Source organism: Xenopus laevis, chromosome 2L (genome assembly GCF_017654675.1).
Source record: "Xenopus laevis strain J_2021 chromosome 2L, Xenopus_laevis_v10.1, whole genome shotgun sequence".
Taxonomy (NCBI): domain Eukaryota; kingdom Metazoa; phylum Chordata; class Amphibia; order Anura; family Pipidae; genus Xenopus; species Xenopus laevis.
In genome coordinates, this window is record NC_054373.1 from 27740874 (window position 1) to 27885052 (window position 144179).

At 40.2% G+C, this 144179-nt stretch overlaps 4 protein-coding genes across 5 annotated transcripts; all 4 read left to right on the top strand.

Annotated features, from left to right (window-relative positions):
* Positions 1-1316: 1316 nt before the first annotated feature.
* Positions 1317-20092, top strand: MGC82469 (omega-amidase NIT2-B). 2 transcript variants are annotated; one of them, NM_001091940.1, is given in 10 exon segments: positions 1317-1328; positions 5086-5204; positions 6649-6769; positions 8717-8805; positions 10168-10261; positions 12370-12444; positions 13870-13948; positions 15003-15101; positions 16796-16851; positions 18436-20092. In NM_001091940.1, coding segments are annotated over 10 exon segments (831 nt in total). In that variant the 5' UTR covers positions 1317-1321; the 3' UTR covers positions 18528-20092.
* A 2012-nt stretch (positions 20093-22104) lies between these two features.
* Positions 22105-24717, top strand: h2ac17.L (H2A clustered histone 17 L homeolog). Its single transcript, NM_001086437.1, has 2 exons — positions 22105-22139; positions 24131-24717. Exon 2 carries the CDS (start codon positions 24144-24146, stop codon positions 24561-24563), a length of 420 nt encoding a protein of 139 aa, NP_001079906.1. The 5' UTR covers positions 22105-22139; positions 24131-24143; the 3' UTR covers positions 24564-24717.
* Positions 24718-50693: 25976 nt separating this feature from the next.
* Positions 50694-93802, top strand: LOC108707916 (leukemia NUP98 fusion partner 1). The gene is made up of 5 exons (XM_018246016.2): positions 50694-51052; positions 69689-69949; positions 76853-76897; positions 91955-92047; positions 93445-93802. Exons 1-5 carry the CDS (start codon positions 50894-50896, stop codon positions 93550-93552), a joined length of 666 nt encoding a protein of 221 aa, XP_018101505.1. The 5' UTR covers positions 50694-50893; the 3' UTR covers positions 93553-93802.
* A 4781-nt stretch (positions 93803-98583) lies between these two features.
* Positions 98584-117051, top strand: tmem45a.L (transmembrane protein 45A L homeolog). The gene is made up of 6 exons (XM_018246017.2): positions 98584-98787; positions 107431-107642; positions 109555-109767; positions 111096-111280; positions 112653-112798; positions 115238-117051. Exons 2-6 carry the CDS (start codon positions 107453-107455, stop codon positions 115323-115325), a joined length of 822 nt encoding a protein of 273 aa, XP_018101506.1. The 5' UTR covers positions 98584-98787; positions 107431-107452; the 3' UTR covers positions 115326-117051.
* The last annotated feature ends 27128 nt before the right edge of the window (positions 117052-144179 follow it).

Sequence of the window (144179 nt, forward strand, 5' to 3'; positions counted from 1 at the left end):
AGACAAAGCAATTCAAAGTGATACAGACAGATCCCTGTACATTTCTTATGCTGTGTTATAATATCTCTATATCCATTAAGCTGCTGCCCAACTGCCATCAACTGCCAGCCTGACTTTTCTTTTCTTTATACAAACAGTGTCAGTGGCACAGAGAATATGTGTTGCTAGTGCTAAATAAATGATGCCCTAAAATGTGCCATTCCTCCCCCATTTATTTATTAGATATAAAAATAGGTAATATTTACATTAAAAAAGTACTTACAGAGAGAGCAGGTAAAAGGCTGTAATCTCTAGCTATGCAGTTAAGCATGTGACAGCAGGTGACCAATCATCTGGAGCAGAGGACAGCAAGCACCTGATTGGCTGAAGATACTGATTACATCAGCATTACCCCAATAGCAGCAGTCAGGCATGGGTTTGGTTATAAATAGGTGGGTTTGTGACGAAAAAGCATGCGATTTCCCTACCCGCCCCTAATTTACATATGCAAATTAGGATCTGGTTCGGCCAGGCACAAGAATTTGGCCGAATCCGAATCCTGCTGACAAAAGGCCGAATCCTGAACCGAATCCTGGATTCAGTGCATCCCTATTATTTAGCTTTTAATTCAGCTGCTCTCCAGTTTGCAATCTGGTTGCTAGGGTCCAAGTTCCCCTAGCAACCATGCACTGATTTGAATAATTGCCTGGAATATGAATACCAGAGACCCGAATAGAAAGATGAGAAATAAAATGTAGCAATAACAATAGATTTGTAGCCTTACAGAGCATTTGTTTTTAGATGGGGTCAGTGACCCCCATTTGAAAGCTGCAAAGAGTCGAAAGAAGGCAAATAATTCAAAAACTATAAAAAATATGAAGACCAACTGAAAAGTTGCTTAGAATTGCCCAATTTAGGGGTCAGAAAGGAAATGTTGATATTAGGGAAGTGCAAGTTTGCCCATTCAAGGGTTCCATGAAACTGCCCTACAATTTCCTTTTCTTTACATTTTATTGTATTTCCGATGTGTACATTTGCCCTTTGATTCCATGGAAAATGTCCACTAATTTGTCACTCATTTTATTTGAGACTTGAGTGTTGGATGTGGTGGATCACAGGGCAGTGGGGATCAGAACACCAAGCGGTGACATCGTGTCTTGTAATACCAGGAGCAAACTCTCAAACACAACTACCGTACTCAATGCTGAGTACGTGTGTAAAATAAAACTACACTCCCCAGAATCCTTTGCTGGGGGCGGGGCGACGGGCCGATTTCCTGTGTGCCTCGGGTATGACAGGGCTAGGCAGCACAGTAGGTGACAGTATGCAAGCAGTCAGGAGTATGGCAAGTAAGTGGGGTCACATGGGCGCGGTTTTACTGTAATCAGGGGCAAGAGCAGAATCGTTTGTATTGTATAAGGTATTCATGGGCAGTGACATGAAATAGAGAGAGAATGGGCAGGGAATTGGCTGCTTAGATCTTTGCGACTCATTTGCTGAAGTTTCCACAGGAGCAAAAGTGCGTGTGTAACCATAGCAACGACTTTAATCAACTCAGACTTGCTTAGTGACTAGTGCTGCAAATGTGTAATTGGGTTATTCCTGTGGAACAGTCACGTTTGCCCTTGTGCTAGTCTGTACTATACACATGTAACAAGGCTGGATGAGTTCAGGCTGGGGCTGTATTTGTTCTGCAGCTAAAATCATCTGATGAGCCCTGTATGGGCCTAGGGTTGCCACCTTTTCTGGAAAAAAATACAGGCCTTCCTATATATTTTTTTTTATTTCCCTATTAATAACATTGGGATCAGCCATCATTTTTACCGGCCAGGTCGGTAAAATACGGGCCAGGTGGCAACCCTACATTGCTCTCACTCATCACTAACTTTCCAGTGACCTTATCGCTTGTGACTAGAAAACAAAGTGGCCCTGAGGGGCTCTAAATGAAATAACTACAATACCAAGGCTCTATGGCCGTCTTGTTGTTGAACTATAAAAATGAACGGCATGCTGGGAGTCCTAGTGAGATGTGTGAGTGGTTGGACAACCCTGTACAACAGCGTCAGCTTATCATTTCTGTATCCTTATTTTTTCCTTTGTCCCTGTATCCGCTGGTGGTTTTGTTTGCCCTGCGCGTTTATTTGCCTGCGGAAATCTGATGTGTACTAAATATACGGCCTTTTTAAATCAGAGGTCCCCAATTTATTTTTTTTTACCTGTGAGCCACATCTAAATGTAAACAGATTTATAGAACAACACAAGCATGAAAACTGTTCCTGCAGGGTACAACATAAGGGCTGTGATTGGCTATTTGGTAGCCCCTATGTGGACTGACAGACTACAGGAGGCTTTTTTTGGCAGTACATCTGCATCTTTTATACAACCAAAACTTGCCTTCAAGGCAGACATTCAAAAATAAGCACCTGCTTTGAGGCCACTTGGAGCAAAATCCAAGGGATTGGTGAGCAATATTAGAGATTGGCTAACATAGACTCCATTTTATCCAAATAATCCAGATTTTTAGAGACACACTTGGAGAATTGGGGAGATTTGTCGCCCGGCATCAAATCGCCGCTTCTTCGGGCGACTAATCTCCCCGAATTGCCGGCTAGAATCTAAATCACTGACGGGATGGCACTCGGAGCGCTTCATTTTCCAAAGTTACCTCACGAGGAAACCTCGGAAAATGAAGCGATCCGATTGCCATCCCTCCGGTGATTTAGAGTCATGATTTAGCCGGCAGAAAGGCAGTTCAGGGAGAATAGTCGCCCGAAGAAGAGGCGACTAAATCTCCCGAAACCTCTATAAGTGCCCTAAAAAACGATTACCTTTTTCTCTGTGATGATAAAACAGTAGCTTGTACTTGATCCCAACTAATATATAATTAATCCTTATCAGAAGCAAAAGCTGCCTATTGAATTTATTTAATGTTTACATGATTTTCTAGTAGACTTAAGGTATGAAGATCCAAATTATGTAAAGATCCTTTATCCGTAGAACCCCATGTCTATAGAATTCTGGATAACAGGTCCCTTACCTGTAATAGAAATAAATAATAGATGCAGCACACACACTAAACCCCCAATTTATAGTGCAATTGAGTCTGCTTTCATTATTCAGCAGATGCTCAAGGTTTTCACATGCGCTTTAATTTAGTTCATTTAATACAGGGCAAATGCACAAAAATTGAATTTTAAATTGCACCTTTGTTATTACGGCCTTAGTTTTCCACTGCTAAATCCAATGCAGCAAGTGGAGGTTCATGCAAATGAATGGATTTTCATAGACCTCTGTTCTAATCTCAACATGGGGCAAGAGCATGCAAATAGAGTGTGTTGTGTTTGATCACACAACCTGCAGTGAAATTTGGTATTTGAGTTTGATCTGAAGGTTTCAACGAGACAGAAGAAAATGGGATCCGTTAGGTGATGATCTCAGACGAACCCAAAGTTGCACTTTCCATATATACTAATACTTATTCTTAATGTTGCTTTGAGTAAGACAGGTAGCTTAATTCTGCTATAATAAACCTTTCCTCTGGTTGAGCGCAGCACTGTCCTACCACAGTCAATTAAATATTTGCCTTGGGTACTGGACAAGAATTCAGAAGTTTAGGCATGGTAAGAAGAAGCCTGCTAAAGATTAACCTTCAGCCGTACTTTGCTTTGTGTCTTGCACTATGACCAGAGGATTATACAGAAAGCTGTTTTGGATATTGATGAGAGGAATTGGATAAAGCTCTAAAATAGGACCTGTTAGCCAGAATGCTCAGGACCTAGGATTTATATAGATCAGGTCCGTAATTTGGATCTTCATACCTTAAGGGGCCGATTCATCAATAGTCGAATATCGAGGGTTAATTAACCCTCGATATTCGACTGGGAACTAAAATCGTTCGACTTCGAATATCGAAGTCGAACGATTTTGCGCAAATCCTGCGATCGATCGATCGAAGGATTTTTCGTTCGATCGAACGATTAAATCCTTCGAATCGAACGATTCGAAGGATTTGAATCCAACGATCGAAGGAAAATCCTTCGATCAAAAAATCACAGGCAAGCTTATGGGGAAGGTCCCCATAGGCTAACATTGACTTCGGTAGGTTTTATCTACCGAAGTAGGTGGTCGAAGTATTTTTTAAAGAGACAGTACTTCGATTATCAAATTGGATTTGTCTGAAAAATGATAGCACTTCATGGGTGTATTGCTGGTGGCTAAATACTTCCATTTTTTAAGCCTTCTTTGACTTAATAAAAAATATAATTACATAGACATTTGGCACATGAAATTGCAATTGCTGTTTTTTTTTTTTTTTTAAATAAACTGACTTATATTGGCATCAAGCAATCAGCAGTTAGGTCTGAGCTCTGCAGTTTGTTGCTTTACTGCATTGGTGATAATTTGCCAGGGCCTTAAGTAGGGTTGCTACCTGGCCGGTATTTTTTACAACACCTGCCAAGTTCGGGGCCGGTATTACAAATTTACCGGCAATGTAGCTGCCGGTAAATTTGTAATACCCTTAACAAGACCCCTTGACCTGCCCCCAAACCCCTGGAAACTTAACTTTTGTCCTCCTTCTGGCGATCTCTGCAATACGGCACCACCCCCTTTTACGTCAAGGCCCGCCTCCTTTTGTTCCCGTCCTCACCAGCCTGTAAAGATTTTCGGAAAAGGTCGCTACCCTAGTTGTGAGTGAGCTAAAGTACGTAAGAATTAGGGATGCACCAAATCCACTTTTTTGGATTCGGCCGAACCCCTGAATCCTTCACGAAAGATTCGGCCGAATACAGAACCGAATCTGAACCCTAACTTGCCTATGCAAATTAAGGGTGGGAAGGGGAAAACATTTTTTACTTCCTTGTTTTCTGACAAAAAGTCACGCAATTTCCCTCCCCGCCCCTAATTTGCATATGCAGATTAGGATTTGGTTTGGCCGGGCAGAAGGATTCGGCTAAATCCTGCTGAAAAAGGCCAAATCTCGAACCAAATCCTGGATTCGGTGCATCTCTAGTAAGAATAATAATAATTTCAGTGTTATATCTTCTAGTGTGCTTCAGCCTTGAGTGATTCCATTTCTCCTCGTTGACCCGTGTTGCGTCTTTACAGAATTCCGACTCTCCTTGGTCCAGTTCCTTGTGTCTCCTGTGAAATCGGACAACCTCAACAAGGCCTGCAAGCTTATTAAAGAGGCTGCACAAAAAGGGGCTCAGATTGTTGCGCTGCCGGTCTGTATCGAACTCAAGGGTCTGGCACAGAGCTCCATTTTCAGTGCCTTGGAGACAGTGTTTAACTGAAATCACATAAAGCTCTAGCTGTTCCTGAAAGCCTGACGGACGCCCACAGCTCCTTTCCCTGGGAAATATTTGCTGTGACACATTCACTATATGGGCAAAGGAGCAGCAAGAACCTGCACTTGGACTTCTGCTACTGTCGTTGCTTCACATGTAAATGGATCTGGATCCATATAAAGCAAGCCAGTATAAATATGTCATCAAGTGAATGCCCGCCAAGTGCATTCTGAATTCTATTTATATTTATGCTCATTATGTGATCTGCTGGATGCATATCACTAACAAATTCCAATGTGTTGCCTGAGTGAGAACTATTAATGCACATGCTTATGTCCAGGGGCAACTTATGCTTATTAGTAGTACCCGGGGAAGTGCTACACATCATTTTGTTGACTGAGTATTTCTCTGGTAAGAGTTCATAATACAGGTATGGGTCCTGTTATCCAGAATGCTCGGGGCCTGGGGTGTTCCGGATAACTAATCTTTCCGTAATTTGGATCTTCATACCTTAAAGGGGACCTGTCACCCTAAGAAATAATTCCAAATTCTTGTCTTATGTTAGTTGACCAAAATAAACTATTCTTACACTATATTTATTATTTACATTTTGTTTCCTTCAGTCTTGGAATTATCAAGCAGGCAGCTGCCATTTTATGGACACTGTTATTAAGACAAATTGTGTATCACCCCCAAAATCTAGTGTATGCACCAGAATGGGGGACCTAATATCCACAGTGTCCTGCACAATTGAAGAGCGTGAGGAGGGAACGGGGAATGTGGGGAGGGCAGTGACATGTTGGAATTGCTTAATGGAAATTGAAAGTAAGTAATGCCCCACCTCTATGCCTTAGGCAAAGAGGCGTGGAAAATAATATTTGATTGACAGCTCAGATATTTAAACACCGTTATAACAGGTATATATATTTTAACAAAAAAAATTATTTGTGTTCCATGTTTCATTTGCAAAGGACTTTCATTATGGAGCTTTTTATGTGTAGGTGACAGGTCTGCTTTAAGTCTACTAGACAATCATGTAAACATTAAATAAACCCAATAGGCTGGTTTTGCTTCCAATAAGGATTAATTATATCTAAGTTGGGGTAAAATACAAGCTACTGTTTTATTATTACAAAGAAAAGGGAAATCATTCTTAAAAATTTGGATTATTTGGATAAAATGGAGTCTATGGGAGACCGCGTCTCTGTAATGTGGAGCTTTCTGGATCACGTGTTTCCGGATAACAGATCCCATACCTGTATCAGTATTGAGGGTATTTCATACAATGGCAAAAAATCACTTCTTCACTGCTAAACAGAATACATGTTATGTTATGACTGTACATAGTGAATTTTACATTGTATGTATTTATCTATTGCAGGAGTGTTTTAATTCACCTTATGGCACAAAGTATTTCCCTGAATATGCTGAGAAGATCCCTGGGGAATCCACGGAGCTTCTGTCACAAGTAGCCAAGGAATGTGGAATTTATCTCATTGGAGGTTAGAGAGGGTTTTTTTTTTGTTGCTGCTGCTGAAACTTAGTGTTTTGGGTGGGACAGAGACAAAGGGGCAAATTTACTAAAGGGCGAAGTGAATGAAGTAATTTTAAACATGAAACCCAAATTATTTTGTTTTTATTTAAGCATTCATAGCTGTTGTAAACTCGTTTAAAAATCTCAGCTGTCAGTCAAATATTGCCTGCCCCTCCTGAGGATAAGACGTAATTTTGGAACTTCGCCGATTTACTAACGGTCGCTGGCATAATTTAGGCTCTGGCGAATGGACGTAACTACACAAATTCACTAAGATACAGATTTTACAGAACGTTAACACTTGCGCCAGACTTGCCTTCACCAGCTCAGACCAGGCGAAGTGCAATAGAGTAGATAGGAGTTCCTCAAAAAATAGTTTTTCTGTAGAACATTTTTCTAAGTTCCAAAAAACACTGGCGACTTTTCCTTTTTTCAGGGTGATAGGCTGAAACAATGTTTACTTTTTTTTGGGGTACCCGGCTTCCCCCCTACATTTCCTTACATATGGCACATAAACTATACACTGGGCTCATGTGTAGGGCAATATAACAACTTTATTTTATTTTATTAAGGTTTCCCAGGCTTGTGTAGTGTAATGTATTTGCTGCAACATGTACGTCCATTCAACTTTTAACTTCCCACCAGATGCAAATTAGGCAACACTAGCGAAACTTCGCTTTGCTTGGCGCAGTAACACTAGCGCAACTTCACCAGCGTTCAGCGCCCTGGACGCAACTTCAATTTTTAGTCAATTAGCGTTGTCCTGGCGAAGTGTTGCGATGTGTCTGAAGCTCTCGCTGGCGAATTTTCGGAGGTTAGTAAATTTGCCCCATAGGGTGAACTGCTGGCACCCCAGGCTTGTTAACTAATAGGGTTGCACTGAATCCACTATTTTGGAATCGGCTGAAGCCCCAAATCCTTTGCGAAAGATTCGGCTGAAAACCAAATCCGAATCCTAATTTGAATATTCAAATTATGGGTGGGAAGGGGAAAACATTTTTTACTTCCTTGTTTTGTGACAAAAAGTCACGTGATTTCCCTCCCCGCCCCATCATATACAAATTAGGATTCGGTTTGGCCGGGCAGAAGGATTTGGCTGAATCCGAATCCTGCTGAAAAAGTCAGAATACCAAACCGAATCCTGGATTCGGTGCATCCCTATTAGCTAATGATGCAGTGTGAATGTCTCCCCTAGTTGACATTTTTATTGTAGTTTCCCATGAATGTCTCAGGTGCCGCAATGTACAGTATATGGAAATTCCACTGGTTTGGATAACGGCTCTGGATAAAAGCAGGAAAAAACATGTTTTGGACATGCGATAAATTTGACTTCGACATTTTTACTTTAAAGTGGTGATTGGTGCCCTGGATATAAATGGGACTTAAATCCTATTTATAAAGTACTGCACTGGTAGCTGTGTAGCTTCCCTAAACTGAACAATTGCTCATTTGCTGTTCTAGTACTTATTCTCAGCAGGGTTAATAAAAATCACAAGAGCTCACAATCTAAAGATAAACTGCATCATCCAAATTAGCCTACCTTTAATTTGACACCAGTCTGCATTAAATCATTTATATGATATATAACAATGGATATGATTTTTGGTGGCAAAACTGTTGTGTAAAAATGCTTGATTTTAATGGATTGCCCCCCCCCCATCACCAATTTACAGTTGTATATTTTTCAGGGAACCAAAAAAATCTGGGAAAATGAAAAAAATAAAACAAACAAAAAAACTGTCGTGGGCACAGACAGACAGTGTCGGACTGGGGGATCTGAGTTCCACTTTGCCTGTTGCCTTTGGGGCCCGCACAACCCCCCGGGATCCCAGCTGCAACCCTAAGATTGCTGTCTGTTTCTCATTCTTTGTCTGTCCTTTCTGCAGCCTTATTATTCTGTTTATTCTTGTCCTAGGTTCAATCCCTGAAGAAGATTCTGGGAAGTTTTATAACACATGCGCTGTATTTGGACCTGATGGAACCTTATTAGTTAAGCACAGGAAGGTAATGACAGTTCAGTTTCACATATTCAGTTTTTAACCTCAGCATCATTACAGTCCCCCCCCTACACAAAAGGGCCCCAATCCCGGACAGATTTCTTTTGGGTTGAATTTGATGAATGAAACTAGCAAACTCCAGACTTCAGCTATGGCTCGCAATTTCAGTCTCCCAACTTCAGTCTCTCCAGTTTAACTGAATGTATACTTTAGCACAAGTATTTCTTATGCCCAATGCTTTAAAGAGGTGGTTCCCCTTTTAAGTATACTTTTAGTATGTTATAGAATGGCCAGTTGTAAGCAACTTTTCAATTGGTCTTCATGATTTCTTTTTTTATAGTTTTTGAATTATTTGCCTTCTTCTGACTCTTTCCAGTTTTCAAATGGGGGTCACTGACCCCGTCTAAAATCCAAATACTCTGTAAGGCTACACATTTATTGTTATTGCTACTTTGTATTACTCATCTTTCCCTTCCCTTTTAATTGTCCTGTATTAAAAGTGTGTAAAAGAGGGTAGCACTGGTAAGGCTCCTGTTGATTAAACACTGCAGTTTCTAGGCAGACCAAGTTGGGATTGTTTTAGAAAAATGATGCTTCAGGTTGGATATGATCTCTGTATAACTTAAAGGACACCCAAGAAAATAATTCCAAATCCTATTTTATCATGTTAGTAGTCAAGCAAAATGAACTTTAATTACACTGTAAAAATTATTTGAATCTTGTTTCCTTCCATCTGGGAATCAATAATTATAACAAGCAGGCAGTAGCCATTTTGTGGACACTGTTCTAAAGACAAGCCTTGCACCATCTTAGAATCTTGTTTGTGCACCAGAACTGGGGGACCTGATGTCCATCCCCATGCCCTGGCTACACAATTAAACTGTGAAGAGAATGAGAATTTGGGGAGTGCAGTGACATCTAGTAAGTGCTGAATGGAAAGTGAAAGTAATTGTCTGCCCCGCCTCTATGCCTAAGGCATATAGGAGGGGCAGGCAATATCTGATTCACAGCTGAGATTTTTAAACGAGTTTACAACAGCTATGAATGCTTAAATAAAAAAAAATAATTTAGGTTTAATCTGAAAAGGACATATATTATACAGCTTTTTTTAATGTCTGGGTGACAGGTCCACTTTAAAGTTAATGTAAATATGAACAAACCCTTTTAGATATTTGGTCCTGAGGATAGTTTAATTGGGGAGCCTAGCATTTTCCATCATGGCCTGTCATTATAATCCAGTAATTGTATTCATCCATAAAGGATATTTTCAAAGCCTTAAGAGCCACTAGTGATAATGAATGTATATTGCTTGACAAATCACATGCCTGATGATACGTTTGCCTTCTTTTCTGAATTTTTTCCCTCACAGATCCATTTATTTGACATTGATGTTCCTGGGAAAATACGGTTCCAGGAATCTGAAACACTAAGCCCTGGAGACAGCTTCTCTGTCTTTGATACCCGTAGGTACACATCAAAATGCATCCAAATTACTGTGGGTGTGTAAAAGAATATATTAACTTGCAAAGTACTTTATAAAACTAAATGTGGAAAAAAAAGAACAGTATGGATCTGTATATTCCATAACTTATAGCAGGGGTCACAAACTTTTCTACCCATGAGCCACATGCAAATGTAAACAGAGTTCCTGGGGGTACCAAATAAGGGCTGTGATTGGCTATTTGTTAGCCCCTATTTGGACAGTCAGTCTACAGGAGGCTCTGTTTGGCAGTACACTTGTTTTTTTATGCAACAAATAATTACCTTCAAGTCAAGAATTAAAAAAGAAGCACCTGTGGCCACTGGGAGCCGCAGGGAGCAACATCCAATTGGTTGGTGAGAAACATGTTGCAATGGAGTGACTGGTTGGGGATCAAGAGTATGAGAAAATTGGGGTAGGCCCCAAGAGTTTACAAACCAGATGGCAATGATTACAGGTATGGGACCTTTTATCCAGAATGCTTGGGACCTGGGTCTTCCGGATAAGGGATCTTTCCGTAGACTTCATACCTCTAAATCTACTAGAAAACACTATAAACATTAAATAAGCCCAATAGGCTGGTTTTGCTTCCAATAAGGATTAATTATATCTTAGTGTGAATCAAGTACAAGATACTGTTTTATTATTACAGAAAAAAAAAAAATTTGAATTATTTGGGGCAGATTCCCTAAAGGGCGAAGTGACTAACGCTAGCGAAAATTCGGCAGCGTGACGTAATTTTGGAACTTCGCAGGTGCAGGCGTCACTTCGCTAGTGAAGGAGATAGACGCTAGCGTTGCTTCGCACTCTAACGCCAGGCGAATTTTCGCTCTAGCAAATGGACGTAACACCACAAATTCACTAAGATGTGTATTTTACTGAACGTTACCTCATTCGCCAGACTTGCCTTCACCAGCTCAGACCAGGCAAAGTGCAATGGAGTGTATAGGACTTCCTTAATTTTTAGTGCAAAAGTCCCAAAAAACGCTGGCTTCTTTTCCTTTTTCAGAGTGATAGCCTGCAAAGGTCCGTAAAATGTATTTTCTAACATAAGGAACACGAACTATACACTGGGCTCATGTGTAGGGCAATATAAAAGCTTTTATTAAGGTTCCCTGGAATTATGTAATGTAATTTAATGTATTTGCTGCAACATAAACGTTCATGTAACTTTATCATTTCCCGCCGTATGCAAATTAGGCAACGATAGTGCATCTTTGCTTTGATTGCCGAAGTAACGCTAGCGAATATTCGCCAGCGTTCTCTGCCCTGGACACAACTTCGCACTTTAGGGAATTGCCATTGTCCTAGTGAATTTACGCCTGGCGAAGTGTTGCGCTGGCGAATTTTCCCGGTTAGGGAATTTGCCCCTATGGGAGATGGCCATTCCGTAAATCGTAGCTTTCTGGATAATGGGTTTTCGGATAAAGGATCCAATACCTGTACTTACATCAAATCACTCCTCTGTTTTTTTTGAGCTTTTAAGGAACCATGAGGCTACATTACTTGATCACTATTAACCAAATTTATTTATTAAGTTAAAAAACAAATATTTTGCATCATATTCAGGGCTATAATTAAAAACCTCCTCAAGTGAATTGAAATTTGTGTCTCTGAGGACAGGTACGGCCCCAAAGCAAGCGTTCTTCATGAATGAAAAGAGGCAAATAATCTCATATCAAAAAGGGGGTTACAACTTAACTTACTGATGTGGAAAGAAGAAAATGTACATGGGGAAATATATAGTGAATAAAGTACCCCCTCTTGTAAAATATAAGGATATTATAAGTTACCGAGGAGTTTCATGACCATATAAAAACACGAGGCCGAAGGCCGAGTGTTTTTATACAGGTCATGGAACTCCGAGGTAACTTCTAATATCCTTATATTTTACAACTGGGGGTACTTTATTTATTATAATACACAAATTTAAGTGAGTCATGTGACAGAAATGACATCAGTACTCACCGTTTATAACTGATGACATCAGTACTCACCGTTTATAAGGACATAATTTACAGGATATTCATGGCTTTTGTGTATTATATATATTTATTCTCATGCATTCTTTTATGTGTTTGATTGAAACAGCTTACTGCAAAGTTGGAGTTGGAATCTGTTATGACATGCGATTTGCTGAGCTTGCCCAAATATACGCCAACAAAGGTGAGACCCGATAATGTTTCTGTGATACTTTTGTGTGCTTGTCCTCTACACACACATCTACACACTCATTGCATTGTGCTGATTGTGAGTAATATATGTGCATAGAAAGTGACCTTCTGAGCCACAGATAAGGTTTGGAATGAAAGGAAAACCACAAAGCAAGTAACTGTACCGACAGTGCACTGCTAGTTCAGTTTCTACAGGTATGGGACCTGTTATCCAGAATGCTCAGGACCTGGGCTTTTCCAGATAATGGATACTTTAGATCTTCATACCTTAAGTACTAGAAAATCATGTAAACATTAAGGGGCAGATTTATCACATTTTCAAGTTTTTTTTATGGCCAATACTTTCAAATTCGACTAGAGAATTGTTAAAATTCAATTTGTTTTTAAAAAAAATTAGATTTTTGAAATGTATCATGTATTGGCCCTTTAATATTTCAAAGTCAACTATTAACCACCTTAAACCTGCCGAATTGCTGTTTTAGCCTATGGGGGACGCCCTGGGATCAATTTGGAGTTGTTTGCTGCCTTCCTAAAAATAAAATTTTTTCGGAGAAAAAACTAATTCGATTTGAATTCTATTAGAGTTTGAGGGTCAATCCCATTCACCCGAGTTTGAAAAATGTGATTTTGTTAAAAAATTGCAGTAGGTCGAATTTTGAGTTTATGGGAGTTTTAAAAACTCCCATGAGCTATTAATCCGACCCTTGATACATCTGCCCCTAAACAAACCCAATAGGCTGGTTTTGCTTCCAATAAGGATTAATTATATCTTAGTTGGGATCAAGTACAAGACACTGTTTTATAATTACAAAGAAAAAGGAAATCATTTTTAAAAACTTGGATTATTTGGATAAAATACTCTAATGGGAAACGGCTTTTCCATAATTTGGAGCTTTCTGGATAGCGGACTTCCGGATAACAAATACCATACCTGTACCGGTTTCTGGGCTGTTCCTTTCTCTGTATATAGTATGATGTGTCCATGATGCTTGTACACAGTACAGGTATAGGACCTGTTATCCAGAATGCTTGGCACCTGAGGGCTTCCGGATGAGGGATCTTTCTGTAATTTGGATCTCCATACTTTGTCTATTAAAAAAATTATTTGAACATTCATTAAACCCATTAGAATGGTTTTGCCTTCCGTAATGATTAATTATATCTCCGTTGGGATCAAGAACCAGGTACTGTTTTATTATTAAAGAGAATTCTAAATTAAAAAATCAAATTATTTAATTAAAATGGGGTCTATGGGAGATGGCCTTCCTGTAATTCAGAGGTCTCTGGAGAATGGATCCCCTACCTGTACTTCAAACTATACAACTTAACCGTTTTCATCATTTTTTTATGTTCTTCCACTGCAAGTTTACTTATGCTGATTGTTGTTTAAAGCCAGGCTCTGGTTTGTTTAATACAGGCTGCCAGCTGCTGGTTTACCCTGGTGCCTTCAACATGACAACTGGGCCGGCTCATTGGGAACTTCTACAGAGGGCACGGTTAGTAGGAATGAACCATTTTTCCTGTTGGGCCAATCCGCTGCTGTGTGTGTGTTTTGTAAAGGAAACTGTAGGGTAGTGATGCATTGGTCAGCCTGCACCCAACTCTAACACTGTCCTTGCCAAACTAAGTTCTGGAATCCATCTCTATTATTAAAGGGAACTATCATGACAATAAAAAATATAAGCTTCACCATAATAAAATAAAAAAAACGTTGTAAATACAATCAGTCAAATATTCTGCATCGTTTCTGAAATACTCACGTTTATGTTCACTCTTCTCTCAACATCTGTTTCTCTTCATTCTGTCTTCTTGCAGCAGTTCATTGACAGTTTGGGGCAGATTCCCTAAAGGGCGAAGTTACTAACGCTAGGGAAAATTCGCCACCGTGACGTCATTTCGGAAACTTCGCCGATTCCCTAACTGGCGCAGGCATCACTTTGCTAGTGAACGCTAGCGTTGTTTCGCACTCTAGCACCAGGCGAATTTTTGCTCTGGTGAACGGACGTAACACTGCAAAGATTTTTAGTCCCAAAAAACGCTGGCGTCTTTTACTTTTTTCTGAGGTCCGTAAAATCTTATTTGGGTAACCGGGTTCCCCCCCAAAAACTAACACAGACACAATGTCTGGTGATTTTAATAGAGTGAGCTCTGATACATCTTATAGGAGCCCCCCTATAAGATATATTGGATCTAACTGTCAATGAATATCTGACACCTAACTCCTGCATGAAGACAGAATGAGGAGAAACAGATGCTGAGAGAGGAATTGTGAATAGAAACTTGATTATTTCAGAAACAATGCAGAACATTTAATTGATTGTATTTAGAAAGTTAATTATTTTAGTATGATGAAGTTCATATTCAATTTTCATTTTCGATGCAAAATATTTAATTGATGGTATTTAGAAAGTTTCTCATTTCAGTATAATGAAGCTTGTATAAATTTTTCATTTTTGAGATAGTTCCCCTGTTTCAGCCTGACCTTTAACTACTATACTACTCACTACTGTAATATGTCAAAAGATTTTTTTGTTTTTCTTTCCTTTTCAGAGCTCTGGACAACCAGGTGTATGTGGCAACTGCTTCTCCTGCCAGGGATGAGAAGGCATCCTATGTGGCTTGGGGCCACAGCACTGTAGTCAGCCCATGGTGAGCCTGTTTCATATGTGTAAAATCATTCATAATTTGCCTTGTGTATGTGTGTGTATTTCCACTTGTATCTGTTATTAGTCGCTTTGAATGTATATCTGTATGTACACACCCATTTCTTGTACAGCGCTGCAGAATGTGTTGGCGCTTTACAAATACATATTGATTATCATAAAATTTAGTGGTTAATATATCAAAGGTCGAATTTTAGAACTTTGTAAGCTTTTTTAGACCTTAAAGTGGACCTGTCACCTACACATAAAAAGCTGCATTATGAAAGTCCTTTGCAAATTAAATATGAAACCCCAAAAAAAATGTTCATTAAAACATCCATACCTGTTATAAAGGTGTTTAAATATCTAAACTGTCAATCAAATATTACCAGCCCCGCCTCTATGCCCGAGGCATAGAGGCGGGGCAGTCAATTACTTTCACTTTCCATTCAGCACTTCCTACATGTCACTGCTCTCCTCGCATTCCCCCTTCCCTCCTCAGGCTCTATAATTGTGTAGGGCACTGCACATGGACATTAGGTCCCCCATTCTGGTGCATACACAAGATTTTGGGGTGATACACAATTTCCCTTAATAACCGTGTCCACAAAATGGCTGCTGCCTGCTTGCTGTGATTGTATAATTCCAAGACAGAAGGAAAAAAAATTTAAATAATAAATACAGTGTAAGTAAAGTTTATTTTGCTCAACTAACATGATAGAAAAGAATTTGAAATTATTTTAGGGTGACAGATCCCCTTTAAATGATTTCTAATTTTAAGAAAAAACTTGAATCAGTGTAGTCGGGGGGGGGGGGGGAACTTGAACGCTCGAATTGCTCGAGTTTTGGGGCAAAATGCTCTGAAAAAAACTCGAACATCATGAAGGCTGTTAAAATCTTCAAATGATTTAAGGGACCTCTGCCACTGACTCCTACATGGCCTCGACAGGTTTTAGATGGTTAATTTTTGGATTCAAACTATTTCCAGCGTCAGGTATAATAAATCTCAAAAAGTTTGTTTTTGTTTTTTGGAAAAAAAAAGAAAATAATTTTTTTTAATTGAAAATTCGAGTTTTTTTTTAAACTTGTATGTTTATTATGTAATAAACTAGTTCAAAATATACATTTGACTTAAGTGTACATAATTAAAGCACATATACACATAAACAGTATTCAGTCTGTTTGGTACAAAATAGAAGAAAGGAAAGTGAAAAGAAAGGAAGATAAAATAAAACAATATAAAGGTATGATTGAATAATAAAAAAAATCATAAGTAGTACATGGCATATACGGCATAATAGGTAAGGTTTCAGGGTAGGCAACCCATTACTCATATCTCCAATAACCACTAGTAGTAATAATGGCAGAGGACATAACATCACAAGAGTTATAGAGGGTGCCAAGGGTCCCAAATTCGGCTACATTTGAGTTTGGACTCTAGTGTTCCTGCAGTCATTCTCTCCATATGTTCCCTGAATTCCAGTTGTTGGAGTAAGTGCTGTATTGAAAATTCGAGTATTGACCGAAAAATACCCTCTAAAACAACTCAACCTTTGATAAATAACCCTCCCCCACATCTACACATGTAGGCACGCTTGGAGTTATTGAGCCAGCAACTTTCACTCTAGTTCCATGAGAATAATCAATTTTTGTGCAAAAGGAAAAAATGTTTATTTATCAGATGTATATCCTTGTTTGCAGGGGCGAAGTCATTGCTAAAGCTGGTTTCGAAGAAACCGTTATTTCTGCTGACATTGGTACGGAGTCCTTTCATATCCTACTTTATCTCGATATCTTACCTTAAATGTGTGATGTTTTCTTTTTATCTTAGAGGTTGTGACAGCTTGTTACTTGCATTTGAATGTAACCGCAATGCACATGCTTCCATGCGGGAATTTAGTGATAGGATTACTGGACTTTTGAATATACATGAATTGTGTCCTTGTGCTTATGTTTAAGCTCCATTTGGAGGCCCAACCTTTGTTCAAGGCCCTCTTAGCTCATAACATGGTTACTAGGGATCACCGAATCTTCTATTTGGGATTCGGCCGAATCCTTTATGAAAGATTCGGCCGAATACCGAACCAGATCCTAATGTGCATAAGCAAATTATGAGCTGCATATGCAAATTAGGGGATTGAAAGGAAAAAAGTGGGGAAAATTATTTTACTTCCTTGTTTTGTGACAAAAAGTCACATGATTTTCCTTCCCACCCCTAATTTACATATGCAAATTTGGATTCGCATTGCTTCAGCCAGGTGCAAGGATTCGGCCAAATCCTGCTGAAAAAGGCCGACTCCAAACCCTAACGGTTATAGATGTAGGAAAGCATCAGCGCATCAGTCACATTTGTACATTAGTTCCAAAATTATCTTGAGTAGATGTAAGTGTATTCCCCAAATACAGCTGTCATTTTCATCAAGAATCCGGTAACCCAACAAGATGTTCTTCCTCTTATTGGCAAATAAAAGGCATCCTACAGTGAGACAATCAAGCTGAGATTAACGTGCTCTTGCTAACTCAATTTAATTACAGATTTCACAGCAATATACGAAACCCGTTATCCAAAAAACTCAGAATTATGAAAAGGCCGTCTCTCATAGACTCCATTTTATCCAGATAATAATTTTTTTTAAATAATATCCTTATTCTCTTTAACATTAAAACAATACCTGGCACTTGAGATCCCAACTTAGATTTAATTAATCCTTACTGGAGCTAAAACATTTCTATTGGGTTTATTTATGAGTTATTTATCCAAATCCGAATTTATCTCATTATTTTCTGAAATATACTACAATGTGTTATTTCCCCTTATTTATCAATTCATTTTCCCCAAAATTTCCAGTTCGGGAAAAAACTCAAAAAAAAAAAATCGGGAAATTTTGAAGCGTACCAATGTTTCAGATTTGTGCCCGAAAATCATGAAATCTTCAAATTTTTTCATGAAACCCAGCACAGATCAGAATATCTTTGGGACTTCTGACATTGACTCATATACAACCTCGCAGGTCTGAGATGCTGGTTTTTCAGATTCTGACTTTTTCCATTCTTGGGGTATAATAAAAAAATTTGGATTTTATAGTAAAAAAAAAAACCTAATTTTTTGAGTTTTTGGCATTCAGACTTATTATTTTTTTAGTAGACGTATGATAAGATTCCTTATACCAGGTCATGAGTTTTCTGGATAAGAGGTCCCATACCTGTATTACTAGTTAAAATATATAACAGCCTGCTAAAAGTTGCTTGTCCCTGGTATAGAGCTGATAGGATTACTGTGTATAATGTTGTTTGGCCACAATAAAACAAGAATTTATTTTGCTTTTCCTTTACTTTAACAGATTTGCAGTACCTTGCCGAGATCCGGGAGCAAATACCTATTCGTAGGCAGCGCCGTGACAATCTTTACACTGTGGAAGAAAAAAAGAACTAAAGACTGTTTTTATTGGAAAAAGAATTATTACCCTTCTCCTTAGTTTCTTGTTAAGATTTTATAATGACTTGGTACAAGCTGTTCCAACAAGTGCTCACAAACCTCATGGGAAGTTAAAGTTATAAGTGACCAGCACTCTCTTTGCAACACACTAATGCTCACAAACATTATGGGAATGTATGTCTAGTACATTACTTGTAGTCTGGACTAGTGTTCATCCATCTTAAAGGAAATTCATGTTGTATGTATGGGAAGCTATGAATATAAGTGCCAAGATTACTTCCCGCAGTACTTAAAACTTCATGGGGATTTATGGTTATATGTAAGGGAAGATACGCGGATAAGTTTCAAGCCCACTTCCTGCAGCCACACCGAGGCTCGCAGACCTATAAGTTACAGTTGTGTGTAGGGGAAATGATTGGTTTATGGGTCTACCCCACTTCCTGCAGTCCATACCTGGGCTCACACACCTTGTTAGAACCTCCAATTCTTCATGTTGATCTCATTTCCTTCAGTAGATCAGTGGTCACCATTTTCTCATAAGAAGTTCCTGCCTTGAAATTCCGTGGGCAATGAAAGCTTTTGGAGGCCACATATGGGACCAGGTACTTCGTAACAGCAGCTCCTCAGTTAATATTACACCATACCAAAGTCTGTTTAGGCTGAAGTGTGTCATGTCGGCTCATTTAAGATGTTGAGATGTGTTACGTGCACCTGTGATCTTGGACTTACTACAGAGAGTATAGAAATGAGAGAGTACAGGGGATTTCAGAGGTAACAGCTAGTAAGAGAAGCAGGAGGGTGGTGGCTTAATTAGCAGTCATGTAAAGGCATAATGAGCAAATAACTGGATGTAGAAATGTTGCCTTATTTTATCATTTGCATTGGTATATTTTGCATTATAGAACAGAAACTGGAAATGTTTAAACTAGAAATGACATGGTTTCAGTTATAAGGCAAATACTCAATAATGGTGGGAGTTGTAGTTGAGCAAAAGCCACTGGGTATATCAGGTTGCCCATACTATTTAGAACAGGCACGGGGAACTGTAAGCCCTCCAGAAGTACTACAACTTTCATCTGACCCACTGTAGTCTAATAACACATCAGAAATCACATGAATCGTAGAAAGGAGTGTCCGGGCCTGCCAGTTACTCATTGGTGCTGTAGAAATGAAGGTGTCCCTAAGGGTGAGGGCACACGAGCAGATTTGGGGAGATTAGTCGCCCCGGCGACAAAACGCCTCTTCTTCAGGGCCGACAAACTCCCCATCGGCTATAATGAAAACTCACCAGTGGGACGGCACTCGGATCGCTTCGTTTTCCGAAGATGCCTCACGAGGAAACTTTGGGCGACTTTGGAAAACATAGCGATGCGAGTGGTGTCCCGCTGGCGATTTTTTTATTATAGCGGACGGGAAGGCAGTTCAGGGAGATTGTTGCCCCAAAAAAAAGGCGATTTGTCACTGGGGTGACTAATCTCCACGAATCTGCCCTTACCCTAAAAGAAATGTATATGTGTTGATACAATAGATTTGTTATATAATAAAAACAAGTTTTAATGTAACACTGAGTTTTAGTTCAAAGTTTTCAAATCTGTCTGGTGGCCCAATGTCATGAGTGGTCATTAGTAGTAGGATGGTCAGAATTTGACCAAATCTCGCAACAAGTGTTTGGATCCTGAGTGCCGGGCCAATCAAATCTAAACCCATAATCTCATTGGACTTGGAAGCACTTTTTGGCTAATGCATTTTTAAAACTTTGTTTAAATTTACAAATTAGGGGGTTGAATTGGTTTAGTATTTGGCCAAATCGAGAATTTAATAACACTGGCTGAATCAAAAATGTTGGATTTGGCACAACCCTATAGGATGGATAGTCACACGGCTACACTAGTTCTTGGAGGATCTTAGACTCTACACTAAGGGGGTTATTTATTAAAAAACGAAAATCTCATTTTCTGAAATATACTCTGACCAAATCTGCACGGGATATTTCCCCTTATTCATCAATACATTTTCTCGAAAAATTCCAGTGCGGGAAAAAACTGTGAAAATTGTACAAGAGTTCGAATTGTCCGCCAGAAAACTGGATTTTTTTCGGATTTTTGTCAGAAAACCACAAAATCAAGTGTGGCCAACCTATGATTTTGGAAGCTGTGCCACTGGGTTTTCAGATAGTTTGCGCTAAAGTTCTTCGTTGTGGTCCAACATTCAGTCAGGGTTGTCCTTAACATGGTGATCAATGTGAATCATTGGGCCCAACAGTTGGCTTTCTTCTAAATCCACTAATATCTAAGACAACCAATAGACACTGACCTTCAAATTTCATTGTAAGTGACCTTCAGTTTGCTCCCCTTTTGCTGTGGAATGAACAATATAGATTTCACCAACGTATCCCTGAGCAGAAATGTCTTTTTTCCCTCTAACCATCCAATGACGGTTAGATGTTCTTAGTAACATATCTCAAATGATGGTATTCATCTGGCGGCTCACAGGGTGCCTATGGGTGAGTCCATCCGTTGCCTCAAGGTGTCTGGCAGTGCTCTAATCGGGGTGGGGGGTGCAAGTATGCCAATGGGGAGAGCAGGTGGTGCTCAAGAAAAACAACACATTTGTGGTTGGTTATTTAGATAATTCCTTGAAAAACAATAAACCAAAATAATAAAAACTTATTGAAACAAAACTATTGGGCAACCCTGCAATGCTTTCATAAATACTGAGGTTCAGCAATGAGCACATGCATAGGTGCTTAACCTCCCCAAAAACAGCCCAGCTGCTATATATTCTTATTTAATGATACATTCTCCAATAGAAAGTCCTCTATTGATCACCTGCCCAAAAAAAACTCCTCCTTGTTTGAGGATATATATTGGGGGTCGCTGCTGTGTCTGTACAAATAAAGGTGAGTAGTGCCACTATAAATATTTGTTTCTGATGGTGTTCTATACCCAGCCTGCCATGTTCCTATAAATATGGCGGAAAGACCTGTTCTGTATATATTATGCCACTAGGAAATTCTTATACAGCATAGGAATATTAAGGTGGCCCCATCACTGTGAATGAGGCTGCGATGTTTAAAAAATGGGATCTGGTGTTTAAAGTGTGAATGGCCCAGTTGTGTACCCATTATTAGATTGCCAGCTTCATTGGCACAGTAAATGCTAAAAAGTTCTAATAAATGCTATACTACCTTTATGGGGCACATGGAATAGGGGTGAGGCACTGCAAACTTGTAGTTAAAATGTGCTCCTCCCTCAGTTATGCAAACACTATGTAAATAAAGGATAATAAAATAATAGCAGCAGCTCTGTGCATTAGCTCTACGTGGTCTGCAGGTGTCATCTGCTCACAGGAAACATGGCATGTGGTGAACCAATCAAAAATGATCTGGGAAGACCGACTCAGCTGCATTAGACTCATGCAAGCAAAATTCTGATAGGCTGCCATGGGGTTCCTACAACAATGCAAAATGTGTGGGTGCTAATTGGCTGATGAGGGTGGGGGCCAGGTATTTGCAATTAGCAGAAACGCAGGTATAAAAACCTCAGGTGTCTGTCTTTGGTCTGGGCTCTGAGTTCAGGGTTATTGTTGAAGAGAAGTGGTCTGTATCAGGTAAGGAGGACTGTTCTAATGCTGCTTGGATTTCTTGTGCATTTTATGTGCTGGTACAGAGCCTTACATTGACTTTGCAAAGGGGCAAATTGTCTAATTGCCCAACTCCCCCATTAATATTGAGTAGACACTTACTAGTGTGCCTTCATGGGCTCTATGTACTATGATTATTGCTTATAAAATTATGGCACTTTCCATAAGTGATTTTTTTTTTATTTCCCTTCTTTCTAAGTTCCATGTTTTTAATAACTTTAAAGGCACAGTGACACCAAAAAAAAATGGAAGGCTTTTGGAAGGCATGACAATATAATGTACTGTTGCCCTGCACTTGTACAACAGGTTTGTTTGCTTCAGAAACACAACTCTAGTTTATATAATAAAACTGCTGTTGTGTAGCAATGGGACCAACCATATACCCACAGGCTACACACTAGATAATGGATAAGCTCTGAAGAATCCCATTGTATAATACAGAGCTTATCTGCTATGTTACCTATGCCTCTTATTCTTCAACTTTGAATGTCTGCCCCCATGGCTACACAACAGCTTGTTATATAAACTATAGTAGTCTTTCTGAAAAATACATAGGTTTTATCAGTACAGGGCAACAGTACATTAGATTTCAATTACTTTGGTACAACTTGATATTTTGATGTAACTGTACCTTTAAGGAATGTTCCCTTATCTGAGAACCCCATGGTCCCAAGAATAAAAGACGATATATAAGGTAGAGGCTTAAAGGGGAACTATCGCAAAAATAAATTCAATATTGGCTTAATTATACTGAAATAAGAAACCCTCTTAATACATTCTGTTTCTAAAATAATCAAGTTTATCTTCACTATCCGTGTCTCGGCATATTTCTTCTCATCTCTCTTCATACAGGAGTTGTCTTTCAGATGAATGATGCAATATATTTTATAGGGGGGCTCCTTTTGCCTAGAAAATCACCAGAAATCCTGTCTCTCTACATGCAGAATTTGTGCAAGAGGCAGTTATTTGGTTTGTACTGGAATCCGTTATTTGAGTGAGCACTGATTATTCTGCTAGGAAAGGGAGCCCCCCTATAAGATATATTGAATCTTTCATCTGACACCCAACTGCTGCATGAAGAGAGATTGAAGAGAAACCGATGCTGACGGGGTACTGAATATAAACTTGATTATTTCTGACACAAGTCCATATTAAATTGTATTTAGAAAGTGTCTTATTTCAGGATGATGAAGCTTTATATTAAATTTTCATGATAGTTCCCCTTTAAGTGAATAAATAACATTACAGGCAGCTGTTAGAATTGATACAATAGTTGCTAATACTCCAGAGATGCTGCTGAGAAATGTGTCAACTAAATTGATCTGCACCTGAATTACTGAGCTGCCAGACTCAAACACCAGACTCAACTTTAAACTTATATTTGGGGGGGGGGGGAGTAAAAAATAAATAATGGAAAGCAATAGAAAAAAATCTTTATTTCTGGGCAACAATCTGAAAAGTGTTTGGAACCCCTTTAAGGCATTGCTGTCTATGGGGAATTGTTTGCTCAAGGCTAAATGGTAATGGTAATTGGTGAATATAATAATGCACTATCGCTACTATAAGAACACTTGGGATGGCACAGAGTTTTGGGCCTATTATTGGCTGTATAACTGATACGAGTGAGATCTCTTGCATCCCAACACACACATCTGACCTATGTAAGGCCTTTACTTTATAACAATGATGCCTTATGCTATACCACCTGATGTCCTCACACATGTTCTCCCCATGTTATTAAGTGCAGCGTTTGACTGCACCCCAAAAGAGGACCTGATTGGGATTACTTTGAGGAGCCACATAAAACGTGTTAAATGGCATTGGCATGGAGAGGTCTCCAAGATGGGGTTGATAGGCTTTATACAGGCAAGTCCAACCCCCAAAAAAGAGGCCCAGGTCTGTTCAGTTAAACTGTATCTGTATTGTCACTTGACTTTACTGCAACTTGTTCCTCATAGATCATTGAACAGAATGTCTGGCCGTGGCAAAAAGGTGCAGAAGGCTGCTAGTGGCAAGTCCTCCAGATCTGCCAAGGCAGGTTTGCAGTTCCCAGTGGGCCGTATCCACAGGCTTCTGAGGAAGGGAAACTACGCTGCGAGAATTGGTTCTGGATCTTCCATCTATCTGGCCGCCACTCTGGAATACCTGTGCGCTGAGGTGTTGGAATTGGCAGGAAATGCTGCCAGGGACAACAAGAAATCCAGGATCATGCCAAGGCACATCCAGCTGGCAGTCAGGAACGATGATGAACTGGCCAAGCTGTTTGAGGGTGTGACCATCGCTGATGGAGGAGTCCTGCCCAACATCCAGTCTGCTCTGCTGCCAAAGAAAACTGTCAAAGGCTCATCATCTTCACAAGAACCTAAAGTTGCTGAATCTCAGGAGTTTTAAGGCTGAAAACACACTTATGTTCACATAGACCTTTTAATATTGGTAACTTATTATGGTGACTTGGAGTTAATCAATAATGGGTGTAAATGATTTATGTGATGTGTAGATTATACATAGTTTTGCAAATAAAATATATTACTTTTTAACAAAAAAAGTCTGTTGTGCTATAAAGCTTGCCAAACCTGCTGGTATGCTGCCCTCATGTGCTTAGCAACTGCACTGCTTAAAGTGGACCTGTCACCCAGACACAAAAATCTGTATAATTAAAGTCCTTTTCAAACTAAACATGAAATCCAATTTCTATTTATAATTAAAGCATTCATAGCTGTTGTAAGCTCATTTAAAAATCTCAGCTGTCAATCAAATATTGTCTGCCCCTCCTCTATGCCAGTGGCATAGAGGTGGGGCAGACAATTACTTTCACTTTCCATTCAGCACTTCCTAGATGTCACTGCTCTCCCCACATTCCCCCGTTCTCTTTACCATTTAATCGTGTAACCAGGGCATCGGGATGGACATCGGGTCCCCTATTCTGGTGCACAAACAAGATACTGAGATGATACAAGGCTTGTCTTAATAACAGTGTCCAAAAAATGGCTGCTCCCTGCTTGCTATAATTTTGAATTCCCAGACTGAAGGAAGCAAGATTCAAATAATTTATATAGTGTAATTAAAGTTCATTTTGCTTGACTAATGTGATAAAATAGGATTTTGAATTCTTTTTGGGTGATGGGTCCCCTTTAAGTCTAGCAACAGTCCCAAATGAGGGTAAATGTCTCCCTATAATGCAGGGGTCCTCAACACAAGCATAAAAGTCCATGGGGAAGTCGATTAAGAGCTGTTTGGTAGCCCCTATGTGGACTGGCAGGCTACAGGAGGATCTATTTGGCAGTAATCTGGGTTTTATACAACCAAAACTTGCCTCCGAGCCTGGGATTCAAAAATAAGCACCTGCTTTGTGGCCACTGGGAGCAACATCCAAGGGGTTGGTGAGCAACATGCTGCTCACGTGCTTCTGGTTGGGGATCACTGCTATAAGAGATCTCTTCTCATTAAAGATGGTTACTGGTAACCCTATCAGTGGCAGGCTGGTAGTTGAAATCTAAAGAATAACTTGGGTGGTTTGAAGGTAACTAAGCCGGAACTGTGACGTAACACCCAAAACTACTCCTCCTGGTTAATTTATAACAAACAATGTCAACTACAATATTAAAAAGGTGATATTTATTCCCAACCATGCCATAATGATATAAATTAAAACCTTATTAAGAACAAGCAGTACTGAATCTAGAGAGCGGGCCCTCACCCAGAAATACTTAACTTCGCCACTTAATAGATGGAAAGTGCAATAAAAGGTCAAATAATAATATATGAATGTACTGTGTGCATTATCATATAAACTCCGTGAGCAGAATGAGATATGATATTTGTAATCCTTATGTGCATATTTCAATATTCATGGTGAGGGTCAATGAGTCTTGTGTGGATCCAGTGTGTCCAACATTAGTAATCAACAACATAATCACAAGCCTAAGTTATCGGGTAAGTTTTCAAAATGTTCCTCAAAATTAGTAGAAGCAATGGTTAGTAAGAAGCATTGGTTAGTAAGCATGTGAGGCTACTTGCTGTCCCAATGGTGCTGGTGTTCGGCTTTGCAGTATGTTTGAAGGCTTAAACCTAAGCGTTGATATGTAGCTACAGGGAACTGGTCAGATTGAATCTGCAGGGGCAGCGTGGCACTGGTCCGTACCATAGAAAGTTGCAGCAATCCTCGCAGTTCAGCCTCCACAGCAATGCGATTCTTTAGCACCATGAATACACCATTTTTCTTGGATAGGCAACATATTTTTTTAGTGGGGCTCCCATAGCGAGGTCTGAGGGGGGCACTGGACAAATGGTGATCCTCAGAAGTGGGGTTACGCCAAAGTGTAGAAAAGTAAGCTGTAAGGGACAACCATATAGTGATGTATGAGAAGCAAACGTTCATGTTACTGTAACTGTGTATATGTTTCCTTGTATGAGTCTCAGGTAATGATAATTTGATGTTTTACCCCACAGTGTCTTCAAAGAGAAGGAAATCCTCCAGACCATCACTTGTTCTGAGCACCCATTTCTGGTTTCTTTCTACGGAACATTCCAGACACAGTCACCTCTTTTATGTCATGGAATATCTGCCTGGAGGTGACATGTTTGAGTTCATCACATGTGAAGAACTGGAAGAACAAGATGTGATGTAAGTAGAATGGATAACTGCAGGATGGGATGTGGCACTTTTTGGGGTTTTTTGGCAGGCTGATGGCCACGCCATGCTGAATATTTACATTGTCCTATACATGCCTCTCATGTCAGTTTCTGTATCAATATAAAATATTAATTTGATTTTGTTTTCTTTATTCAGGTTTTATTCCGCATGTGTGGTGCTTGGCCTGGAGGCATTACACCAGATTGGCATTGTCCATAGGTAAGAATTAATAGCAGTAAATGTATCCTTATTTCCAGAAGGAGCTGGTAACATTACTTAGAAGTTTGATTTAAATGGCAGCAAATGGATATTCCATATACTGTTCTGTTTTTGCATTAAATAAGGATTTTCTGTGTATGGCTACTTAATGTTTTACACAATTTATTTTGTTTTAATTCAGAGATCTTAAACTTGAAAATTTGCTGATGGACCAGGAAGGATTTGTGAAGATCGTAGATTTCGGCCTCCGCAAAACAGTAAGTTATACGCTTATTATTCTGGCGCATGCATTGAATACATTTTATTTTACTGGTATATAATCTGCTTTCAGATGGTCTAATTTTATGTTTGTGTCACTTTTAAATATACCTGTACATGTAACTGGTGAATGTGTGGAAGTGGGTGTTTACTGAAAGCGAGTGGTTATGGGAAGTCTCTTATACATTAGGAGTCCAACATCTGCAGTTTCCTTAGTGTTTCTTCTTGTGTTTAAAGATACAACAGTCGCACAAAGACCAAGTGCGGCACAAGAGCTTACATGGCCCCCGATTCGATATTGCATGGCAGTTGACTGGTGGGCCCTTGGAATCGCCATATATGCTATGCTCATGTATGAGGTAAACACAATTCCTATGTCATCACCTACATTGTGGAAGCATTGCCATTTTAATAGGAATTTCATAGTATAATTTAACCATAGAAATACGGTGAAAAACTGATATATTCATTAAGCATAACTTCTCTTACACTCTCAGAAAGAATAATATAGTATGGATGTTAGCTTGACATTGTGGTGTGTGTGTATATATATATATATATATATATATATATATATATATATATATATATATATTTTATTTTTATTTTATATTGCAGTTACCATTCAACAACGAGGATCCCATTGAGCTAGCAGACAGCATACGATATAGAGTTGCCAGGAAGATCTATCAGAGGATGTCTGTGGATTAATGAATGAATTAAGTTGCCCCCCCAACACATCAGTATTAGAATGCGCTTTAGGGATTATTATAAAATTTAATACAAAGAATTTAAAAAAGAATGTGCTTAACTAACTTTTTATACAGGGGTTACATGTTGTATAGTTAATAACCATCTTAAAATGTGTATTTCCCTGGTAATCCCATGTTGTGCAACTGTGAATACCCACTTTAAATGGGTGGTGGGAATGAAAATGGCTTGTGCCAAGCATTAATAGTTGTCAAAGTCGATTAATCTATTTAATCTCAGAATATAAAAGAAACCAGCATTAATAGCGCAGTAGTCATAAATGATGAAAAGTTTTTGTATCTGTTTTTACTTACAGGCCTAGCGATCCTGTGTGTTTAACAGATTTGTTTTCTTTGTAGCTCTTAGTGAAAGATCCAGAATATTGTCTGGGATCCGGTGAGGCTGGTGCTGATGAGGTTAAAGGGCACCCCTTCTTTAGAGTAAGTTTCTGTTGTACTTGTCTTGAATTACAGACAGAAATGTGCTAATGAATACTGTACTAATAAATCCTCAGTTTCCTAAAACTTCATCTTTACTTCTTCTGTATTCAGTAGATGCATTATAATCACTTGTTCCACCAGTTCTAGAAGTTTTTGGCATAGATACTCATTGTATAATATGACCTTTCTTTCAGGATATGGACTGGAAAAATCTTAAAAACAGAAGAGTAAGGCCTCCATTTGTGCCAGCCAACCAGGGCCATCTGGAGAGCCTTATGCAACCTGAAGCCCGAGCTCCAGCACTGACACTTCCATCTGTAGAGATAACATCAGAGCAGCAAGAGGCTTTCAGAGAATTTGATTTTACACCTTAAAGAACATCCGATAAAAGGACGGAATGAATGGGGTTGGTGGAGGGCCAGTCCATATTCTCATAAGAAGTTACATACATAGTTAAATTGGGTTGAAAAAAGACAAAGTCCATCAAGTTCAACCCCTCCAAATGAAAACCCAGCATCCATACACACACCCCTCCCTACTTTTAGTTAAAATTCTATATACCCATACCTATACTAACTATAGAGCTTAGTATCACAATAGCCTTTGATATTATGTCTGTCCAAGAAATCATCCAAGCCATTCTTAAAGGCATTAACTGAATCAGCCATCACATCATCACCCGGCAGTGCATTCCACAACCTCACTGTCCTGACTGTGAAGAACCCCCTACGTTGCTTCAAATGAAAGTTCTTTTCTTCTAGTCTAAATGAGTAGCCTCTGGTACGGTGATCCACTTTATGGGTAAAAAGGTCCCCTGCTATTTGTCTATAATGTCCTCTAATGTACTTGTAAAGTGTAATCATGTCCCCTCGCAAGCGCCTTTTTTCCAGAGAAAACAACCCCAACCTTGACAGTCTACCCTCATAATTTAAGTCTTCCGTCCCTCTAACCAATTTAGTTGCACTTAGTCTCTGCACTCTCTCCAGCTCATTTATATCCCTCTTAAGGACTGGAGTCCAAAACTGAACTGCATACTCCAGATGAGGCCTCACCAGGGACCTATAAAGAGGCATAATTATGTTTTCATTCCTTGAGTTAATGCCCTTTTTTATGCAAGACGGAACTTTATTTGCTTTAGTAGCCACAGAATGACACTGCCCAGAATAAGACAACGTGTTATCTACAAAGACCCCTAGATCCTTTTCATTTATTGAAACTCCCAACACATTGCCATTTAGTGTATAACTTGCATTTATATTATTTTTGCCAAAGTGCATAACCTGCATTTATCAACATTGAACCTCATTTTCCAGTTTGCTGCCCAGTTTTCCAACTTAGACAAATCACTTTGCAAAGTGGCAGCATCCTGCAGTGCCAGCCATTTAAACCAAGCTCCAGCATTAACATCACCAGCTGCAGAGATTCCATCAGAGCTGCAAGAGGCATTCAGAGGATTCGATTATACAGCACCAAGGTAAGAAACAATTACATTTTATGCCAACAATTTCCAATTGGCTCTCCCTTACATTTGTTTTATTTGCTTTCCAGGGAGGCTGCGGTTACCCACATTGGAAGATAACAAGAAGAAGCGATTCAGGATGGATTCCATCTTTCACCCACCCTGAGGTATGAAAAGTATATTTAACCCTTCCACTGCAGTTTCTTACTGATAATGAATGTCAATGGTATCCCTTTAACAAATAGTATATAAAGTATATAACAAATCACTTACAGTATAGAACACGTTTTTTCTAAGACTGCCTATTAAACTTTATCAACTCATAAATTTACTTGCCCTTCATATGTAAAATCTACTGTGAATAGGGTTGCCACCTGGCCGGTATTTTACTGGCCTGGCCAGTAAAAATGATGGTTGACCCCAATGTTTCCAGAAAAGGTGGCAACCCTAACTCGGAATCTGTTTTGCAGATGTGAGACAAGGAACGAGGAAACCCTGTTCAGTAAAGAAGATTGTGATCTCTACGTAGCTCTATTTGGAACCTGTCAAGAAAAAAGCTGCTGCCATTACAATTTGAAAAAGGGCTACAGGTGAGCCCGAAACGTCATGTTGTTGTAGATCTTTAAGCCATGTGCAAATAAAGGCTTTTTAGATTATTATCCTGATTGGAGCTGTGTCATATATTGGAATACTAAGAAAAAAGTTGCTGCCATTACTGCCAATCACCACTGGGTGCTAAACAACCTACTGTAATACCAAGAGACTCCATAATATGCATGTAATCATTTTATCAATAATAAACAAATAAAATGTGTGTTTTTTAAAATAAGGAATGATTGGTGCATTTATTTGGGATCCTGGACGGAGACATTAGTGACAGAGAGTAGAAATATGTGAACATATAATGCTTGACCATGCATGGTACACATCAAATCCAGTACAAAGTGACTGCCAAGCTCCAAACAACAAGAACACGTGGCCAGAACAGATGCCAATAGATTTGCAGGCCTTAATGTTTCCTACAGGTCAGAGTCTAGAGGAAATTCAAGCGCCAAAGAAGGAGTTGGAGTCTACAGGAGTTTAAGAGATGTACTGGGAAATCCTTGAATCCAGGATTTGGTTTGTTTTACCTTTTAATAGGATTTGGGGTTTGGCTGAACCTATAAAATCATGTGACTTTAAAGCTCTGAACAACAGAATGATTATTAACAAATTATTAGGGTTCTGTTTTAGTACAGTACTCATACCAATCAAATGAGAGATCTGGTACATCCCTACCTAGTTCTAAGATTTCCAGGGATTATACCAATAGGGGAAGCTGACCTTAGGAATGTTGTGTGAGGGCAGAAGTATAAGGGCCCCATTAGGGTCCTTTCTAATGAGCAATTTAAATATGTTTGCTAAACACTTTGCATGCTGGTCTGTATCAGTGAGACTGTGCTGCGGCTCAAACCTGACATGACTGCAAAGGACATGCATGGAATTTTGGCTGACTCAGGACTGTTATTATTTTATTTTCTCCTATGTTTTTAATTTGGCAAATAAAATATAACTGCAGTAACATTTGCGAACTACTTGCAGTAGTTGGCTCCTATTTTTCACATGTAATAGACAAGAGGAGCCATTTGCTTTTAACCAGATTAATTTTTTTTCACTCATGCACTTTATTTTCAATTACATTTATTGAGTCAATTTTGGTGGTTTTTAAAGGTATGCTATCAAAAGTGGTGTGACTTTTTTTCTTTGATCTGCTCATTTGGGACGGTCAGTAACCAACCAGAAATACAAACAAACGAAAAGACCGCACACCAGTACAACCGGATTAAGTCCGATACTTAGTAATTAAAATTGCACCACGGGGACCAGGACTGTGATTGGGTAGCTGCTTCGGAGGGTAACTACAAGCACAAGGTGATGGTTCCTGAGAAAGGCCAGAGCATGATTTTACATACCCCCAGTAAGGTTTCTGTGCATTCTAGTCTGCACTTCACAGCTTGCGTCATATGTAACATGTCATCACTGCAGAACAACCGGTTGAGGAATCAAGCGTAAGGCAACCTGTAAATTACCCACCGTTGCCCCAAATCCCCAATTAATTGATGGATCTTGGCTTTTAGATGGCTTTTTAGCAGGGATAATATGATCAATGGTGGGTAGTCTAAAACGATAGACAAAAGATTCTGTATAAAGCATCTCCTGTTTGTTCTGGCAGGAGAGTGTGGGGCATTGCTGAATGGTTTTGTGCATTTTCTGAATCAAAAGCTTGAACATGCAAGGGAAATGATCCAAGCCATCATGCATATACATTCACTTAAAGGGAAATTTAGCACTATAAATTATAAGAATGAAACCTCTGCAGAGCTAAGGGTATGTGCATATGTGCCCATTTTGGGCATTTGTACCCGTGTTCCCCATTGTCCATGACATTCAAGGTGTACAGGCCATGCCCCATCTAGGAACATACCATAGCTTGAATATGTACACATAAACTGAGCAACACCCATGTATCCATGAATACCCTTACTGTGTGCACTGAACATTTCCCCGTCGTTGGCAATAAATAAAAAAGATCACTTAAAAAGAATCCATTACTTGGAAGGCAGGTACAGAAATGGACTCAATATGGCTGGCTGCAGTCACCAATTTCAACAGGTTTACAACAGGGTGCATATCTCTGAAGTGATGTAGCCGAAAGTACAACGTTCATTGGAGATGGATGGACAACGTGACTGCCCCTGGTTGCAGCACAGACACTGGTATGAGTCAGATATGTACATTTCATTACATCCCATACATTTTTCTCTTTTCATATAATTCTCAGATGCAGACTAGAATCTCAGACAAACTGGGGGTGTCATTTACAAAAGCCAAACGACTGCCAGTATATGTAGATCTCTGCATGAAAGATGGCTGAACAATAGGGGGAGCCTTTTAGAGAGCAACATTCAGTTTTATGACTTAAAGCTCATTCATCAGGCACAGAAAACCTTTAGATTTACAATATAATATACAATGAACAGATTTTGTGAATTTTAACAGCCCACTTGCGGGTCCATTTTTTTGCTAACCACTTGCATTGTCTAAAAAATAAATACAGCAATTAGCAACAATTATAAGAGGGGCATTTTCTATGGCTCAGGTAGAAATCTAAACAGCATCAGGCTCACATATGAATAATAAATGCCTTTAATAAAATCTTAGGGCAAAAATCTGTGGCTCCACATAAATGGTAAAAATGCCCCCTGCATGGGGACTTAGAATGAATTTAGCTTAATACAGATTACCCTGTGAGAGGTAATAATAGGGCTACAACAAGCACAGCACCGTTCTCCATGTTTTTTTTCAAGTGTCCATTTTGCTCTAGCTCTAGTTCTGCTGTTCATAACACAATGTAACCTTATGGGGGTTGTTCACCTTTAAATACATTTTTAGCATAAAATATACTATATACTATTGATAATCTGAGACTATTTGGAAATGATTTTCATTTTTTATATTTTTTCAGATATTCAGCTTTTTGTTCAGCAGCTCTCCAGTTTGCAATTCTTGGAGTTATCTGGTTGCTGGGGTCTTCTTTAACTTAGCAACCATGCAGTGGTTTGAACAAGAAACTGAAATATGAATAGGAGAGGCCTAAATAAAAAAAGATAAAGAAAACAAGTAACAATTATATTACCACTGTAATCTCACAGAACAATCGTTTTTTTGGCTGCCGGGGTTAGTGAACTCCATTTGAAAGCTAAAAAGAAGTAGGCAAATGACTCAAAAACTATTAAAAATCAATGAAGACCAATTGCAAAGTTACTAGGAATAGGACACATACAGAAAGGAGAGCATTTTGAAGCTGTTGATAGTTACCTTTGCTGCTGCTGCTGACATCTTCTTTATTTCCATTTCCTGTGAACCTAAACTTTAGTCTGGTGCCCGATGGAAGGACATAAGGTGAAAAATTTTTGTGATGGTCTGTGTGCTGCCTCAGAGATCACCTGACCAGAGATACTGCAGCTCCAACTGTAACAGGAAGAAGTGTGGAAGCAAAAGACAGAACTCTGTCTGTTAATTAGGTAGTGGCCCTTATTTTTTAAAATGGCTATTTTCTATTTATGATTACCCAAAGGCACATACTACTAAAAAAGTATATTATTATGAAAATGGTTTATTTACATGAAGCAGGGTTTTACATATGAGCTGTTTTATGCAATATCTTTCTATAGAGACCTCGTTGTTTGGGGGGTATAGTTTTCCTTTAATGATAGTTCTGTTCCTGTACAAAAATTAACTATAAATACTTAGAATAATGCCCAAAAATCAGTAGTTCGGGATGCTTCCCTGTATAAAACCCCACTCCAACACACCTCTGCCCTGGCTTGATAGAGGCTGAATGTAAAGAGCAGCTTTCCCATTACATCCCTCTACTGTATCCGGAATTCCTTACTTATCCTTTATTTATATAGCAGTGGCACATTTATAGAGCAGTTAACATGGATTATTGTTTGTAACAGCATTCTCTTCCCCAGTGGAGCTTATAATTGTCTCTGTACCATTTATGCAACAAACTAGGGTTGGTTTAATTCGGAGCCATCTATTCTGCTTGTATGGTTTTGGTGTGCGGGAAGAAACCTACATGGATACAGGGAGAACATACAAAGTCCTAGGTTGAAATTGAAATCAGAACCCCAGTGCTGCAAGTAGGCTTGCCAGTTTTCGAAAAGAAAATTCTGTTGTTGTGTTGTAAGAAGGTGTGGGGGTTGATGAAATAGGGGTGCAGATTGGATGCAAAAAAATGGGGTCTAGGGAATTATGCATAAATTGGGAATGGTAATTGGGGGCAGGCCAAGAGAACACTGGGAAGTTGCAAAAATATTGGTAAATACAATGCTGATAAATCTGTAACACCAGCCCTAGCCTTGGCTGGTATTTAATTGGCTACTATGAAGTCCGGGTTAGAATGTGTATGGTTAGGAGCTGTTTAACCTCATCCAAAATGACAGAATAAGCATTGCATTCTCTGATCTCCATTGCATTGTGCACCTTGAAGAGGTGATCTGCAGACAGATTAGTCTTTGTCACTGTATGAGTTGTCCCTAATTAGCTACTAAAGCAGTAAAGTAGCTTGTGTCAGAGGATGATGAGTGCAGGGCTTGTAATGCACAATCCCACAACTACGTCCTCTAACTGACGTACAAAGCTTGCCCTTAAATCCCAGGGAGCCCCACTACATTGGTAAACAATTGTACACTTAATAAAACTAACAACCGATTTACAATGTTTTAATGGGAAAATGTTACTGGCAGAAAGGCATACATTCTTTTCATAAGAAAATGTATGTAACTTTAAATTACCGTAGATATTTAGTCAAAAATAGGTCCGCTAAAACTGTACTTGTTGTTCAGTCTGTGTTTATTTAATATAATAAATAGATGGGGAATAAATAGAGGTAAGTTTTTTAAAAAAAAAACAGGCCCATAGGACTGGTCACCTCCCCCCCCCCACTTAGGTTTGCCACCTGGCCAGTATTTTACCAGCCTGGCCGGTTAAAATGATGGTTGATCCCAATGTTATTAATAGGGAAAAAAGATAAATATATACGAAGGCCGGTACTTTTTTTCCAGAAAAGGTGGCAACCCTACCCCAACTTGTTACCTAACCACCACCATGACAGGCTTCCCCCCCAAAAGGAAAGTCCCATAACAAACCCTCCCTGCTTTATTGCTGATGCACAGGCCCTTATATACAGAAGGCAGAGGGTCCAATCCCCCTAGATCCAGCCCTGGAATTTATTGCTGTCCCTCTGTTGAAATACCAGCTAAGGCCATGCTTTAAATGACAAAAGTGCCAGCCATATACTTGTTATTAAATTTAGTTGCCCCCATTTTTATGCTACGGGCTGGCTCAGGCTGCCCTCTAAAAACCCCTGACTTGTTTTCCTATAACAGACTGAGGCAAATTTACTAACCTCCGAAAATTCACCAGCGACCGCTTTGCTCACATCACAACACTTCGCCAGGGCAACACTGATTCACTAAAATCCAAAGTTGTGTTTAGCGGGCCGAATACTGGCGAAGTTATGCTAGTGTTACTGCACCAAGCGAAGCGAAGTTACGCTAGCTTTGGCTAATTTTCATACGGCAGGAAATCAAAGTTGAATGGACGTATATGTTGCAGCAAATAAAATAAAAGCCCGGGAAACCTTAATAAAAGAAAATAGAGTTGTTTTATTGCACTACACATGAGCCCAGTGTATAGTTTATGTGCCATATGTTAGGAAAATGTAGGGGGGAAGCCGGTTACCCCCAAAAAATGTTACGCTCTTTTGCAGCCTATCACCCTGAAAAAACGCCAGCGTTTTTTGGGACTTAGAAAAATTTACAATCATTTTTTGAGGAACTCCTATCTACTCTATTGCACTTCGCCTGGTCTGAATTGGTGAAGGCAAGTCTGGCGCAAGAGGTAACGTTCGGTAAAATCTGCATCTTCGTGAATTTGCGTAGTTACGTCCATTCGCCAGAACGCAAATTCTCCAGGTGTTAGGGAGCGAAGTACCGCCAGAGTCTATCTCCAGCCAGCGTTAGTCACTCGCCCTTTAGTAAATTTGCCCCATTTCTCCTGATGCACCAAATACCCACCCATGATCCACCCAATTAATGCTCCATCATTTTACCTTACTTATATCAAGTGCCTGGTAATTATAGTCCAGGAACATGACTAAAGCTAATTGCTGACTGCCAGGCAGGCCCCATACTCATACATGGGTAAAAAAACTATGGTAACTGTAGGTGCCAAGTTAGTAGCTTTTATCTACCTGTGTATCGGCACCTTTACAGGATGACAATATCCCATTCTACAGGGTAAGAGCAGCCTCTCAATGGTTTCATGTGCACAAAGAAATGAATGTAACAAGCAAATCATATCATGGCTGTCCTAGTAAGTTGACATGCATGGGAGATCCCAGAATGGGTCATTTTAATGCCACAAATAATGGAATCTACAGCTTTGACAATTCTCATCAAGATATTTTCTACTTGTTGGCACAACCCACCACTCGGGGGGCCCAGGTGACTGATGGGGGGCAGTATGGGGCTCCATGACCCTGTATTATGTATTACTGTAATCCATCAATGGGGTATAAGAATTCCTGCAATTAGCTTTGCACCCTTATATAAATTCATTTTAGAATCCACCATGCTACTTCTTTTCCTGATTATTTTCTGTAACAGTCAGCATTTACACTATGAAAGGGGGTAAAGTAAAATAAGTTGTACTTGAATAGAAGTTTAACAATTATAATTTGCGTTGTTCTCCTACTGCTCATTATTATATAATCATTAATGAAGAGTATGTGACAACTCACAAATTTTAAATACATGTAATCTTGTTAAAGCGTAAAGCAGATTAAGGGGCCTTGCTAGTGACATAACATGCCAAGTGAAGCATCTGCAATGCCTACTGAAGGGATCTGGCCACTTACAATCCATTTAGTGTAAGCCAATACCAAGCATATGTATTGCATGCATGCTGCCACGTGAAAAACTTGCTGATTTTCTTTCTTTGACGGGCATATTCTGAGCAAAGGACAAACCAGTAATCTGTTTAAATGATGGATTTTTTTTCTATTAATGCTGATGATGTTATCAATTGTCCCTGAATTTACACAGATAACACAGACACACAGATAACCAGGGTCCATCCAGACTCTTGTATGGGACATATTGTAATAGTAAACAGGATATGTTGCCTTATAGACATTTTCTCTTTAGTGAGGATAAATAAATGATGATATTTGGTTATCAGTGGCTTTCAAAGTTCATATTAAGAATGCACCGAATCCAGGATTCAATTTGGGATTCAGCCTAGTTCAAGCATTTTTCAGCAGGATTAGGATTCGGCTGAATCCAAGAAATTAGCTGAACCAAATCCAAACCCCACAAAGTGTTAAAATTTGCATGCACATGTTAATTCTTTGCCATAGAATATCCTTTGCTGCCCTGCTGAAGTGAATGTGCAGTCCAGAGCTTCTTTGTAGATATATGTACTGCACACATACCTCCCAACTGTCCCGTTTTCAGAGAGACAGTCCCTCTTTTGACAGCTCAACCCACAGTCCCTCATTTGTACTGGAAAGTCCTGGTTTTCTTTGCATTGAACAGCCAGAAAATGAAACAAGGTTTCTAACTTAATTGGCTTTTGGCAGAGAGCCCAGAAAAGCCACAGCTGCAGATAAGATACTTTTGTAACAATTTTGAGATAAGCAAATAAGCGATTGTAACAATATAAGATAAAAGGTCTCTTGGGAGAAGTTAGACTCACAGCTTAAAGGGCAATTCACCTTCATTAGCAAAACTGTAATAACTGGGGAAAAAAAACAATAATATATTATAAATATGTTCAAACTTTCATAACCTGCCAAATTTTGTAAAATGAACATGGTAATTAGGGGGTGTGGCCACAAAATGGGCGTGGTCAGAAAAAATTGCCGCAATGCACGCAGCAACCTTTTTGTCCCTCTTTTTATTTCCAAAATGTTGGGAGGTATGGCTGCACATTATTCCAGCTTCAATAGGTGCAGCAGATGTCTGGGACCCCAGAACAAGATGGAGGTGCAGCCAGACTGGATTAGCAGGTATGTGACCAGAATTACTAGGGGTTGCCTAAAAACATGCTACTCCCTCAGTGATTTTACTTTTGCATATCCTTTAAAAATGAGAAAGATTTTTAGCAACTTAACTAAGAAATGTGAGAAATACAATTTGGATCCAGTTACAGTAAATAGCTATATATTTATATTAAGGATGGATCTGCATTGTCTTCACACACATCTTTCTGAGGGAGAGTATTCATATTCTCATGCTAACAGAACGGAAACCATATATTACTATACTGTATATTATGACAAAGCTCAATATATGGTGTTTGTGCTGTAAAAAAAAATAATAATGTGGATTATCTCTAAAATAACAAAGGCTCAACCACAGAAATGCATGAAGTTAAGAATAAAGAATGTAAAATCGCCTTTATTTACAGAAATTTGGATTTACAACATTTGGATTTAATGTCCATATCAGCCCTGAGAAAGTCAAGTTTGTTACATATATCACATGTAGCGGCAATACCACTGTGTGGGAACGAAATGAAGATCCAGATGGAACCATCAAGAGAGGCATTGTTCACTTTGATTTGTGCAAAAATAGTTCATTAATAAGAATAGTTCATTTTCCCACCAGTCTGATCAACAAGTAGTCAAGGAAGTTGTCAGAAGAAAGAAAGAGGCTGCTCTGATGTTCTTCTGGTTAGGAAAGATTTCCATTTTTTTTCCTAACCAGAACATCAGAGCAGCCTCTTTCTTTCTCCTGACTTTAGAATATGAGAAAGAGCATTTCCGCCAGTTCAAGGGGCATAAGGGAAACTGGAAGACGATAAAGCAAAATACTTCACTTGGTAAGTGATTTCGGGTTGAATTGAATTGTGAAAAGTAAGCGTTCCTGGTACTTTGAATGGACCATTAGTTAGAGAAAACAGATATTTAGAAGAGAACTTTAACATTAAAAGGACCCTGACACCATTGCTAATTTTTTTTTAGTGCAGCTGATCTATGTCTCAGGGGTGGCACTTTGCTTTGGCAGAAGAGCTGTCATTCAGTAATACAGCAGCCCAAAAATACAATGTTGAAACTTCACGAAGAACAAGAAGCTATTATTTTTTATAGGAGCCACCTGTTCTGGGTACTTTTGGGCGGCTCAAGCTCAGTACAGGAAAGCTCTTCCACAGAAAGTGCCATCCCTGGAACATCAGATCTGGTGACGGCAGTGCTTCCTCATTTTTTCAGTTCTGGTGTCAGGATCACTTTCAGTTATATGGGTCGGTATGTATGTCCCCTCTCAATAAAAATTCAGGTCTGTGTCTCTATAGTTCAGGGGTCCCCAACCTTTTTAAATCATGAGCCACATTCAAATATAAAAAGAGTTTGGGAGCAACACAAGCATAAAAAAGTCCCTTGGGGTGCCAAATAATGGATGTGATGGGCTATTTGGTAGCCCCGATGTGGACTGGCTCTACTTGGCACTATACTTAGTTTTTATGCAATTAAAACTTGCTTTCAAGCTTGGAATTCAAAAATAATCACCTGCTTTGAGGACCCTGAGAGCAACATCCAAGGGGTTGGAGAGCAACATGTTGCTCACGAGCTACTGGTTGGGGATCACTGCTATAGTTGCATTGTGGGATACCTGCACATATAATTCTCTTGTAAAGGATCAATAATTAGAATTTCAAAAGTACTGGCAATTGCTACTAAAGACATTACTCTTCTGAGTTTGAAATATCCCCTGTTTTAACAGACCTCAACATAAATATTTTATTTTGCCATTTTTTCTCTTTGACCAAAATATCACTGAAATGTATCAGCTCTGAAGTGGATAAATGCCATTCTTTTAGTATGCAGAGCTTTTGGTAAAAAAGGGAGTCATGGTTATTTTACTATCCATCCGTAATTTTGCCATATTAATTGAAGTGGGCAGCATGGTGGCACAATGGGTAGCACTTCTGCCTCGTCGCAGCTCTGGGGTCCTGTGTGAAAAAGAGTTTGTAAGTTCTTCATTTGTGGGGTTCCTCCAAATACTCCCACACTCCATAAAACATACGTGCAGGTTTATTGGCTTCTGATTAAACTGCACAGTATGTGTAAATAAGATTAGACTGTAAGCTCCTCTGGGATAGAGAACAATATATAATATCTGTAAGGAACAGCATAATAATGCTCTTAATTTTTATACTTCTATTACAAATACTAATAAAACTTGTTGCTCCACTCTTGTCTCTCTCTTTCTCTCTTTCCTTTCCTTCTGTACAGACTGTATAGATGTTTATAAAGCTGTTTAAATATCAATATATCATGCGTTGCCTATTCTGTACAAGTTTAAAAAACAAATAAAAGTTCTCTGTTTGTGTGAAAAAATAAATAAATAAAACATTTTTATTTAAAAAAACAAACAAATAAAAATCATTGAAAAGCAAGAGAAAAAACTTCATTGTTTTTCTCTTTTAAAAACAAAAAGCTAACCCAAAACTTGTTCCTACATTCCAGAAATGAAAGACAGAAGGTGCTCATCTGCCCTCATGTGGATAAATCTGATTTTCTCAATTACCTACAGTATATACTATTTCTATACCGCACGCTGAATGACAAAGTGCAAGTTTGAATTGCTATCAAGTCTCACCGTAGGGCTGTACCCACAGGAACGGAAATCAAGGCTGACAGAAGTCAAATCCAAGACAAAATTGTGAGGGCAGAAGAGCTGGCATGCATAAGATCATATATCCCATGTATTGCCTTGGGGTGAAGCTACACCACATGGCAAAAGTATTTAAAACAAACTATAGGGGTCATTGTTTTTTTAATTTCCCGGGGTACAAGTGTTAGAGTAGCTCCCCTCAGTTTTCACCAGCAAGCACTTGCACCCTAGAGAATGGTGTTCTCTGCACTGAGCAACAGATCATGGGCGTAACTACAGAGGAAGCAGACCCTGCGGCTGCAGGGGGGCATAGGAGGTATAGGGGGCCCCATTGACCCTAATAAATCAGCAATTCCAACATATATTGTTAAAAAAGGACAACCTCTGGATATGTTGGGGGCTGTAAAATTAATTTGCTGTGGGGCCCAGTAACATCTAGTTCCACCACTGCCCTCGCCCCTCACTAATACCATTCTAATGAACAATGGCTAATGTGGTGGAGTTATTTGTATCTTGCCAGCAAAATATTAAAGGTCACACTGATGCAGAAGGATTTCATGCAGCCCCTACTATAAATCGGTCACAATAGATTTCTTACTTAACATTAATAAAGCAGTATGGTGAATTTAGCAGCGGAGCAACAAAAGTGAAGGTCCACTGAAATTCAGTGGCCATTGATTCTCATCTGTTATTGAAATAGTCATGAAACCAACATTAAGAAGGTGGTTGAAGTCTCAAGAGAAAACACACTTTTAAATGTAACTTTCAACAAGTACTTTTTTACTTTGAATTTTGTGGCCCTTGTGGAATTCTTGAATTCCTGGATGCCCCCTGATTTCTTGCTGTTGGTTATCTGCTCCCTGAGCTGAAGCCTTCCATACAGCTATCAGACCCACTGCCCCCCAGGCCAGATGATGGATATAGTACACTTTAGCTATTCACATTAATGGCCATGTGGCATTGAGCCATTTCTTGTAGCTGTTGGCCCAAACTGATCTGATGGAAAGTGAAGAGGAGCTGGGAAGTGGCATTGGCATTTTGGATAGACCAACAAAGATCCCTTATCCATAAATATAGCAGGATGTTGAAACTGCCTACCAGTGCTGCCTTTACATGCCATGAGAAATCTTTATAAATTAATAATGTACTAATTCACTTACTAACAATATGTCACAGTTTACTTACCATGTACTTTCTGAGCATAATTACTGATATGCTTCATTTATAAAGTGCTAACATGTTATGCCCCGGGGGAGCTTACCCTCTAAGGTCCCTACCGTACACACACACTTGGGTCATAAATATCAGGAACCTAATTAACTGACCGTGGGTGGAAACCCACATACAACGGACAGCACCCAGTATGAAACAAACCAAGGACTCCAGTGCTCCAAGGCAGTATTTTTTAACTACTGAGTCACAATAACTACTAGAGCAATTCTTTGCTAAATTCCCTAAATTGTTCAAAAATGCCCAGAACTGGGCAGAACTGATTTAAGCCCCATGATGGAAAAATGGCCCTTCTATGTTCTGGGAATAATCCTTTTACTACAAAGAATGAGATAAGGTTTTATTTTTAGTTGATGCCTGCTCTTATAGATCTGTATAGAAATAGTATCAAAATAAAGATTTAATAACAGTTAATCTTAAAACAATATTTGTTACAAAAAGGAATTAAAAAAACAAAATCCCAATATGAGTTGCATTTAAAGGGATCCTGTCATCGGAAAACATGTTTTTTTTAAAACACATCAGTTAATAGTGCTACTCCAGCAGAATTCTGCACTGAAATCCATTTCTCAAAAGAGCAAACAGATTTTTTTATATTCAATTTTGAAATCTGACATGGGGCTAGACATTTTGTCAATTTCCCAGCTGCCCCTGGTCATGTGACTTGTGCCTGCACTTTAGGAGAGAAATGCTTTCTGGCAGGCTGCTGTTTTTCCTTCTAATTGTAACTGAATGTGTCTCAGTGAGACATGGGTTTTTACTATTGAGTGTTGTTCTTAGATCTACCAGGCAGCTGTTATCTGTGTTAGGGAGCTGTTATCTGGTTACCATCCCATTGTTCTTTTGTTTGGCTGCTGGGGGGGAAAAGGGAGGGGGTGATATCACTCCAACTTGCAGTACAGCAGTAAAGAGTGATTGAAGTTTATCAGAGCACAAGTCACATGACTTGGGGCAGCTGGGAAATTGACAAAATGTCTAGCCCCATGTCAGATTTCAAAATTGAATATAAAAAAATCTGTTTGCTCTTTTGAGAAATGGATTTCAGTGCAGAATTCTGCTGGAGCAGCACTATTAACTGATTCCTTTTTTTTTTTTCCCCATGACAGTATCCCTTTAAAAAAAAAACATTTTTCCTCATTCCCAAAATGCCTTTGAGGCGTGGGTTAGAATGTGGCAGACAAAAATAGAATCTCTCTAATAGCTGACAGATAGAATAAACAGAACATGTCTAAAGTGCAGTCTCCTATGTGACAGAACTCATATAGCACTATTGCTTTCATTAAAATGCTTGGGACTTTTCTCAGCTGCAGTGGTTTATAAACTATATAAGAGTATTGCACAGTCACTTCTGTTTATATATATATATATATATATATATATATATATATATATATATATATATATATATATATATATATATATAGCACTAAGTTTTATATAGCATTATGAAGGTTCATTTGTGGTAGTTGTGGTTATACAAAGAGGCAGAGCCTACTATCAATTTCCCTTGGACTCACTTCTTTATAAATATCTTTCAGAATCTTTTACAATAGTTCAATCCTTTTAAATGATTAAAATACTGCTGACAGGCCTTGTTGGTAAGATAATGTACAGTAGGATTAATAGGATTATAGGATTGAGCATGCTCAGGTCAGGAATATTGTTGTCCGAATAAAAAAGTGAATCCGTTTTTCTGAAAACAAAGTGAAATGTGCAATGCATTTGCTATAACATCAGTGCTGATGATTATGAAATTAAATTGAGTAGGGATCCCAAGTGCAAACTGATTAAAAAATCAGAAATGCTTATTTGACAGGCAAACCTCATTTTCTGCTTGATAATTTGTGACAACCCCTTTAGCTTCTCAACAGCTGCTCAAATCACACTGAGTTTGACACTTCTTACAACATTGAAGATGGGAAATTCCTGGAGAGATGCTTAACCTTTAGGCTGGTCCAATAAGTTCCAGTGTCGGACTGGCCCACAGGGATACCAGGAAAAAACCCGGTGGGTCCAGGTGTCAGTGGGCCTCTTGCTTCTAACCATTTGGCCTATTTCATGGTTATTCCCTATTTCTTTTTGGGAACAGAGAGGCTTAATAATGGAAGAATAGAATATAGTATGTAGAGAAAAGAGACCAGGAGAATAAAGAGGATGAGTGAGGAGATATAATAGTTTGGAAAGTGGGCCCTCAGCCTAAGGATTTCTGGTGGGCCCCTGGCATCCCACTCCGACACTGATAAGTTCACTATATAAAATATGGTATTTCTAGCCATGTTCATTTTTAGGGTTTAGTTCTCCTTTAAAAGAGCAGAGGCTAAAACGTTATTATATATTTTATTTAGCTCCTGTACACTTGAGGGTAGGACCAGAAGAAAAACAGCACGGGCAGAACATGTGAAGCATTTCCACCTGCTAATTAGTAGTCATTTGTTTTCTGTGTCCCGTTTCCTATAAATGCTGATATTAAACACTAAAAACAATCACTGTCAGTCAATATGCCTTCTTACCAGGGCCGGAACTAGGGGTAGGCAGAGTAGGCACGTGCCTAGGGCGCAAAGCTGGGGGGGCGCCAGGCACGTACCTGCTCTGACGCCTACCCCATTGTCCGGTCCCGTCTCTCCCCAACTTGTACGCGTATATTTTTGGAATTGCGCATGTGCGCACAAAGTTTCGCGCATGCGCGCCAGAGCGCACTTTCGCGCATGCGTGCCAGAGCGCACTTACGCACATGCGCGCCAGAAACTACGCTCAGCCGGCGCCGTACCTGGCCAGGTTGCCTAGGGCGCCTGGCTGGGTTGGCCCGGCTCTGCTTCTTACGTCTTTTGCAAAGATACACACCCTATGGACTTCAGAATGTAGGGTTGACTTATGAACAGAGGAACTAAACTGTACAACTGCAGTTACCAATAACATCCAATGAGGCATTTGCTTTGATTATGTAACTTGTAGTACAGGTATAGGATCCATTATCCGTAAAGCCGTTATCCAGAAAGCTCAGAAGTATGGAAAGGCCTTCTCCCATAGACTCCGTTATAATCAAATATTTCAAATCTTTAAAAGTGATTTCCTTTTTCTCTGTAGTTATGGAACGGTACCTTGTACTTGATCCCAACTAAAATATAATAATTAATGTGTAAATAATTGTTTTAGTAGACTTAAGGTATGGAGATCCAAATTACGGAAAGATCCCTTATCAGGAAAACCCCAAGTCCAGAGCATTCTGGATAACAGGTCCCATACCTGCAGTAGTTACCAAAAGGGGACTATCCCCAAAATGAAAACTGAATATAAGTTTCATCAAACAGAAATAAGAGATTTTCTAAAACAATCCATCAAATATTCTGTACCATCTTTGCTATGAAAGGGAGATCTTTCAAAAATATAGTAGTCAATACAAAATTTCACTGCTAACTAGCTACATTTATACCAAGGGACACCCATAATCATTTCAAGACACGTTTTTGTTGCTTTTTTTCATGAATGTATTAATTTAATTTAGCTGAAGCCTGCTATGATATGGTAAGGTTCTAGTGCAACTTATCACTATGGAGAAGGCCCATTCACAGGGTAAATAAAGAACCAAATGAAAATATTTTTTGAATGAAAATATGTTACAGTTTAGTTAGAGGAGAAACATTACCAAAGAACTGAGATAAACTTCTAAATGAGAAGCTGTGATGCAGAGACACATATCTATATTGTATTTGCTGCCTGAGAGTTTTTGAAGTGGCAGCAACAGTTCATCAAATACAACATCTTCCTTAGAGGCATGTGAGTTAATGAATCTTTTCTTGGCTTTTCACATTGCAGTACTGAGTGATAAATACTCTGTGAAGTTGGTTTTCCTATTCTTCTCAAGTACAACTATATAAAGTTAAGCGTTATGCAACTGGTGGGTAGAATAATGTGAGTGTCAGGAGAAGACCAAGTAGTCTTTGCGCATATTGGTACAGGCATGGGGCCTGTTAGAATGCTGGTGTTTTCCGGATTAGGGGTCTTTTACAATTACAATGTATGTTTTCTCATTACAGGGAAAAAGGAAATTATTTAAAAAAAATAATTATTTGATTAAGATAGAGTCTATCCTGTAATTCTGAGCTTTCTGGATAACAGGTTTGTGGATATGGGTTCCCCTACCTGTACTAGCAACTAGTAGGCTTTTTATTGTTTAAGATCATGAGTTCAAGCAGATATGGAAACACCTTTTCTTTTGTGATCTCATTCCAGCGTGCCTTACTGTTCCCTGGGTGGTCAGGTGCCTTGACAGTTCTTGGGATCCCTAGGAACACATGAGCTTGCGGTGGACTCCATTAGGTGAAGACAATGCACACCCATGTACTAGGTTTTGTGACTGACTGGCAGCAAATAAGGACCCTGAGTAAAGTGGAAGACCTAGAGCCTGGGTTACTTGTGTATGAACAAATGTAGCAGATAGATGAACTTCAATTATGGACTTTGATTGACTACTGGTAGCCTCTATGTGCACTAGAAGACTACAGGATTCCCTGTTTGGCAGTACACCTGGTTTTATTGCAACAAAAACTTGCCTCCAAGCCAGGAATTCAAAAATAAAGTTGGAGAGCAACACAAGCATGAAAATTGTTTCTGAGATTGCCAATTATGGACTGTGATTGACTACTGGTAGCCTCTATGTGCACTAGAAGACTACAAGAGGCTCTGTTTGGCAGTACACCTGGTTTAATTGCAACAAAAACTTGCCTCCAAGCCAGCAATTCAAAAATAAAGTTGGAGAGCAACACAAGCATGAAAATTGTTTCTGGGATTACCAATTATGGATTGTGATTCTATTGGTAGCCTCTATGGGAACTGACAGCCTAAAGGAGGCTCTGTTTGGCAGTACACCTGGTTTAATTGCAACAAACACTTGCCTCCAAGCCAGGAATCCAAAAATAAAGCTGGAGAGCAACACAAGCATGAAAATTGTTTCTGGGGTTGCCATTTAGGGACTGTGATTGACTACTTGCCCCCAAGCCAGGAATTCAAAAATAAGCACCTTCTTTGAGGCCACTGGAAGCAACATGCAAGCGTTTGGTGAGCAACATGTTGCTTACAAGCCACTGGTTGGGGATCACTGATCTAAGCCATTCCATCGTATTACCATGTAAACAGTGTGAGTGTGATTCCAGGACTGATCCATGTATTTTTGTTTGAGGATGTAAAGTTAGAACCATTCTGTGTCTGTCCATTATAATGTTCATACAGATGCCAGTCATTGACTCCAACAGTGAAAATGAGTGTTCGTACAGTACACAAGATTGTAGTTGGTTCCCTCCACATATGGCAGCGCTGTCACCAGATTATTCAGTAGTTGCTTACTTCACACTGAACTGGATTATCCTGCTAATGCATTCCACTGCTGCTCCAGTCTGTGCCAAACATGCATAGCTTTTGTCACTGGTTATGTGCTGCTGCCTTGCTACTAGCATCCAAAATGATTTCATATTTTAGCCATATAATTTGTTTATGTGGACCAGCCCTCCAGTAGCATTAGTTATGCTTAGAATTAATTCTAGTGGCCATTAGCAACGTGCAAAAATAAAACATCTGATCAAAAATCATTTATCTTGCAATTGGCGGGGGGTGCTATAATAACAAATTTCTCTTTTTATAGTTTCAGTTCTCTTTATTAATCTTGCAAGGTTCGGGAACATGGGTGGCCAGAATGGGTGGGGGGTATTATGGGTATGGCATATTTCCTGAAGGCAAGGAGAAACAATTTTCTGCTTGTAGTTACATAGTTATTTAGGATTCTTAAAAGACAACTGTCCTCAAGTGCAATCTCTACCAGTAATCCCCTAGTGCTTATATGCCCACACAATCACATGCACATTATACATATATACCTACTTAAAACTAACAGTAGCCCTGGATATTTTGCCTATCCTAGCCCCTGCCATCAGAACATCGGTGAATGCTAATTCCTGGTTGGTTGCTATAGGCAACTAGACTAGGCCCCTTTCATATAATTCTGCATTCTTGTATTTTTTCTAGAAGTCCATTAGATTCCATTGGTTCATTATATTATTATAATACACAAGAGCCATGAATATCCTGTAAATGATATCCTTATAAACGGTGCTTAGTGATATCATTGGTAATAATCGGAGTTTACTCATTTCAGAGTTCCATGACCGTCGGCCTCATGCTTTTATATGGTCATGGCAATCTTTGGTAAAAGGGGGGTACTTTATTCAATATTATAGTTGAGCTCTCAATCCGGTTGCAGTTTACAGCCTAGTCGGAATAGCTGGATTTCAGTGATCCCATCTGCGTTTATTAATGTCCTGTCTGTCCAACAGAGTCTGGCCCATAAATGCCACGCCAGCAACACAACATAAGTCATTTTCGCAGTTGTTATAAGGCAGAGATGGAATGCAGAGTCCAGTCATTCACTAGTTTAATAAGCTGCTCCTTGCGTGCTCGTCTAAATACATCAACATTTATGTGAGCACCATTTCTCTTGTGCATTAGAGCCTCTTCTACCAGCCCTCTCATAAACTAGAATTGTTCCCATAGAACCACAAAATTGTGATATGAAATTAAAGGTGCTACTGTGGGGCTCCTCGCTAAGGGCTAAGGGAACAAGGCTTTTGTTTTCCTCTGTAATTCTGTTTCCTCCCCGGCATGCTGGGTATTAGAGTCTTACATGGAGTTTGCTCCCAAAGTCCCAGAAGTTTTCAGAGGCCTCCTTGTTCAGGGTGCAGAAGGACTGACCATAGGTTTTTTTGGGCGAGATGTATAATTGTTCAGTAACACAATCTTTAACACATAATTTGTGCGTTGTGTGTATGGGATCTCATCTTTGCCCTTTCCCATCAATTTGCCAGCCAGACATACATGCAGAGATATTATTGGTTGTCAAATTTTCGAACTTGTCCGATCAACTGAACGATCGATTGCCATGGCGTAAAAAATGTCGGGAATGGCACCAGCAGCAGTGGGAAGTAGGTAAGGGAGTAGGGGTGCAAGTGGGGATGTGTGTGTGTGTGATGTGTGTGCAAGTAGGGATATGAGCAGCCTAGGGGTGCTTTGGGTTGAAATCTGGCCCTGTGTAGAGAGAGGGGGGAACCAGTAAAAATGTGGCACCCCCTCCACATGTCCTTCCATTCCCATACTCTTAATAAATGGCGATTAGCTTGTCCTGGGCACGTTCAGTTTGTTCACTAATGAAACGAAAGTTTTCAGTTTGCTGTGCCATATTTCCAGCAAAATATATTTGTCACCAATATGCACTAAAAAAAATTGCTTCTGCACCTTCCCAAGTGTGGAAGCTCTTCAAATGTGTATGGTTTGGGGGCAGCAGAAGCAGACTGAATCCATTAGCCACTGGTTCTGCAGATTAAAATGGAAGTGGAGATACTGCTTGTGCATAGATTTTTAAAGTAGAAAACCTGTGCACCAAAAGGACCATGCCAATACCAATTTCAAGCATAGTTACCTGAAAACTTACCCCAACTAGATTATGTCCTCCTCAAAGACATGTTTGTAGGCATGGAGGGTGGGGGAAGCATGCCATTATATATCAGCCATGACATATAAAGAGATGTATCATCAAATGCAAACTTAGTACAGAAGGACTCTTCAGAGAACAGTGCTACATTTTGGGCCCTTGTGCCTAAGCACCCTATTGTACATCAGTCATAGCAAATAAAAAGGTTGATATATAGATAAATACAACCCATAGTGGCAATAATTTAATCAGTATTCTTATACAAACACATCAGTTCTCTTAGGGGTTCATAAATAGGGAACATGCCCTCTTGCACATTGTATGTGCCCATACTCCCGCATTCAGGTATTTGCTGAACTTTGCATCATTATCCAGCAACTGGGACTGCTGGGAGTTGCTTCGCAACAATTATAGAGCTGCAGGAGGGTTATCAGTATGAATAACCCCAATACAGCAATAAAAAAAAAGAAGCTCAGTCGCATTCAGCATGGAGTGCAGGTGCCTGAAGTTTTATTTAGACGCTACCCTCATAATGTTTGTGCCTGTTAAACCTCTGTAACAAGTCTGCCATTGTCAATATGTCCATTCCAATTTTCACAGTTACAGCTTTTTTGTGTGTGTGTGTAAATCATAGCACATACTGTACCCCACAGGCATGTTTGTATCTGCTCAGCTTGACAGTTATTGACACTTAGATGTAGAGGGCAGCGGGGAAGCTGGACCAGGCAGAGCAGATAGCACCCTTTAGGCTGTGTGACTTTGGCATCAATGTAATGGAAAGATTAAAAGACCTCTCCCTGCCCCTCTGATAAATAGATTACAAGGGATTGGCTTATATAAAGACTGTGGCTCTAGCTGTGCGTGTGTGTTTTTTTTTCTTCCTTAAAATCAGCTTAAGAGGGGGTGGTTAGAAATCTAAACCTTTTACTAGCAAACAGATCGACTCTTGCACTGAGCAGGGAAACTTCCCCAACTTCTCCAGTCCTTTCCTATTCCGGCTGAAAAGATTGCGCGCTTGGGCTTGCTGAAAATGGAATACGAAGAGGACGATGATGATATAATGTTTGCTAAATGGATGAGTAGCTTTTGGGGCCACAGTGGGGTGGAGGATGCGGATAGAGATGCTCGGAATCCAAGAAGGCGGCAGTCTCGTGCCCTATCAGAAAGGAGGGCATCCCTTCCTTGCCCGGTAAGTCATATGTAGAGATTTTCCCACGTGTACTTTGTCTTGCGTTATAAAGGTATGCATGCATACAGCGTAGAGTTTAAAGCAGAAATATACATCTAATCACTATGATGAGAAGTACCGTAGAAAATAAGGCTAAAACCATAGAAGAAAAGTTACTTGCAAAGTTGTTTAGATTACTCCCACATGCAACATACCAAAAATTCATTTAACTCTCAACTTCCCATTAAAACTCAGGGGTAGATGCATAGACCCATAAACAAATATTAGCCAAGTCCTGATATCGTTTTTAGTAATTATTCATCCCCTAGCGGAGTTAATGAACATCGCTATCCTGTTCTGGCTACACCTTTATAGGCGCAAAAGAAGCATCATGGGATATAACAACAACTGGGTCAGTGCCCCGGTCTGATGTCATTCCACATTGAACATCTGCAGTTCTTAAGGGATTTTTAGTACTTTAAACAAATTCTGCTGGGGATTCTGTAGTCACAAACAACTTCATGAAATTACGTCCCTGATTTTTCTTGCATATTTGTACCCCAAGAGTGTAGTAATGTACTTTTACCCCCTTAAAGGGCACCTGTTTTTCAAAAATATATTCTGCAACCAAAGGTGCGGGCTAATAGAGCCCGCACTCCGGTTGGGGGTAACAGGAGTTTTTTTTAAATAATTGCCCCCCGCTACAGTTTCTGACAACTCCCAGCATCCTAAATAGACATGTAGTTTAGCCACAGTATGAAGATTATTGTAGCAGGGAAGACAGACAACACTCCATAAAAAAATCCTTTGATTTCACAGACCCCTGCTCTGTCTGACTTGTACTTCTCAATGCTGTATTGTTACTTTATTATCGTTACTATATTATTATATCTGCCTCCCTATCAACTGTATTGCTTGTATGAAAACATAAACACATACAGCATATTTATTCATTAGTAGTTTATTTTTAAAAAAACTATCACAAAGCGAAATTGTATTGCATGTTGCACGCTGCCTGCGGGTTTCAGCATGAGGGACACCACTTTGCACACTTAAAATGGGGCTCAAAGGGCTGCATCTTGCTCAGCAGTGTGGCATAAGGGGGTTCCCTGGAATGCCCCCTATTTTGATCATGCTCTTGCAATGTTACATAAAATATGTTTTATGCCTTCATGTGCAGGTCTAATATGCAAGTGCTTTGACCTCCCTATGTTTGTCTGCCTTCCTATCTTCCCCTGCTGCTTTCTGATATTTTTTACCACTATCCCTAAATTCTTAATCTGAAAACCCAAAGTACTAACCCAATTATCCCCATCACAGAAGCACAGTACAGTGGAGGGGTTGGTACTGGTTTGCCGTGCCAGTAATATCTAGTGCTGGTATCTAAATGTATGAATATAATAAATGACAGTTTAAGAAACTTTAGTGCTGTAGGGATGGGGAACTCACTTGTTTTCGAGACTTTGGTTTTTAATGTGTAAAATAGCCACCCCCAATATTATTTAGCAGGCAGTTTCCCTAGTGTTATAGACACCTAACTGGGTCCTAAAATACAGTTAGGAGGGGTAACTGTTTCCTATTCCTGCTTTAGGCTATGCCCCTTGTTGTTTCTCACAGTGACCAGTAGATGGCATTGTGCTAAAGTCTAAAAGCTTCTGAAGCCATGCTTTCAGTGTCCATTTTGTGCTAGTCCTGGTCTGAGCAAGCAGACAGGACCCCTGTGGAACCTAAACCTAAATAGGGTTTAGTCAGTATAGTTTATCTCTTTAATAGGTCACTCTAGGAGTGACAGATAGTTAGTTTAGTTAGTTGAGCATCTTGAGGCTCCTCCGAGGATTGTAGTGGGATTAAGATCCCGGGTACTAATTGCCCAGAATAGGGACTAAGTGTATAGATTTAGGGTCGAGTTGCTTTTTAGGTTCCACTTAGGGGAAAGGCTGAAAGCTTGGTGTATTTCCTAAAAGCTGCATGTCTTATCTTCTCTATCTGAGGGGACAGATAATGAATGAAAGGGTTGTGAGTATTGCCTATCCATTGTAATGTATGATCCTGAAATGTTCTCTTTATGTACACTCCCCTGCGGATTGTATGTCCAATAAATCTGTTAAATGATTAAGTTATAAGAACCACTGGCACCCTATTATTTGCACCCTGAATACAGTTACAGTTGCACTACACCCTGCCTCCACATCGCTGCGAGGGCTCACTCCCTAAGATTTTAAGGTCTCATCCGGAGCATATATACTGGGAATGGAGCTTATAGTAGAGTAAGGTGCACTCAAATTTACTATAGCGCTACAGTGCCATGTTGTCTTTGTAGTTAAACATTGGCCAGAAAGTGGTTTACCTGTTAGACCCCATCCCATTCCAATCACTTAGGGCCAGCTTCAGTGTTCTTGTCTGCCACTCTATGCCTATCACAAGGGTGTTACCATCTAGCAAACAGACATAAAATCACAACAAAGAACACTTACAGAATATGGGAAAATACCCATTTGGGTACCTATTGCCCTGGCCCTGGCCTGTATGGAGATAATTTGCATTACATCCACTATGTATAGTTGTCTTCTCTGGTGTAATTTGCCTAAAGCTAAGCTTTGCATAGGTAGCCCATATCAACGGCTTTGGGGATTGCTTGGAAGACCAACCTCTGTCATAGAGGGGATTTAAACAGAGTTAATCATTGCAGGGCAGGCCCATTATTTGTGTGGCCCTACAAAGCATTAGTTGTATGCAGAAGGAAAGCAATAAAACTCCATTCACCCAGGGCTATAACTATTGAGGCAGCAGACCCTGTGACTGCTGGCAGAGCCGGATTAAGACTAAACAGGGCCCTAGGCAAGGTAGTAATCCTGGGCCCCCCCCCACCTCGAACCACCTAAAGTTACAGTTGTAAAAGAAGCACTGCTACGCTAGTGCATACCTCCCAACATTTTGTAAATAGAAAGAGGGATAAAAAAAGTTTTGACCAAGCCCATTTTGTGGCCACACCCCCTAATTACCATGTTCATTTTACAAAATTTGGCAGGTTATGAAAGTTTGAACATATTTTTTTCCAGTTATTACAGTTTTGCACAGTCCCACTCCCAAAGACCCTTTACAAATTGCTTTGCCCCCCCCAAATTTTTTTTTGTCTTTTGTTGGGGTTTTTTTTGTTGTTTTTTTTCTCAGTTCTGTCTGCCCTCCTCCCTCACTCCCTGCAACAGTTCAACAGTTCCACACCCAGTCACCCACTGCCCCACAGACCCTTTTCAATTTTACACCCAGATCACTTTCAAATGGCTACAGCACATAGGGTTGCCACCTTTTAATAAAAGTTCCACCTGCCGGTGGAGGGGGCGGAAACAAAGGGGCGGATCACGACTTGAAAGGGGTGGGCTGTGATGTCAAAAGGGGCGGAGCCACTGCGTGTGATTGGCTGGGGAGGATCATGACATCAAGGGGGCGGAGCCTCGGTGCTGCGATTGACAAGAAGCCGGCAAAAAAGTTGAGTTTGGGGGCAGGCCACGGGCTTTTGTTAGGTGTATTACAAATTTACCGGTAAATTTGTAGCCCGGCCTTGGCAGGTGTTTTACCGGCTAGGCCGGTAAAATACCGGCCGGTAGGCAACCCTAACAGCACAGCCTGCCAGCCTGGCCTGGCTGCCCCCTCCTCCCCCCTCACAAGCCAGTCAGACAGTCCCACTCTACAAAAATATACTAAAAGTAATTTAAAAAACAAAATTCAGCCTGCAGCAGGCACTGCTGCACACAGACCGACCAGGTCCAAAAAAATAAATAGGCAGTAAGGCAAAACACAAGTTTAGATAGAACTGAGAGTTCCTAACAAGATGAAGTTCGGTGCCAACTGCAGCTCTCCCTGCACACACCCAGGCTTTTTTTGCTGGTTTTGACGATCCTCCCTCATGTGATGGAATGACGCGGCATGGCCCGATGTCCTTGCGACATCATCAGCCTGTGACGTTAGGGGTGCCTGGAACCCAGAACATTCAGTAGGTGATTTTTTGATTTATTGTGTGCTCTCATTTTAAACTTGAGTGCACATTTTTAAAAACTGTGTGCTCAGGTCAGAATAAATAGAAAATTTAGTGTTTTCACAATTTCACAATTTGTTGTGTGAGCTAGCTTCAAATTTTGTGTGCATGCTCATGAGTGCTTAGAGGGAATATTGCTGAGGACATACGAGTAAACCCACGGTGCATTGGTCACGGTGACTATACCAGGATACAACTGCACTGACGTGGAAATCAGACAACACAATCTTGCCTTTTCTAGGGAAATAGAGTCTAAGATCAACCTGGAAGTGATTTATCTTTCCCAGGTTGAATAATTTGGCACAAACATCAAAAGAAATGGAAGTAGAACAAAAAGGTCATTCACTAAATTAATAGGTTGTGGATTTTTCTTTTTTCTTCCTCTCATGTTTTAGTTCATTTGTGCTTAAATCCTTTATTTTTATTGATACTATTACTAATACAATAATGTAAACCTTATATGCTTACAAACCATGAGAGAATAAAATAGAAGATGAAATAATCAAGAATAAAAGTTGTGAAATTAAATAATGTAAGACTCAGTCATTTATGAATACACATATGGTACAAGTGCAAGGTGTTAAAATTAATGCGAGATTGTTCTCTCTTTGACACTTTCTAGAAGAGGTAATTGCTCCTATACACACTCCTGTGCATGTCTTGCAGTGAGTACAGATACTGACAAAACTGACTCCTCCTGAGAATATTCAGCAAAAAAAGGAAGCTTGTGTGGTTTAGATACTGTAAGTAGGTACTACCATATTGCTTTCACTGAAGAAATCCCATCCATATACTGTGCTTCAACGGCCAAGTTGTCCTGTTATTAATAAAAGTTTTGCAGTCCCTTGCTCTAATTGTAATTTAAGAAGTAATCTCTACAATAAGTGAGACCCGGGTGCTGACAATGATAAGCATTTTTGGAAAAAGTTCAGGAGAACCTGTCCAAGCTGAAAGTCACATCTACTGATACCCATTCTTGGCATGTAAAAAGAGTCAGAGAAGCCTCAGCCGACATAAGGCCACATGAACGGATCAAATATCCAGTGTTGGACTGGGCTGGTGGAACACCGGGAAAAAATGCTCGCTGGGAGGGACAGAGGGAGCCCGGCGGGGGGCCCTGCCACTGGGAGGGGGAGCGGTGGGGCCCCTGCTACTGGGGGGGTTGTGGTGGGGGCCCTGATGTGTCGGCACTGATGGGCTCTGACCCCCCCCCCTCAGTCCAACCCTGGGCCCAGCTCTGCTAGATATAGAGTGCGCTCCTGACCTCCCCCCGCCCGATCACATAAGGAAGCTGATACGCGCAATGAGGGGGAGTATGGACACTGGGGCAGCGTGGGCGTGTCCCTGCTACTGGGGGGGGGGGTGGCAGGGCCTTGACCCCCCCAGTCCGACCCTGACAATATCCAACTGCTTAGAGCAGAGTTTCCGAAAGGGTCATGATTCTGTAAATTTATGTTTAGTTGTTATATTGGTGTGTAGGTGCCATATCACATCATTTTGCAGGATCTTGTGCTTTCAGAAAGAGCTAGCACTGGATGGTAGCGATGTGCGGGTTGTGATTTCCCTCACCCGCACCTGGCCCTAACTCGCCCTCCCTTACCCCGCGCCCGCCCGCATCAGACTTCCGGGTTGCTTTTATAGACCCGCGCCGCCCCGCAGATGACGTCACAAAAGGGGTGGGGCGAACAGGTGCAGCGTCTACAAAAGAATAACCTCGAAGTCGGAAGCCGGCATTTGATGGTGGTGGGCGGGGAGAGCAGGAGAAGAGCTCAACTCACACCTGCCCGCCACCCATGACCCATGCATCCGCCTACACTCACTCCTCTGACACATAGTAACCAGTGACAAATATCATTATTTGGAATGATCATGGCCACAGCTTTTATTAATACATAACAATGCATAACATCAATACAAATGTAATCGTGAATAGTTTTCCATAACATCCATTTATATATAACATTGCAACAATTCCATTAGATAATAACAATAAGTAACCCAAACTTGTCTGCCTGAGCCCATTGTCAGTCTACCCCTTCCAAAGTAACCCAGGATCTCCTCCAGCCGCCCAGTCCCTAGCTGAGAGGATCCCTGCCGCCTCTCCTGGGGCATCCTCTTGCCCCCCTTTAGTACTCCATCTGTTAAACGTGGTCACCCACCTTAAGGGGTTAAACCACCCAATTGACCTGATATGTCCTCCCATAACAGATCACCTCCCCGGTAGACTGACAAAAGGACCCGCCACAGTATGCCGAGCTGGACTCCTTCAGCTCCGCATACAACGCCATGCCCTCCATGCCAATGTAATGGCCTCCTGTAAACTGAAAATAAATAGGTCTAGGCCCAAATCGTTCAAATGTACTCCATCCGGTAAAAAATAACTCCGATCTTTTTCAAGATCCACGTGCCTCACTATTATCCCCCCATTGCCCTGCACAAATTTCGAGACAGCCCTGTTGATCTTAACCCTAGCTCTGTTTACCGCTTGATGCGAATGGGCCCCCCTCCAATGAGCTCTAGGGATGATCTCTGACCATATTAGCACAACCCCAGGAAAAAGGGACCACAACCTGAGACAATCCCTCCTAATGTCCTTTATTAGGAATTTCATGGGACATTGTCCTACATCATTGCCCCCCGCATGTAAGACAATAATGTTAGGTGGGCCGAATTCTTTTGCTTTTTGCACGACCATGGGTACAATTTCCTCCCATTTTAAACCCCTCCTGCTGACCCACCGCAACTGCACCTGTGTTTGTTGAAAACCCAACTGGGCATCTGCCCGATGAAACGTAGCCCGTTGCGCTGCCCAATGTATGTATGAGTGTCCCAGAAGCCACGCCTTGCAGGGCCGGGTACCTGAAAGAGATACAAGTCACTACCGTTTTTTGTTTTTTTTTTTTTTTTTAACGTTCAACTCTATTTGGTCTAATATAAGAACGGAACCTGTTAGACTCCCATCTACCAATCCGTCTAATGACTGCTTCATCCAAACCCCATCGGGCCGCTTCTGTGGCGGCCCCTATTCTAAAAGAATGACTCCCGTATTCGGCCGCCGCTAGTTTTAAGCCGCCCAATGTCCTCCTCAGTACCGCTACAAATTGAAATTTAGATAGGGCCGATCCATCCCGGTGAATGAGAAAAATGCCTGGTTGGTCCCTCCTGACCCTACAGTAATCGTCAAAACATTTCACTGGGCAAGCGTCAAAGCCCCCTACCCCATAAAGCTCCACTAAAAAACCTTTCCCGCTCTTGTCCGTTTTTGCCTCTCGAATCCTAATTGACAAACTCTGTTCTTCCCTCCTTATGTCCTCTCGCAAAACCCCCCCTGCTCCTGCCCTGTTGGAACTCACCAACTCAGATATTCTAAATGCCCCAAAAAAAGCCCATGAAAAAGCCAGTCTGAATAACAACAGCTCAAATGGTGACTGTGCAATGCAACCCAATTGACTAAAAATTCCCTCCAAAATGTTCAAGGTGATGGGCCTCCTAATGTCTGTTGACCTCCTTCCTTTCTTGAACCCCTTAAGCGCTTGTTTGATAGCAAAATCTTTTGTGACATCCGTCCAGCCCCGAAATTTGAAAAGAAAAGCCAAAGCCGATAACTTCCTTTCAATCACACTGACGGACACGTTACTGTCAAAATCTTTTGACAGTTGCCACGCCAGGAGCCCCAGCCTGTCATCACTGTTGTCCAACACCCCCATCTCTTGCTCTAATCGAGCCCAGTCACACCACACTTTATTGTAGCTGCTCCAGGTGCTCGGCGCTAAGGACCTTCGCACCCACTCCATCATACCTGATGCACCAGCTCCCAAATTCGGTCTGGGCATCGCTCTCCCTCCTGCTCCGCCTCGGGCGCCAGCCCCCGAAATCTGATCCACTGTGAGCGAGACAAAGCATCAGCAATATCATTAACTTCACCTGGTATGTGCTTTGCCCTAAAATGTATATTGCATTGCAAACACCGTAGAACCATGTGTCGTAGAAGAGCTAGCACTGGGCGAGAAGAGGAAGTCAAGTTATTGACCGCTGCCACAGCTGCTGTATTGTCCGACCGAAACAGCACAGATCTGTTCGCTAACAATCGACCCCACAGCTCCACCGCCACCAGAATTGGAAAAAGCTCCAAAAGGCCAAATTGCCGGTAAATTTACTGTTTGCCCATTCCAACGGCCATTGTCCCGCACACCATTTCCCTTGGAAATATGCCCCAAAGCCAATTGACCCTGAAGCATCCGTGAATAGGGCAATTTCCGAATTTTCGACTGTGGTTCCCAGCCAATAAGCCTTCCCATTGAAATCTCGAAGAAAATCGCTCCAAACCGCTAAGTCTGCTTTGTGCCCCGAATTGAGCCTAATGAAGTGGTGTGGTTGCGTGACACCTGATGTTGCCAAGGCCAACCCTCTGGAAAAAACCCTCCCCATGGGAATAATTCGGCACGCAAAGTTCAATTTACCCAATAGGGACTGAAGCTGTCTTAGTGTTACCTTTTTTGCCCTCCTTGCATAGCTTATGTCCTCGACCAGCCCGGACACCTTTTCTGCCGGTAACCTACATTCCTGCCGTATGGTATCGATCTCTATCCCCAAAAATTTCAAACATGTTGATGGCCCTTCCGTTTTTTCCTCCGCTAAGGGGACCCCAAACTGTGCTGCCACGTCCTGCAATGTCTGGAGGAGCACTGCGCACAAATTAGACTGAGAAGGGCCCACACAGAGAAAATCATCCAAATAATGAATGACTGACCCCACGCCTGCCTTGGTGCGCACCACCCACTCCAAAAATGTACTGAAGGCTTCGAAGTATGCGCAGGAAATTGAGCACCCCATGGGAAGACTCCTGTCAACATAGTAATGTCCCTCAAAATGGCAGCCCAACTTATGCAGTGACTCAGGATGCACCGGCAATAGCCGGAAGGCAGATTCCACATCGACCTTAGCCAACAAAGCCCCTTTTCCCGCTCGCCTTGCCAGCTGCACTGCCTCGTCAAAAGATGTATAAGACACCCGTACTAAAACCTTATCAATGTCATCGTTGACTGAATCCCCCTTCGGGTAGGAAAGATGGTGTATCAGTCTATACTTTCCTGCCTCTTTCTTTGGCACTAGCCCCAATGGTGATGTCCTAAGATTCGGTAAAGGGGGTTCTTTAAAAGGGCCTGCCATGCGACCCAAATCCACTTCCTTCTTCAATTTTTCCAACACTAACGCTGGATTCTCCCGAGCTGACCTTAAGTTTTTGTTGGCCCCCCCCTTTGCTTTCGTCCCCCCAGGAATCCGGAAGCCCTCAGAAAAACCCCCCCGCAATAGATCTGCTTTTTCACAGTCTGGATATTTATTTAGCCAAGGGACCATCGCCTCTATTCTCACTGGTGTCACTCCCTTTTCCAGGACCCCTCCTGAAATCGCTCCCTTCTCTTTTCCCTTTCTTAAAGCATCTGCTAAGTGGGTGGTTCCCGGCACACAAGGAACATTCATGTCGGAAACGACAGGATGCTCCCCATTTGCAATGGCTGTCGTTAAACAGCCAACACGTTCCTTTTTTGTGTGCTCCAGCAGGGCTGGAAGCCTGCCCGCTGGAGCTGCCCTGAAAGGACTGCTGCCCTGAAGTTCCCTGTGTGCCGTAACCTTGATAGCCTTTATTGTTCATTAACCTCATCCACAACCCAATGTCTCTGTGATCCCAATTCAGATCTTGCCGAATCGACATTCTCTGTCTGAACTGTTCATCATACCGAAGCCAGGCGAGGCCCCCGTACACTCGGTTTGCTTCCCATATGTTATCCAAGTAGCAGAACAATGCCGAACACTGTTCGGGATGTTTTTCACCCACTATACTGGCTAGAATTGAGAACGCCTGCAACCAGTTCCCAAATGTCCTCGGGATGAGTCTAAAGCGCCTCCTGTCCTCATCTTCCTCCTTCCTATGCTCCTTGCCTTTTTCAAATTTGTCAATGTTAAACCTTTCCAGGGGTAGTAACGTGAAAATGTCTACATACTCGCGTTTCCAAATTTTCTCCCGCACCTCTGGTTTCAGGTGCGCCCCCATAGGACCCTCAAAACAAATGTACGCATGCCCCTTGGATGCATCAGACATAGGTATTGGTTTGTCCCCCGATTTTGGTGGTGCTGCTTCCCCCGCTCCCTTTGCCCCTGTTGAGGCTGATATGTTACTCCCACCAGAGCCCGCCACCTGGCCTTTACTGTCCCAATGACCTAAAAGTTGACGCAGCCCTGCCATGAAACCTGCCAACGACTCCCCCCCTAAGTGAGGAGTGCCTGGAATAGTCGTGTCAGTGTCTGCCCTTTGCCCCGTGAGCATACCTTGTCCTGTGGTATTGATGGTATCAGTCCCTGTTGCCGTGTCTGTGCCATCGTCTTGGGTTGTCCGCGGTTGCTGCACATCTCCGTCTCCTCTTCTGTTAACCTGAGATAAAACAAGTGGGGGGGGTACACCTTGGCCTGCAGCGCTAAGAGACACTGCCGCCCTTTCCCTACCCACCGCTGTGGCGCTGGAACTCGCTGACCCTGTTGACCAGACTTGGCACCCTGCCACCGAACCTCTTGCTGGCCCTGCCTGTGGCACTCGTGCTGGCGAAGTCCCTTGTAAGGCTGAACCTCCGCACCAGGCAGCCGTCTGGGGGTCGCCATCCAGCCCCCCCTCCCTCCTGCTCTTCTCAGTTCTGTGCCAATACTAATGTTCATTGCCTGGGCCCCCCCAACAAACCCCCCCCTCTGATTTTCAATTTGGGCCTCCCCAAAAAATGAGCGCACCCCCTGCTCACTTGGTACGTTCCATCTGCCGGTTTCCTGCCTTTGCGCATGCTCCCTTCCTATGCCGGCAATTACCGCATCTCCCTCATTACTCGCCTGACCGCCGATGCGAACGGACGTCTCCCTCTCCTCCTCTGTAAGTTGCTGGGGCTGGAACTCCACACCTAGCTGGGGATGCCGGCTGTCTCCTCCGTCGCTGTCGCGGGTTGCTCCGCTCCCTCTTTGGCTTGGCTGACGGCTTCTCCTGCTGCCCCTCTGCGCCGTGGATGGACCAGCATTGGGGGTGTTGCGCCGCTCCTCCGTCAGGCGGCTCTCTCGGCCGGTTGTTCCGGTCCGCCCGCTCCCCTTACCACGGGCGGTCCCTGCCTGCGGGCTCCTCGACGGGACCCTCCGGCGCTGGGTTGGAGGTGATGGGCTGAGCCGGGTCGGCGGCCTGGATATGCGGGTCCTCATACCCGATGTCGGTGGCTGCTGCGGCTGTTCCTCTGGCAGAAGCTGCCGAAGCCAGTCGTCTCCCCTGCGCTCTGCCTCTGCCCTGATGCGAGCCAAGAGGGCATCCATATTGTCTGCCATCTGAGGTAGGTAAGTGAACTTTCTCCTCACTGTGCACTCTTACAACCTTCTTCCTTGCTGGCCACATAAAATGGTGGTTAGCCCAGCCTACCAAGCTCCTTTTGTTTCCCTCTCTCTGGCTGTTGCTATGCCCCTTCCCCCCCTTTTTCCCTCCAATCTCTGCCAATCACCCGCTGGCATGCAGAGCTGGGTCATGCAGCCCCTCCTCTGACTTCGCTGCTATGGGGCTCTCATGAAGAAGAGTGCGACCTGCCCGACCCGCGGGTCCCACGGGTATCAGGCTGGCCCGCACATCACTACTGGATGAAACTGCTTTCTGGAGATACAGGCTATTGTTTCTCCAATTTAAAGGAACAGTAACTTCAAAAAATGAAAGTGTTTTAAAGTAATACAAATATAATACAGTGTTGCCCTGCACTGGTAAAACTGGTTGGTTTGCCTCAGAAACAATACTATTGTTTATATAAACAAACTGCTGTGTAGCAATGGGGAAAGACATTCAAAGAAGAAAAGGCTCAGGTTACACAGCAGATAACAGATAAGCTCTTTAGAACATAATGGTGTTATCTATTATCCACTATTTTTTTATATGAACTATAGTAGTGTTTCTGAAGCAAGCAGATCAGTTTTACCAGTGCAGGGCAACATAACATGATATTTTCATTACTTTAAAACACTTTAATTTTTTGGTGTTTATGTCCTTTAATAATGTAACTGATGGAGTCACAGTGGGTCTTGGATTTTTACTAATGAGTGCTATTCTCATACCTAATAGGGAGCTGTTATCTTGTGTCAGGGAGCTACTATACTTTTACCTTGTACTTGTTATGTTGTTGTACTTGTTATGTTGTTGGGCTGCTGGGGGGAAAGGGAAGGGGTGATATCACTCCAACTTGCAGTACAGTACTCAGTGAGGCAACTTTGGGCGACTATAGAAAACGCATCGCCGCGTGTGCATTAGTGCAGGCGAATTTGTCGCCTGCCAATTAGTCGCCAGGCCACAAAATCGCCCTGAATCTCCTCGTGTGGCCTTACCCTACAGAGTGACTGAAGTTGATCAGAGCACAAGTCACGTGACTGAGGACACATGGGGAAATAATAATATGTCTAGCTACATGTCAGATTTTGATATTACATATAAAAAAAATTCTGCTCTTTTGAAAAAGGTATTTCAGTGAAGGATTTCTGTTGGAGCAGCACTATTAACTGATATGTTTTGAATAAAACATGTTTTTCCCATGATAGAATTGCTCGAACCTTTTTATTATAGGCCTTAATTACTATTGTCTATTGTAAAACATAATTTTACTTTAATAAAGGGGGTGATGGAGACCCACCCTAAACAACAAGGCAACCCAGTATTGAGACCCAATCCATTGGTTAAGAATCACTGGCTAAGCTTTAGATTTACAGGAGGAAGAGATCAGATTGAGGCATTACTGACATATTTAATGTATTGTGTGAGTGGGCAAACTCTTAATATATATATATCCATACTAAACTCACAAGAGATTTTAGGGTATGTCTGGTTTTCTCCATTGTGCTCCCTATATTAATATCATCACCTTTCTAGATTTTAATTTGATACCTGTATAGGTGCAAAGTACATCAATTACATTCATTTAAGGTATGACCTATTTACCACCCAATGTGAATGGGTGAAGCTGTTGATGTCTCTCCCTGGAGCAGGTACAGGCTAGAGGTCAATAAATGCTTCTCATGGCACGGAGAACACCCGGAGTGGAAAATAATCTGAGCATTTTATGAGTTTAGTGCGTATGATACACAGTAGCTTTGCCTTTGACACATTCCCATAGTGTGATGAATGTGCTGCTATCAACAAGCACTTCTGTAATCTTCTCCTGAAAGGCTTTGCCTGTGTCAGTTCTATTAAGCTGTCGTGTATCCCAGATCTTGTAACAGAATGCCATGTCCTGGGCCTTCTAAATCCTTCTGTATAAAAATTACATATAGTAATATTTTTATCACTGTACTTGGGTAAGAGGATAATCTGTAAATCTTGCGGTGCTCCACTTACAAACAATGACGATGAGATAAAAATTCATTCTCTCACCAGTTCTGGGTTTCTAGGGCAAACTGCCAGTTGACTCAATGCCGCAACTAAACTGTATAGGAAAAACCCTGTTGCGACAGTCTGAAATATGCTGTGCATGTACTTTTAGCCTGTACCTGCTGTTTTTAGATGTGATTCACAAAAAGATGAAGAACTGGAAACACCTGAAAACACAATGAGATTGTGGTCTTCACAATAAAGGTGTTGGCAGACTAAAACTCATTAAGTCAACAGTTCTTCATCTTCATATGGATTTTGGGTTCTAGAGCACACAGATGGGGAGTGCAGGAAAGCTGTGCTGAAGAAGTTCAGGAACAATTCCAAATGCTTATTCTATGGAGTTGCAACCTTTGTTCAGGACCATCTTCAGCTAACAGCAACATTACAAATATGGGAAATATCCATAGCCTCAGTAATATGTGGGACAACAAATTAGATTTATTCCAAAACTCACCCTTTAACCTAGAACAATGGGTCTCTGTTCTGTTATGTTGGTGCCTAATTCGACAAGGTGCCCCAGGCTAGATGGAGCGGCAACGTTTCGGGCCTCCACTGGGCACTTTATCAAGCCAAGGCTTGATAAAGGGCCCAGTGGAGGCCCTAAACGTTGCCGCTTTGTTTGTGAGCTGAATAAATACTGATCACTTAATCAATTGCAACAGTTGTGCCGCAGGTCTCTTGCTTTGTGATATTTAATTTTGGGCCTTGGGCAGTATTGGGCCCGATACCTGAAGGCACCTGACACCAATCTGGTGATACAGACCTGGAATAGCACTCCAGTTTTGGGATTCCAGGCTAGATGGAGCTGACACTGGAGTCACCTCCAGGAAATGAAGCTCCACGACATAACTAGCGAGCCAGTAGAATAGGGAAACTTAATTGGCAGTAATGCTCAACCTAAAGTCTCTTAATGACATGACCAGCTTTAATTTTTATAAGCTGCATATATATAGTATAGCTCCTATGCACATAGGATTATATTTAATAAGACACTGACCTTAGGAAACACTTACTCCAGTTATGTAACAACTAATAACCAATCAATAGCATGGCTGTTATTACAAAGGGAGATTAATGGGGGGCTTAGTTGAGTTCTTTGAAATCTTCCATGTAGCCACTAACATAATACATTGTTCAGTATATAAATTTTAGATTCTAGCGTAATATAATTTGATTATAATATAATGTTCTCTTCTGATTTAAAATCTCTAAGCCAACATTAATTCTCTCCAGTTCGATAAAGCTTGAAAGAATTGATACTATAGATTAGCATAAAGGAAAGTGATTTAGTAACGACACAGACTTTTTATCTTTTATTTGGCGAAATCATTTATTTCTTTGATGTACCAAAGACCACAGTGTGATTCATGTTCTATGTCAGTGCTGTCCAACTTTCTGGCCTACATGGCGGATGGCCCGAAAATGAAAGCCAGTGTTAACCAATTCTTGTTTTTAAACCACACCCATGTTACCACAAGACCATGTCCACATTAATTTTGGTAGCACACCAAAAAACCAAATGGTTGGTGCTCACTGCAGGGCAGATTATGGCACACACAAGAAGCATAGGACAGGCAGAGTATGGAACACACAGGCAGCATAGGACAGGCAGAGTATGGCATACACACAGGGGCTATCCTGATAATTTTGACCTTCATTTGCCGCCCCCACCCCTCCCCACGGCACTCACCTCTTCAGCAACAGAGGGGGTTGGGGGTGGTCCACGTCCCGCTGGAAGGGTTGGGGGCTGTCCACATGACTAGTGCAGAGAGGACAATTGCACTCTCTGCACTAGAAGAGCCGGATTTCTGATTTGAAAAGCAGAAATTTGGCTTTAAGTTACCAGGCACAACCAGGAGCTTAGTTACCTGGCAACCAGGGGGCGCTGTCGCATGAGGCGAGTGCCTCAACTCGCCTAATTGGTGGAGCACTCTTGCACACACAGGGAGCATAGGACAGGCAGAATATGGCACACACAGGGAGCATAGGACTGGCACATACAGGGAGCACATGGCAGACAGTATGCCACACACAGGTAGCATAGGGCAGGCAGAGTATGGCACACACAGTGAGCATAGGGCAGGCCGAGTATGGTGCACACAAGAAGCATAGGATAGGAGTATGGCATACACAGTGAACGTAGGACAGGCAGAGTACGGCATACACAAGAAGCATAGGACAGGCAGTGTATGGCACACAGAGAGCATAGGGCAGACAGAATACAGAGTCAGGGTAGCCTATCAGGACCACTACAGTGACACAATGCTGGTGCCCCTCCAGCAGTTTGTGTGAGCTGTGTACGATTAACAATGTGGGCATTTTCAGTCTGGGTCTGAGATGTGAACAGTACAGGCCTTTAGGGGTGTAAACAATAGAGGTGTCACAGGTGTGAACAATACAGGATTTTATAGTCTGAATCTGAGGTGTAATCGATGCAGGGGCCAGTTAATCTCAGCATTGATACATTTTAAATCTTACACAAGGTAAGCAGTCACAGCAGGCAGACTTTTATGTGGGGGCCACACAAGGGGGGCTACCAGTTGGACAGCCCTGTTCTATTTGATGAGCTCCTAGTGATTACATTGCAGCACAAATCTGCCCTTATTCTTCGCTGTTAGAACACTGATGCCTGACTAATCTGCAGTTATCTCTTAAACTGATGTATTTAGGCTAAACATGGGCATTTCCCGCTTATATTTTAGAATACAGGATTACAGGAGGTGTGTCCAATCAGAAATAGTATTGAGTTTGGCACACAGAGACAGTGGCGTAATGAAGTTGCGATGGCCCCCCCCTGCAAAAAACTTCAGAGGGGCTCCCATACCGCACCTTCAGACTGACGCACCCTCCCTACACCTGTCCACCCAATCATGTCCCCACTCCCCCGGCCACTCATTTCGAAAAAGGTAAACAAGCGGATGGGGATGGCCCCAGCCCCCCCCCCCCCAGCAGGGTCTGCTTCCTCTATAGTTACACCAGTGCACTGAGATGTATATTTCCAACCCTGCACTGAGGCACTTATACCACATTTCATGTAAACTCAATGCAAGGCACAAATCAGAATTTCTATTGCATTACTCGAATGATTCAAAGTAAAAACCGTCGACTATTCGACCATTCGATAGTCGAAGTACTGTCTCTTTAAAAAATACTTCGACCCCCTAGTTCGCCACCTAAAACCTACCGAGGCCAATGTTAGCTTATGGGGAAGGTCCCCATAGGCTTCCTAACAATTTTCTGATCGAAGGATAATCCTTTGATCGATGGATTAAAATCCTTCTAATCTTTCGATTCGAAGGATTTAATCGTTCGATCGAACGATTATTCCTTCGATCGTAGGAATAGCGCTAAAGCCTTCGACTTCGATATTCAAAGTCGAAGGATTTATATTCGGCAGTCGAATATCGAGGGTTAATTAACCCTCGATATTCGACCCTATGTAAATCTGCCCCTTAGCCATTAGAAAAATGGTCACAAAAAGAAAATAGAAAGTAACTGAAAAAAAAGTCCCTATTTCTGGTGAACTATCTGAAAACAATTGAACTGAAAAAAAGTGTTGAAAGGTGAAAAATCGCATTGGCATGACATATGCCAAGACAGTCAAGCAGTATAATCAACCATACATGAGTATGTATAGCCAGATTCAGAACTCATGGTGCACGGCCTACAGCAGACATTCTTTGATCAAGTTCTAATCCACTTATTCAGGTAGGATGGAAAGTGATAAGGAGGCTTAATGAGCCGCCTTTTAACATTTAATCTGAAGCTACCGAGGACAAACTCTGTATTATAGCTAATAGATATGTAGTTATCAAACTGGAGACTTTATAAATCATTATTCTGTTACTCCATCTTCTTTCAACAGTCTGTCCACCTGTAGCCTACTCCTTTTCTACCCTTGAGTGAATTTATATATATATATCTCCAAATATACATTTACACCATCTGCCCATGCTTACTTGATGAAGCTCTATGGTCTACAGTAAATGGTTTCCTAGAGCTAATGGCTCTCAACCGCTACAATATTTGTCTTCCATTGTCTTATTTAGCCTTTGGCCTAAAACTAACATAAAACAGTTTCTGCCTCTATTCTTTAACAGACAAAGGGCTCATTTATAAACTTTGTGCAAGGCAGATTGGTTCACACAGTGAATATATTTGCCCTGCGCATGGCTATATTTATAAAGCTGAATAAGTGTGGTGCAAACAGAATTGACAATATTTATGCGCACATTCTGCGACTGAATTACACGACAACTTTGGTGGCGGACACATTATTCGCAAAACTTTTTTGCAAATTGCGAATTTAAGTTACTGTCAAGACTATTTTCGCTCAAAACAACCTCACACAGTGGGTGCACTCACGCAAACACCCATCTCATTTGCGAGCCATTTACGAAAAAGTATTCTTAAAGTGGACCTGTCACCCAGACACAAAAATCTGTATAATAAAAGTCCTTTTCAAATTAAACATGAAATCCAATTTTTATTTTTTATTTAAGCATTCATAGCTGTTGTAAGCTCATTTAAAAATCTCAGCTGTCAATCAAATATTGTCTGCCCCTCCTCTATGCCCGTGGCATAGAGGCGGGGCAGACAATTACTTTCACTTTCAATTCAGCACTTCTTAGATGTCACTGCTCTCCCCACATTCCCCCAGTTCTCTTTACCATATAACTGTGTGGTCAGGGCATGGGGATGGACATCGGGTCCCCCATTCTGGTGCACAAACAAGATTCTGAGATGATACAAGGCTTGTCTTAATAACAGTGTCCACAAAATGGCTGCTCCCTGCTTGCTATAATTTTGAAATCCCAGACTGAAGGAAACAAAATTCAAATAATTTATATAGTGTAGTTAAAGTTCATTTTCCTTGACTAATATGATAAAATAGGATTTTGAATAATTTTTTTGGGTGACGGGTCCCCTTTAATGCGAATACGCAAAAGCCGGAAAGACGGGAACAGCAGTGCAATTTTTTAGCGTTCAGGAAAAAACATGGGCAATACAACCATTTTCAAATAAATACTGGTATGTGATGCGTGAACTTTATAAATGACCTCCAAGAAGCTTTGAGAAAATGCAAATACTTTTCAATAATAACAATAATACTATACATTATTGACACAAATATTCTTTTAATTCTGTGCAACATCTTTGTCAGTCTTACAGCTCTAAGTCAATTTTATTCTCATTTTAGGCTCAACTTTCTGCAATGCGCGCTACAAGGTTTCACTCTTCTACCAAAGCCCCGTCTCCAGTCTACTTGAAAGGGTGCAAGGACATTCGAGAAGATCACGACAGAAACCACAACAGCCACATGAAAATAAGTAAAGTGTCTTCCATTGACGGATCACTTCCAGATAGCAAAGAACAAAAAAAGAGATCAAATTCTATACAAGAGTTCTCAGAAACATTTGAGAAACAGCTGCGTTTCAAAAGTACACGCTCCACGTCTTTGGTAAGTCATGCCAGGATCAAAAATGATCTTATATTGGTAACACAAAAGAACTATGTATAGATAGATATCTTCAACCTCAACAAAGCACTCTCAGTTGCATTCTGAAACCTTTTATCAACATAGTGAAAGAAGCAGCAACACGTTTCATATCTACACACATTTCTGTTCTTCGGCTACATACAGGGGCACATTTACATAGGGTCGAATATCGAGGGTTAATTAACCATCGATATTCGACTGTCGAAGTTAAATCCTTCGACTTCGAATATCGAAGTCGAAGGATATAACGCAATTCATTCGATCGAACGATCGAAGGAAAATTTGTTCGATCGAACGATTAAATCCTTCGAATCGAACGATCGAACGATTTTTCTTCGACCAAAAAAAGCTTAGAAAGCCTAACATTGAGGTCCGGTAGATTTTAGGTGGCGAAGTAGGGGTCGAAGTTTTTTTTAAAGAGACAGTACTTCGACTATCGAATGTTCGAATAGTCGAACGATTTTTAGTTTGAATCGTTCCATTCGAAGTCGTAGTCGAAGGTCGAAGTAGCCAATTCGATGGTCGAAGTAGCCAAAAAAAAATTCGAAATTCTAAGTTTTTTTTATTCTATTCCTTCATTTGAGCTAAGTAAATGTGCCCCACAGTGTAATGATGTGACCTCAGTAGCTACTGATCATCATTATCATCATCATCATCATTATACTGCCTGGCCTTGTTGAGGATGAAAAGACCAGTATTTAATGTGCTCCTGAGTCAAATTTTTCTTCTTTATTATAGCCAGCTAACTCATGCTTTGTATCAGTAACCAAATGCCCCACGTATTGAAATGTAGATGAGCATGGATAAAGCTGAGAATTACTACAGGCATGGGGGCTGTTATCCAGAATGCCCGAGACCTGGAGTTTTCGGAATAATGAATCTTTCAATAATTTAGCTCTCTATACCTTAAGGGGCAGATTTATCAAGGGTCGAAGTGAATTCAAGGGAATTTTCAAAGTTAAAATTTTTTCGAAATTCAAAGTAATTTTTTGGATACTTCGACCATCGAATAGGATACTACGACTTCGGACACATGGTGGAAAACGTTGGACGTGCATCAGATCCTAAGAGCTGGGAGGCATAGGTGCTGACTGAGAAATCTAATTAAAGTGCTATGTTAGCCTATGGGGACAATATAATGCATTTTTCTACGTTTTTTGTAGTCGAAGTAAAATCGTTCGATCGATCGCTGAAATCGTTCGATCAAACGATTTTACTTCGACCGCAAAAAGGTCAAATTCAGTAAAAAAAACTTTGACTTCGATATTCGAAGTCGAAGTATAGCCATTCGATGGTTGAATTTCGAAGTATATTTCACTTTGAAATTCGATAAATTTGCCCCTTAGTCTACTACACAATTCTATAATTAAACCCAATGGGATGGTTTTGCTTCCAGTAACAATGAGTTATATGTTAGTTGGGAATAAAAGTAAGGTACTGTTTCATTACAACACAAAAAAAGGAAATCGTTTTTAAAAATTTCGCTTAAAATTAAATCTACGAGAGATGGCCCTTCCCAGAGCTTTCTGGATAATGGGGTTTTCGGATAATGGATCCTATACCTGTATATGCATACACATCAAACTACTCATTTGAAGTGTGAAAATAGACTGATTTAAGTGTTTTATTATAACATTCTTTAAATGGTACAGGCCTTCAGTCTGGCTTTGCAGATTAATGTACAGTATACATGGAAGATAGCATTGTGGCCTATATTCAAGTGTATTTATAATGAATAGAAGAAAAGTGCACACTTTCTAACTTCTTGCAGTGATGAAATTGGGATCCAATTTTGCCATGAGCCAAAACACATATTTTCGGTTAGAAAAATACTAAAGAGGACAACATTCAATCAAAATTATTTTGTGTATATATATATATATATATATATATATATATATATATATATATATATATATATATATATATATATATATATATATATATATATATATATATATATATATATATATATATATATAAATTCAAAGTCCTAGCGTCCATCCATTAGTAACTTCAAAAATATATCATGTACCTGGGTGCTACCTTAAAAAAAGCTGCATTATCCATTTTCCACGAAAAAAGGTGCACACCAGGATTTTTCAGTTAAAACTTCATGTTTAGTAAATAGATTAAAAAAGGAACCGGCCAACATTTCAATCTATCTCTAAGACCTTTATCAAGACATATATATATATATATATATATATATTTATATATGTGTTTATCAAGGGTATACTGTACATCCTAAAGCATGTTTTGCAAGTAATAACAGATTGCAGTATAATTCAGCTTGCAGTTTGTCCTCTTTACTGTTTTGTTTTTTTTTGGTGTTGTGTGCTGTGATTGTTTTGCACTAATAAAAGCTTGAGCTGCTTTACATATCACGTATCCTCAAAGTACTAAGGGGTCCGTTTACTAAAGTGCGTTAAAAATATTCGCACAATATATAGACAGAATTTTCGCCAAATATGTTATCGCCAGTTTACTAACCTGCGGTAAATATAAATTTGCGAATTTTCTTGTGCAAGAATAATTGTTCGCCAGTTATCGCATTCGCTGAAAATAACGCTACGTACACATTAACGCATGGTTTACTAAACAGCGAAATGTGCTAAAGACAAAATTAACGCCAGAATATTCGCAAACTTTTACCGCCACCTATGTAGTGGCGTAAAAGTATTTTTTTCGCCAGAAAATTCTCAAGGGGCAGGAAATATCCCATAATACTATTTTTTTTTACTCATCATTCTTTGCTGACAGGAGAGACAGATCTTTTTGGCTTCTGCTTCTATCTGTTGCAACAGCAGCAGTTTCAGCTCAGAGTCGTATTATTGGCAGCGGCATCACAGTCCAAGGATTCGTCAGTCTCTACACTTTTTTGGTTTCATTGTGATTGGCTACATTAAACTGTGCATTTCTATGAAGCAAAGAGATTGACTGGTATCATTTCTTGTTCCTATGATTCTATTGGCAGAAGGGTTTATATGATGCAGACATGTTTGATTGGTGTTACTCTGGTGATGTTCTGTTGGATGGTATAATCATCAGTCAATAAAGTTTATGAGTTTTGAAGATGCATTTCTGGCCATAAATGTCACAGTAAAAATTGCCATAATAACCGCCATAAAACAAGACTATTTTATAGCATAAATATTCGCAAAAACTTAAATTTTCGCCAGAAAATTCGCAACTCGCTAAAATTACCGCTAACGTAAGCTGGTTCCTTAACGTAGTTACCGCAAGTGATCGCAATGACTTCTGAGCGCATTGCTGTTTAGTAAACTTAGTCGCTGCGAATATTCTGGCGTAAAAATATTCTCAGCGATAACATGCGGAAACTTAAAGTCAGATTTACCGCACTTTAGTAAACGGACCCCTATATGTGATTGAACCATATGCCCAGGGCTCACCTGTTGGCATTAAATACCTATTTTTGCAATTAGTTAATTCTTGGACTATTATTACTGTAGATTTCATTTTGTGACTGTCTGGAATCGATAAGGTTAATACATTTTAGCAGCTTTCAGTGATTCATTGGCCACAACGCTGCAACTCCCTCAGAGCTCATTTTATTGACTGACTTATTTTTGTGCATTTGCATATTTGGCCCCCTCGGTCCTTCTGGTCCGTCTTTCTGCATTTCTAGGTCAGTCACTCTGCTGATGTGTTTTGAAAAGTAGAGCAATATAGTGTGTATTGATCTAGATCAGACATAGCACTGCTGTGTGTAATGAACGCTTTGTTTGTGGATCTAGCTCAGTTAAAATACAGTTCCTAAATATGCAGTATTTGCAAAAGTTAATAATAATTAACAATTCCTACACTGAAATGTTAATTTCTTTCACCTATGTTAATATGTGCCAATTAATTGGAAAGTGGCTAGTAAATGGATTACAATTTTAATTCCCAGGAACCCTTCAGAATTACCCAATTGAAATTTTAGTAATTCCGTCTTCAAATAACGGCATCATAAGGGCTAGTTTTTTTCTTAAAGTCATAAATGTAAGCATAGCCATGCCTTTTCTTTCTTTGCCGGAATAAAAGGATATCCCAAGAATCCTCCGTAGACACAAATAATAGAAAATAAATCCTAGTGCTTTTAGCTGGGATTTAGCATATCACAATCCACTGCCAAACTGAAAGTGGAGTTTTTTTCTTCTATAAAGTGCCCACTGCAAGGTTTAAAACAGGGGAGCGCCCAATAGTATAATGTCCAGGTCTCTGTGGAAAGGTAAAGCTTTAAAAGCCGGCATTTCTCTCCACCGTGAGTCCCTTCTCTTGGTCGCTGGTGATGACTGTTGACTGTTTTGCACCTATGTTAGCCCAATAGTTTTATACTAGAAAAAAATCTTAAGGAAAAAATAAAATATATTTGCCATACTGTAAGGGGCAGATTCACTAAGGGTCGAATTTCGAAGTTAAAAATACTTCGAAATTCGACCCTCGAATTGAAATCCTTCGACTTCGAATATCGAAGTCGAAGGATTTAGCGCTAATCCTGCGATCGATCGATCGAAGGATTTTTCGTTCGATCGAACGATTAAATCCTTCGAATCGAACGATTCGAACGATTTTAATCCAACGATCGAAGGAAAATCCCTCGATCAAAAAAAGGTTAGCAAACCTATGGGGACCTTCCCCATAGGCTAACATTGACTTCGGTAGCTTTTATCTGCCGAAGTAGGGGGTCGAAGTTTTTTTTAAAGGGAAAGTACTTCGACTATCGAATGGTCGAATAGTCGAACGATTTTTACTTCGATTCGTTCGATTTCGTTCAAATTCGAACGAATTTAACCAATTCGATGGTCGAAGTACCCAAAAAATACTTCGAAATTCGAATTTTTTTCATTCGAATCCTTCACTCGAAGTTAGTGAATCTGCCCCTAAGTATTCAGTCCACACACTTATAATTTGCACAGGGCTGCCATGGCTAATCTTGTGGCTCCTTACATTATTCTCTCAGCTTCTCTTCCATCATGTGCTCCATCAGCTCCTCGCTTTCTCTTCCCTGTTCTTTGTTTCTCTGTTCTGCTCTCAATTTCTATGTTCACCTTTCTCCACCCTCCTGGTAATGGTTTGTCCCACATATTTTGTACTTTGTCTTCACCTTTTCTCACTCCCTTATGCTTTAAGGGTAATAATGACACACCAAGAGATTTGGTCGACTTTGGAAAAACAAAGTGCAGCATATGTTTGAGTAACCGGCGATTAACTTTATTGCAGATGGGAAAGCATTTACAGGAGATTTGTCACCCCCAGAAGAGTAGATTTATCATGGGCAACATATCTCCTGGGGTGCCATGGTCCATAAAGAAGAAGGAAAGTTACATTTACTTGGAGGGGGGTGTTAATCCCTTATTATTATCACTAACCATAAACCAGGGGCTGGTTCTCCTCTTTGCTGAAAAATACACCGTCCAGGGGTATATTCTATGTGAGTTTCAGTGCTTTGATCTAAAATGATCACAAATAGTAAAAGAGTTCAATGGCAGACACTGAAACTGCCATTTCTTATATATATATGAACTCTTGTTAAGATACTATAACTAATCTTTACATGTGTGTATGTGAGTAACAGGTCTGGACTGGGATTCAAAATAGTCCCTGGCATTTCAGTACACAGAAGCCCAAACAGCCCCTCACAGGCCCACAAAATGAATGTCTATGGCATCTTACATCAGCCCCTCACAGAATCCACAGAATCCACAGATCAGCAGCCTGGAGAAATATTAAAATGCATTTTAGCTTTGCAGTTTGTAATAAGAACCTTGTTGCCTTTAACCACAATTCACAGCTAGATGGCAATCAAGAGCTCACCTTATGAAGTCAGTCTGTTTTTCACTGGCATCAGAGAGAGTTAAAGTTTGTACTAAGTAACCCCTAAATAGCAACGTATAAGTGCTAAAATGACTAGTCACATCCCTTATAGGTGTAATCCACCAAATTCTAAACACATTTTTGTTGCTATTCATATAAAAGGCTGAACAATTATGCCTCTGCCTTTTCCTAAAAAATACTTTACTATGTGAATAGCAAGTTGGTTTCTTCTTAATGTCTTCATTAACTAAATAAAGGTACTTACCATTGGGTAGTTCCTAAAGAACCTGACCTCTAGTGCCCTCTAGGCTTATGCAGGCCGGACTGGCAATCTGTGGATTCTGGCAAATGCCAGAGGGGCTGCTGTAAGATGCCATGGATAGCCACTGTTTATTGGGCTGGTAGGGGGACTCTGTGTGGGATGTTTGGGCCTTTGTGTGCCTCAAATGCCAGGGTCTATTTTGATGCTCAGTACAGACCTGGGCTTATGGTGGAAACAAGAAAGGGATAATGAGAAATGTTCCAGACATTGGCCCTCCGTGAGATCATCTGGTATTCTGCAAAGTCAGTCCAGACCCTGGATATGTATACGTCTAAATTACTCAAGTATAGTGATCCATACATTGGAAACCATTAGCATATTAACATAGATTAGCTTTCTAATCGCTACCAAGTCAACAGTCTATTGACTCACCTAAGGTCCAGAACAATGCACCAACTACTCTGTATCAGACATGGGCAGGTTCACATATTGATTGGCCTGGAAGTTCCTATTGCCCAAGCTCCATTGAACTTGTTTATTCTCCTAGTTTTTAAGATAATGCTTCACTATTTAGCAGGTAACACACTTTACTGTATATATGTATAAGCACAAAACAGAAACGTGCCCCTTTTTGGAGCCTCAGCTGGACAGCCTCTCTTGTAAGGGTGAGGATATGAAGCAAGCATACATCTATGACTATTTTTTAGTGCTATTTGAAAGGTTCACTTGTTTTCATTTGATATTTGATTGCTTATTTCCTGTTGTTTTTTAATTCTTGACAGGGAGAACATTCAGTAACTCGGAGGAATTCATCCTGCAGAGTGAAGGTAGGGGAAGGTGCTGCCGGCCAGACCCAAGTTTCCCATCATTCCCGAAAAGAAAAAGCCTTCTTGCTGTTCAAAGATGCAAAAAAGTGACACTGCTCAATGCAAATACAAGAGAAAAAGTCACAGCGCTCAGATGTGTAATACTTTGTTTCAGTGCTAAGTGAGGGCAGCCGTTCCAGTAGTCACATTCTCAAATGTCTGTAAATGAGATTTTTTTCTGATCAATAGTGAACTTTGTGCATTGTAGATACAGGATTTGTCCCTGTATACATAGGAAAAGTATGTGCTTGATGGTGGCATTATTGAGAATTTCAGGGTTCTACAACATTATTTTACGGCCTCCTATACGTTATACTTGTACTTATCTGTCCCTGCCCTACTGGATCCCCTTAACCTCCTTTGCTTTCTGGCAGTTGCAGGGTATTCTTCCACTATAATTATACCCATGGTGGCTGAAGTCATGGGATGTACCATTCTGTCCCACCTTACAGTGTGTCATGCACGGTGGCCATTCTTGTTGAAATACTATTGCAACTAGGATTACTGTTTATGATGATGTGTGATGTGTAGGCTTGAAAACAATTACAATTTTGTAGACTGTAATTCTGCTTTAAATGGAAAAAATCTATCCTATTTTTAGGTAAGGCCTAAAATTTTTCTTAATGGCTGGTTTCAAGGTAGGCCTCATGGGGCATATGTCATGTGTTCTCATCACATGAAATGATGATGATAAAATCTCAAAAATTCAGTGCTAATGAACTGTAATTAGCTACAGTTCATAGCAACCTTTCAACAGGTACCATTTGTTGTGGTTGCTTTGGGTTTCTACATCTGGGTAAACTCTCCCCTACAACAGTAACAGCTCCCAGAAGCCCAATGATAATAGGGATCTATGGCACTCTTTCGCCTTCCAGGAACTGTTGACCTAAAACAGACAACAATTGACATGAATTAAACAGCAAGTTGGGCATTTGAATTTGATATTATGACTAGGCCCATCATGTAATTCCCAATACTGGACCTTACTGGTCAGGCTCTAGTTTATGCTCCCTCTGAGTGATGATTTTTCTTCACTACATCACAGATCCACTTAGCAACACAAGGCATTGTCCTCCTGGTTGAGGGCTGCCTATAGAAAAAGTAATACATTATAGACATTACAGAACACTTTACAGACGTTTGAGAATGTGCATTTACCTGTACAGGGGATATGGGATGCATTTGTTTAATTTGTAATGTATATATTGCTCATTAGGTGCCTTTATAAAGACAACCTGGTGTTTTTTCAGTAACCTGCTGTGTTTGATATTAATCCATTGAGAAAGTGTATCTCATTAATCTATTTTTCTGCCATCATATACCATTAATCACTTTATGTAAGGAAGACCTAATTAAAACATCAAGTCATGCATAAGAAGGACAAATGTACTGTACTCTCTAATTAGAGGGAAGGCATCCCTGGGGAAACAAACCTTTCTCTCTGTAAACAAGAGACCTTTTTTTAATCACAAGAAGGTATCTGCAAATTCACTGGCAGTTAAATAGGCCATGTCTGATGGTTCCAAGACCACTGCGTCAAGAAGAATTTGTTCAAATCTTTAAAACCTTATTTCACCTTATGCCAGACTTTTATAAAACGTCACTTTGTACAGAAGCTATTTATGTTTTGGAAAACAGGACTGGAACATTATCTGAATTACGTCACAAAAGTTCTTGATATCTTTAGACCCTTCCTCCAAATGTATCATATTCCTGCACTAAGAGATTACCATTATCATGTAGGGCTTTCAAGCCTATGCATAGGGTTAGGGTACATGATTTCTAGGTCAGTATGCAGTTGGTAGAGCTGGGTATTTGGCTATTGATGGAGGGTGGCATGCTTTGCTGACTGGTCATCATTGTTTTCAGAAGGACTTTTTTCTCCAGGGTGCTCATCATATAATTCTGTATATATAGATAATAGATCCCAATATAAATATAAATGATGTTACTATAATAAGTAGTTCAAAGAAATAGTTAAAATGAATTGTGTGCTAAAAAGTAATTCAGTTCATTGGGTTGAATTTGCGCCTGCCATGCGCCTCTGCTCTTCTTCTTCATTTACATGAATTCTGTAAGCCACTACATAAGTTATATAAGCTTCTACATACATTATACATTATGCAAGTCGGGGTAGTTTTTGCAGAAGCTATGTAATGTTTTAGCATAACTACATATGTAACCTACACTGTATATTGGGTACATTTCTCAATGCAGCTTGGCCCCCTTTCACTGAAGATGTCTTCATGCCCAGGACAGCAGTTCTCCATCTCGCTCCTCGATGGTGGCCCTGCCTTTCTTTCTCCATAATGCCCAAACTACTGCCATCCATTCATATCTTATCCACTTACTTCCTTCTCCCACCACCATACTAGTATCTATAAACCTTCTCAGACCTTCTCCTGAGAGGTCTACAAACCTGTCAGACTGTAGCCATATATTTGTCACACCAACTCTATAATAATCCTCATTTGATAATACTTTCACCATCACTAGCTTTCCATAGAACATTATATCTAAAATGTTCTCTCTATTATTACTAATTCAGTCTGGATTTTACCTGCTGGACTCAAGAAATTGCATGTATCGAAATCTCCAATGGCCTACTGTCTTCAAAATCCATAGGACAGGTATCCAAACAAAACCATGTGCAAGAGTTCCACCAAAGAGATCTCACACATATTATAGATGGCATAAACAAAACCTGTTCCTTTTACACTGATAATGGTAGAGTGCTGGCCTTGTACTTCAGCCTGTCTACAGGTCAGCAATCTCAGGATTTCCTTGGGTACCTTACTGGGCTTCAGACAGTTTGTCAGGTAGCTAATCTGTTCATTTGGCCTTGAGACCCTGCTTTCTGGGTGAGATCTGCCTGTCTGTTTCATTAGCCCATCTCTACTGGTAGATAGAGGTCTTCATAGGATCCTCCAGCACCATGCCTATCCTTGAGCATACCCAAGTGGTAAAGTGCTATTTGTTTCTTTAATTTAAATGAATAAATGATTTATTTGTTTCTGTTCTGTAGATAGTAGAAGAACATTCATTGACATAAGTGGTTCATCACAACCTTTCTAACTAGCTTAAAGGCAAAAAATTAAATCCCATTTTTACTTTCTTTAATGAAAAAGAAACCTATCTCCAATATACTTTAATTAAAAAATGTGTACCGTTTTTAAATGCAACTTGACTGTATGCAGTGAAATTCTCCGTCTGGATAGGAATTGTCAGACGGTCCCTAACTGCTGAGCAGGGAAACAATCATACTTATGTACAGCAGGGGGAGCCCCCGCCTTACTTCCCAGCCATGCAGAACTCAAGCAGCTTTGTTTATGACGATCCCTAAGCAGCCCAGACCACACTGAGCATGTGCACAGTCTTAGTCTTGCAAAGATGTTTAACAAAGTTACAAGATGGTGACCGCCTGTAGCCAACTTTGAAAGCATAAATTATTTGTTTGATTAGGCTTGTGGTGCAGTAAGTTCATGTTTATATTTAGTATACAAAATACAGCATTTCTAGCCTTATTCTATTTTAGACTTTACATGGCCTTTAAAAAAGAGATAGGGCAAAACAATGTGGGCTTTTAAAGGGATAATGTCATGGGAAAAAAGTTTTTTTAAAAAAAACGCATCAAAAAAAAGTGCTGCTACAGCAGAATTCCGCACTGAAATTCTCAAAAGAGCAAACAGATTTTTTGACATTTAATTTTTAAATCTGACATGGGGCTAGATATATTATATCACCCCCCCCCCAGCAGCTTAACAACAGAACAATGAGAAGGTAACCAGATAACAGCTCCCTAACCCAAGATAACAGCTGCCTGGTAGATCTAAGATCGGCACTTAATAGTAAAATCCAGGTCCCTCTGCATCACATTCAGTTACATTGAGTAGGAGAAACAACAACCTGCCAGAAAGCAGTTCCATCCTAAAGTGCTGGCTCTTTCTAAAAGCACATGACCAGGCAAAATGACCTGAGATGGCGTCTACACACCAATATTACAACTAAAAAAATACACTTGCTGGTTCAGGAATTAGATTTGATATTGTAGAGTGAATTATTTGCAGTGTAAACAGTGTAATTTAGAAATAAAAAATATATCATAAAAATCATGACAGAATCCCTTTAAGGACTAAAACTCCCAAAATCACCTGCTATCACAATTGCTAAAGAGGATATTAGGGTTGTAAGTGTACAACATACTGCCCAGCTGTAGAATGGCCAGGACAGATGTTAATTGTAGACCTGACAATTTATGGAGAAATGGTAATGGGCCTGGGCACACTGTTGACTTGTACAAAATGTTCACATTTAAAAAAAAGAAAATATTGTGAGATGTCTTGCAAAAGCTGCCAAGCCTAAGGTCCCTTTAAGTTGGAAACAGAGAAATTGTCTAAAAGCAGCCTAACCTGCTACAGCTATTGACAAAGCACAGACAATCCTGTGGGTATTCTCTTAACTGAATAATTTGCCTTTATGTTAAATTTGTATTCTCTGAAAGCATATTTTTGTGCAAATGATTTATCTTTTTCCTTGTCTCAATGAATTGTCATTCTGGAAATGGGAATTTAATATATGGAAGGAAAAACTATTCCTACATTCATTCTAAATCTTAGTTATGCGTGTGTTGAAGATATTTGCCATTTTTATACACATATTTTCAGCAGTATTTGGAGGGGTAATATTGCAACCGGTTAAACATTTGCAGGCCTCATAACTCATAGCAACTGAGACGTAAATTCTATTTCTTGATTGGTTGCCTTACAAGTTACTAGACTTGAATCAATTGCATTTGTTATGAAGGTGAAATGTGTAAAATTCATTAATATTTAATCCTGTAACTGCTATATCCTTTGTTATTAGACCTTAATGTTTATGTCCAAACTTTGTATGACTTTTAAGTAGGGATGGGGGAATTTTTTCTCCTTGTTTCGCTAAAAAAATGACGCTCATAGACTTGTATGGCGCCATGCGTCAAAATAAAATAGACTTTAATGGGCGTCGGCGACATTTTGCCGGCGGCAAATTTTTGCCGAAACAAAACGGTTCAAATTCGCCCATCCCTACTTTCCAGTACTCAGGGGATCTCCATACCTTAATTTATACCTCCTTTTATTATTAGAATTTGTATTTGTCTAACAGAAATGTTAAGAAGCAAATGTGCTACATCCCCTGGACAGGGCATTGCCTGTTCATAAATCTATTCCAGTACAGATAATGCTGTTGGGGGGGGGGGTGTAAGTATATAAAAGGCCTTTAAGATAGTTGGGATTTGTGGAGTCTTTGATTAAAGTGCCAAAATGCAAATATAATATTTGCTCAGGGGTATTATTAGTACAGTTACATTGACTTGGTCATTTGAAGGGATGCACCCAATTCACTATTTTGGATTCGGCAGAACCCCCGAATCCTTCGCGATAGAGTCGGCTGAATACTGAAACGAATCCAAATCCAAATTTGCATATGCAAATTAGGAGTGGGAAGGTGAAAAAAAAATTACATCCTTGTTTTGTGACAAAAAGTCACGCGATTTCCCTCCCCACCCCTAATTTACATATGCAAAATAGGATTCAGATTTGGTTCTGCCGAATCCGAATCCTGCTTAAAAAGGACAAATGGTGACCGACTCCCGAACCGAATTCTGGATTCGGTGCATCCCTAGTCATTTGTAGCCATCTCTACTCTCCAAAAACATCTGATCTGGTATCAGTAGTGATGGGCGAATTTACAGCGAAATTTGTGAAACGCATTGAAGTCAATGGGCGTCAAAATTATTTTGACGCACATAAATTTTTGACGCATGCTCACATCTTTTTGACGCAGTGGATTTTTCACATGGGAACTATCACCGCAGTTCTTATTTATTCGCGGCCGGGAAACGTGGAAATATCATGCCTAGCAAATTTATTCGCCCATCACTAGGTATCAGTTCACGTCTAGTTTCCTTGGACATTGTCTGGACTGCAAAATGTCTGTTGTTGTGTTCTATAATTGCTTATCAACAGGAGGTTATGGGCAGCCTCCTGTTCTGGAGAATTAGGAGCATACCTTGGGATTCCTAGACTCCCACCCCTGGACACATGGGGGTTCTTCCTCGCTTCCCTCTCTGCTGGCCCTCTACAGCCATGGGGTCTGCGACCCCTATATGCTGTGCTTTAGAACATGAAGTGACAAATGAAAAGGAAACCTGATAAACAATTCACTTTCCCCAGATAAATAAATTACAACTGCAAAAAATATTTATTGGAGTTTATTGGAGTAACTTTAGCTTCTCTACAAGGGGAAATAAGCCACAGAAAAACACTCCTATAATGTTTAGCATTGAATATAGTTTTTTTTAACATACAGTATGCATTTAGGAATGTAAAGCATCTGGGATCTCCTAGCCCTACGTTTGCTGAACATTCTTTTCATTATTTTAGTAATAATGTAGCAAACATCATATGGCCCTGCAGATTCTATATTAGGTATTCCTTAAAGAGATAGTGACACCTGAAATGAAACCTTTTTTTACATATATCATAACATTGTATTTGCATGCTATTTATAATTTTGCCATAAAAGTATTTTTTTGATGATTTTACATTACCTTTCTTACCCCCATGTTCCTCTATGAGGGGGCTGCCATATTTGTGCAGCAGGAGTCTGTTAGCATTAGAAACTCTAACTGACAGGTTGAGAAGGGACAGTCAGGTTGGCAAAACACTAAGGGGCCCATTTACTTAGTTGGAGTGAAGGAATAGAGGAAAAATAGTTTGAATTTGGAATGTTTTTTTTGGCTACTTCGACCATTGAATGGGCTACTTCGACCTTCGACTATGACCTTCGACTTCGAATCGAACGAAAATCGTTCGACTATTCGACCATTTGATAGTCGAAGTACTGTCTCTTTAAAAAATTCTTTGACCCCCTAGTTCGCCACCTAAAACTTACCGAGGCCAATGTTAGCCTATGGGGAAGGTCCCCATAGGCTTCCTAACAATTTTCTGATCGAAGGAATATCCTTCGATCGATCGATTAAAGTCCTTCGAATCGTTCGATACGAAGGATTTAATCGTTCAATCGAACAAAAAATTCCTTCGATCGTTCGATCGTAGGAATAGTGCAAAATCCTTCGACTTCGATATTTGAAGTCAAAGGATTTTACTTTGACGGTCGAATATCCAGGGTTAATTAATCCTGGATATTTGACCCTAGGTAAATGTGCCTATAAGATGTAGGAACTTCAAGTAACAATTACTTACAAAAGCAGAACTATTAGCAAAAAAATGGTAATGGTTTGGTGTTCATTAATATTTTGAAAAGTTGTTTTATAGTGTCAGTATCACTTTAAAAAGCCTACCTCCTGGCTGTGCATTAAACCTTCTGGTGCCTGGATATAAATGCTCTTGCCCCTTAAAAGCTGGTAAACAGAAGTATTCTAACTGTATTCTTTTTTTTTTTTTTTTTTTATATACGTATATTTTTAGTTCTGCAATGTTATGGCTTAAAATAAAATAGATTTGTTTTGCTTGCCCGGCGTCGCTGACCCTGACAACCAGATACATTTTCAGTTGCGCTAAAGAATAAGGCAGAATAATTTTAAAATGAATTCCATTTGAATGATGACCAGCTGAAAAGTTGCCTAGGTCCATTTATAATAAGTTCATTTGAAGGTGAATGTCTCCTTCAGTTTCCCCCCTTTATAAAGTGAGAACTGAGAGTTGCAATACCTGTCTGTCCTGCAGGCTTATAATTAGAAATAAATAATTTATTATGACGATTAGGCCAATCATTATAATGTCAAAGAGGAAGTAGAGAGTTCCCTGTGTTCATATTGTTTCATTGTACTGGATACAAGCAAATGAACCCTGTTTGCCTGTATGGAATGCAAGAATTCATGCTAGAAATGCAGAAGAGTAGTGATGGGCGAATCTGTGGCATTTCGAAAGATTTGCGAAATGGCGAAAAATTCGCAAAACGCATTGAAGTCAATGGGCGTGTCCGAATCATTTTTGACGCGCGATAATTTTATGCATTCAACAATTAATTTTTTTTTTTGCAGCGGTGGATTTTTTGCCAGTGAATTTTTCGCCACAGTTACGGTAATCTAGGCGGCAAAACACTGAAATTCGTCGTGAATCCATGCCTGGCAATTGTATTTGTATTTATACCTGGAGATTTTATTTGCCTATCACTACAGAAGAGCTCTCTCATGACTGATATAAAAAGTTCAGCTTTGTATTTATGCTTTAAAGGAGTGGTTCACCATCATTTTTAGTATGTTTAGTATGTTAACTTTTAGTATGTTATAGAATGGGCAATTCTAAGCAACTTTTCAGTTGTCCTTTATTATCTTTTTTATAGTTTTTGGCTCTTTGCAGCTTACAAATCGGTTGGGTCGCTGACCCATCTAAAAAACAAATGCTACCAATCTATTGTTATCAGGGGTGCTTCGCAAATGCTGCTCCTGGTATTTTAAGAGTGAATTTCCGGGGGAGGGCAGCAGCAACTGCGGTTGCCTCAGGCGGCGGAGGGGCCAGGATCGCTGTTATAATCTATTGTTTTAGCTACTTTTTATTACTCCTCCTACATCCAGGCCTCTCCTATTCATATATTAGTCTCGGATTCAAATCAATATATGGTTTCTAGGGTAATTTGGACCCTAGCAACCAGATTGCTGAAATTGCGAACTATAGAGCTGCTGAATTAAAAAAAAAAAAAAAAAAATTAAAACCAATTGCAAATTGTCTCAGAATATCACTCTACTCTACATCATACTAAAAGGTAAACAACCCCTTTAATAATGTATTGCTTTATACACTGGGTAATGTACATATTGTTATGCTTTACGTTAACCACTGGAGTGCCATTGTTTGTTATACATTGCTTATATTTGACTGCAATATTTCTATTCCTCCATCTCTCTTAGTCTTTCATTTGGTTATTTATTTAGTGCTTAAATGTACCTGGTTAAATGTGCCTGATGTTTGTATGATTCTACTCAACTCGTGACAAAAAGGATCAATAAACAATGGAAAAACTAACTGTGCTCAACTCTCTTTCCTGTTCTTGAACACAAAGCTCTCTGACGCGCAAATGTGGTTTTGAGCTTATTGGTTTTCAGTCTTTGGTGACCGTCGGTTTTGAAAGATTTCAAAGATGCATATCTGCAGAGAACATTTCGTTCACATAATTATGACTATGCAGTTCTATCTGGAGGTGTGCATTTGTAAGGACCATTACACCTTAACTTGCTGCATATTTTTAACAAGATACATGTATAATTATTTTTTTCTTGTTTTATTTTCTATAGTTTCAGACTCAGCTTGCAGTTTCAACAGTGGTTCAATCCTCCGTTCTTCACTGGTTTCCTGGCCATAGCCCTCCTGTAGGGTCATAATCCTGTTAAAGGAGAAGGAAAGGCTTGGGGTACCAAATGTTAGACACCCCCAAATGATAGTATTTACCTACCTGAAACCCGGGCCGGTGCTCCTATCAGCAGAAAATTGCACCGGCCCGGGGTTATACCAGTGAGCACCACGGAGCGATCCTCTTCCGGCTTCCTCTTTCTTCAAATTTCCCGGGGCAAACGCATGTGCAGTTGATTGAAATAGCCAACTTTTTAGTTAAAGTTCGGCTTTTCGTTCTACTGTGCAGGAGCAGTTGCGCAAAGGAAAGAGGAAGACGGAAGAGAATCACTCCGTGGTGCTCACTGGTATAACCCCGGGCCGGTGCAGTTTTCTGCTGATAGGAGCACCGGTCCGGGGTGTCAGATAAGTAAATACAATCACTTGGGGGTGCCTAACATTTGGCACCCCCAAGTGTACAAAGCCTTTCCTTCTCCTTTAAAACACAGTCATGCAAATTAATTATTATACAAACACAGATGAAGCCGTAAAAAGCCGCTAAATATGCTGATAATGATAATGCTTTGTACTGTGCTCAGTTATCAGTAATAATTGTGCAGCCTTGATCTATGTTTGGGGGCAGTACAACTCAGTGTAGGCTGGAGATATTGTACTCCATGGTGCTACTTGGGTTTGGGCATCATTCCCAAGCCTTGCATCACATTTGCAAACCCAACACAGGTAAGTGCCAAATGGATGGGGAAGTAAAATGTTTAATTAATAATATAGATGATTGAAAAAGGTCCCAAAGTAAATTAACATAACTTACTAAAGTCTGAAAAAGGCCCAGGTGCACCACTGTGAGCATTCAGTTAGGGGAGCAGATCAACCCATATTGGTGCAGAGCAGGCACTCAATGAGCAGTCCTCCCACCAGACACGTAAAAAATGCTTTAGCTACACATGGAGATAGCCTTACCCGTTTTGTGTTTCACAAACACTTAATCAAAGCCTATGACCGAATGCCAAAAACTCAGAATTTTTAGTGAAAAAAAAAACTAAAATTTTTCGGGATTTATTATTAGGGATGCACCGAATCCACTATTTTGGATTCGGCCGAACCCCCGAATCCTTTGCGAAAGATTCAGCCGAATACCAAACCGAATCCAGGAAGGGGAGGGGAAAATATTTTTTACTTCCTTGTTTTGTGACAAAAAGTCACACGATTTCCCACCCTGCCCCTAATTTACATATGCAAATTCGGATTCGGTTCGGCTGGGCAGAAGGATTCGGCCAAATCCAAATCCTGCTGAAAAAGGCCAAATCCTGGTTGAATCACGAACCGAATCCTGGATTCGGTGCATCCCTTTTTATTATACCCCAAGGATGGAAAAGTCTGAATCCGAAAATCCGGCATGTCACATCTACTGAGGTTGTATTTAAATCAATGGGAGAGGTCCCTATTCTATTTGGAGGTTTCTATGGCCTGCGCTGGAATAAGCCTGAAAATCCGACTTTTGGGCTTTTCGGGAAAAAGTCTGAAAAAAACGAGCGATTCGGAAAAAAATCTCAGGAAACAACTTGGGAAAAATCGTACGATTAGGATTTTTTGCTTAATTTTTTCAGGTTTGTCCCTGATCCAATTGAATTGTGTTTTTTTATAATAAATAAGCTCCAATAGTGGATTCTAGTTTGGTCGGCCTTTTTTAAATTACATTTTTTAAATAAGGCTGTTAGTGTTTGTAAAAGCTACCTCCATGTGTACCTAAATAAACTTTTTGAAGTGTGCGCGTCTGTTGGGAAGACTGCTCTTTGAGTGCCTGCTCTACACCAATATGGAAGTCAAAAGTTTTGTTTAAACAGTATGGACACACAGCACCCCTTATAATTTTGAAATCAGGTTTACTAGATCAAATGATCTGGTAACCTTCTTTTAAAGTGAAAGTAAAAACTGGGTGATAAGGGGATTGATCAACAAAATCTTATTTTTTTCAACTGGGAATGATAGGGGCAATGGCCTAACAAAAGAAGAAGCAGGCCCTTCTGATCTGGGGGGTTGGAACCTGATGAAGACCCGTAAATATCCATTGGAACAATACTGGGACAGAATCACAATGAAAAGAGAGATTTACAAATGAGCAGGGGTGGGACCAGGAGGTACAGGTCAATAAATATGTTTTATGGGTCAAGTAACAGCTCAGGTTAGTGGGAATAAGAATGAAGTATATTTATTTAAATTTTCCAGTGCATGTGGAAGCCTTAAAAGATCCGATCATCATTGTGAGACCACGATTATCTCTCAACAATCGTTCGAATTGTCCATCAACTAAAAAGACCAATTTGCCAAGAAAACAAAGGGGAGCTGCTTGGCCCTGCAAACATAGATACATTGCACTGGGACCGACAAAGATTTTTTAACCTGGCTGATCAATTTTCCTGACAGATGTCGGCCGAAAAATCGTAAGATGTTCGATCGTTCGAATCCCACTAACCGCACGATAACTTTGAAGGATTGGTTGGACTTCGCTAAAATCGGCCGTTCGGCAAGGGAAATCTATTTTGTGTCTATGGAGACCTTTAGCTCACAAGTCGGAGATAACAAATGTTATAATTATTGCGTTCCCCTGTGGCTAGGGAAATGCTGAGGGATGTCTTTCTGCAAGATTTGAAGCTCCAAGTCCATGGGATAACTATGAGATAAAGCTCACTTGTTGCATGTTTCATTGCAGTCTTGTATATGTGTTAATTGTTCCACATGCACGTGATTTCTAACCCATCCAAATGCATTGCTCCATTAGCTGCTAATCCTACTGGACTGTCACTGCCTTCTGTTTTGCTTTCTATATATTTGTTTCTGTTGTCTATGTATTCATATTGATGAGAGGTGACCTCAGGCTCTCAGGTTATTGAAAATCTTAACTCCTATCCTGCTTAAATTTAAATGTAATCATTAAAGGGATTGTTCAGCTTTAAATTAACTTATGATGTAGAGAGTGATATTCTGAGACAATTTGCAGTTGGTTTTCATTTTTATTTTTATTATTGGTGGTTTTTGAGTTATTTAGCTTTTTATTCAGCAGCTCTCCAGTTTGCAATTTCAGCAATCTGGTTGCTAGGGTCCAAATTCCCCTAGCAACCATGCACTGATTTGAATAAGAGACTGGACTATGAATAGGAGAGGCCTGAATAGAAAGATGAGTAATAAAAAGTAGCAACAACAATACATTGTTCGCCTTACAGGGCATTTGTTTTTTTAGATGGGGTCAGTGACCCTCATTTGGAAGCTAGAAAGCATCAGAAAAAGAAGGCAAATAATTAAAAAACTATACAAGTTAAATAATGAAGACCAATCGAAAAGCTGCTTAGAATTAGCTATTCTATAACATTCTGAAAGTTAACTTATAGGTGAACCAGCCCTTTAATATCACCATTTCAACCCACTTCTTATAATTACTCAAGTGCTAATGTGATAATTATGGTTTTCATATTTATTTTTATTAGATCCTTTAATAAAAACCTGTTTAACAAGCTATCCTGCCTCCATATGTGTCTATCCAGTATGTGCCTGTGTCATCACTAGGGAAGTGCTCTCACATTCCTCCTGTTGCCTTTACAACTCTGGGATATTGTTATGGGCAATTTTCATATAATTTTTCCATTGGACTCAATCAATATTAATCAAATCCACGTTCAACAAGCCCATGGAAATGCTTTTTTTGGAGTAAATCAAGGCATAAATCTGGTGGAGATGCTTTTATAAACACTGAGCCTCCAGATCTTTTATACATTTACAGTACATAGGGGAGCATTAGAGTAATTTTCAATACCAAAGTTTTAAGGCAATGCAAGAGGCATTTTTTGTTGTTTAAAATGAAATACGTCTCTTACATGTTTTTCTAAGTGACACAATGCAAAGACTGGTTTAGCAAGTTTACAGCCCTGATGTGGCTTATTCAAATCATTGGTGTTCTGTTAATTATTATTTTTTTTTTATTCATTTGTCTTTTAACCAAAACTGCTGCCAGAAAGAGCCTTTGCATACATTTTATAACATGGGTAACTAGTTAAACTAGCAGGGCAATTAATAATGATAGATATCACATCCTAGTTTGAAAAATTAGGATGTTGTGTTGCTGGGTTGGGGCCATTTATTTAAACATGTATTTTGTTTGTGTTACCCTGAACCTCATTTGTATATTATTTTGTTTATTATCTCTGGCTGAAGCTGACGGGAAAGACTTTTCAATACACAGAGAGTCCGAGGGCACCTGCCTTAACATCCATCTGTTGTTTTATAGTATGAACTGCAGCGTAATCTCAAACAGATATTTGGCACTGTCCGAATTCTGTAACATATTAAAACTTCAATTACCCATTGAACAACAACCCATTTCTTTGTATTTGAAAGTTCAGCAAGACATGAATTACTAGAGCTTCGCAAAATTTGAGAGTTGGCACAAGGTCAGTGGTACGTACTGCAGCAATATTGACTGGCAGTTGCATGGGCCAGTAGTCCCTGCGTTCTTTATTTGGTTTTGGAATACTATTGTTTTAGCTCTTCCAGCTGGTCACCTTAGGATGAGTCACTGGCTGATGCGTTTTGAGGTGTACAACCGTACACCTTAAAACCCATTAGCTAGTGATTGGTTTAGTAGGAATGCACCCAATCCAGGCCCAGTTCAAGATTTTGATAAATGCAGGGTTGGACTAGGCCAGTGGGTCATTGGGGTGGGCCCTGGTGCTTGTGGGCCCTGCTAACCCAGGTACCTGATGACTACCAGGAACTTTGGGTGCTCCATTGCCTCACCCCCTGTCACAGCCAAGGCAGCTGCTGCAAGTGCGAAATAAAAGGCACAGTGTCAGGGGTGGGGTGGTGTTTAAGGCTGGCAACGGGAATTCATGACTGTGGTGGGGAACCCCCGAGGTGGCAGCCTTGGTGGGCCCAGACACCCCATTCCGACGCTGGATAAATGGCAGCATTTATTGCAGGATTTGGCTGAATTCTGGGCTGCTGAATTTTCTCAGATTCTGCCAAAACTTTTCTGGAGAATTCAGGATTCATTCTAATCCAAACATTCTGAGTTTAGAACCCCCTTAGAGGCTAATCTTTCTACCAGAACGGCTTTAGTGGTGAAAGGCAAGTGGATGATTTAGTTCTTGAAGAAACCTTTGGCTACATGTTCACTGGTTTCCATCAAAATAAATGGCTGATCGCCTACAGAGATTTTTTTTTAACAGAATAGAGGCATTTAATTGCTTTCTAATTGTACAGTGCTTGGGTTTGTACGGTTTATTTGCATAATAGGGTGCACCATGTGATGCAGTCATTCCACCCATCACCTATCAACATACAGTAAATAGAAAGACACCACTGCATGTGTGTTTGTGTTAGAATAAACTCTCCATGTGTATGTAACCTTCTATGTACACTTTGTAATGGCATATTTTCATATCCGCCATTTGTCCTTCTTTTGCATCTTGATCGTAACCCTTTTAATTCATTTACATTGTGTCATTTACCTCTCAAATGTCAACCAAAAAATGATTTTCCCTCGTCAGATGGTTAATGCCTCAGGCTCGTATTTGTAATCTGTGTTTCCTTGTTGTGTAATCTGTGTTTCCTTGTTTTGTTTAGTCAAACGAGTATATCTCGGCTAATGACATTGATTGTGGTTTTTGTTCCCTTAAAGGATGAAGATGAGGATCCGTGTGTTATATGTCATGATGACCTGCATGCTGGCAGTATCTGGCAACTTCACTGCATGCACCGATTTCATAAAGAGGTACTGATGGCCTATACACTATATTGGTTAGTAAGAACTGCTTAGAGGACATGACATGCCTCAGTCTGCATAGTCAAATTGCTGTTGGATTTATAGTTTTTGAATTATTTTGCCTTCTGGCAAATGAAGGCAAATGAAGGTCATCTAAAAAACATCTTTAAGGCTACAAATATATTGTTATTGCTACTTTTTATTACTCATCTTTGTAGTTAGGCTCTCTCCTATTCATATTATAACCTCTCATTCAAATCAGTGCATGGTTGCTAGGTTAATTTGGGCCCTGGCAACCAGATTGCTGAAATTGCAAACTGTAGAGCTGTTGAATAAAAAGCAAAACCACAAATAATAAAAAATGAAAACCAATGGAAAATTATCACTCTCACATCATATTAAATGCCCCTAGCATTACTGTTATTAAGTACAACATTTTTGGCGTAGGGTTCCTCGAATTTATTACAGTGTATAGATTATACAGTACATATATATATTCTCCTTGTAATAGCAAACAATATGGCTCTTGCTCATGTAGATACAGTGGAAATGCGATTTTGTATCTCCCAGGGGGTGGCGCCCAAAGCGACTTCAGAAAACGAATCGCCGCATCTGATTAGTTCCGGCGTTGTTTGCCATTTTAGCCGGCGCAGAGTGAGGGAAGGCGTATCGGGAGATTGGTCGCCTCAAAGAAGAGGCGATTAGTCGCCAGGCGACCAAATCTCCCCAAAACACCCAGTGTGGCCTTACCCTTAAAGTTAAAGCTCTTAAAGTAACTAGTTTGTCAGCTCGCCTCATTAATGCAGTGTCCCTGGTAAAGGTTCCCAGCATGAGTAACAATTGGGTGGGGCGGGTCAGGAGCAGTATTAGGGTGGTTTGGGTGGAGCTGGGGCATCCTTGCAGGGCAGGGCAGCACCTAGGCAGAGGCATAACTACAGAGGAAGCAGACCCTGCAGTCAAAAAGGGACCCAGAAGTGTGGGGGGCCCAGTGAGGCCCTAATTAGTGAGCAATTGCAATATATATAACAGGCCAGCTTACCAATGGTTTGAGGCCCTAGATTGAATTGGTTGTGGGTAGGGTTGCCACCTTTTCTAGAAAAAAATATGTTTTTATGGTTTTTCCCTATACTTTACATTGCAATCATGCAACATTTTTACCAGCCAGGCCGGCAAAATACCGACCAGGTGGCAACCCTAGTTGTGGGGCCCAGTAATATCTAGTTACTTCACTGCTTCCAGGATTGCAGAACATGCTGAATGCATATATTGATTAATGTTTTTTTAAATGCACATAAGTGTGTTATTGTCAGCTCCAAACGCAAACCTATATTCTATTGTCTTCTGAGAAAAAACGCCCATGTGGAAGAGCCCTCACGCAGCTAAAACATTCTCTTTTGATTCCACAGTGCATCGGAAAGTGGCTGTGCAAGAAACAGACGTGCCCTACCTGCCGAGTTAAGGTGATCACGTCCAAGTCATTTTTCATGTCATCTGCCCGGATGAAAGTGCCATGAAGTAACAATGCTAGATCTAAATCACTCTGCTTGGCTGCATAACAAAAGGAGCACTCAGATTGCCTCACAGCCATTTTTCTGCAGGTAGCTGGGAAGCGCAGCAGGTTTATGCTTTGTACAGACACCGCGAGTAACGACTATGCAAATACTCTGCTCCAGTACACAGAGTAATGATTGTGACGAGAAATGTTGATATTAGTTTGAATCATGTTCTATACTGTAAATAAAGGAAAATATTTGATACTTCTAATTCTATTGTTCTGATTCACTCATTTAGCCAATTACCTATTACTATGGTGAATAATTCCCACAGTTCGATAATTGTCAAAGCTATTTACTGATTGGTTGCTAGGTGTTACTACTGCAGGGTAAAATCTGCCCAGTATTCAGCTGGACATACACTTAACAATCATGTGGCCCCTGGTGCCTACAGTCAAATCATAATGGTGCCTATATTGGGCAAGGGCAAGCCTTTTGCTATGTAAAGTAGTTGGTTCTAAGTGGCTCCTTACAATGCAACCAGCATAGAATGAAGCAGGCTCTGGGAATTAAAGGACCAATAATGCCTGCCATACAGTAAAAATATGTCTTTTTATTTAAAGGGGTTGTTCACCTTTTGATTAACTATTAGTATGATGCAGAGAGTGCTATTCTGAGACAATTTGCAATTGGTTTTCATTTTTTATTATTTGTGGATTTTTAATTATTTAGCTTTTTATTCAGCAGCTCTCCACTTTGCAATTTCAGCAATCTGGTTGCTAGGGTCCAAATAAGCCTGAGGGCCTAAATAGAAAGATGAATAATAAGAAGCAGCAATAAAAATAAATTTGTAGTCTTACTAGAGATGCACCGAATCCAGGATTCGGTTCGGGATTCGGCCTTTTTCAGCAGGATTCGGATTCGGCCGAATCCTTGTGTCAGGCCGAACTGAATCAGAATCCTAATTTGCATAGGGAAATCATGTGACTTTTCGTCAGAAAATATTTTTTTTTTCTTTTTCCTTTCAAACCCCTAATTTGCATATGCAAATTAGGGTTCGGATTCAGTTCAGTATTCGGACGAATCTTTCACAAAGGATTCGGGGATTCGGCCGAATCCTTGTGTCAGGCCGAACTGAATCCGAATCCTAATTTGCATATGTAAATTAGGGGCAGGTAGGGAAATCACGTGACTTTTCTGCAGAAAATAATTTTTTTTCCTACTTTTTCCTTTCAAACCCCTAATTTGCATATGCAAATTAGGGTTCGGATTCGGTTCGGTATTCGGCCGAATCTTTCACAAAGGATTCGGGGTTTCGGCTGAATCCCAAATAGTGCTTACAGAGCATTTGTTTTTAGATGGGGTCAGGGACGCCCTTCTGAAAGCTGGAAAGAGTCAGAAGAATAAATCAGATAAATCAAAAATGATAATAATGAAGGCCATCTGAAAATTTGCTTAGAATTAGCCATTTTATAATGCACTAAAAGTTAACTTAAAGGTGAACCACCCCTTTAAAATTCCAAATTGAGGAGTTGCAGAGTAAAAAAAAAGTTAAAGCATTAAAAAATCCCTAGTAAACAAACACCAAATGCAAATTGTCTTAAAATACAACTCATTTTAAGGTGATTACCTTAAGTTAGTATCTGTTCATCCACTAATACCTGCAACTAAAAGTTCCTATAATCCAAGAGAGGTTTTCATGATATAGTTGTTGTGAGAGAGGCCTGGAAGGAACGTGACTTCTTTTTATTTGCCTAGTTAAGTACTAAAACTAACCTGCTATATGGATGTCTGCCCTATTGCCCTATTCTTATTGAATGGCTTCACAGCAACCTATTTGTATAGATAAAAAAAGCAAACACACTCTTATTACCAGGATATTGTACATGATACAGATACAGTGTATAAATACATATATAACCCTTGCAGTTTCTGTTGTTACCAGTCCTTTAAAAGATTGTTACCCAGGATTCTAAGCTTTGCACTGGTACATGTTTATAGGTTACACAAATCAGTGGAGAGTATAGATAGAAATTTCATATAATAAAACACATGACTTCTGGATAATTTCTGGCTAATGATTAAATGAGGAAGTTTTAAACAGGGTGAATCACAGTTTTTTTTTTTTTTACACAGGTGCTGATAAAAAGATCAGTTAGGTCAGCAGGTTTGTTTCCTTCAATATGGTTGGGCAATGAGACTCTTTGGAAACTGCCAGATCCTGGGTGCCCAGATCATACTGGCATTGCTATCACTGGTGCCCAGTGGCATAACTAGATGTTACTGGGCCCCACAGCAAATTCATTGATTGCAGTATAGCACTTATATTAGTTAATTTTATCGGAATGGACACCAGCATCAAATCCACAATTAATTTCTTTGTATCAAAAATCTCAGTAATGGGAAGCTTGCAGGGAGTGGTGTATTAATGACATGTGGGGCCCCTAGGCTACAGCCATACAGACTGGCAATCTGTGGGTTCTAGCAAATGCCACAAGGGCTGCTGTAAGGTGCCATAGACACTCATTATTTATTGGGCTGATGGGAAGCTGTTTGGGCCTCTGTGTACTTGAAATGCCAGGGGTTACCTTTTACTCCCAGTCCAGTCTTGCTGGGCCTCTAGGCTATAGAGCCTGCACATTTATCTTCCCCTGCTTCCAGGAAGATTATGGAATGAAGTTTTTGGGGAATGCTGTTTTTTTGGGCTCAGATGCAGAAATGCAATCATTGAATGTCAGTTCTATAAACTGTACATAGTTTTAAGGGCCACTATACATTAATTGTTTCATTTTATATTCATCTAAAGGAAATGTTAACTAACAACATTATTTCCCTTTTCCTTTCTGCTAATGTCTCCGTCTGATTAAGATCTGTGTTTTACTCTGTCTGTCCAGCTTCCTGGCCTAAATCCTTACTAAGTGCCAGTGGGGGGTGAGGTCTAGTCAGGGCCACCATCAGGGGGACACAGGGGGTACTGCTGTTGGGCCGGGCCTGAAGGGGGGCCTGGCTGTGCTGAGCCGGGCCCCCCTTGACAGTGCCGAAGCCGTGCCACATCTCCACTCCTCTCCTGAAGTCGCGAACAGCTGAATAGCCAAAGTCCCGAAGTGGCGAAAAGACCCAAAGCAGACCCAGACTGGCAATCTGTGGGTTCTGGCAAATGCCAGAGGGTCTGCTATAAGTTCCCATAGAAAGTCAGTATTTAGTGGGCTAGTGGGGACTGATTGGGCCTATTTAAATTCTCAGTCCGAACCTGAACCAAAGTCACGAAAAAAGCCGAAATTGAAGTCCTGAAGTTGCGAAAAAAAAACAGTCATGAAAACAGCCAAAACTGAATTCCTGAAGCAGCAGAAAGACCCTAAGTCACAAAAGGAGGCGAAGTTGAAGTCCTGAAGCCAAGAGTTCAATTCTAATGAACACCAATGTGTGTTTTTTTTATTTTTTTTAATCCCCTGGCCACCAATGTATTATTTTAATACTCTATAGGCCCATCACCAATGTTTTTTTAAAAAATATTCTCTGGGGCCCCCAATTTTTTTTAACTTGTAAGGGGGGCCCTGGCACCAATGTTTTATTTTTTAACTTATAGGGGGGGCCCCTGACCACCAATTATTTGTTTAACTCATAGGGGGGCCTGACCACCATTTAAAAAAATAGATAAATAAAAAATGTTTATGGGGGCCCTGGTGCCACAGTTTTTTTTTAACTTATAAGGGGGCCCTGACCATCAATAGCTTTTTATACCTTGAGTGTGTGGGGGGAGGGGTTACCTTTTTTTTAGCGCTGATGTCTGTTTGGTGTTTTAACGGTTTTGTTGTACGGGGCATCATGATTTCTAATGGAGGCCCTGGGTCTAGTAACCAAGGTGCTGAGGGCTGGCATCACTAAAGTCAGAGACGTAAGTACAAAGGAGGCAGACCCTGCGGTTGCAGGGGGACACAGGAAGTATAAGGGGCCCCATCAGGCCCAAATAATGAGCAATTTCAATATGTATTGGTAGAACAGGACAATCTCTGCATATGTTTGGGGCCTTAAAATGAATTTGCTGTAGCACCCAATAACATCTAGTTACACCACTGGCCAGAGAACTAAACTCTACTCATTTAACAGTCCCTTATTGTATTCATTAAAGGGATACTGTCATGGGAAAAAAAAATTTTTCCAAAATGAATCAGTTAAAAGTGCTGCTCCAGCAGAATTCTGCACTGAAATCCATTTCTCAAAAGAGCAAACAGATTTTTTTATATTCAATTTTGAAATCTGACATGGGGCTAGACATATTGTCAATTTCCCAGCTGCCCCAAGTCATGTGACTTGTGCTCTGATAAACTTCAATCACTCTTTACTGCTGTACTGCAAGTTGGAGTGATATCACCCCCTCCCTTATCCCCCCCCCAGCAGCCAAACAACAGAACAATGGGAAGGTAACCAGATAACAGCTCCCTAATACAAGATAGCAGCTGCCTGGTAGATCTAAGAACAACGCTCAATAGTAAAAACCCATGTCCCACTGAGACACATTCAGTTACATTGAGAAGGAAAAACAGCAGCCTGCCAAAAAGCATTTCTCTCCTAAAGTGCAGGCACAAGTCACATGACTTGGGGCAGCTGGGAAATTGACAAAATGTCTAGCCCCATGTGAGATTTCAAAATTGAATATAAAAAAATCGGTTTGCTCTTTTGAGAAATGGATTTCAGTGCAGAATTCTGCTGGAGCAGCATTATTAACTGATTAATTTTGAAAAAATCTTTTTTCCCATGACAGTATCCCTTTAAGGTTCTGCTGGGAAACCCCAAATATAAGGCGGTGCCACTCTCAGTCAGTCCGGACACCCCATTCCCAACCTCAGCCCTTCATTCAGCGCAAGAGCCCACGTCACGTTCTGTAAAACAGCTGCTTACTATCACACTGCAGTATCTCATATCTACCACTAGGGGCAAGAACGTCCACGTGGAATGGACTTAGTTTGTAAGTGAAGTTCTAGACAGCCAATTACAAGTGAGTATGCAGTCCAGCCCCTACACTCGCTCCCCCAATCAGGGCTGCGGTAGATGTTACTCGTACAGTAAGGTGAGAGGCATCACATCCAGTTGTTGTACAGCGGCTCCCTAGGGGAATCTAACCGAACGCTCACTCTGCGCCTCATCCGAGGGACTGTGCTAAACCGTGGGGGTTGTAAGACGTGTGACCGAATCTGTAGACTACTGAGAGTAGATTTGAGACTCACATCTGCATATCCAGAGGCTGCGACTGAGCTGGTAGGTGTTCGTGTCCGTGGAGTCCCCACTGAGCCAGTCTTGGTGTGTCCTGCAATATGGTGGGACCCGTGGCTCCCCTGTATTGTGGTTTCGCCCTGAGCCGATAGAGGATAGTGCAGCTGCTCTCACTTAGAGTCCCAGCACTAATATGTATGGCTGGATGTGCTTCTGTATAACCTAGGATGCTGGGAAATGTAGTACCATGTCCACTACTGAATATTGCCCTCCCCCATGACATTTACATACAGTATAAATACATTATAGGTGTCCTACAGTACCCAGTCTATTTCTATATGTGGCAGACCTGTCCTGTGTTTGCTTTAGTCTTTTTCCATCACTCCTGTGTGTCTGTATGGACTGATTGTTTTGTGTCTTTTTGTCAGGCTGGGATTATTTGACCCTTGTGGTTTATAAATCCCCATGATTACCCTGTCTTTATGTATCTATAGTGCTAATCTGTGCCTTTGTGCCTCCGATCATACTGATTGTGCCAATTGTGCTGGTCTGTGCCAATTGTGCCAGTGTGTAGCCTTATACTGTGCAGTTTTCCACTTATGTAACTGTATATATACTGTGCAGTTTTGCACTAATATAACTGTATATAATACACAAAAGACATGAATATCCTGTAAATTATATCCTTATAAACGGTGAGTAGTGATGTCATTTCTGTCACATGACTTACTAAAATTTGTGTATTATAATAAATAAAGTACCCCCAGTTGTAAAATATGAGGATATTAGAAGTTACCTCGGAGTTCCATGACCTGTATAAAAACACTCGGCCTTCGGCCTCGTGTTTTTATATGGTCATGAAACTCCTTGGTAACTTATAATATCCTTATATTTTACAAGAGGGGGTACTTTATTCACTATATATACTGTGCAGTTTTGCACTAATATAACTGTATATATACTGTGAAGTTTTGCACTAATATAACTATATATACTGTGCAGTTTTGCACTTATGTAACTGTATATATACTGTGCAGTTTGCACTAATATAACTGTATATATACCGTGCAGTTTTGCACTAATATAACTGTATATATACTGTGCAGTTTTGCACTAATATAACTGTATCTATACTGTGCAGTTTTGCACTTATGCAACTGTATATATACTGTGCAGTTTGCACTAATATAACTGTATATATACCGTGCAGTTTTGCACTAATATAACTGTATCTATACTGTGCAGTTTTGCACTTATGTAACTGTATATATACTGTGCAGTTTTGCACTAATATAACTGTATCTATACTGTGCAGTTTTGCACTAATATAACTGTATCTATACTGTGCAGTTTTGCACTTATGTAACTGTATATATACTGTGCAGTTTTGCACTAATATAACTGTATCTATACTGTGCAGTTTTGCACTAATATAACTGTATATATACTGTGCAGTTTTGCACTAATATAACTGTATATATACTGTGCAGTTTGCACTAATATAACTGTATCTATACTGTGCAGTTTTGCACTTATGTAACTGTATATATACTGTGCAGTTTTGCACTTATGTAACTGTATATATACTGTGCAGTTTTGCACTTATGTAACTGTATATATACTGTGCAGTTTTGCACTAATATAACTGTATCTATTCTGTGCAGATTTGCACTTATGTAACTGTATATACTGTGCAGTTTTGCACTTATGTAACTGTATTTACTGTGCAGTTTTGCACTTGTAATGTAATTGATTAGTATCATCCCTTGAGTTAAGGAGCATTTCTCATTGCAGTTGTTTGTGGTTTCCCTATGGGCTCGGAGCTGCTGCTCATTACTCTGGGATACAGCAGTCCCAGTGTGTGAGCTTTGTCACGTACGTGATGCTGCGAGTCAATGGAAGGATTCCTCATAAGGGCTGGGGATCTGCCACTTTCACACACTTTATGACGGAGCGCCTTGTCCTACCTGGTGAAAGGTCTTCCTGATAGACAGCTCCTCGCTAATAACTCACCTGACATATTAAGGAAGTCACACAATCATCAGTTGGTTTCTGCTAGTCTGTATATTTGTATTGCTGCTATTGTGCAACAGTGTGTCACTGTGGAATCGGATACAAAGTTTCCACCATATAGACACTATATAGACCACAGCTGCTGCAGAACCTCATGTGTCCCAAATCATTTCTAATTAGTAAAGGCAAGTGATTCTTTCATATTCACATTGTTGCTCAGGCAGTTAAGGTGGTCATACACAGGTCCTTTAGACCGATTTGGCGGTTTATCTGCCAGACCGATATCTGGCCAAAAACCATCCAGATCTCAATTGGGCAGGTTTGATTTTCCCAACCCAATCAAGGACTGCATCAGCTAGTTGATCCTCGTCCCGTCGGCTGGTATGCCTGTCATTGTAATCCAATTGTTTGGCCGTAGGAATGAACAATAGGATTAGCCAGATATCACCCACCTTTTGGTCGACATATTGGAGTCAGATTCACGTGTTTGACGACCTTGCCAAACAAGCAGATCTTATCATGTATGACCAGCTTTATCCTTTGACTTTGGTACTGAGAAGTCAGATTTGCAACCAGTCTGCTGTTGTGGAACTATAACCCCCCCTCCCAATACAGAGCATGTTTTAATGTAGCCCAATTTATCAAGAATACTAATGACTACAGCTGTTGTTATAGGACTTGTTAGTAGGGGCAAATGTCTGACAAACGCGAAGATCTCTCCCCGATATACCCACCTTGAGGCTGGCAATATTGGGCTGATCTGATCGTGGGCCCTAGGGCTCAATGAACCGATGCAGTCCTTGATCCGACGGGAATTTTAAGCCTTCCCAATCGACATCTGGCCGATGAAGTGCACAGGTATGGGACCGGTTATCCTGAATGCTCAGAACCTGGGGTTTTCCGGATAAAGAATCTTTCCATAATTTGGATCCTCGTACCTTAAGGGCTCTTACACACGGCCATTTTTTCCTGTGCTCCCCTGCATTGTGCTTTCTTCCGTTCAGCCGCAGGGGGTGAAGGCGGTTGTACTCACACAGACGCATGTAAGCGCCAAACTCAGGTTGGGACGCAGCATGTTGCATTTCACCTGCGTTTGGCACTGTGTGAGTATAGCCCCCTTCACAAAAATTGAGTGAGTCTACTCCTGCGTTCCCCTGCGGCTGAACGGAAGAAAGCACAATGCAGGGGATCGCAGGAAAAAACGGCCGTGTATGTAAGCCTAACTCTACTAAAAAAAAACATGGAATAAACCCAAATAGGCTGGTTTTACTTCCAGTAAGGATTAATTATACAGTATCTAGCTGGGATCAAGTACAAGGTACTGTTTTATTATTACAGAGAAAAAGGAAAATGTTTAAAAACTTGGATTATTTGGATAAAATTTTTGGATAATAGGTTTCTGGATAATGGGTCCAATACCTGTACATTTCTTCCAACAAAGTTCCACAATGTATAAATATAAATGTTCCATTATAATTAATACATTGAAACCTCATAAGACAAGATTTTTGCTAGGGTCCAAACCATGCATTGATTTAACAAAGAGTCTGGAATATGAATATATGGGGGCCTGAATAGAAAGATGGGTAATAAAAAGTAGCAGTAACAATAAATGTGTAGCCTTAAAGAGCATTTTTTTTAATGGAGTCCGTGACCTCCATTTGAAAGCTGGAAAGAGTCTAAAAGAAGGCAGTTCAAAAACTATAGAAAAAGAAAAAATGATGGCCAATTGCAAAGTTGCTTAGAATTAGTTATTCTGTAACATACTGAAAGTTAATACTGAAAGGCGAACCACCCCTTGTTCATTTTGTTTTTGTCTAACCCTATCAGGGAGCTAAGGCTTGCAGCAACACAGTTTTACCTGGTCTGCCATCGACATAAGACCTTCCTTTCTTAATAGAGTAAAGTAGAAATATATTCACATTACTATTAAAATAGTCCAATTCATTGAGCTTAAATTAAAACATATAGCAACCCCTGCATTTTCACATTTTGCTTTGGGCCCCATCCTTATTGTTCCCAACCCCCAATGGTTCCATTCCACCTGCTCTCTACTTCAAATCCAATAATATTAAAACCCACAGACATATACACACGTGCTCACACTCTAACCCAGTCAGCAGTGTAAATATCCGTGTATTTTATTGAGCTCTATATATTGTAAAGGATATGTGCTCTCTAGCCTCACTTATTTATATAGAGCCAGAAAGTTATACAGCGGTTTACCTATAAAAAGCAAAAAGTAACACATAAGGAGGGTTATTTAGTAACATAGCACTCTAATGAGAAAGCCTGTGGCAGAACATAATACAGCTCTGGACCTGGATCTTTCCATAATTTGGATCTTCATACCTTCAGTCTATTAGAAAATCATAAATAAACCAAATAGGCTGGCTCTGCTAATAAGGATTATTTATAAAAGTATTAATTATATTTTAGTTGGGATCAAGTACAAGGTACGGTTTTATTATTACAGAGAAAAAAAGAAATCATTTTTAAAAATCTGGATTATTTGATTATAATGGAGTCTATGGGAGATTTTCATTCTGTAATTTTCTGGATTAGGGTAGAACTCCACGGGCGATTTTGGCGCGATCCGAGAACGCAGGCGTCAAGTTGGATGCGACAGGAACGTCTGATCGTGTTGCAGCGTTCGTCCGACGCAACATGACTGTCGGATGCAGACGCTGCGTCTGCATCCGAAGTCACGTTGCGTCGAATGAACGCTATGACTTTAGCCAACATTTACATCTCTTACCTTATTTCCGTTGCATCCGACCTGATGCCTGCGTTTTTTGCGCAGCACGTCGGATTGCGCCAAAACCGCCCATGGAGTTCTACCCTAACGGGTTTCTGGATATCGAATATCATACCTGTAATAATTATATAACAAAACCTGCTGGCAAAGGGTTTAAAAGGAAGTCATTTTGTGTAATGAAAAACGCAGTTCTCGAAGGTTTTCGGGCACTTTTGTTCTCCTCATGGTGCAGTGTTTGTGCATATGTTAATAGAGCAAATTGGCTGCCTTTGAAGCCAGTGTGAATTGCAAATGGCCTAAGTGTTTCCAATGTTCATTTGCAAAAGAGCTTTGTCTGGGTGAGGAAACCTATTTACATTTAGAGACAAATTGGAAACTAGTGTACATTCCTGCCCCACCTCCCACCACTCCCACGTACACACACCACACACCAGGCCAGTGAATTCTGTTTTTTTTTCATGCTCCGATTGGTTTGGTGCTGCTGCTCCCTATATATGTTTGTTGTAATTCACTTTTAAAGGGGATCTAAATCTAAAAAATGAATTGAGGTAAACCTTAATTTGGGTGCTTGTCTGAGCACTTTTGCAGCTGATATAAATTTACATTTTTAGCAGTTTCTGAGATATTTGCAGTTTAGACTTCTCAAACCAGTCTTTTTACTCAAGTGGGAGTCGGCAAACCTAGGGTTAACTAATTCCAGGAAGTGTATAGACGGTTCAGGTGGCCACACACCGGCAGATTTAAGATGCTGATTCGCTTATCTGCCTGTGTATGGGGCCCTCTGATGGGCCAAAATCAGTTAGAACATGGACTGCACCTGCATGCTGATGTGGCCCTTCATCTGATGGCTGGCATAGCTGCAATTATGAACCAATCATTGGCCAGAGTGCCAAATAGGGTTGCCACCCAGCCGGTATTTTACTGGCGTAACCAGTAAAATACCTGCCAAGTCCGGGGCTGGTATTACAAATTTACCAGTAATGTAGTAACATGGTAAGTTAGGTTGAAAAAAGAGTTATGTCCATCAAGTTCAACCTTTTAAGTCCATATATAAACTGCCTAACTGCCAGTTGATCCAGAGGAAGGCAACAAACCCATCTGAAGTCTCTTCAATTTACCTCAGAGGGGGAAAAAATTCCTTCTTGACTCCAAAATGGCAATGGGACTCTCCCTGGATCAACTTGTACTATGCGCTATCTCCCATAACCCTGTATTCCCTCACTTGCTAAATACCACCCAATCCCTTCTTAGGGAGGAACTCCGCGATGCGTTTGGTGCCGACACGTCGCCATGCGACGTAACACAATCAAACTTGTCGAATGTTGTGAAGAAACAGGAAGTGATGGAGAATCGCATGTAAGAACTACATTTATCCGACTGTCGGATGAAACCGCAGCGCAGTCGGATTAATGTGCTATTCTCACTTCCTGTTTCTTCACAACATCCGACACGTCTCATCCGTTTGGTCGCATGGCGACGTGTCTGCACCAAACGCACCATGGAGTTCCTCCCTTAGAACAATCTAATGTATCAGCCTGTACAACTAATTCAGGGAGAGAATTCCACATCTTCACAGCTCTCACTATAAAAATGCTCTGTAAGGCTACAAATGTATTGTAATTGCTACTTTTTATTACTCGTCTTTCTAATCAGGCCTCTCCTATTCATATTCCAGTCTCTTATTCAAATCAGTACATGGTTGCCAGGGTAACTTGGACCCTAGCAACCTGATTGATAAAATTGCAAACTGGAGAGCTGCTGCATTAAAAGTTAAATAACTGAAAAAGCACAAATAAAAAATGAAAACAAATTGCAAATTGTCTCATAATATCACTCCCTACATCATACTAAAAGTTAACACAAAGGTGAACTGATACTCTGGGCCTTCAAGGGAAGCTGTTGAGCCGAAGCCTGCCTCGCAGTATAACACAGTCTAAAACTGCTAATATCCCAGAAACCATTAAAAATAGAAAATGAATGTAAATTGTATAGAGGAGTACTTTGAGTGTTTTTGAGTTTAGATATCCTTTAAGAGCAAGGAAACCCATGTGTATATCACCTATCCATTAAGGAGGGCCCAATTCCTCACGTCTTGGAAATGATGGTATTATTTTAACATATGGTGCCATGCTATAGTGCTGCAGTAGGTCAGGGTCAGCTTGGCAAGAATGTTCCCAGATTGCATATTAAAAGCCTGCCCCTGCCCCCCCCCCATTCCTAGAACCCCCAGCTGTCCCACGTCCTGCACTGCAAGGCACAACTAATATGCACTTAAATTGTTAATGACGGTTTGTTTTCCCAAACACGCAGCTCCACCATGACTGCACCTGTATTTATTCTTTCTGCCTATGGATCCGATTTGCCGTTTGCTTGTAAACTGCCATCTCCTCTGTCTGCCCTTCCCATGTACACATTCTAGTGTGGCCAACACAGCTGCACACACTGTGAATTTACAGTGATCAACAGAGATCCACGAGTCCACATATTTTTCTTTGGCCCCCAGTTACTATAGGTTCCTTAAAGGGGTGGTTCACCTTTCAGTTAACTTTTAGTATGTTATAAAATGGCCATTTCTAAGAAACTTTTCAATTGGTCTTCATTGTTTATTTTTTATAGTGAATTATTTGGCATCAGGGTCAGACTGGAGCCTTGGGGGCCCACTGGGGCTGCAAATGAAGGACCCTCCTGGCAGTCCCTGGGGACCCCTCCCAATCTCCAATTCCCTGCCCGCTGCCCAAATAGGCATTAACGCATGAACATATGGGTGAACACGCGATAGCGCAGTTCATTACTTTATGGGGCAGCTGGAGGAGCAGGTCTGGGTCGGCAGGAGCCCATGAGGGCCGGGGCCCACCAGGCTTTTTCCGGGTGTCCCGCTGGCCCAGTCCTACACTGTTTGCCATTTTCTGCTGATTTTATCCAGGGGGGGGGTCACTGACCCAATCTAAAAAAACAAATGCTCTGTAAGGCTACAAATGTATTGTTATTGCTACTTTTTATTACTCATCTTTCTATTCAGACCCTCTACTATTCATATTCCAGTCTCCAATTCAAATCAGTGCATGGTTGCTAGGATTATTTGGACCGGAGCAACCGGATTGGAGAGCTACTGATTAAAAACCTAAGTAACTAAAGAAACACAAATAATAATAAATTAAAACCAATTGCAAGTTGTCTCAGAATATCACTCTCGACATCATACTAAAAGTTAATTTCAAGGTGAACAACCCTTTAAATAGTTGTGCCAATTAGCCTCTTTGTAATGTGATATTTTCTTGTGTGATTGCATTTCTGACTAATTTTGTCCAAGGTCCCCCTCAGGTGGAATGACAATATCTGTGCAATGTGTAGTTGGACAAACTGGGCTACTTTTATTTTTTTGCCCCTGAGCCAGTGATTGAATCACAGAGAGCAGCCGAGGCAATCTCAGTAATTCTATAGCTCACTGTGCTACCTGCTCAACTGGATTTTCCGCCCATCTTCATGGATATCTGGCCATTCGCAGATCTGAGTCTAATATCTAATGTATATAATGTATATAATGTATGCTTGCACATAGACACCCATTTACTTTACTGTTTTCTTGCAAATTGCCTTTAGAAATGTGATTGGGTTTGTTGGTTTATCTTGAATTTGGGCTCATATATCCTAAGATGACCGAGCCTTCTCCATTTTCTCCATTCTATCCATAACATAACTATCCATGACTATCCTGTTAATCACGGGAGGTGGGTGAATGTCTAATCATGGGGGCTATCGTATGTATTATGAGATATATTCCACACACTAAGCTTGCCATAAATTTGGAGGCTCATAAACGGTTTCCTTTTGCTGACCAGGCAAGAGATGGTCTGACAGATCTTTTAAACTAATAGCAGAAAAAAACACTTTTTGACTATTCGTTTGTTTCCGTACAGGTTTGTGAAGCTACAGCCACCCATGGCAAACTTTAAAGGTCATGCGTTGCCAGGAAGTTTCTTCCTTATATTTGGACTTTGGTGGTCAATAAAATACCCGCTCAAATACGCCTGCAAGAAAAACAAGAAGGTCTTCTCCATTGGGTCCAAGACCGGTTTCCAGCGCATTGAGGTTATCGAAGGAGCAGTCAAGGCAGCGTTTGCTCTCATAGGCAAGTAACAGATTCAATGTCTCTGCTGTGTTTCTCTTTATTATTTTGTATTGTGGAGAAGTGACTGTGGGAAAAGTCAGAGTACCCCCCGAACATGAGCCAACACTGCAAATATCAAGTATATGCAAGTAGTGCAGCAGCACATGTTTACAAGAGGGATGGGACTCTGACTGTGGGATAGCAGGTATAGTAGGGAGAGATGGTGCCTATAGTAACAGTGGGATAATAGTCTCTGGGAAGGGAGTGTGACTGTGGGATAGCAGGTATAGTAGGGAGAGATGGTGCCTATAGTAACAGTGGGATAATAGTCTCTGGGAAGGGAGTGTGACTGTGGGATAGCAGGTATAGTAGGGAGAGATGGTGCCTATAGTAACAGTGGATAATAGTCTCTGGGAAGGGAGCGTGACTGTGGGATAGCAGGTATAGTAGGGAGAGATGGTGCCTATAGTAACAGTGGGATAATAGTCTCTGGGAAGGGACTGTGACTGTGGGATAGCAGGTATAGTAGGGAGAGATGGTGCCTATAGTAACAGTGGGATAATAGTCTCTGGGAAGGGAGCGTGACTGTGGGATAGCAGGTATAGTAGGGAGAGATGGTGCCTATAGTAACAGTGGGATAATAGTCTCTGGGAAGGGAGTGTGACTGTGGGATAGCAGGTATAGTAGGGAGAGATGGTGCCTATAGTAACAGTGGGATAATAGTCTCTGGGAAGGGAGCTTGACTGTGGGATAGCAGGTATAGTAGGGAGAGATGGTGCCTATAGTAACAGTGGGATAATAGTCTCTGGGAAGGGACTGTGACTGTGGGATAGCAGGTATAGTAGGGAGAGATGGTGCCTATAGTAACAGTGGATAATAGTCTCTGGGAAGGGAGTGTGACTGTGGGATAGCAGGTATAGTAGGGAGAGATGGTGCCTATAGTAACAGTGGATAATAGTCTCTGGGAAGGGAGCGTGACTGTGGGATAGCAGGTATAGTAGGGAGAGATGGTGCCTATAGTAACAGTGGGATAATAGTCTTTGGGAAGGGAGTGTGACTGTGGGATAGCAGCTATAGTAAGAGAAATGGTGCCTATAGTAACAGTGGGGATACTAGTCTCTGCCTCTGGGAAGGGAGTGTGGCTGTGGGATAGCCGGTTTAGTAGGGAGAGTTGGTGCCTATAGTAGCAGTGGGATAATAGTCTCTGGGAAGGGACTGTGGCTGTGGGATAGCAGGTATAGTAGGGAGAGATGGTTCCTATAGTAACAGTGGGATAATAGTCTCTGGAAAGGGAGGGTGACTGTGGGATAGCAGGTATAGTAAGGAGAGATGGTGCCTATAGTAGCAGTGGGATAATAGTCTCTGGTAAGGGACTTGGTATGTGGGATAGCAGTAGGGAAATATGCCTACAGTAGAACTTTATATGAGTTTTCCTTACAGTGTAACATCCAAATGCCAGTGACAGCTGAAGGCAGCCGAGGTGCCTTAGATTACACAGTTGTATTATATAATTTTTACTTTTAGAGAACTAATGGAGCTGAGCAAAGTCTGTATTAGGGCCCTTACACACAGGTGGTTCCTGCTTCCCCCTGTAGTTAATATTTTATGGGTTTCACCTCTGGGGACCACAGGAACAAACACAGCCGTGCCTGCTGATTGGGCTGAACTCGATGAGGCACATGTAAGCGCCAAACGCATGTGCCTTAAATAGTACAGCTCAGTCTGGAAGCATGGGCTGCGTTTATTCCTGTGGTCCCCAGAGGTGGAACCCATAAAATATTAACTACAGGGGGATGCAGGAACAAATGTCCGTCTGTGAGGGCCCTTAGTAAACCTGGGCCTGTCACTAAACCCAGGGCACAATACCAGGACTGGTTAGTGACCTCACTGCTGATAATCTTGCAGACGACCTGACCTTTGGGTTACTTTGCAGGGATTTTAGCTGAGCAGTTTGTGCCTGATGGACCTCACTTGAAGCTTTACAATCGTGAAGAGCACCAGTGGGATCATTTAATGAACTGGCAACATTCCACCATGTACCTGTTCTACGGCATCTCAGGGGTTGTTGATATCGTCACTCACACCACTAAAGCTGTGCCTTTGGCAATGGATCGAATGATGCTCTCTATCGCTGTCTTTATTGAAGGTATTCATTTCTTCTCTTCCTTTATTATGCAAACAGGGCTGCCATTGCCCTAGTAATACAGTCAACATGTTGTATTTAGACTAACATAACTGATACACCGAAAGCAGTGCAGTCTGCAGCACCCACGCTGTGTAGAGTAGTCTTAAAAATGTATTTGCAGTTCTTTAAAGAATGTTAGTAATTATATTTTAAAGAGGTTGTTCACCTTTGAGTTAACTTTTAGTATGACGTAGAGAGCGATTTGCAATTGGTTTTCATTTTTTATGATTTGTGGTTTCTCAGTTATTTAGCTTTTTATTCAGCAGCTCTCCAGTTGGCAATTTCATCAATCTGGTTGCTAGGGTCCAAATTACCCGATTTGAATAAGAGACTAGAATATAAATAGGAGAGGCCTGAATAGAAAGATGAGTAATAAAAAGTAGCAGTAACAATACATTTGTAGCCTTACAGAGTATTTGTTTTTAGATGGGGTCAGTGACCCCTTTTGAAAGCTGGAAAGAGTCAGAAGAACAATGCAAATAATTAAAAAACTATACAAATAAATAAATAATGAAGACCAATTGAAAAGTTACTTACAATAAGCCATTTTATAACCTACTAAAAGTTAACTGTAAGGTGAACTAAGCCTGTAATATACTGAAATTCATCATTTAACAGGATACAGAGTACCTAGGACATCCTAACATTAACAACGGTATTTCATTTGATTGCCAAAGACTTAGGTTTTTTATTTACATTGTTGATACAGGTATGGGATCCATTATCCAGAAATCCGTTATTCAGAAGGTTTCCTAATAACGGATAGGTCGCCTCCCATAGATTAAATTTTATCCATATAATCAAAATTTTTTAAAATAATTTCCTTTTTCTCTGTAATAATAAAGATGTAGCTTGTACTTGATCCCAACTAAGATATAATTAATCCTTATTGGAAGCAAAACCAGCCTATTGGGTTTATTTCATGTTTACATGATTTTCTAGTAGACTTAAGGTATGAAGATTACAAATTATGGAAGGATCCATTATCCAGAAAACTCCAGGACCTGAGTATTCTGGATAACACTTCCCATACCTGTACTATATTGGTAATAACTGACTCAATTCTGACATCTTGTGGTATCCCAGAGTAACTGAATGTCACTTTGATTGCCTGTAAAGGGTCCTGGTGTTGTTTGGGCTCAGCTCTTCCTTTTCAGTGGCATAACTACAAGGGAACCAATGGGTTAGACAAAAATTGCTTTGAATGATTTAGTACATCGGATCAAAAGGAAACCATGGAATGATAATTATGCAGCCTGGCACCAGGATAATGGTTCCTCTCTTCTCAGGATTCCTGTTCTATTACCACGTGCATGGACGCGCCATGTTGGATATTCACGTCCATCTCCTCCTTCTTGTGTCTGTATTCGGGGGTTCTATTTGCATATTCCTGGAGGTCTTTCATCGGGGCAATATCATCCTGGAGCTGTTCAGGAGCAGTCTGTGTATACTGCAGGGGAGCTGGTTCTGGCAGGTAAGTTTGGGATGTGCTTTGTGCCCTGACATTTAATCACTGTAAGGCTGTCTGTAATGGTTGAAGATGATTCTTATTGACATTATTTTTGGTGTTTGAATTATTTCGCGTGCAGCTTTCACTCGGAACTGGTTTGTGGTCGCTAAGGACTGAGGAACTGGAAGATAAATAGGAGGGTGTCTGTAAGGGAAGATATATAAGAAAGGGTTAGCCACAGGCTCATCCCAGAGGCTATTCATGTCATTGCCGTTAAAGGGGTGATTTATCTTTCAGTTAAATTTTAGTATGTTATAGAACGGCCAATTCTAAGCAACTTTTTAATTTGTCTTTATTATTTTTTTTTAATCAGTTTTGGATGATTTGCCTTCTTCTTCTGACTCTTTCTAGCTTTCAAATGGGGGTCACTGACCCCATCTAAAAAAACAAATGCTCTATAAGGCTACAAATGTATTGTTATTGCTACTTTTTATTACCCGTCTTTCTATTCAAGCCTCCATTCATATTCCAGTCTCTTATTCAAATCAATGCATGTTTGCTAGGGTAATTTGGACTCTAGCAACCAGATGGCTGAAATTGCAAACAAACTGGAGAGCTGCTGAATAAAAAGCTAAATAACTGAAAAACCACAAATAATAACAAATGAAAACCAATTGGAAATTGTCTCAGAATATCAGTCTCAATATCATACTAAAAGCTAAAGGAAACAAAAACTGGGTAAATAGGCTGTGCAAAATAAAAATTTTTTCTAATATAGTTAGTTAGCCAAAAATGTAATGTATAAAGGCTGGAGTGACTGGATGTCTAACATAATAGCCAGAACACAACTTCCTGCTTTTCAGCTCTCTAACTCTGAGTTAGTCAGCGACTTGAAGGGGGGCCACATGGCACATTTCTGTTCAGTGAGTTTGTAATTGATCCTCAGCATTCTGCTCAGATTCAAAAGCAACAGATATGTCCCATGTGCCCCCCCTCAAGTCACTGATTGGTTACTGCCTGGTAACCAATCAAACCAAGCGAGCTGAAAAGCAGGAGGTAGTGTTCTGGCTATTATGTTACACATCGAGTCACTCCAGCCTTTATACATTACATTTTGGCTAACTAACTATAGTAGAAACATTTATTTTGCACAGCCTATCTATTTACTCAGTTTTTATTTTTATACTGAACAATTCCCTTAACGTCAAGGTGAACAACCCCTTTAAAAGTACTGCCACTGTTTTGTGGGGCTCTTTTATGTGCAGGGCCCAGGGATGTCGTCTCATTCTTGATTCTGCTTTCATGGATTTTATTGAATTCATAGTAATATTCAATATATTCATGTTGCTGTTCCGAATCTAAACCGCTTAACATAAGCCACTCTCTTGCACTACAGATTGGCTTTGTACTGTACCCTCCCGGAGGAGGCCCAGAGTGGGACCTGATGGATCACGGTAACATGCTCTTCATCACCATGTGCTACTGCTGGCATTATGCCTTCGCTATCTTCATCGTTGCTGCGAATTATGGCTTAGTCACATGGTAAGTGCATTATTTCCTCAATGCAGGCTGAAAAGCAGGACAGTTACCAAGTAGAAGAATGTTCCTAACACTGTGACCACAGCTTTCTGGATTTATTTTTTAGCTGCCGTAATGGTTCGTCTTACAGTAAATAAAAACTCGTGTATTGTTAGCGACCTCTTGTGGTCCAAATAAAATACTGAATAATCCAAAATACTAGGGATGCACGGAATCCAGGATTCGGTTCGGGATACGGCCTTTTTCAGCAGGATTCAGATTCGCCCAAATCCTTCTGCCCAGCTGAACCGAATCCGAATATTAATTTGCATATGCAAATTAGGGGCTGGGAGGGAAATCACGTGACTTTTTGTCAGAAAACAAGGAAGCCCTAATTTGCATATGCAAATTAGGGCTCGGATTCGGTTCGGTATTTACTTTAGCAAAGGATTCGGGGGTTCGGCCGAATCCAAAATAGTGGATTCAGTGCATCCCTAAAAAATACTATACAACAAACACTTTTGAACCAAACCTGTGTTGCTTTCAAGTCTCTTTGATCTATAATCAGTTGCCTTTAAAAAATAGGAGCTTTAGGGGCATGTTTACTAACATTGGAGATAAATATCTGGGGAGATTTCTGGAGATGTTGCCCATGTCAACCAATCAGCAATTAGATTGAAACAGCCACCTGTACGTTAGAAAACAAAAGCAAATATCCTATTTGTTGCTATGGGAAACATCTCCAGAAATCTCTCCAGATAGTTATCTCCAATGTATACATATACAGGCTGGAATTTACTTTAAATTACAGTCCATACAAAGCAGAAAAGTATATATTAGTGTGCAGCTTTAACATGGGGTGCCCTCATATGGATTGTGAGTATAGAGACTCCACCCAAACTGATATAAGGACCAGGCTCACTTGAGTGTTTTTTTTTTTTTTTTTTTTTGCTGAGGTCCATTTGCCACTGTTTGTATCAAAATGCCTCATGTACCAAACCAGTAAAACACAGTAAGACCTAGGCTACTGCACCCCTAAACAATAAAAATAATGTCCTCCCCATTTTCCAAGACTAGCAGGTATTATTCCTCTAGGATACATGAAAACAGAGCAGGCAGTAACCCTTCTAGCACCTTTCAGGTGTCTCCTGCCCCTATTTCCTACTTCCAAAATATTTAGGGGCATATTAAGGTTCGAGTTGTGTTTTCCAGGAAAATTCAAGTTTTCAAGTTAATTTTTTTTGTCAAAATTCACAAAATTTGAATTTTTATGAGATTTATTATAGATTTATTATATCCTGACCCTGGAAATAGCTTGAATCCGAGTCTTAAAACCTATCGAGTTCATGTAGGAGTCAATGGCAGACGTCCCTTGAACCATTTGAAGATGTTAATAGCCTCCATGATGTTTGAGTATTTTTTTCGGATGGTTTTGCCCGATAACTCGATTAATTTGAGCGTTTCGAGGTTTTGTTTTTTTTTTCAGAAAACTCGATCAATTAGAGTTTTCGGATTGTTAACCCTGAACTCGCTCATGTTTTTTTTTCCAAACGAGCTTTTTCTTAAATTGGAAACCATTGGAGTTGTGAGTTCATTTGAGGTATAAAAAAACTCTAAAATTCAACCCCTTAATGTTATATATCCTACCAGTAACAGAAATTAAAGCAGAACAGGCAGTAGCCCAACATTTTCTTTTATTTCTGTTTAAATGTTTTTATTGTTTTTCATATTAAACAAGCAGGATTTCAAACCAGAGATCAAAGAACAAAGCTATACAACGAGGCACACCTATACATCTTGTTGTGGCTAAATGCACAGAAAGAAAAATAAAATCTATGTGATACCACCTAAATAATTAACTAGATTACAAACGAGTAAATTAAACCAACAACCTAACTACCAAATCACGCTCCGTGAATTTTTCTAAGATTTTTAACTGTTAAAGTCATACAACAAGGAATGAAAACTACATTTTATGGACACATCAGATTAACCACTTTAAGAAAATTATAACTGTAACAAGATTAGAATACGTGGTTTGAAGCTAGTATCAATTTAGTCCCAGAATATTGACCAAGTTTCAGTGTTTTCCTCTGTCCCTGTTTAGTAATACCACATTTAAACAATCTGCCTGTCTCCCTATATGTGTAAGGGAAATTTCCCATAACCTCTTGTCTTGTTCTCATCCTCTGTTTGACCTTGAGTCCCATTTTACTTTCATAAACAAGAACCCTTCCCCGCTAACTAATTTATGATGTATAAAATAAAGTATATATATCTTATAATGCTATGTAAATGAAAAGAGAGACTGAGATCACTTATAGAAGTTGGAAATGATAAGTGATAAAAGGCAGTGGATCATTTCAATGGCGGATAGAGAATCTGATCCACATTAACCAGGGATGTGTATATTTAGTGCACCGTGCATCCTTATTAATGCTCCATACACTGTTTATTCCCCAGGTTTGTTCAGACCAAGTTGAAGTGCACCCAGCCGATGGAAATGGAATTGCTGAAGTCCCGGGAACACGAATCCGACGATGATATATAGAATCCCAGCTTGATATGTATAACGTGGGGGGACTCCTTACTGGATCTCTTGCCATGGTTAATGAACAGTACTGTAACTTGATTTGTCAGGAATCCCAGAAGTGTCTTATATAAATTAATTTATATATAAATCCGTTATGTACAGTAAGTGCGGATCTGAGAGTGCTTCGCTTTGTAGCCATTGTTTACAAATGAATAATAATATTACCATGGCAGCCATTCTGTAACCCGTCCTGTAGCCTTTGGGCAATGGCAAAAGGGGCAATTCCAAACGTTTTATCTGTGCAGAAAGTGGTAGCTACTGTATAAGGGCCAAAAGGATTAAAGTTGCCCCAGTTCCCTTGTACGGTAATCACTTTCAAGCATGAGTACATTTGCTTCTACTTGTCTGTGTATCTAAACGCTTGAAATTGCCTCATCTGCCATTGCTCTTGGATTCCACAAACATCCGCCTGTGAATTTTAATGTTGTAACTCTGCACAAAGAGGACAAACCTCTGAGAACCTCATACTTCCTTAAAATCCAGAAGGGTTAACACAACTTTGTGTACCTGATTACATTTTTACTGTCGTTCAGGACCACCATAAGTGGAATACACAGGTTACTGCAGCTACCCATTGTAGCAGGGCCCTGAGATGGATAAGTGCAATGGCCACAGAATTGAAGGGGCTTGTTGAAGAGTGGGTGCGATTGATGGGACCACAGCAGAGTTTTGGCATAATTGGGGAGTGGCCGGGGCAGAACAGGGTTGGACTGTGCATGCAAGGGGATTTTTTTTGACAATTGGGGTCCCATTAAATTTGTTGGGTAGGACTCACCACCTGGGGGGCCAAGGAGACCAGTGGGCTAATAACAGAGGTCCACTATAAGGGGACTTATTTAGTAGTATGGGACCTCTGATTACAGAAGGCAGCTTTCCTGTCATTGTGTCATTGTATCATGACCATGGAAAAACAGCTTGTAGATCAGATCAATATTAAGGGAAGTATTGTTGTAGCATAAATCATTAGGATTGAAATGAAACATTACATAATTATTTAGATGTTTATCAGTGCAATAACCCAGAGCAGAGCCAGGTAGAAGAGGGTGCGACTTTTTTATGACCACCCATTATTCTCCGTGATGTCATATCTTAACAACAAACGATCAGGGAAGTATCATGATATACTCATTCGTAACCTATTCAGGGTTATACTTTTACACCAGTGAAAAACCACCCCAAACTGCCCAAACAGGCAGCGGCCTATCTCTGCACACACACAGCAGATTGTGGAAAAAAACACTCAAATATGCATTGTTGATCAGATATTTACTCTTTTGGTCACAGTAATCTTTGGCTGCCATTAAAGTCTATAGATCCTGCATGAGTGGTTTCCTGCCAGTGTAGAATCTAACACTTGTCTAAAACTAAACCTGCACTAAGTGCAATTCTGCAGGAACATTTTAGGGTCTAGCTAGTGATTGATGCAAGGTCGGTTAAGTCAGCGATGAGCATATTGTATGGCTGTAGCAGCTCCAGTGGGATCAACCCTTTCTACTACATTTCTCAGGATCATGGGGGGGAGGTCACTTCCCTTGTGTAATTGTGTAGTAGCCGTTCTTTATAATATACAAGTTATATACTGTATCTCTTTAACGGGATACTGTCATGGGGAAAAAATTCAATTTTAAAATCTGACATGGGGCTAGACATTTTGTCAATTTCCCAGCTGCCCCCAGTCATGTGACTTGTGCCTGCACTTTAGGAGAGAAATGCTTTCTGGCAAGCTACTGTTTTTCCTTCTCAATGTAACTGTATGTGTCTCAGTGAGACATGGGTTTTTACTATTGAGTGTTGTTCTTAGATCTACCAGGCAGCTGTTATCTTGTGTTAGGGAGCTGCTATCTGGTTACCTTTCCATTTTTCTTTTGTTTGGCTGCTGGGGGGAAAAAGGGAGGGGGGTGATATCACTCCAACTTGCAGTACAGCAGTAAAGAGTGATTGAAGTTTATCAGAGCACAAGTCACATGACTTGGGGCAGCTGGGAAATTGACAATATGTCTAGCCCCATGTCAGATTTTAAAATTGAATAAAAAAAAATCTGTTTGCTCTTTTGAGCAATGGATTTCAGTGCAGAATTCTGCTGGAGCAGCACTATTAACTGATTCATTTTGAAAAAAAAAAATGTTTTTCCCATGACAGTATCCCTTTAAGCAAATATGCAGTATTCAGTGTGCATTAACCAGAACTGGTACTGTATGTTACCTCTCTTCTTCTTACATGTAACATAGGCAGGGATAGGGTCTGTTACCAAAAGGCTTGCCATCTGGGTATTTTAAACAAATGTAAACATTATTAACCCAATAGGATTGTTTTGCCATGGTAATACTATAGATTTATATTGGTTTAGTTAACGTCATGTACTAGGTACATATTATTACACAGAAAATGCAAATCAGGTAAATTGGAAGAATTCTTTTTTTTAAGACTCAATGGGAAATGATATTACCGTATTTTAGAGCTGTTTTTAGGTAACAGACACTTTACATGTATTTATACACAGTGCTCTTTGGACCAAAATTTCTTTCTTTAAAATTGTTTTCATCATTAATGTATATGGAAAATAAAAAGTTTATGATGTTAAGTAAATACTGGGATATGTCTTTATTCATTTCACATTGCAAGACTTAATAGTCATGCATTTATTTATTTATTTTCTTATGGCCTTACCTTGTGAGCATAACAGCTTTATTATTTATTGCAAAATCCTGACAAAACATGGGCTAAAGCTCTACTTGATAGATGGGATTTATGTACATAACTATGGGCTGGAAATTGAGCCAAAAAAGTCAAAAGCAATACCTTCCATCCTTCTTAAAGGCCACTGGTCACCCTGAATTTTATTACCCCACCAGAGGTGCAGCCTAATAGAGCCCCAACTCTGGTTGTTGTGTAATACAGTACATTTTCCCCTCCAAAAAATAGCCCCCATCAGCAATAGGTCAACAGCACCGGGAGGGAGCTCCTGGTGTGGGCTGCCATGTTGTATAGCGTGCATGCACATAATGAGCAAGTCTCACAATTTGACATCACATCGTTGAGTCAAAATAAATCAGCAGTCCACTGACAATCTGAAATACTGGGCCGGCCTTAGCCTGTGATTTATCAATACTCATAATCAATACATTGTCATTGGGTACCTATTACTGTTCAAGCAGGAAATCTTTGGGAAGGCAGTTCAGAATTTAAACATTATATAAACCAACAACCCAATAGGATTGTTTTCCTATCATTAAGGATTAATTATATCTTAGTTGGGATCAAGTACAAGCTACTGTTTTATTATTACAGAGAAAAAGAAAAACATATTTAAAAATCTGAATCATTTGATTAAATTGTAGTCTATGGGTGACGGCCTTCCTGTAATTCGGAGCTTGCTGGATAACAGGTTTTCGAATAACTGATCCTATACCTACAGTTATAAATAATGATATTAGTCATTTCTTTTTCTAGCATAACCTAGGTAAAATGTTCAAAATAGTCACAAGAAGTTTTCAGAGCTGTGATTATATAATAATGGAAGAGACATTTAGGGGCAGATTTATGAAGGGTCAAATTGAAAATTAGAAGTAAAAAAAATTCTAATTTCGAGCTATCTTTGTGTACTTCGACTAGGGAATAGTTCGATTCGAATTTGAAAAAAAAATCGAAAATCAAAATTTATAAAACGTTGTCTTCGACCATTCGCCATCTAAAACCTGCCGAGTTTCTGTTATAGCCTATGGGGGACCTCCTAGAACCTATATGTCGAGTCAATTGGTGGACTTTGAAAAAAATTATTATTTTTTTGGAAAATACTTTGAATCAAAATTAGATTCGATTGAATACGGCCTATTCACCGGCAAAAAAAAATAAAAATAAATTTTGGTTGGTCTTTTTTAATTTGAATTTTGAAGTTATGGGAGTTAAAAAAAAACTCCCATTACTTCGCTATTCGACCCTTGATAAATCTGCCCCTTAGTGAGTAACTGTACTGTACAGCTTGAAAGTAGAAGAAATTTGGGACAGACCCTGTGTTTATGGAGGAAGGAACATGTAGGAAAAACGGGCTCAGGGCAATGGGCCCGGATGTGGAAATCTAACGTGGCAGGTGACTCTACTAACAAAGTACTTTACATTAATTTTCCTACTAGTTTTCCTACTACATTACTACAATGTTTATTGTTTGCTGGTTCAGCCATACTGGAAGTAAAAAAATGTATCCTGACAGCAAAAGAAGTAATTATAGGAGACATATTTGGCTCGACTGGCTGCATAATTATCCCATTGATTTGCAACTTTCACTAAATAACCGAATAGAGAGAGAAAGAGATTTTAGACTTGAAACACATTAGGAGACCTAAGTGACTAGAACATGAACAGGAAAAGACATTTCATTTGCACCCCATTATCACTCTGTCTATTAATGCCACATTAAAATCACATTCTTTTTATAAAATGAGATACAGTTCATAGAAACCAACTGTAAACAGGAGCTTTTGTAAACAGTATTAACTCTTTACATAGGGAAAACATAGAATCTACAGCACTGACATGAAAGAAGCATAAAGGGTCATTTACGACCGGCAAGTGTATTTGTGCTCACACAACTTTAATAAAGTGAAATAATGTCATAATGTGGATTCATTTTTATAAACACATTTTTGATAAATTTGTTTTTTTTTCATTGAAAAAGGTGGCATCCTAATCTGTAAGGTGAATAATGCTGGGATAACAGTGGATTAAATGATTGTGCTGTGTTAGTTCAAGTGAAGCAGACAGACAAGCACATTAACTTCTGGTACATTAATTAAAACATGGCAAGTAAGTCTGGCCTGCTCCATGCTTGCTCTCAGTTTAAACAGGAAGCAGGAAACAGGATAAGGAATTATAAGGCAAATGGCAAAATAATAGGAATGCCCTTAACCAAAATGTCCACACAAGTAGAGGTCACTATAGATTGAAATGATCATGTGATTCTGAGGGTGGGTTTCTGCAGGATTTACTGTTAACCTACCTCTCTAGCAAGTCATTACTTATTTAAAGGAACAGTAACACCAAAAAAACAAAACTTGTAAAGTAATTAAATTATAATGTACTGCTGCCCTGCATTGGTAAGGGTTGTGTGTTTGCTTTAGAAAGCCTACAATAGTTTATATAAACAAGCTGCTGTGTAGCCTTTGGGGCAGCCATTCAAAGCTGCAAAAAGGAGAAAAGGCACAGGATACTTAGCAGATAACAGATAACCCATGTAATAGAATACATGGCACACAGAGAGCATAGAGCAGGCAGAGTATGGCACACACAGGGAGCATAGGGCAGACAGAGAATGGCACACACAGGGAACATAGGGCCAGCAGAGTATGGTACACACAGGGAGCATAGAGCAGGCAAAGTATGGCTTACACAAGGAGTGTAGGGCAGGCAAAGTTTGGCACACATCGGGAGCCTAGGGCAGGCAGAGTATGGCACACACAGGGAGCATAGGGCAGGCAGAGTATGGCAGACACAGGGAGCATAGGGCAGACAGAGTATGGCACACACAGGGAGCATAGGGCAGGCAAAGTATGGCTTACACAGGGATCATAGGGCAGGCAGAGTATGGCAGACACAGGGAGCATAGGGCAGGCAGAGTATGGCAGACACAGGGAGCATAGGGCAGGCAGAGTATGGCAGACACAGGGAGCATAGGGCAGGCAGAGTATGGCACACACAGGGAGCATAGGGCAGGCAGAGTATGGCAGACACAGGGAGCATAGGGCAGGCAGAGTATGGCACACACACAGGGAGCATAGGGCAAGCAAAGTATGGCTTACCAAGGAGTGTAGGGCAGGCAAAGTTTGGCACACATCGGGAGCCTAGGGCAGGCAGAGTATGGCACACACAGGGAGCATAGGGCAGGCAGAGTATGGCACACACAGGGAGCATAGGGGCAGGCAGAGTATGGCACACATCGGGAGCCTAGGGCAGGTAGAACAGAGCAGGAGACCGGGACACCTTTCAGGGCCACTCTAAGATGTGCTACATACAGTGACACAGTGCAGGGTGACGTAGCAGCTTGTTATAGCAGATGAAAGGACCACAGGTCAAATAACAAAACCCAGAAAATGTCTTTTATGAGAAGTAAATCCCAAGAGCAGATAGAAAGATGCAATAAAATGTGTGACACCAAGTTCTTGTGTAACTCCAAGAAAGAGAAATGGTTCCCTCAGTGATTAGCTATTGATTTGCCCTCTTTCATTGTGTTGCTCCTAATAAATCAAACAGCAATCAAACAAGCCGGATACATTCTGTTCTATTGCTAATGGCCCCTTGATGTGCATGTGTCGTGTTCTACTCTGATGTATTGGCAATAACCTGGCCCATAGTGTTATTCTGTGCTCTTATAGGGTCTCTCATTATTTATTGATGATCAGTGTTTCATTATGCATCAGCAGTGGGAATTATATTGTAGCTGCTTTGTTCACACTGGATGAGAAATCCTGGTGTTTTAGGCACATTTCATCTCTGGGGATAAGAGATTATTGACACTGCTCTGCTTCAACAAGTCTGACCTTTTGTTCCTAAGAACAACTGTCAGTCACAGGTTGGGATGTACTAGTATATGCAATATGTGGCCTGACAACAACTCAACTAATGGACTTTTGCTCCGAATGCTGTCTTGAATCCTTCAGGATTCTCTTTGAGTAGACCAATTCTTCCTATTTTCCAGGGCAAAATTCATGCATACTGCAAAAGAGTGTTAGCGGAATCACCCCCCAAATCTCTGCACAAATAAATGACCCAGGTGTACAATACCTCAAGTCTGTTGCTTGGTCATTAATTCCCCATTTAAAGACCAGTATGGTAATTATAGACTGTAAAGCTGTAAGTTTGTGGCACAGAAAGCTTCAAGTATAGGGAATATGTCCTGGTCACTATAAAGGAAAGGTGCCTAATAAAAGCTGGCTTGAGACAAATAGAACTTTTAAATGAGGAGCAAGAAGGTGTGTAATGTGTAAATATAAAGCAGTTTAATGCGATGATATTAGATCAGTTTACAGGAGCGAGTTTTAAAATTCAACAAATTACAATATGTGAACTGCAATACTCGATATGTTGTACATGTGCTGACCTGCTTGAGATGTAGAATACAATATGTGGGATGCATGGTGCGTCCTTTAAAGGAAAACTAAACCCCCCCCAATAAGAAAAGCCCCTACCTACTACCCTAAATATTCCCCCTCCCTGCTTCCCCCCCACATAGTTCATTACCCCTGAAAGTGCCCCAAATACATTCAGTTCAGTATCAGTGCAGAGTGAGCGCAGAGGAGCCATCTTCCTGATCTTCGGTCTTCATCTGTAAGGGAGAGCTGCATTGGTGCATGCGCAGTCTACCAGTTCGTAGCAACTGCGCATGCGCCAAAAGTGCCGTGAATTGCCGAATGAAAGGACCCGAATAAGACCGAAGATCCGGAACATAGCACTCATGAGCTCCACTGCACTTATTCTGCGCAGATACGTGAGTAATGTATTTGGGACACTTTCAGGGGTAATGAACTATGCGGGGGGGGGGGAAGCAGGACTATTAAAAATTAAACTAAATTACTTTAAAGAATCAAATGAGGGAAAACATTAACAACATTGTGTCGGGGAAAGAAGATACTCCAGTAGCAAAACACTTTAAGCAATGTAGTAATAGTGACATGGATTATTTACAGATACAGGTATGGGCCCTTTTATCCAGAATGCTCAGGACCTGGGGTTTTCCAGAGAACAGATCTTTCTGTAATTTGGATTTTCATACCTTAAGTCTACTAGAAAATCATGTAAACATTAAATAAACCCAATAGGCTGGTTTTGCTTCCAATAAGGATTAATTATATCTTAGTTGGGATCAAGTACAAGCTACTGTTTTATTATTACAGAGAAAAAGAAAAACATTTCTAATAATTTGGATTATTTGGATACAATAGGGTCTATGGGAGACAGCCTTTCCGTAATTCGGAGATTTTTGGATAGCGGGTTTCCTGATAACGAATCCCATACCTGTACAAGCAGTGGAAAGACTCTTACCATGGAAGGGAGGAGAAGACCATCATAAGAAACTGCTGCGAGCAGAAGGTAAATAGATATATTTATTAAATGCTCTACCATTAGGTCTGAACTCTGTATTTGATATGAGTTGTTTTTGTGTAGTTTAACATTTCAAATGGATACACTTTTGTACAGATAATCTTTTTTCCATTATCGTGTTGTATGTGAGTTCATAAATGGGTGGGGTGGATTTTAAATATGTCACTTCCGGTGGTATTGTTATTAGTGTGCCTATAACTACGTGTGAGACGCACATTACGCGTCAGGCGTAATTTTTAATGGATTCAATAAAGATTTTGTTTTCAGTGATATCCTGCCCTATGTGTCTCAGAATTCTGCACAAGAAAAAAACAAGTAGTGTAGTTGCGCTGGTGGTACCTGAAAAGTAACGGGGTCAGGCAGAATTTATTATTAGTATTCTTTTATTAATATACAGTAGCATCAACATACAGTAACTTTATCATAGCTTTACCATCATTCACATTTCTTAATGCCCCAGAGAAGCTTACAATCCAAGGTCTCTGTCCCATATTTTTTTTTTTTTTAATAGGGTCAATCAAGATCCAATTTACCTGCCTGTATATTTTGGAGTGGAAACTAGAGTACCCGGTGGGAACCCACATAAGCACACCAGGACATACAAACCCTTGCAGATACTGCCCTGGCTGGAATTGAGTCTGTGATGTACAGTAATATTTCTTTCTTGCTTTTTATACTAAACTATTGCTGGAAAACTGTTGATTTCTGCAACTAGACAAAAATGCCGCTCTTCTGGCAATCACACAGCAGGGGGCAGTAGTGTAATTTGCAAATTTTCCTTTTCAAACTGCAGAATTATGATAAGATTACTGAAGTACCAACATTTCCTTCTTAAGAGATTTAATTTCACTATGATACTCTATGAAGGCAAAAATCATTTGTTAAGAGCTTGAAGTAGGGACAAAAGCAAAATGAAATTGAACACATAAAATCACTCAAGTAATCGTGAGCTGTAATGAAAATCCATAGAAGAGCAAACTGTCAGCACTCACCAAACTTCAGGAAATTTCAGGAAGGTGCACAACAAAGGCATCAACCAGGTCTTGATTTTTGGGAAGGCCACGAAGGCCTGGGCCTAGGATGGCAGGATTTAAGGGGCAATATACCAACCAGCTGCATCCACATTGAAGCACTGGGGAAATGCAGGAGATTTGATAGTTTTTAAAATTTCTCCAACACCAATCTTCAGTGTTCTGGACCCGAAGAAGGAAATTTGTGCATGGGCACGTGTCAAGGGTTGGGGGATGAGCAGCGGCGGGCCTAGAGTCGCCTGATGAGTTAATCCGGACCTGCATCTAACTATAACTGGCCTTCATTTTTTATAATTTTTTAATAATTTGCCTTCTTCTTCTGACTCTTTCTGGCTTTGAAATCGAAATAACAAATGCTCTGTAATGCTACAAATTGCTACTTTTTATTACTCATCTTTCTATTCATAGTCCAGTCTCTTATTCAAATCAATGCATGGTTGCTACGGGGATTTGGGCTCTAGCAAACAAACTGCAGAAATTGCAAACCGAAGAGCTGCTGAATAAAAAAGCGAAATAGCTCAAAAATGCAAAGAATATAAAATGAAAATCAATCGCAAAGTGTCTCCGAATATCATTCTCTACAGAATTTTAAAACTTCATTTGAAGGGGAAGTAAAGTCTAAAATAGAATAAGGCTAGAAATGGTGTATTTTGTAAACTAAATATAACCATGAACTTACTGCACCACAAGCCTAATCAAACAAATAATTTATGCTTTAAAGTTGGCTACAGGGGGTCACAATCTTGTAACTTTGTTAAACATCTTTGCAAGACTAAGACTGTGCACACGCTCAGTGTGGTCTGGGTTGCTTAGGGATCATCATAAATGATCAAAACAGCACGAGTCAAAGAATATCTGCGAGAAGCTGATACAACAAGACTGATTAATAATCAGAATATACAGACTGTTGTCATATAATCTAATGTGGATTTTATAGTTTTTTTTAATGTTTAATACAAACTTTCACAGGGAGGTTATACAAACTCATAGATCTGGCTCTGGAAGGAATTGAACCCAGGCCCCAACGCTGCAAGTTAGCAGTGCTATAACCATCGTATCACCACTTAATGGTTGCTAAATAGGTTTTGGGTTGATCCCCAGACACTATGACAATCTCTCTTACCTCAACTGCAGAGTTCTGAGGACTTGCAGGCTCCAATGTCACAATCCCATATGAACAGGAGTAGGAGGGAGGTTTCTCTGCAGTGTCTGTAAACTATATTGAAAAAATCTTATTACCTATCCAAATTACAGTTCATCAGTAAAACGCTGAACTTCACGTGTCTAAACTGTAATGTCCCTAATATTTTCTCTTGTACTGAATCTGGAACATTTGCTGCTCCTATTCATGATTCCATTTCTAACTGCACATAATATAATTCAGCACATTAGTGCTTTTGAGAGAGAGGAAGAAAGAGGAATTTTGTCTCACTTGTAGTTACAGAGCTTTTACTCATCTGATAGATTCTATTTCTAGGCATCAGAAGGAGCTTTTTCGATTTTTCTTTTTTAGAGAGTGACTTGCGCCCTTCCCAATTCTATTGCTACAATCACTCATTCTGAATCAATGAGATGTGCAAGGCATCTCTGTGCCTGTTACCCTCGCTTGTTCTCTGTACTTTTCCTTTATCTTTTCAGATCAGTTCTTATTTGTCTGGGAAATGCACAGACCTTCTACTTACAGGTAAATCCCAAGTGCCGCCAGCTACATGGATATGGAGACCCATGCCAGAACTGAAGGGATAATGTGACTGATAAACTGAGGGTTACTAGGCCTGAGCTCACTGCAGGAATATTATGGGCAACTTAAATCCCAAATAAATGTTAAAATGGTAAACTATCATTATAATTAAAGCTGTAATGCTTTTCCAGTAGGGTTGAAACCAGTGCAATTAGCATCAGAATTTAATAATCAGCCCTGTAGCATCAGCTTATATTACAGACCAACCTCATTTTCTGCTGGATAATTAGTGACGACCCCTAAGCTTAGCTTCTCAACAGCTGCTCAGAGCCCACTGAGCATGTGAGTGTCACAGACACTTTCCAAGATGGTGACCCCCTGTGACAAGTTTGAAGTCCTGGATCATTGCTGCTATTGACAAGCTGAAACTCTAGGCTGGTGCAATAAGTGCAGTATATAAAATATGTAATTTTTAGCAATATTCATTTTTAGGGTTTAGTAAGGGCACACGGGCAGATTTGGGGAGTTTAGTCGCCCTGGCGATTAATCGCCTCTTCTTCGGGATGACAATCTCCCCTAACTGCCTTCCCCTACCTTCCCGACGGCTATAATGAAAAATCGCCACCAGGGTGGCACTCGCATCGCTTCATTTTCTGAAGTAGCCCGAAAGTGCCTCATGAGGAAACTTTGAGCGATTTCGGAAAACGAAGTGCCGTGAGTGCCACACCGCTGGCGATTTTTCATTATAGCCGGCGGGAAGGTAGGGGAAGGCAGTTCGGGTAGATTAACGCCGGGGTGACTAATCTCCCTGAATCTGCCCGTGTGCCGTTACCCTTAATTGTCAACTTTATTTACAATTCCTAGAATAGTTTCATGTAATTTCTAATAATAATAAAAACTTTGGGTTAACTAAAGCATGTGAGGGGCTACAACAACGGTGGGCTAAAATGCAGCAGTGCAACAGACCAGAAAACTAATTGCTGATTGTTTTCTATAGCACCTGAATATTGTTTTCCATACCTTAGATTTATGCAGATATGGAATCCATTATCTGGAAACCCGTTATCCAGAAAGCTCCAAATTATGGGAAGGCCATCTCCCATAGACTCCATTTTAAAATGACCCTTTTCTCTGTAATAATAAAACAGTAACTTGTACTTGATCCCAACTAAGATACAATCAATCCTTATTGGAAGAAAAACCGACCTATAGGGTTTATTTAATGTTTACATAAAATACATAAGGTATGCAGATCTAAATAATAGAAAGACCCATTATCCAGAATACACCTGTATATTCTAGATAACAAGTCCCATACCTGTACTGTGTTTATATCCTGGTATTTTCAGTTACACATTTTATGAAAGATGGGCAGAAATATTGGTTTGAATGTGGTTTGAAGCCACGGATCTGTATCTGCTTCAGTTGCATGTTACAGAAGACAGGCAGGTTACACAGATCCTGAACATCACATTAAATTAAGAAGGGCTTATAGGTTAAACCTTGATGCAGGCCTGGACTGGGATTCAAAATAGACCCTGGCATTTCAAGTATAACAGTCCCCACAGTCCCAAAAAATAGTGACTCTAAGGCAGGGATCCCCAACCTTTTTTACCCACGAGCCACATTAAAATGCAAAAAGAGTTGGGGAGCAACACAAGCATGAAAAGGTCCCTTGGGGTGCCAAAAAAGGGCTGTGATTGGCTATTTATTGGCCCCTATGTGAACTGACAGCCTTACAGGAGGCTCTATTAGGTACTATACTTAGTTTTTATGCAATTAAAACTTGCTTCCAAGCCTGGAATTCAAAAATAAGCACCTGCTTTGAGGACACTGAGAGCAACTTCCAAGCTGTTGGAGAGCAACATGTTGCTCACGAGCTACTGGTTGGGGATCCCTGCTCTAAGGCATCATACAGCAGCCCCTCTGCCATTTGCCAGAATCCACAGACTTTTGCGGCGAGGCCACAAAAGTCCGGGCCTAGGGCGGCAAGATTTTAGGGGCAGAATGTAGTCCAGCCGCAAACCTACAGAGCACTGGAGGAAGGGGGGTGCATGAGCGCGGCCAGAGGGTGCTAGGACCTAGTGGTCTGGGGCCCCTTGGTCCGGAATCCGGGCGTGCAGTCTGGGCCAGCCATGATGTATACTGCTGCTTGCTCTCCTCCATGCTCTCTTCTGAGACACAGTGAGATTTCTTAAAACAAGCCTTACACAGCCTTATCCCCTCCTGCACACATTTCTTACAACCAGGGGCGTAACTATAGAGGAAGCAGACCCTGCGGCTGCAGGGGGGCCCAGGAGGTATAGGGGCCCCATGAGGCCCTAATTCATATACAATTTCAATAAATATTGGAGAAACAAGTCAACCTCTAAACATTTTGGGGGCCTGAAAAATAATTTGCTGTTGGGCCCAGTAATATCTAGTTACGCCACTGCTTACAACCATGTTAAAGAAGAAGAACATCTCAGTACCAAAGAGGACCCAGAAAAATTTCCCCCACCCAGCGTAATAAACCACTTCTAATCACCCCACCATCATCACAATGTGCCGTTAATAAAGACAAAGCTAAACATTAACTGGGGCAAAATGACAATCCTGACAACATTTGATACACAACTTTAGAACAACACATAGGGGTCTATTTATAAACCTCAATTTTATTCTGGTCAAGTTTTTTAAAGGGAAAAACTCAAAATTTTAGAGATTTATTATACCCCAAAAAATCTAAAAATCTGATTCTGAAAATACTCCAGCTAACACCTGTCAAAGTCATGTAGAAGCCAATGGCAGTTGTCCCTGAAGATGTTTCATGACATTGTGATACAAAATATGCAAGCCATTTTCAGAAAGAATAAGTGCAATTTTTGTTTGCTATTTTCAAAATGTGTGTTTTGGTGCTGTTTCATGTTTCTGGAATTACACTATTGAATTACTATTCAGTGGTATTTTTTTCATATTGTTATTCTATCCCTCTATATTCTTGTCTGTGTTTCTTCCTGCTTATGATGATTTTTCCCTGCAAACCTGGGCAGCTAATCAGACATGTGTCATGACAAATCAGATGCCTGATATAACACTCACTTAAGCTTTTTTTTGTGTTTACTAGGGGATGACTGGGAAAATTATGTTTAGCCCCTCCTGCAACATCACCAATAAGAATGGTCAGAGTCCATAGTGATTGCAGAGTGGTTCCAGAATATCCTAAACTTTGCAGAGCCAGAGTCAGAGAATGCCACCAAAAATACATGTAGAACCTCCAGAGTGCTGGTTTTTGGAGCGTGCTAGATAAGGGGTCCAATCTGGTGACCTTGTCTACTTTCTGAAGTATTGCTGGTACATCAACCTTTAGGGTAGGGGCACACGGCGCGATTTCGCCGCGATTCTGCGCTGGGCGAGTTGTCGCTGCGTTTTTAAGCGTTTTTTAAGCCGAAATAGCTTTGTTAACTTTGGCGCTGGCGTCAATGCAAATCGCGGCGAAATCGCTGCGCTAATTCACACGCGGCGATTCTTTTTCTATTGTCGCCCGAAGTTGCCTCGCTGGGCGTTTCCGGGCGACAGTAGAAAAAGAATCGCCGCGTGTGAATTAGCGCAGCGATTTCGCCGCGATTTGCATTGACGCCAGCGCCAAAGTTAGCAAAGCTATTTCGGCTTAAAAAACGCAGTGACAACTCGCCCAGCGCAGAATCGCGGCAAAATCGCGCCGTGTGCCCCTACCCTTAGGACTGCAAGCAAGTAGAATGTACTAGATAATAGCAGGACATTTTGCCCTTTATAAAAAACAAAAACACCACCCCAGTTAAATTCAATCAGCCAGACCAGTGAAGCCAGATCTTCAACTCATCTGCCCCATGCTGTGCTACTGTCCCTTAAACTGACCATAGACGTGCAGATTTTATTTTTTGAAAGATCGCTTGTTTCAAAGTAACAATCTATAATTAACCATTCAGATTAAATAAAGTAGTTACAGTGGAAAATCAGACGATGTTCTGGCCATGAATTGACAGACAGCAATCGTACAAATGTTATGTCCAACAAATAGTAGTGACAGTCACCCATGAATATAGTCAGAGAGGCAATACATGCAGGGATATTATCGTTAGCCGTCAGATATCTTCTAACCTGTCTGATCGACTAAACGACCCATCACCATGGTACAAAAAGTGTTGGGACGATCAACATAGGATCTGAAAATCATACAAATCTATGGCCAACTTTAGTTCTGATTATAAACAGCTACCACCTTTATTATTTAGATACAACCACAATTATCAGGGGCATAACTACAGAGAAAGAAGACCCTGCGACGGCAGGGGGCCCACGAGGTATAGGGGCTCTAATTCATAAGCAATTTCAATAAATATTGCTAATACAGGTCAACCTCTAGACATTTTGGGGACCTGAAAAATAATTTGCTGTGGGGCCCAGTAATATCTAATTATGCCACTGACAATTTCTCCTAAGACATTTATCAGGAAGTGTTTATACAGTATAACAATAGAGATAAAGTAACAGCATACTCCAAAATAACTATTGATAGGTACATCAACATGATATCTTGCCTCTATTAAGTCTAATATATGTTAGAGTGTGATTTGCACAAACTGCGATTTCTTTCTCCCCATACAACTGCCGCGCAGATTACATCCACAGCAGAACACATTTAGGCTGCTACAATGGTCAATTTGAATCATTCACTTACACTACGTTTGGTTCATTCTTCCAGCAGGTGCAGTGACGAACATCCAGTTTTAACCTATTGTGACATTGTCAGATCTGGTTGTTTTGAAGAATCAAAAGCCGAGCCGCTATAAATATACATGGAATACTTGAGCATATATTTTTAGAATATGGTATCTAGAGATTCATGACGAATGATACTGTTGTGACTTAGATTTCAGCAAGAGAAAGAGAGACGGACAAAAGGGAAGGAGAATAATGCAAGTGAATGTGTATTATTGGCACAATACTCGCTGAGTTTAAAGAGGGTCTGCAGCTGTAATTCTCCCCACGCAAACACACAGGTTTCCAATTATTTTTCTAGCGGTGAATGGATTGAGGACAGCATGAAAAGACAGTACAAAGAGAACTCAGCGGGCGTCTCATGGATCTACTCATGGAATATATTCATTTAACTGTGTGAATTAAACAAATGAAAAATTAATATCTGTCATATAATTGTTCAGAAAATGATATTCCTGCTATTCTAATGATGCTGAATACTTATTGATGACAACATAAACAGTTGACTTGCAATGACTTGCAGCTGTAGGATGCCAACGTATGAACTTCTACAGCCTCCCTCTATATTCCAGACATTTCTCTCACCATCTGTTTCATGTACAGGTAGGGGACCTGTTATCCAGAATGCTCAGGATCTGGGATTTTCTGGATAAGGGGTCTTTCCATATTTTGGATCTCCATAGCTTGTCTATTACGAAATTACTTCAAGGGATTCTATCATGATTTTTATGGTGTCGTTTTTATTTCTAAATTACATTATTTACAATGCAAATAATGCACTCTACCGTGTAAAATTTCATTCCTAACCCAACAAGTATATTTTTTTTACCTGTAATATTGGTGTGTAGGCAGATATCTCAGGTCATTTGGTCTGGTCATGTGCTTTCAGAAAGAGCCAGCACTTAAGGATGGAACTGCTTTCTGGCAGGCTGTTGTTTTCCTACTCAATGTAACTGAAGGAGTTGCAGTGGGACCTGGATTTTTACCATTGAGTGCTGTTCTTAAATCTACCAGGGAGCTGTTATTTTGGTTACCTCCCCATTATTCTGCTGCTGGGGAGGGGGGGATATCACTCAGTGGTAGAGAGTGACTGAAGTTTATCAGAGCACAAGTCACATGCCTGGGGCACCTGGGAAACTGAAAATATGTCTAGCCCAATGTCAGATTTCAAAATTAAATATAAAAAAAATCAGTTTGCCGTTTTGAAAAATGGTTTCAGTGCAGGAGTCTGCTGAAGCAGCACTATTAACTGATGCATTTTGAAAAAAAACATGTTTTCCCATGACAGTAAACAAACCAAATAGGCAGGTTTTCCCCTTCCATAAGAATGAATTATATTTTAATTTGGATGAAGTACAAGGTACTGTTTTATTATTACAGAGAAAAAGGAATTTTTTTTTAAAAATGTGAATTATTTTCAAAAAATCCTTCCTCTGCAGGCATGCGAACGCAAGGAGGTATGTGGTTAAGGAACAGGGTTGGTGTGCATGTTGGGCCCTTCCAAATTTATTACTCCACAGTTGTATTTTGACACTAATCAGGTGCCAGTTGCATCTAGCCTTTTCAGAGTAAAAGTTGAATTCAAAACAGAGTTTGCATTGGATTAACTGGGCACAAATCTGGTTAGTCTATTAGCGCAACCCACTGTGGGGGGGTCACCATCTTGGAAAGTGTCTGTGACACTCACATGCTCAGTGGGCTCTGAGCAGCTGTTGAGAAGCTAAGCTTAGGGCTCGTCACTAATTATCCAGCAGAAAATGAGGTTTGTCTGTAATATAAGCTGATGCTACAGGGCTGATTATTAAATTCTGATGCTAATTGCACTGGTTTCTGTGCTGCCATGTAGTAATTATCTGTATTAATTAATAATCAGCCTTTTATTGTGACATTTCTATTCTATGTGTACTGTATATTGTGAGTGGGTCCCTAAGCTCAGTAAGTGACAGCAGCACAGAGCATGTGCAGTGAATCAGTAGAAAAGAAGATGGGGAGCTACTGGGGCATCTTTGGAGAAACAGCTTTACTGCTAAAGGACTGTGGTTGTCTTGGACTAGTACAGAAGCCCAAAACATTATGTACAAGATTTCTAGCTGCTTCTTTAGTTAAGCTTTAGTTCTCCTTGAACTCAGACACTTCAGGGGAATAGTTGCTTTACCCATATCATACCTAAAATGGTGGGATGAGAAGCTGTCCTACCATTGTAGCTGTATATATAAATAAAAACACAAATACAAAACACAAACAGGAGCCAAATGCCAGAAGACTTCCTCTAAAAATAAAAATATAATAAATAAATTATGAGTGCAAAATTCTAATTTATCTTTGTGGAATTTTCCAAGAATCATCAGTTACCATAAAATCCTTTAAAGTATCTTGTTATAAATAAACTGATCTTCACAAAGGGTTAAAGTGAGCAGATGTGCCTTTTTTGTCCCACCAGAAATCCCAGAACTAATCTAAAAATGCACTAATATATGTTTATAACTATGTTCTATGTCCAGTACATTGTTCATTGGTGCCTTGTGATCCTTTATGGGAGCGACACATGGGTAGTGTTGTCTTTACACTTCTACTGAACATAAATGAAGTCAGTATCCAATAAGACATATAAAAAAAAGTCCCTCTCCCCAGTTCACTATTTAGTCATTGAATCTCTGCTAACACATTCATAATACAATCTAATAACTTTGCTGCCGAGTCTTTCTGCGCAACACTTTGCTCTAATTTGACATGTTTGTATTAGCTTAACATTATTAGAGAAATGACCAGGGAACGTGGATAATAATGAACACTACCATGGCTGAACTTACTATAAGCACTCTCGCATCACCCAGGACCCCGGCAGAAATCATTGTTAAGACAAAACTAATTAAATCTGTTTCTCTAAAGCAGAGGTTACATTTGGCAATGGAAGAATTTCTCTAGGAAGGCTGTCATAAAATATAAAAGCGTATTACAGACCATTGAGTGGATAACTGTTTGCAGAATAGGAGGTTGGATGCCCATATATCACAACATCACATTCAGTTTCTGACTGCAGATTGGTTAGATAATTGAGCATTATGTCTCATGATATGGTGTATACGTGCAAGAATAGACAGCCTGTCCGCCATGATCCTTACAAGCAGAGACTGAAAATGGAACTGTCAGTTAAGGAGAATCTAATAAGTGGGATCCTGACACTTTCAACTAGAATACTTAATGGGATCTAACCTGTAGGAGCTGTAGGAACAAAGCTGAAGAGGTTTCTCCTATATCAAGACAATTGCTGATAAAAAGGCAGAACTCCCAAGAGTTTTAAATCAGTGCACCTGTTACATTCATGTTGCTGAAAAACATTTTTGATTCCAGCAAATAATAGTGCCTGTTTTATAGTATTAGTAACACTTTCCTTTCAATTGTCAGATACTCTCCCTGTATAAGGTCCACCATGTCTGTGTGCCATCACTATGATCTACTACTGCAAACCCTGGCCTAGTAAGTCAACAAGTTATGATGATGAGGTGTAGATGTCTGGATATAGAATTTCTTGAAGTGGTATTTACCTTTGTAATGTACACACAGGGATCTCTTAGTATGTATAGTACAGAAACATGGTCTGTGAGTCCTGCCTCACAGGATAACTGGGCTCAGGTCCCGGGGGCCTGGACTGGCAATCTGTGGGTTCTGGCAAATGCCAGAGGGGCTGCTGTATGGTTCCATAGAAAGTTACCATGTAGCGGGCTGGTAGGGGGCTGTTTGGGCCTCTGTACTTGGAATGGCAGGGCCTATTTTGACTCCCAGTCCAGGCCTGGGGTACTACTAGTCCAATTGGATTCTATATTATTATATCTTTGGCAACACTACCCACCATCTTGCTGCCCATTGTAGGATTTGTTTAGTCATATTTTCCCAAATTCCTTAACATAATCTTCCCCGTTTACCAGATGAAAATCAATGTACTCATTTTCCCAAACAGTTATTTATGTCATTACTAAGATTTAGTTTGAAGTTAATGCTTTCAGTCTTTAGAAATATTCTCATACAAAGCTCAATGCTAAAGGGATAGTTATTTGTGAGATGGCTACGATGGTCCCGACCTCTAAAAATACTTGTCTGGCTGACCCACTCCGGAGTGCAGCTGCGGAGGTTTTTGTGCTTAATAACTGAGAGGGATACCGTATTCTTCGACTTTGCAAGGAAACTGGAATTCCCAGTGCATTAAGTTATTAAAGAAATGAATCAGATCTGAGCTATCCAAGAACATATTATCTATGCTAGGACTAGGCCCTTTTATTAAACGTATAAAAGGAAAAAGCAAAGCAGATTCCGTTGGTTTAGAAAACATAATTTTAGCAGTGGAATAATCTTTAAAGACTTGTTGTTTGAAGAAGGATTGAAATGCTTTGAGGACAAAATTCTCCTTAACAGAGACTACCTATAAACCTCTTTCCATATTTCTGGTGCTAAGGCCCCAAAGCTATGAATATAAAATACTCAAGATATGTTGGATGAAGGAGATATATGATTTTGAAGACAGTGCCTAGATCAATCAGCTTTATCTCTTGGTTTTACTAAGGATTTCCTTGAGATATTTGGCCCTGAATATGATTATCATACATAACTTAGTTGCCAATAGCTGTATTTCATGTACAAGGTAGAAGAAGAATCTCAAAAACGACTTTTCTTTCTCTGCAAAGCAAATGACAAACATTATAATTTTTTTATCCATACACCAGTGACATGAGGCTGATCTGGCTTTTGGGGGCTCTGCTGTCCATAAGTCATGAAAGAGAGGTATTGTGGTCTGGTGGTCTAGCAGGGGTGTGACAGGTCCTCTATCTTCTGCGCCAATGCACATAGTAAAAGAATAGTGCTAGTGGCATGGATGAGGTCATCGGGATTGGCGCGAGATTCAAATATTTAAAGGCGCAAGCGCCAATTGCAACTTTCCCAACATAAATGTCTATTCGTAGTTCCTGGGTGTTATTCTGTGTGTTTATAGTTGTTTTGACCTTGCCTGATCCTGACCAAGTCCTGTTTTGCTGCCTGTCCTGACCTCTGCCTGTATTTGACCATTCTTCTGGATTCCATATTGACGCTGCATATTGTTATTGACTCTGCCTGTTTCCCGACTACTCTCTTGCCTTCTGCTGCTGTATTGCTCTGATCTTTGATATTGACCCGCCCTATGACCCCTACTACGCTATTGTTTCCTGATTCTGTACCGCTCTGCCTGTTTTGTGTTGTACTGGCCTCAGTAATGTAACTAGAGGGGGGCGGGCCCTGGTGCGTGACGCGCAGCCGGGCCCCGCCCCCCTCCGTATGCAATTTTTCAACCCGCATTTTAGTGGCGCGCGGGGCCCTGAGGGGGTCCGGGCCCTGGCCCGCTCGCACCCCCTGCTCCCCCCGTAGTTCCGCCACTGCCGGCCTGTGATGCCGACTACGCTTCTTGTTATCCATTTCTGTATACGGTTCCCTTGCCTGCCCAGAACTCTCCCCCTGGTCCTCTCATATTAAGACTTGGTGGCACCCGAGTAGCAGAGCTCTCCTCCCGAAGTGAAAGGTGGTTGTTAAAGGCAGAAGACTGAGCCGAGACCGGGACCTTGGGGTTTGTTCTGTGTTTGGGATACCAATCGTAACAGGTAATTTTAGAATGATCCAGATTTTTTTGGTGGGGGGAGGGTAGCTATTTGACTTTCTATCCTTCAGCCTAAATTTTAAAATGTCAACTAGTTGTTGGGTCACTGATCCAACCACCCAAACTGCAGATTAATCCTAGATATGTACTGTTATTGTACATTTTATTCCTTATCATCCTATACAGGACCACTGCTAATCATACTCCAAGTGGCCATTCAAGCCACAGCCTTAGAGTTGCTAGAAGAAGCTGGACCCTAGCAACTAGATAATAATTTGAATACAAACTGCAAATGTATTCAAAACAAAAAATCCCCCACAAATTGTCTTTGAAAACCACTGTCTGCATCTTACTCATTATTCAAGGCAAACGGTCACTTTTATTATTGGCAATAATCATCTAAACAGATTGGTGGGGTGGACAAGGCATCTAAAGGGGGAAAAAACACATTATTATGGATGCACAGATGTTGTCTTAACATCCCACAAACAACCCCAAATCCAACATCTATATATATGAAGTAACATAATCCATATTGTAAAATAAAATTACATTAGAATTAACATTACATTACTATATACAGGTCATGGAACTACTACTAGCAATGATTGACTACTGATATCATATTACTGTTGGTATATTACTATTATTATTATTATAAGTTTTAATGAGTCCCTAAGACTTACACATAACTGACATCACTAAGCATGTTTAGAACATTTGTTATACCTAATTCATTGTATTTGTCCTTTGTCCTTTTAAGTGCATCTCTGATACTCAGAGGTCCCAGGCACATGCCCAATCACAATCAGTCATTTTGATATGTATAAAGGAAGTTATATTAGACATATATTTTAATGTTGGTAGTGGAGCAATGGGAGTCATGGCTCTCCGGGTGGAGTTGTGGTGTTGGAATTTGCTACCCCGGTCCTGTCAAAAACTTTAATTATAAAACAATATGCCAGATTTGTGTCTTTCTAAAGGATTTACTTGGTCTTTGTCAGATCAACAAGGTTCTTCATACCCATACTGATACCCACACCCCTTTCTAATTGGTACTACATAAGCAAGAGAAAACCTTCCATAAGCTATCTCTCTCTCTCTCTCTCTAAAACAAAATAGGAAAATACAAAGAACTATTTTTTATTTAAAGGCCTTTCCAGTCATACAGAATAGGGAACCCTTAAAGGATGACCCCACTGAAAATGCAAAGCAATTGACTGCCTAATATAATTAGCATTAAAGCATAAAGAGTTCCGCACTGTTAAACACAGCGTAAGATATAACTTTAATTAGTGCTACTTCTTTGATCCATCCCTTTTATGACCCTCGTCTCTGAAGTAGGAGAAGCCTCTGCCAAATGGAGCAGCAACTACAGAGTCAATGAAAGAAACATCCCTGGCTAATCCCAAACCAATCTGACACCAGTTTGTACCTCATTAACGGTGCTTAGTCATGTTCTTTGGGATTACATAGGATGTTTGGTTTGGTTTTATGTGGAGCTTTGGGATTATAATATATTAACCTGGGAGCAGCCGAATCCTCCAAACTGATCAGTCATCTTTTACACCAGTCTCTTGTTTTAAAGGACCAGTGATGCCATAAAGTACAAGTATTTTTTTATTCAATCACTTCCTAGATATGAACTAATTCAGCTGTCCTATATTATAAGAGAAAGGTTTCCATTGTGCAGTTCTATGGAAATCTATAAACACCCCCTGTTTTCTACAGAGTTTTCTGTTGTGTAAACATGGGCGCGAAAATGCATTCTCTAGCCCCAACCTTTTTTTGCTTGCGGGTCATATTTAGATATAAAAAGAGTTGGGGAGCAAGGCAAGCATAAAAAATGTTCCTTGGTGGTGCATAATAAGGGCTTCCATTGGCCATTTGTAAGCCCCTATGTGGACTGACAGCCTGCAGGAGGCTCTGTTTGGCAGTACACCTGGGTTTTATACAACTAAAACTTGCCTCCAAGCCTGGAATTCAAAAATAAGCAACTGTTTTGAGGCCAATGGGAGCAACATCCAAGAGGTTGGTGAGGAACATGTTGCTGTCAGGTTGTGCCAAAATCCACTGTGTGTGTCTGCACTCAAGCCGACGTTGTGCCTACTGGTGCAGAAACAACACAGAGTATTTATTCGCAGGCCAAGAAACTGCTAAGTCTGACTTTAGCCTAAAGGCAATGGCGGACTGGGTGATTTTTACCATTTTGTCACCCTGACCATTTTGGAACTTGGCAGGTAGGGAATAAAATCCTTAAAATAACTGTTTAATGATAATTGCACTTTCTTGATAAGCGATAATCGCTCAAATAAACGTGAGTCTGTGTTTCTAAACAATACTTACCTTTTAGGACCTGCACAAGAGCTTTCATACCCTTGTAATTCAGATTATTGCTCCCCACTCAATTAATTATGAATGGCTACAATTCTCTGTCCTGCAGCTCCACTGCTATTACAAATTTTTCCAGTAAAGTTATGGGATCCGTTATTCGAAAACCCGTTATCCAGAAAGCTCAGAATTACAGAAAGGCTGTCACCCATAGACTCCATTTTATCCATATAATCCAGATTTTTAAAAATGTTTTTTTTCTCTGTAATAATAAAACAGTACCGTCTTCTTGATCCGAACTAAGATATAATTAATCCTTATTGGAAGCAAAACCAGCCTATTGGGTTTATTTCATGTTTAAATGATTTTCTAGTAGACTTAAGGTATGAAGATCCAAATATGGAAAATCTGGAAAACCCCAGGTCCCGAGCATTCTGGATACCAGGTCCCATACTTGTATAACCTCAGGTCGCAGAAGGGCTAGAAGATCACTTTGGAAATGAAACCGCCCCTAGGCCTGTGAAACATATTTCCACCTGACCCTTTATTATGCTGCAAAAAACTGCAAATATAATTATCTTCTGCTGCATAGAGAAACACCCTTAACTACAATTTATTGCAAGTTTATTGTTGCTTTCACTGACAGCTTTTTCCATTACAAAAACAAGGGAATTGGACTTCTGGCCTCATTATTTTCATTAAGATCATTCATAATATCATACTAAGGCATTACATTTTCCTCTCTTGAAATAATTTAATTCACAAGAAAGAATGTGACCAGGGATTGTACTGGGATTATACTTGGCTGAACTCTGCTTAGTATATATTAGTGCTGCTGGATCTCTACCAGAGGAGCTGTTGGGTTTTTAAACCCAGTAGAGCAAAAAATTAGGTATATTGGAAAGTATTTTACTTAGTAGAACAATAAGCAGATTTTGTTTGTGATTTTAGATCCACTTCACAAAGGTATTATACCTCTATGTTCAACATGGCTTTTATCAACAGGCCTTGTGCTCAACATGCTTTTTGCCTATGCTTTTAATTAAGGCACTTTCTGTTCCATCAAGCAAAGGAAAATGACAAGCCACGGATAAAAAAAGCCTAATAAAGCCTGCAGTTTGGGATTGTTTATACAGAACTCCCTATCTCCTCTTGAACAAATTTCCTGTTTATGGTAGAGAGGGAGAGAATGGGTGTATTATATGGCAAAAAATACATTTTTAAATTGAAAGTACAGGCAGAATAAAAATTCAACATGTCTTATTTGTTGTGCTTATTTATTTGTTAATGTATTTATCTATTTATTAGCAAAGGTGTATATAGGTGTATATTGCTCCTTTAAATGGCAAGCATATGCTGAACTTTTATTTGACACATATATGAAATATTCACTGGGATTTTCTTACTGGCAGTCATTTGTTGAACTTGTAAAACGCTGATCAGGGCTGCTGTAGGTGAGCCGTTTATTTTGGTTTCATACTGTGATGCTTGAGTACATGGCTGCAGTTTTGTTGACATTTGTGTGCATTTCTCTAGGTATTGCTTGCTTACATTTTAATTAAGGACTATTTTGATAGGAATGTTAAAATCCTTAAAGTGACCATCTTTGTATTTGTTTCTGTATAGATTTCTACTGCAGAATGTACACAACATAGAGAAGAGGATGAATATTTCTTCAGCTGAGTGTTTAAAGGGGTGGATCACCTTTCAGCCAACGTTTAGTATTTTATAGAATGTCCAATTCAAAGCAACTTTTCCATTGGTCTTCATGATTTATTATATATATATATATTTTTTTAATTATTTGCCCTTTTCTTCTGACTCTTTCCAGCTTTCAAACTATACAAATGTATTTTTATTACTTTTTATGACTAAGCTTTCTATACAGGCCTCTCCTATTCGTATTCCAGTCTCTTGTTCAAATAAATACATGGTTGCCAGGGTAATTTGGACCCTAGCAACCAGATTGCTGAAATTGCAAACTGGACAGCTGCTGAATAAAAAGCTAAATGACTCAAAAACCACAAATAATAAAAAATGAAAACCAGTTTTAAATTGTCTTAGAATATCACTCTCTACATCATGCTAATAGTTCACTCAAAGGTGAACCACTCCTTTAACTAGGGTAAGAATATTGGAAGAGCTGCTTGTAGCCCCATTTGATGCCAAGACCAGGTTACAACCCCACCTCCCATGTATTCTAGAGGTCTGCAGTGGACCTAAGATATGAATTAGTAGCACAAGATAAAAGGGATTGTGTGGCAAAGCAGCTTGAGCTTCAACAAGTGAGTTAGGGGGTTTGGAGCTTCAGTAATATACACATGCCACTTTTATTACTTTGCTACTACAGGTATAGGATCCCTTATCCGGAAACCCGATATCCAGAAAGCTCCGAATTACTCCATTTTATTCAAATAGACCAAATTTTTAAAAATGATTTCCTTTTTCTCTGTAATAATAAAACAGTAGCTTGTATTTGATCCAAACTAACATATAATTAATCCTTATTGGAAGCAAAACCAGCCTATTGGGTTTATTTAATGTTTAAATGAATTTCTCGTAGACATAAGGAATGAAGACCCAAATTACAGAAAGATACGTTATCTGAAAAACCCCAGGTCCAGAGCATTCTGGTCCCATACCTGTAGTACTTCACTTGAGCAAAGGCCCTGTAAGAACCAAAGTGGAACAGAGTATGTGAGTACTGTACTATAGACTATAGAGGACACTCTATTCTGCAGAACACCATAGTATTCTATTACAGAGCTTATCTGTTATCTGCTAAGTAACCTGTGCCTTTTCTCCTTTTTCAATCACAGCCTATTTATGTAAACTATAGAAGTCTTTTTAAATCAAACACATACAAACAAAATTTGCCTCCATTTAACTGTGATGGGACTTTAAAGGGCATGTAAAGGCAAAAAATAAAATTCCATGTTTATTTTCTTTAATGAAAAAGAAATCTATCTCCAATATACTTTAATTAAAAAATGTGTACCGTTTTTATAAGAAACCTGACTGTATGCAGTGAAATTCTGCCTTCATTTACTGCTGTGGATAGGAATTGTCAGATGGTCCCTAACTGCTGAGCAGGGAAACAATCATACTTATGAACAGCAGGGGGAGCCCCCGCCTTACTTCCCAGCCATGCAGAACTCAAGCAGCTTTGTTTATGACGATCCCTAAGCAGCTCAGACCACACTGAGCATGTGCACAGTCTTAGTCTTGCAAAGATGTTTAACAAAGTTACAAGATGGTGACCCCCTGTAGCCAACTTTGAAAGCATAAATTATTTGTTTGATTAGGCTTGTGGTGCAGTAAGTTCATGGTTATATTTAGTATACAAAATACAGCATTTCTAGCCTTATTCTATTTTAGACTTTACATGCCCTTTAAATAGTAACCTCCATTGTCCTATGTATAGTGCTGCATAAAATATGTCTATATAAATAATAATTATAATAATAGTGTGCTTTACTGTCAGTGGCCAAATTCCTTACAAGGTTATACAACTAAGTCAATATGCTAATATATTCCTTGCACCACCAGCCTTATAGTCAGTTCTGGGTCACTTTCTTTCCTACTTTATTTTGATGTGAATTCAGTTTCCCATCAAATTTGCATCTCTTTAAGGGCTATTCCACACGGGGAGATAGCGACGCGTTTGCGGTCGCGGCGACAAATCGCCGCGACAGTCGCCGCGACCGGCGCAGGCGACAGTTTTGTATGGGCGCCTATGTAAAAACGCCTGTGCTAACCACACGAGGCGATGCGCTTTTCAACAGTCGCCTGAAAATGCCTCGCCAGGCTTTTTCAGGCGACTGTTGAAAAGCGCATCGCCTCGTGTGGTTAGCACAGGCGTTTTTACATAGGCGCCCATACAAAACTGTCGCCTGCGCCGGTCGCGGCGACTGTCGCGGCGCTTTGTCGCCGCGACCGCAAACGCGTCGCTATCTCCCCGTGTGGACTAGCCCTAATACTCTTTTTGAAAAACGTCTTCATTTTACAAAAAAAAAAAAGATGAAAAGGTCAAGATGTTTATTATTACTCCTTGATTTCTTTTCTAAGAATACTTCTGCTATAGAGAGATTTCATAACCAATGGTAATGAGAGAAAAGCAATATTTTTCTGATTAATGCTTATGCAGTGATATTTAGCAACTTAATTAACTCTAGTTTTGGTCGATTCATTACAACGATGTATTATTTTAATGACACGAATGTCAGATAAGTAATGATTTTATGTATTGATAATTGATAATAAGGGTGGCATCTGTTTCTATAGCAAAAGTCTTCAGAGTTATTAAAAACGTTTTGTTTATAACTATTTAGTTATGATAACTATTTTTTTCATAACTATTTTTTTCTACGGGACCTGTTATTCAGAATGCTCAGGACCTGGGGTTTTCCAGATAGGGAATCTTTCTGTAATTTGCATCTCCATAATTAAAAAATAATTGAAACATTATGGGGCCCATTCACTAAGTTCGAGTGAAGGAATAGAAGAAAAAATACTTCGAATTTCGAAGTGTTTTTTTGGCTACTTCGACCATCGAATGGGCTACTTCGACTACGACTTCGACTTTGAATCAAATGATTCAAACTAAAAATCGTTCGACTATTCGACCATTCGATAGTCGAAGTACTGTCTCTTTAATAAAAAACTTCGACCCCCTAGTTCGCTACCTAAAAGCTACCGAAGTCAATGTTAGCCTATGGGGAAGGTCCCCATAGACTTGGCTATCTTTTTTTGGTCGAAGGATAATCATTCGATTGATGGATTAAAATCCTTCGAATCGAATGATTATCCCTTCGATCATTCGATCGAACTATTTGCGCAAAATCGTTCGACTTCGATATTCGAAGTCGAAGGATTTTAATTCCCCAGTCGAATATCGAAGGTTAATTAACAATCGATATTCGACCCTTAATACATCTGCCCCTAAATAAAATCAATATGACCAATAAACCAGACCTGCAAATCAATATATATATCAGATTAATGGCTGGATCTCACCTTGAATAAGCAGTTTGAGACATCATTCTGCTAACTATAGAGAGAAGAAAGAGACAAATCCATAGAGGTGAAGCCCGATTAATTTAGAGAATGGACAATTTACAAAGGTAAACTGATCTGTACCATTGCAACAGGCTACTGCACTGAAACCTATTTAGAAAAATATGATGTTTCTCATTCGCAGCGACAGCAACACTAAAGCAATGTTCTGATCCTACTAGAGATGCTGTAGGGCTTATAAAACATTTGTACTGTAGAGTATTTATCACTCTGAAAACTGCTATAATATGTCTTTGCGTCCC

Bases quoted from the DNA above. Each gene is read 5' to 3' on its own strand.
- tmem45a.L (XM_018246017.2), top strand. From the start codon at position 107,453: ATGGCAAACTTTAAAGGTCATGCGTTGCCAGGAAGTTTCTTCCTTATA. The intron at 107,643-109,554 runs GCAAGTAACAGA...GTTACTTTGCAG, and splicing joins GGCAGCGTTTGCTCTCATAG to GGATTTTAGCTGAGCAGTTT. The intron at 111,281-112,652 runs GTAAGTTTGGGA...CTTGCACTACAG, and splicing joins AGGGGAGCTGGTTCTGGCAG to ATTGGCTTTGTACTGTACCC.
- LOC108707916 (XM_018246016.2), top strand. From the start codon at position 50,894: ATGGAATACGAAGAGGACGATGATGATATAATGTTTGCTAAATGGATG. The intron at 76,898-91,954 runs GTAGGGGAAGGT...GTTCCCTTAAAG, and splicing joins ATTCATCCTGCAGAGTGAAG to GATGAAGATGAGGATCCGTG. The intron at 92,048-93,444 runs GTACTGATGGCC...TTGATTCCACAG, and splicing joins TGCACCGATTTCATAAAGAG to TGCATCGGAAAGTGGCTGTG.
- h2ac17.L (NM_001086437.1), top strand. From the start codon at position 24,144: ATGTCTGGCCGTGGCAAAAAGGTGCAGAAGGCTGCTAGTGGCAAGTCC.
- MGC82469 (XM_041580971.1), top strand. From the start codon at position 5,364: ATGGGCAAAGGAGCAGCAAGAACCTGCACTTGGACTTCTGCTACTGTC. The intron at 13,949-15,002 runs GTTAGTAGGAAT...TTTCCTTTTCAG, and splicing joins GAACTTCTACAGAGGGCACG to AGCTCTGGACAACCAGGTGT. The intron at 15,102-16,795 runs GTGAGCCTGTTT...CCTTGTTTGCAG, and splicing joins AGCACTGTAGTCAGCCCATG to GGGCGAAGTCATTGCTAAAG.